General features: G+C 42.5%; 5 protein-coding genes, 1 non-coding gene and 1 pseudogene across 6 annotated transcripts; 2 read left to right on the forward strand and 5 right to left on the reverse strand.

The window, feature by feature from the left end:
* Positions 1-326: 326 nt before the first annotated feature.
* Positions 327-402, reverse strand: TRNAV-GAC (transfer RNA valine (anticodon GAC)). The gene has a single exon. It is a non-coding gene; the product is annotated as a tRNA-Val (tRNA).
* Positions 403-23,274: 22,872 nt separating this feature from the next.
* Positions 23,275-26,002, reverse strand: TIMM8A (translocase of inner mitochondrial membrane 8A). Its single transcript, XM_066248937.1, has 2 exons — positions 25,828-26,002; positions 23,275-24,312 (listed from the first exon to the last, which is right to left on the reverse strand). The coding sequence occupies exons 1-2, from the start codon at positions 25,957-25,959 to the stop codon at positions 24,151-24,153; spliced, it is 294 nt and encodes a 97-aa protein (XP_066105034.1). The 5' UTR covers positions 25,960-26,002; the 3' UTR covers positions 23,275-24,150.
* Positions 26,003-26,956: 954 nt separating this feature from the next.
* On the reverse strand, positions 26,957-61,328 carry BTK (Bruton tyrosine kinase). The gene is made up of 19 exons (XM_066248870.1): positions 61,204-61,328; positions 51,479-51,649; positions 50,865-50,963; positions 48,575-48,643; positions 46,964-47,045; positions 39,448-39,576; positions 39,098-39,165; positions 37,374-37,561; positions 36,874-36,936; positions 36,219-36,273; positions 35,849-35,928; positions 35,541-35,668; positions 34,607-34,681; positions 33,620-33,791; positions 32,885-33,101; positions 31,808-31,872; positions 29,885-30,003; positions 29,202-29,359; positions 26,957-27,450 (listed from the first exon to the last, which is right to left on the reverse strand). The coding sequence occupies exons 2-19, from the start codon at positions 51,617-51,619 to the stop codon at positions 27,379-27,381; spliced, it is 1,980 nt and encodes a 659-aa protein (XP_066104967.1). The 5' UTR covers positions 51,620-51,649; positions 61,204-61,328; the 3' UTR covers positions 26,957-27,378.
* Positions 61,329-64,514: 3,186 nt separating this feature from the next.
* Positions 64,515-65,791, reverse strand: LOC136317671 (keratin, type I cytoskeletal 18 pseudogene; annotated as a pseudogene).
* A 3,635-nt stretch (positions 65,792-69,426) lies between these two features.
* On the forward strand, positions 69,427-72,075 carry RPL36A (ribosomal protein L36a). Its single transcript, XM_066249599.1, has 5 exons — positions 69,427-69,537; positions 69,949-70,054; positions 70,232-70,299; positions 71,584-71,706; positions 72,004-72,075. Exons 1-5 carry the CDS (start codon positions 69,427-69,429, stop codon positions 72,022-72,024), a joined length of 429 nt encoding a protein of 142 aa, XP_066105696.1. The 3' UTR covers positions 72,025-72,075.
* A 639-nt stretch (positions 72,076-72,714) lies between these two features.
* GLA (galactosidase alpha) lies at positions 72,715-82,304 on the reverse strand. Its single transcript, XM_066249598.1, has 7 exons — positions 82,078-82,304; positions 78,554-78,728; positions 76,809-76,986; positions 76,174-76,265; positions 74,215-74,376; positions 73,777-73,974; positions 72,715-73,003 (listed from the first exon to the last, which is right to left on the reverse strand). Exons 1-7 carry the CDS (start codon positions 82,272-82,274, stop codon positions 72,731-72,733), a joined length of 1,275 nt encoding a protein of 424 aa, XP_066105695.1. The 5' UTR covers positions 82,275-82,304; the 3' UTR covers positions 72,715-72,730.
* A 248-nt stretch (positions 82,305-82,552) lies between these two features.
* HNRNPH2 (heterogeneous nuclear ribonucleoprotein H2) lies at positions 82,553-89,274 on the forward strand. The gene is made up of 2 exons (XM_066249606.1): positions 82,553-82,690; positions 87,085-89,274. The coding sequence occupies exon 2, from the start codon at positions 87,138-87,140 to the stop codon at positions 88,485-88,487; it is 1,350 nt and encodes a 449-aa protein (XP_066105703.1). The 5' UTR covers positions 82,553-82,690; positions 87,085-87,137; the 3' UTR covers positions 88,488-89,274.
* Positions 89,275-124,860: the final 35,586 nt, after the last annotated feature.

Here is a 124,860-nt window from a genome sequence, read left to right on the forward strand (position 1 = left end):
CTTTTTTTTTTTTTTTCTGTATTTTTCTGAAGCCGGAAAAGGGGAGAGACAGTCAGACAGACTCCCGCATGCGCCCGACCGGGATCCACCCGGCACGCCCACCAGGGGGCGACGCTCTGCCCACCAGGGGGCGATGCTCTGCCCCTCCGGGGCGTCACTCTGTTGCGACCAGAGCCACTCTAGCGCCTGGGGCAGAGGCCAAGGAGCCATCCCCAGCGCCCGGGCTATTTTTGCTCCAGTGGAGCCTCGGCTGCAGGAGGGGAAGAGAGAGACAGAGAGGAAGGAGAGGGGGAGGGGTGGAGAAGCAGATGGGCGCTTCTCCTGTGTGCCCTGGCCGGGAATCAAACCCGGGACTTCTGCACGTCAGGCTGACGCTCTACCACTGAGCCAACCAGCCAGGGCCAGAGATCTGGATCTTTTAAAGGAGAATCTGATCATCCATCTCGGGGTCTGTTGAGGAAATCTATTAGCTCTGTACAAGAGTGCGTGGGTTCCAGAAGTGTCGTTGGAGCTGGCAGTGGAGTGGCTGGGTTGAGTCGGGGAGACGGCAAAGGAGTGACTGAAGGGTTTTTGATGAACAGGAGGTTAAATTCTTGTAGGCGGAAGGACCCAATAGAGAAAGAGATTTGTGCGAAAGGAGACTGGTGAGCCTGTGGGAGGAGAAGACAGTGATGGGTTGGGAAAGGGTGAGTTTAGTAGTATCCTTGGTGAGTTCACCTGCCGTGCCCAGTGTCCAGAGGCAGGGCTGCCAGCCTTTGATGGTGGTGTCCAATTGTTTAGAGAGGTATGCCACGGGGCGGTATGTAGGCCCCAAAGTTAAGTCAGTACTCCAATTGCATTACCGTGCTTTTCATCAGTGAAAAGGTGGAAGGGGCGTCTGGGGTCAGGTAAAGTGAGAGGGGGAGAGGAGATGAGGGCATCTCGAAGGGTAGAGAAAGCCCTTTTGATGGCATTGGGGGATGTGAGAGGTCCCGTGGAAGTCTCTTTTGCAGCCTCATAGAAGGGTTTAGCCAAAAGAGCAAAAATTGGGAATCCAGTGTCTAAAGAAGCCCATCAGACTGAGGAAAGAAAGAATCTGATCAGCAGTGGTAGGTAGCTGGACACTGCAGAGGGTCTGAGTTCGATCTAGAGTGAGACCTCGGGTGGTGGGGGTTAAGGTGATGCCCAGATAGACTATGGACTGAGAGTGAAATTGAGCCTTAGTGAGGAGACATGATACCCCTTCACGGTGAGGAAGTTAAGAAGGGTGGTGGTGTGTTTCCTTGAGGCGGACAGGGAGGGGCTGCAGAGGAGTAGGTCATCTACATATTGCAAGAGGGTACTTGTCTCGAGATCGCATGCAGCTAGATCCCGAGCTAGCGCCTGCCCAAACAGGTGTAGGTTTACCCTGAACCCCTGGGGTAGGACAGTCCATGTAAGCTGTTGGGCTGTGCTAGTGCCTGGGTCAGTCCAGGTGAACGCAAACTGAAAGTAAGAGTCAGAGTGTAGAGGAATGGTAAAGAAGGCATTCTTGAGTTCTAAGACCGTGAAGTGAGTGGTGTCTGAGGGAATGTGTGACAATAATTTGTAGAGATTAGGGACTACTGGTTGGAGGAGAACTACTGCCTCACTGATTAGGCGTAAGTCTTGTACAAGGTGATAAGCCCCTGAAGTTTTTCAAACAGGAAGGATGGGAGTATTGCAGGGAGAGTCTGTGGGGATGAGTAAGTCTTGGTTTAAGAGGTGGGTTATATTGGTTTAAGGCCCTGGCGGTGACTTGCTGAAATAGGGAACTGAGGTCCAGATGGGAATCGGGAGGGATCCTTCAAGTGGATGTGTACAGGTGGGTGGTGGGTAGCTACTACTGGGGTCAAGGTGTCCCAAATTTTAGGGTTGACAATATCTGGTGGAATAGGGGGTGTGATCAGGTTAGGGTGATCTGTGGTAGTGGGAGAGCCTTCAGTCAGGAGTGGTAGAAATAAGTGGGAAGATGTTGTCACTGGATAGTGGCTCTGAGACTTTGTAGAATGTCCTGACCCAGGAGGGGTACAGGGCATGAGGGCATAACTAAGAAGGAGTGCGGAAAGAGGATTCCATCCAAACTGCATGTCAGGAGTGGTGTGAGAAGGGGAAAAGAAGGGGTCCCATACACTCCCATACCGAGACCCATGAGAGAACTAGAGGTCCAGACTGTGATGGCAAAACAGAGAAGGTAGCCCCCGTGTCCACAAGAAATGAGATGGACTTACCTGCTACCTGCAGAATTACCCTGGGCTCGGTGAGCGTGATGGGGGTTTTCAAGTCTGGGCCACGTCAGTCGTCCATGAGACCAAGAAGTTTGAGCAATGGGCCCACCAGGCTGGCTTGGCCTCCCATTTGGGCGGCTTGTCCTCTGCGTGGAGACGCCAAGGAAGAGCCTGTTGCCCAAAGGGGGAAATCGCTCCACCAGTGACCAGGCTGCTTGCAGTCAGGGCAGGGCTTAGTGGGTGGCCTCAGGCAGGGGCACTGCCAAGCCCAGTGACCCTCTTTGCCACATTTAAAGCAAGCTCCTGTGGGGTTCTGCTTTGTGACCTGGACTTGGGTTGGGCACCTCCTATGCCTTGCCCCTGTTGCTCTGCCCGCCTCAGGGCTGCCACAAGAGCCTGGATTTGGAGTGTTATCTTCTGCTGCATGCGGGCCTGGTGAGCAGCCTTGGCCTTTTCCTCCCCACCATTAAAAACTTTAAATGCCATGTTCATCAGGTCTCGGATAGGGGTTTGGGGGCTCTCTTCCGCCTTTTTAAGTTTCTTCCGAATGTCCAGGGTCGATTGGGAAATAAAGTGAGTAGTCAATACAGTGGCCTCGGCATTGGAGGCAGGATCTGAATGAGTATGGAGGACCATAGTGTCAGTGAGGCGGTTCAAAAAGAGGGCTGGGTTTTCCTCAGGTCCTTGAGTGATTTCCCTTAATTTATCATAGTTAACTACCTTTTGTGCTGCACTCTGCATGCCAGCTATGAGACATTCAATCATTTGGTCTCATCATTTCCTACCTGTTTGTCCCGTTGGGGTCCGTGTTGAGGACTGCCTGTACCCAACTGGCATTTGGTCATTTGTGAGGTGAACCTGATCAGCATGAGTCCATGCTGCCATCGGATTCGGTCCCATTCATTGGGGGTAGGGGTAGAAGACATAGTAACATAGAGATCATGCCAAGTGAGGTCATATGCCTGAGTGCGAAATTGGAATTCCTTGGTATAGGCGGTAGGATTAGAAGAGTAGGAGCCCAAATGCTTTTCGATTGCAGACAGATCAGAGAGGGAAAAAGGAATATGAACCCTAACAACTCCTTCCGTTCTGGCCACCTTGCAGAGAGGGCATAGGACAGGGGTCAGGAACCTATGGCCCGTGAGCCAGATATGGCTCTTCTGATGGCTGCATCTGGCTCGCAGACAAATCTTTAATAAAAAAAATAATGTTAAAAATATAAAACATTCTCATGTATTACAATCATTTCTCATGTAATCCATTCATTTCCTACCACTCATGTTCATGGTTGCAGGTGGCTGGAGCCAATCACAGCTGTCCTCTGAGACAACACCAAATTTTTATTGGATAATGCCTAATGTACACGGGTCATTGTATGGCTCTCAGGGAATTACTTTTTTTTTAAATTAATTTTACATTTTAAAATATGTGGCGTTCATGGCTTTCTCAGCCAAAAAATTTCCTGACCCCTGGCATAGGAGGTTGTCTCCCTCTGGTGGCTCGGAGTGAGATCTGGTGTGAGCCCTGATGGGGGAGGAGAGAGATGGACTGGTATCTTCTGGTGGATGAGAAACAGGATCCAGGGAAGGGAGAGGACCCTGATAGGACAGAGGGAGTCATGCAGGAGGGGGAGAGAGTTCCTCAAGAGGGTCTCCGAAGGAGGAAAAACCAGGAGCGGAGGGTTTAGTTGAGGTTCTTCTGGCTAAAAGGACCTGTGCTACAGAGCAGGTGGTGCAGAGATTAGGACGGGAGTGCAAATACCAGAAGTCTTGAATGTAAGGGATCTCCAACCATTTCCCAGTTCTCTGGCAATAGTTCTATAAATCGGTGAAGGTGTTAAAGTTGAAAGTCTCTTCAGGAGGCCACTTGGTCTGGTTATCCAGTGAGGTACCATGGCCAGGCCACAGTGGAGAAGAAGATCAGTTTCTTCTTGTTTAGGGAGGGATCTATGTTTGAGAGATAATGGATAAGGCACCCTAGGGGTGTATTTTAAGCCAGGTTTAGATTTCTGTGTCCCCATGGCCGCCCTCAGGCTTGTGGTGATCAGAGATGAAAATTGGCATCTGCAACTCAATCTCTGGCCACTGGACAGTCAGGCAGAGTGGGAGTGTCCAGGACATCTCCACGGGCACACACACACTCAGAAAGGGTAGGAGGTCCCTGATGCAGCTGCGATTACAGACAGGGAGTCTCGGAGTCGGAAAGAACTGAGAGGAGGCCAGAGGCAGGGGACTTACCGCACCAGTACCAAAGTGGGTGGGAGGTCAAGGTCCTGGTCTTCTTTGGAAGGGGAGAGGAGCGGCCCTTGCGGGGTCAAGTTCCTCCCAGGTTTTGGCACCAAATGTAAGGTATTTTCCGCCAAGGAAGAAAGAAGAACGTAGCCACGAAGTATGGACAAGCAAAAGCTTTATTTAGAGTGCATCCGGGCGAGGTTCACTGGTCCACAAAACAGGGGCCAGGGAAGTCAGGCAGCTTCTCCTGCCTGGGGGTAATTTATAGCATTGGTGGTGGGGGGGGGTGTGATAGGTCATGGTGAAATTTCATTGGACAGTTGTTTTTTCAAAATGCTCCTGGGCCATTTCTTTTGGTAGTCATGGGTATGGGTAGTTTTGGCCAAAGTCCATGGACCTGGTTTCTCATGTGACCTTCCCCCAATGCCAACTGATCTCACATATTGAATGATTGGTCTTTGATTATTGATTTGTACGGGCCCTTTATATAATGTGAAAATTAGTCCTTTGTAGAAAAATTTCAAATGTGTGTTCCCATTTGTTGTTTTTCTTTTAACTTTGCTTATGGAAGTTTTTGCTGTTCAGGATTTTTTTATGTAGACAAAATTAACAATCTTTTATTTTGTGCCTACTGAGTTTTGTGTAAAGTGGAAAGCTTAATGAAAGCACACTGAAAAATAAAGACCAAGGGGGCCTGACCTATGGTAGCACAGTGGATAGAGTGCTGACCTGGAATGCTGAAGTCACTGGTTCAAAACCTCAGGCTTGCCTTGTCAGAAGCAACTACTATGAGTAGATGCTTCCCACTTTCCACCCTTCTCTCTCTCTCCTCTCTCTAAAATCAATAAATAAAATATTTTTTTAAAAAGAATCAAGAGTGAGGGGGATTTCAGTAATCACCATAGGAGCAAGGGAATGTGAATCAGAGCTGACTAGAAATTTGTAAAACTCTGTAACTTTCGCAGTTTCCTCATATTTATTCTGTGTTGCCCCGTGTATATTTTCACATAGTGATTCAAACCAAACCCTTAACACCCTAAAGGCCTATGCGCTTGTCTCAAAAAGGAAGAATGGGCTGAGTTAAGAATAATAGTTAATCTGATGGGAAGAACCCGAAAGTCCTGGCAACTTTAAGAAGAAAGTCCTTGGGACCTGCCTGAGGGAAAGAAAAAAAAGAAAGTGCTTAAAAAATGGGGATCGGCTCTTTTAAAAAAATTTTATTTAGAAAATTAAATTTAATGGTGTGACATTGATCAATAAGAGTACATAGGTTTCAGCTGAACATCTCTATAGAATTTGAAGTGCTGATTGATTGTGTTATGTGCCCACCACCCAAAGTCAAATCATTTTCCATCACTGTACATTTGTCCCTCTTTACTCCCTCCCCCAACCCCCTCCCCCTATAACCACTTCACTTTGGATCAGCTCTTTCAACCTGATGGTGTATCCAACCACACAACGCTGATGAAGGATAGTAGTTTAGAAGGAGGAAAAGGCAGTGTTGATAATGTTTCCTTTGTAGTGACAAGCTATAACTAGCAATGTTGTGGCATTAGACTTTGAATTTGAACATTGGTTTAGTATGCAGGTTAGTCATGTTATACAGCAAATGGTTTAAGCCTTATGGAAATTAACTATAAATCTGAAGTACAATTTAAGAAATACTGCTGAGTCCTTAACTCCCCACTGTTTTTTTTTCCGTTTTATCTTTCCTCCACTTCCTCCTTTCCTTATTAAAATAGGTTGATAAAACCCAAGTGGTATTGGAGAGACAAGATGGCGCTGGAGTAGGTGGACGTACCAGAATCTACCTCCCAGAACCAAAGTGGATTACAAACTAATTTTATGAACTATCATCTGGAAAAACCAACTTTGGAGTAAACTAAGAGGACTCTTCAACCAAGGAACACTGAAGAAGCCACACCAAGACTGGTAGAAAAAGCGGAAACGCGGAAACGCGGAGAGGGCTGTCCAGCTCCTCGGAGCGAACGGCAGCAGGGAGAGACTCGCGTGGCAGGAAGTGAGTTTAGCAGAGGGGAAAGGGTCCTGAGCCCCAGGAACAAAGCCCCAGCCTGCAGCCCCAGAGCCCAGAAGAGGCGTAAGGACAGTATTTAGCTGGAAACAAGTCAGGACACTGTTTGTGAGAGAGTCTGATTTCTCAGACCCAGGATCCTTCTTAAAGGGACCATGCAGAACATCTCTCTCAAAAACAATCACCTGGGGCTCCTGGGGACGGGGGGAGAGAGGAGAGGACCAGAGTAACAGGAAGAGAGTGTAATCTAGGAGGCATAGGGAGAAACATTTTTGGAGATAGCCACCCTAACCCCTGGGACGAGTCACTCCCCAAAGCTGAAGTGAATATTTCCTCCGGAAACAGCAATACCAGCAAAGGGAAGCAGGAGAGCAGCCAAACAAGCTCCCCCGCAGCATTCAGAGCAGAGTCGCATAGAAGGAGGGAGCTTTCGGGTCTACAGTAGTGAGTCTTAGGGTCCGAGCTGCAACGCCCCCACCCACGCGGCTGAGGGCGGCCGGAGAGCAGGCGGCAGTGGGAGACAAAAGTGCGGTTCTGCTGGCAGGGGTGGAAGCCGGCTGGCCACCACTGGGCTCAGGTGTGAGCTCAATCTTGCCCGGCTGGGGAGAAGGGGGCATGCAAAAGCGGTCAAGCTCAGCTGCCGGCAGCCTGTAATCCAGCCTCCGGGAGAAGGGCGGGAACCCCAGAAAGGGTGGAGACCAGCCCCGGAGCAAGGGCAGAGGAGCACAGCCCTGCTCCACCTGTGCAACCCAGGCTTCCGGTCTGACTTGGTAGCCGGCTCCTCCCACGGGGGTGGAGCCAAAAGCCCAGAAGAGGCGGAGTTCCGCTACAGAGCTAAGCTTGGGCACGCAGCCCTACCCGGTGGTAGAGCCAAGGCTAGCAGCTGTTCCTTGAGTGGGATCCTCCTGCAAGGGCAGGGTGAAAGCTTGGAAACAGGCAGAGACCTGCAGCTGAGCAAAGGTGCTCGCCGGTGCCCTCAGGACCGAGCATAACGTCACACACAGGGGAGGGGCAAAGGCCAAGGCCACCAACCCTTGTGCACCCGAGCACGTGATCAAAGCCACTCCTGTGAAGAGAAAATGCGGAGGCAGAGAAATACAACACAAATAAACCAAGAGAAATCCCCAGAAAATGAACTAAGTGAATCAGATATAACCAAATTACCAGATGCAGAGTTTAAAATAACGATTGTTAGGATGCTCAAAGATATTAGAACAACCATAGATGGCCATTACAAAACCTAAATAAAGAGATAACAAATATGAAAAAGGACATTGAAATAATAAAAAAGAATCAGTCAGAAATGACAAATACAATATCTGAAATAAAGAATACAATGGAAGGAATTAAAAGCAGGATGGATGAAGCAGAGAATCGAATCAGTGAGTTAGAGGACACAATAAATAAAGGCACGGAAGCAGAGCAGAAAAAAGAAAAGAGACTCAAAAAGTCTGAGGAAACTCTAAGAGAGCTCTGTGACAACATGAAGAGAAATAACATCCGCATCATAGGGGTTCCTGAAGAAGAAGAGAAAGAACAAGGGATAGAGACTTTGTTCAAACATATTATAGCGGAAAACTTCCCCCAATTAAGGCAGGAAAATATTTCACATGTTCAGGAAGCACAGAGAACTCCATTAAGGAGAAACCAACACCAAGACACATCATAATTAAAATACCAAAGCTAAATGATGAAGAGAAAATATTAAAAGCTGCTAGAGAAAAAAAGACTATCACCTACAAAGGAGCCCCCATAAGGATGCCTTCTGACTTCTCAACAGAAACACTTGAGGCCAGAAGGGAATGGCAAGAAATATTCAAAGTAATGCAGAACAAGAACCTACAACCAAGACTACTTTATCCAGCAAGGCTATCATTTAAAATTGAAGGAGAAATAAAAAGCTTTACAGACAAAAAAACAAACAAACAAAAACAACCTCAAGGATTTCACTGCAACCAAACCAAGGCTGCAAGAAATGCTAAGGGACCTGTTGTAAACAGATCAAAGGAAAAAAAAGAATATAGCAAAAGAGAAATACAGTTTTAAAGAAAAAAAATGGCAATAAACAATTACATATCAGTAATAACCTTAAATGTTAATGGATTAAATAATCTGATCAAGAGACATAGGGTAGCTGCGTGGATAAGAAAACAGGACCCATACATATGCTGCTACAAGAGACACACCTTAAATCAAACAGTGCACACAGACTGAAGATAAAAGGATGGAAAAAAATATTTCACGCAAATGGAAATGAAAAAAAAGCTGGGGTAGCAATACTTATATCAGACAAAATGGACTTTAAAACAAAGACCATAGTTAGAGATAAAGAAGGTCACTACATAATGATAAAGGGAGCAATCCAAAAGGAAGATATAACCATTATAAATATCTACGCACCTAATATAGGAGCACCTAAATATATAAAGCAGACTTTGATGGACTTAAAGGGTGAGATCAACAGCAATACTATAATAGTAGGGGATTTCAATACCCCATTAACATCATTAGATAGATCCTCAAGAAAGAAAATTAACAAAGAAACAGCAGACTTAAAGGACATATTAGATCAACTCGATTTAATAGATATCTTCAGAACCTTTCACCCTAAAACAGCAGAATATACATTCTTTTCAAGCGCTCATGGTACATTCTCTAGAATAGCCCACATGTTAGGGCACAAAAGCGGGGTCAACAAATTTAAGAAGATTGAAATCATATCAAGCACTTTCTCTGATCACAATGGCATTAAACTAGAAATCAACCACAATAGAAAAATTGAAAAACATTCAAACACTTGGAAACTAAATAGCACGTTATTAAACAATGAATGGGTTAACACTGAGATCAAAGAAGAAATTAAAAAATTCCTAGAAACAAACGATAATGAGCATACATCAACTCAAAATTTATGGGACACAGCAAAAGCAGTCCTGAGAGGGAAGTTTATAGCATTACAGGCAAACCTCAAGAAGCTAGAAAAAGCTCAAATAAACAACTTAACCCTGCATCTAAAAGAACTAGAAAAAGAACAGCAAGTAAAGCCCAGAGCTAGTAGAAGGAAGGAAATAATAAAGATCAGAGCAGAAATAAATGACATAGAGGCTAAAGAAACAATACAGAGGATCAATGAAACCAGGAGCTGGTTCTTTGAAAAGGTAAACAAGATCGATGAACCTTTAACGAGACTCACCAAGAAAAAAAGAGGGAGGACTCAAATAAATAAAATTAGAAACGAGAGTGGAGAAATAACAACTGACACAACAGAAATACAAAATATTGTAAGAAAATACTATGAAGAACTGTACGCCAAAAAACTAGACAACCTAGATGAAATGGACAAATTCCTTGAATCATATAATCTTCCAAAAATCAATCTGGAAGAATCAGAAAACCTAAACAGACCAATTACAACAAATGAGATTGAAACAGCTATCAAAAAACTCCCAAAAAAGAAAAGTCCTGGGCCTGATGGCTTCACAAGTGAATTCTACCAAAATTCAAAGAAGAAGTAACTCCTATCCTTCTCAAGCTATTTCAAAGAATTCAAGAGGAAGGAAGACTTCCAAACTCCTTTATGAGGCGAGCATAATTCTGGTTCCAAAACCAGGCAAAGATAACACAAAAAAAGAAAATTATAGGCCAATATCCCTGATGAACTTAGATGCAAAAATCCTCAACAAAATATTAGCAAACTAGATCCAGCAATATATGGAAAAAATCATATAGTATGATCAAGTAGGATTTATTCTTGGGAGGCAAGGCTGATACAATATTTGCAAATCAATCAATGTGATTCATCACATAAACAAAAGAAAGGAGAAAAACCACATGATAATTTCAATAGATGCAGAAAAAGCATTTGATAAAGTCCAGCAACCATTCATGATCAAAACTCTCAGCAAAGTGGGAATACAGGGAACATATCTCAACATGATAAAGGCCATCTATGACAAACCCACAGCCAACATCATACTCAATGGGCAAAAATTAAAAGCAATCCCCTTAAGATCAGGAACAAGGCAGGGGTGCCCCCTTTCACCATGCTTATTCAACATAGTTCTGGAAGTCCTAGCCACAGCAATCAGACAAGAAAAAGAAATAAAAGGCATCTAAGTTGGAAAAGAAGAAGTAAAACTATCATTATTTGCAGATGACATGATATTGTATATAGAAAACCCTAAAGTCTCAGTCAAAAAACTACTAGACCTGATAAATGAATTCGGCAAGGTAGCAGGATATAAAATCAATACACAGAAATCAGAGGCATTTTTATACACTAATAATGAACTGTCAGAAAGAGAAATCAAGGAATCAATCCCCTTTAGCATTGCAACCAAAAAAATAAAGTACCTAGGAATAAATCTAACCAAGAAGATTAAAGACTTGTACTCGGAAAATTATAAAACATTGATAAAAGAAATCAGGGAAGATACGAATAAGTGGAGGCATATACCGTGCTCATGGTTAGGAAGAATAAACATCATTAAGATGTCTATATTACCCAAAGCAATTTATAAATTCAATGCAATACCGATTAAAATACCAATGACTTACTTCAAAGATATAGAACACATGTTCCAAAAATTTATATGGAACCAGAAGAGAACATGAATAGCCTCAGCAATCTTGAAAAGGAAGAAAAAAGGGGGAGGTATCACACTTCCAGATATCAAGTTATATTATAAGGCCATTGTACTCAAAAGAGCATGGTACTGGCATAAGAACAGGCACATAGATCAATGGAACAGAACAGAGAACCCAGAAATAAACCCACAGTTCTATGGACAACTGATATTTGACAAAGGAGGTAAGGCCATACAATGGAGTAAAGACAGCCTCTTCAACAAATGGTGTTGGGAAAACTGGACAGCTACCTGCAAAAAAATGAAACTAGACCACCAACTTACACCACTCACAAAAATAAACTCAAAATGGATAAAAGACTTGAATGTAAGCCGTGAAACCATAAGCATCTTAGAAGAAAACAGGCAGTAAGCTCTCTGACATCTCTCGCAGCAATATATTTGCTGATTTGTCTCCACAGGCAAGTGAAATAAAAGACAGGATAAACAAATGGGACTTTATCAAACTAAAAAGCTTCTGCACAGCTAAAGACAATAAGAACAGAATAAAAAGACAAACTACACAATGGGAGAATATATTTGACATAGCGTCTGATAAGGGGTTAATAACCAAAATTTATAAAGAACTTGTAAAACTTAATACCAGGAAGACAAACAATCCAATCCAAAAATGGGCAAAAGAAATGAATAGACACTTCTCCAAGGAGGACACACAGATGGCCAACAGGCATATGAAAAAATGTTCAACATCACTAATGATTAGAGAAATGCAAATTAAAACCACAATGAGATATCACCTCACACCAGTCAGAATGGCGCTCATCAATAAAACAACACAGAATAAGTGCTGGTGAGGATGTGGAGAAAAGGGAACCCTCCTGCATTGCTGGTGGAAATGCAGACTGGTGCAGCCACTGTGGAAAACAGTATGGAGATTCCTTAAGAAATTAAAAATCGAACTGCCTTTTGACCCAGCTATACCACTGTTAGGAATATACCCCAAGAACACCATAGCACTGTTTCAAAAGAAGAAATGCACCCCCATGTTTATGGCAGCATTGTTCACAATAGCAAAGATTTGGAAACAGCCCAAGTGTCCATCAGAGGACGAGTGGATTAAAAAGCTTTGGTATATATATACTATGGAATACTACTCAGCCATAAGAAATGATGACATAGGATCTTTTACAACAACATGGATGGGCCTTGATAACATTATACTGAGTGAAAGAAGTAAATCAGAAAAAACTAAGAACTATATGATTCCATACATAGGTGGGACATAAACATGAGACTCAGAGACATGAACAACAGTGTTGGGGTTACAGGGTGGGGGGAAGAGAGGGAGGGGTTTGGGGGAGGGGAGGGGCACAAAGATCATGGCTTTTCAGCATTTGCCATATTCCCCCCTTAGTCTATAGACAGACAGCAAATATTTACGTATGGTGTTCCCAACTGCTGTCTTAGGGACAATGCTGATAAACTATTTCAGCAGTTCCTCCTTCTTCAAAGACTTATATGTCAACATAGAGCTCCATGTTTCATAGGACATACTCAAGCTCACTCCATGCTCCCTGGAGTTTTAGCACAAGGGTATTCCCCCCCCCCTTTTTTTTTGCATTAGTATTTTTTCTTTTATTTATTTATTTTTTGTATTTTTCCGAGGATGGAGATGGGGAGGCAGTCGGACAGACTCCTGCATGCGCCTGACTGGGATCCACCTGGCATGCCTACCAAGGGGGAATGCTCTGCCCATCTGGGGTGTTGCTGTTACAACCGGAGCCATTCTGGTGACTGGGACAGATCCATGGGGCCGTCCTTAGTGCCTGGGGTGGCTTTGCTCCGGTGGAGCCTTGACTGCGGGCAGGAGGAGAGAGACGAAGGGGGGGGGAGAGGTGGAGGAGTGGAGAGGTAGATGGGTGCTTCTCCTGTGTGCTCTGGCCAGGAATCGAACCCGGGAATCCTGCACACCAGGCCAATGACTCCGACAGGTCTACCATATCATGCTTTTTACTTTAAAAAAATTTACATTTCTTTTGAATGCTGATGAACAGGAGACACCAAATCTTTTTCACCTGCAAACTACTACCTTCTTTATTAGATCTAGCTAATAACACTGTTCTGTCTTTTTTCCAAGTAGCTCCAGATATATGGAAAAGATTTATATAGGCGGATGGAGATCCTCAAACCCCTCAGCGAGATCTTCTGAGAATGGCTTTTAAGACACCTAGAGGCAGAAAAAGCCCAATAGAGATCAGGGGAACTACCAGCTTTTAGGATACACCCTTAAAGGCTCCAACGCCCCAAAGGGGTCTCATAGGATGCCATCTGGGTCCTGCTTCAATAGTGGAAAGGAAGGTTGTTGAGCTAAAGCCTGCCAGGCTTACACGTCTCTGCTGTGAGGAAACAGGGACACTGGAAGGGGGGCTTCCCCCTCGCTCCTCTAAGGGAGGGTTCAGTCTCTTCCAGCCCTGCTCCAGCCACCTATGACCTAACCTTGCCCAGAAAGCTGGGGTTTGCCACTGAAGGCTGAAGGTGCCCAGGGCCGTCGGCCCCATCTATGACACTGTGGACGAGCCTAGGGTATTTCTTCCAAGAAGCAGGTAAACTGATCTCATTTGCACAAGGGCCACTTAACTATGTTTTGCCCGAATAGTCAGGTTTTTTATTCTTCCCTCAAAGATCTCTGTTGTGGGTGTTGATAGTCCTATTTTCTGCTGCTTTGCTTAATATATAGTGTTTCCTTTATCCCTCCTACCTCAATGCCTCACTCATATTTCAGGCTGGGACCTACTCCTAATTTAGAGCTCTCTTTCCTCCTTTTGCCAACTTGTATTATGAATTTACCTTTGCCACCCAGCTTAGTGTATCCCAAGGTTCTCTTTACCATGCCACAGTCACAGAGCTCCAGGGAAAAGCAACTTGGTCTCAACTATCCAGGCAGAAGAGAACAGAAGGTCCATATCCATGCATGCTGCAAATGGCTTTTTCCAGTCTACCTGAATCATTAGCAGCTAGAAGCAGCAGTCATTGGGACTTGGACATGAGCTGCAAAGTATAGAATTGTGACAACAATTCCAGTGCCATGTGGACTTTTCCTGTGGGGAACTTTCCTGGACTCCTGCTCCCTGTGACAGCTCCTAACAGACTTAACTGTGGTTGGGTTGCATTTTTCAGGGATTTGGCATGGTGATGGGGCCAACTTGGACTTGGTGAACATGTTAAGGACACTACTCTTTTAGGGATTCTTGCTGTATTGGCCAAGAGTTTGCTTAAAGGCTTTTAATCACTGTAAAAAAAAAATAGAGGACTGGATGAAGAAGATGGGGCACATATACACCATGGTATACTATTCAGCTAGGAGAAATGATGACATCGGATCACTTACAGCGGAATGGTGGAGTCTTGGTAGCATTGTGCGGGGTGAAATAAGCGAATCATAAAAAAACAGGAACTGCAGGATTCCATACATTGGTGGGACATAAAAGCGAGACTAAGAGGCATGGACGGGAGTGTGGTGGTTACGGGGGGTGGGGGGAGGGAAGGAGGGAGAGGGGGAGAGGTACAGAGAGAACTGGATGGAGGGTGGCGGAGGACGATCTCTCTTCGGGTGATGGGTTTGCAACAGAACTAAATGACAAGATAACCTGGAAATGTTTTCTTTGAATGTATGTACCCTGATTTATTGATGTCACCCCATTAAAATAAAAATTTATTTATAAAAAAAACAAAAAAACAAACAAAAAACCCAAGTGGTATTATCTTTGGTTTCCTTCTTGGCTTGTTCTAAATTTTCCCATTAAAAGCATATAAGGGCCTGGCCGGTTGGCTCAGTGGTAGAGCGTCAGCCTGGCATGCAGAAGTCCCGGGTTCGATTTCCGGCCAGGGCACACAAGAGAAGCGCCCATCTGCTTCTCCACCCCTCCCCTTCTTCTTCCTCTCCGTCTCTCTCTTCCCCTCCTGCAACCGAGGCTCCATTGGAGCAAAGTTGGCCCGGGCGCTGAGGATGGCTCTGTGGCCTCTGCCTCAGGCACTAGAATGGCTCTGGTTGCAGCAGAGCGACGCCCCAGATGGGCAGAGCATTGCCCCCTGGTGGGGGTACCAGGTGGATTCTGGTCGGGCGCATGCGGGAGTCTGTTTGACTGCCTCCCCATTTCCAACTTCAGAAAAATACCAAAAAAAAAAAAAAAAAAAAAAGCATATAAGACATTGTATTTGTGAGTAAATTTTAAGTATTTCTGAATTAGGGGTATGCTTATGCTCCTTTAATTAAGGTACAGGAAACCATTTCAGGGGTTACACAGACCCTGGAGCTAGAGAACCAAAGAGAGCCATTTGTGTAACTTCCTCCCTGCAACCCATTCAACATGACCAGTTCTGTGACTTCCCAGTCACTTGTTACCCTGTGAATCCCATGGTATCCTGTGGTTGGCACATTTTCCTATACCCTATCTCCTTTCCTATGTTTCTCTCCCTTTCCGTTTTCTCTGGATTTCTCTCACAGCTCCTGCCATACTCTAATGTCTCCCCCTGTCCATCCCCACTTTCACTATCTGAACTGAACCCGACATACTCTGCTGCCTGAACCAGTGATATTCTCTCATTGTTATTCCTCTGCTTAATCCAGCTCCCATACAGCCGCTAAAGTGATCTTTCTAAAAGTAAGTGCGAAGGTAAGAGGAGGACTGTCATGTAAGCCATTCTATATTGTTGGAAAGTTTTGAAACAGGCATGTAGTCCTTTTGTCATTAAAAACATGCAAATATCATTATATCACTCTATTGTTTAAAATCCTCCGATAGCCTGACCTGTGGTGGCGCAGTGGATAAAGCGTTGACCTGGAAATGCTGAGGTCGCCGGTTCGAAACCCTGGGCTTGCCTGGTCAAGGCACATATGGGAGTTGATGCTTCCAGCTCCTCCCCCCTTCTCTCTCTCTGTCTCTCCTCTCTCTCTCTCTCTCTGTCTTTCCCTCTCCTCTCTAAAATGAATAAATAAAAAATAAAACAACAACAACAAAAAAAAAGAAGCTAAAATCCTCCGATAGCTTCCATTGATTACAAGATGAAACTCAAAATTCTTCGTATCATATGCTCCATTAACTGTGCTACTTCATCAATTAGTCAGCTTCATTAAGTGACTTCTTGCCTTTCTTTTTTTCTCCCAGATGGACTGTGCCAGGGTTATCAAAGATGCTCAGTTTTGAATAATAATAGTAAATAATAGTACCACTTAAAGTATCTTTAGTCAGCCAAGCCAAGATCATTTTACACGTGATCTCATTTTTCAAGCCTGTAAGATAGGCACAACATCTTAGTTTTACAGATAGAGGTTAAGTGGTGTCCCTAAGGTCACACAGGTGTTGGCAAAGCCAGGATTTGAACCCAGTTCTGCTTAGCTCTAAAACAGGGGTCCCCAAACTTTTTACACAGGGGGCTAGTTCACTGTCCCTCAGACCGTTGGAGGGCTGGACTATAAAAAAACTATGAACAAATCCCTATGCACACTACACATATCTTATTTTAAAGTAAAAAAACAAAATGGGAACAAATACAATATTTAAAATAGAGAACAAGTAAATTTAAATCAACAAACTGACCAGTATTTCATTTTTTTTTTTTTTCTTTTTTCTGAAGCTGGAAACAGGGAGAGACAGTCAGACAGACTCCCGCATGCGCCCGACCGGGATCCACCCGGCACGCCCACCAGGGGCGGTGCTCTGCCCCCCAGGGGGCGATGCTCTGCCCATCCTGGGCGTCACCATATTGCGACCACAGCCACTCTAGCGCCTGAGGCAGAGGCCACAGAGCCATGCCCAGCGCCCGGGCCATCTTTGCTCCAATGGAGCCTTGGCTGCGGGAGGGGAAGAGAGAGACGGAGAGGAAAGCGCAGCGGAGGGGTGGAGAAGCAAATGGGCGCTTCTCCTATGTGCCCTGGCCGGGAATCGAACCCGGGTCCTCCGCACGCTAGGCCGACGCTCTACCACTGAGCCAACCGGCCAGGGCCCTGACCAGTATTTCAATGGGAACTATGCTCCTCTCACTGACCACCAATGAAAGAGGTGCCCCTCCGAGTGTGCCGCGGGGGCCGGATAAATGGCCTCAGGGGGCCGCATGTGGCCCACGGGCCATAGTTTGGGGACCCCTGCTCTAAAACTTACACTCTTTTCATTATAACCATTCTATCTCTGGAATAAAACATTCTGGTCATTCTAGCCCTGCCTTTTAAAGAAACATTACTTTCTACCTTTAAATACACATTAGGAGGCAATTTAGCCTGACCTGTGGTGGCGCAGTGGATCAAGCGTCGACCTGGAAATGCTGAGGTCGCCGGTTCGAAACCCTGGGCTTGCCTGGTCAAGGCACATATGGGAGTTGATGCTTCTAGCTCCTCCCCCGTCTCTCTCTCTCCTCTCTCTCTCCCTCTCTCTCTCCTCTCTAAAAAAATGAATAAAAAAAATTAAAAAGGAGGCAATTTAGTATAGTAGTTCAGATCATGAGCTCTGGAATCAAACTGCCTAGGTTCTAATTCCATCTCTACAACTTATCAGCTGTGTAACCTTAAATAAATTTAGTTTTCTGAGCCTCAGCTTCTCCATCCATAAAATGGGTATGGTAATAATAGTTCCTCTCTCATAGTGTTGCAACTTTTAAAAAGAGGACCCATGTAGAATATTTAGTATGCCAAATAGTATGCAATAAAACGTAACTATTACCATCATTTTATTGCTAATACATCTCAAAATTCTGTTTGCCCCTTTGCCCACGTAGAGCTCCTGATCAAGTACATCTGAATCCTGGTTTGCTATATCCTAATTGTCCCTTCTATGCATTTTTGTGTAATGAAAAGTACCATAATTATTCTGTATTGGTTTTGCTTTTTTGAGAGTGGGACGTTTGCAGATATAGCTTTAGAGGCACATATTTTATTAGTTTATACATTCACTAATTGCTAAAATGCTGGCCATTTGCTAAGGTGTTCCCAAATTAAATGATTTGTCAAACTGCTTTAGCATTTTTTGTAGAATTGCTTATAAAAACCACAATTCATTATTTTCTTTCATCACAAAATTCATCCTTTTTGCTGTTTGTGTAACAATCAGTTCTACTTGCTTGTCTTCATTGTGGGAACTTACAATGGCCAGAGTGTCACCTCCTGGTGTATATTGTCTGCTCTTCGGTTAGCTCACTTTTTATTTATTTTTTACAGAGATAGAGAGTCAGAGAGAGAGGAATAGACAGGGACAGACAGACAGGAACAAAGAGAGATGAGAAGCATCAATCTTTAGTTTTTCGTTTCGACACCTTAGTTGTTCATTGATTGCTTTCTCATATGTGCCTTGACCATGGTGCTACAGCAGTCCAAGTAACCCCTTGCTTGAGCCAGCGACCTTGGGTCCAAGCTGGTGAGCCTTGCTCAAACCAGATAAGCCTTCGCTCAAGCTGGTGACTTCGGGGTCTTGAACCTGAGTCCTCCGCATCCCAGTCTGACGCTCTACCCACTGCGCCACCAGCTGGTCAAGCTAGCTTACTTTCTGTGTCAGCTTTGAGCATTGCCTTGAAGCAGCTGTTTCAGGAAAGCCAATCACAAAACCAGTCCTGGTTGGGATACTCTTGATTTGTCTTGTGATTTGTGTAAGCATTCAAATGAACTACCTGAACAAGGCCTTGAATAATTCCAGTACCTACAGTCATTCCCATGTAGTATTTCCTTTTCCCTACTGCTGTCAGATATGCTCTGCCGTTCTTTTCAAAGGCACCATAAGCTCTCAACAACTTTAGCTGTACCACCTGTGGTTTCCTTGCAATAGTTTTGACCTTTCCTCCCCCATACATTTTGAGATGTTCCTTTTGGTATGTACCGGCTGTGCTTTGTCTGCAGATCAATAAATCTAAACAATACCCTTACTCTTCTTTACAATTTTATTTATGGATTGATTTTAGAGAGAGAGAAAGGGAGATTAAGAGAGAGAAACATCAATTGGTTGTTCCAGTTATTTATGCATTCACTGGTTGACTATTTATTTGTTTGTTTATTTTTACAGAGACAGAGAGTCAGAGAGAGGGGTAGATAGGGACAGACAGACAGGAACGGAGAGAGATGAGAAACATCAATCATTAGTTTTTCGTTGCGACACCTTAGCTGTTCATTGATTGCTTTCTCATATCTGCCTTGACCATGGGCCTTCAGCAGACCGAGTAACCCCTTGCTCGAGCCAGCGACCTTGGACCCAAGCTGGTGAGCCCTGCTCAGACCAGATGAGTCCACACTCAAGCTGGGGACCTCAGGGTCTTGAACCTGGGTCCTCTGCATCCCAGTCCAATACTCTATCCACTGCACCACCACCTGGTCAGGCTGGTTGACTCTTGAATGTATCCTGACCGGTGATCGAACCTGCAAAGTGGTATTGCAGGACAATGTTCTACCAGTGGTTTGCAAATTAGTCAACAGAGCCAAATATCAACAGTACAACGATTGAAATTTCTTTTGAGAGCCAAATTTTTTAAACTTAAACTATACAGGTAGGTACATTCCTTATCGAGGTAGCGTCCACACGTGGTATTTTGTGGAACAGCCACATTCAAGGGGCCAGCAACCTGGTCAGGGCTACTCTTACTTTTTTTTACAGTGACAGTGAGAGAGTCAGAGAGAGGGATAGATAGGGACAGACAGACAGGAATGGAGAGAGATGAGAAGCATCAATCATTAGTCCGACGCTCTATCCACTGTGCCACCGCCGGGTTAGGCCTACTTTTAAATCTTTTGTGGAATAAAAATGAAGGTTACCAGACTCGTTTAAGTCCAGGAAATGCCAACAGTAAGACTGAAAAAGAGTAGAAAGTCTTTAGAGAAGCACTATTGGGTGGTTTTTAGAATAAAATCTCTCCTAGACCAAAATTTTCTTTTTTTTAGACAGGAAGGGAGATGGGAAGCATCAATTCATAGTTGCATCACTTTAATTCTTCATTGATTGCTTCTTATATGTGCCGTAATCGGGAGGCAGGGGGGACTCCAACTGAGCCAGTGACCCCTTGCTCAAGCCAGTGACCTTGTGCTCAAGCCAGCAACCATGGGGTCATGTTGATGATCCCATGCTCAAGCTAGCAACCTTCGGGTTTCGAACCTGGGTTGTCAGCATCTTAGGTCAGCACTCTATCCACTGTGCCACCAGATTATTATTATTTTAATTAAGGTACTGGTACGAGACAAAAATGGTTTCAATAAAAGGACAATCAAGCCCTGGCCAAATAGCTCCATTGGTTAGAACATAACCCCAAAGCACAGAGGTTGCTAGTTTGATCCCTGCTCAGGGCACATATAGGAACAGGAATAGATCAATGTTCCTATCTCTCTTTCAAATCAATAAACAGACAAGAAATATATAAACTTTTAAAAAAAGGGATAATTGACTACCTTCCATGTAAAGGCTATTTTACAGGGGGTTATTGATGTTACATTTTGTAATCCAAACTCCTTATGGAGATTTGGTACCATAGATTAATATGAAGTTCTTGTTTGATCTCCCTGTATCTGTCATTCCTCATGTTCATTCCTGGACACATGGGCAGGAGTCTTAGGGATAGCTGGGTTCAGGTTTTCACAATACACTTAGTAAAACTCCAGAGGTCCTAAGTCAGTGACTTAGGCACCACGGGGTGCAGGGGGTGGTGGGAGGGTGAGGGCCAAACAGAAGGCAGGCCTGCAGATACTCCTGCCACAAGAGCAGCTTTGGCTTTATATATTAATTAACGTTCCGAGAAAGATTTAGTTTCAGGAAAAGTCTGCTCATCTAGTCCTTTTGTTTTAAAGTTGAGTCTTGAGTGTCCTGCCCTGAATATATGAAATGAAGACTTTGAATGAATATTATTAGGGCTAACAGTACTATATTTCTATCAAGGTTTTGAAAATAAATTTCTGAGATTGACAATAAAACAACAAAAGCTGAAATCATTGCTCTGGCACTTAACCCCCTTTGAGGATGGGTGCAGAAGCTGACTCTTCTTTCCCATTAGTTTGGGCCTAGTAGTGTCGAACACATCCCTTGATGCTCAAGCATATTGTATGAATCTGACAGAGGCCCTCCTCTCATTCTATTACCTGAATAAGCAACACTGTAAAACAAAGACATTTAAGTTTATATCTAAATGTAATGAGAATACCTTGGCCCTGGCCAGTTAGCTCAGTAGTAGAGCATCTGTCCAGCGTGTGGATGGCCCAGGTTTGATTCCCGATCAGGGCACACAGAAGATACATCTGCTTCTCCACCCCTCTTGCTTCTCTTTCTCTGCCCCTCTCACAGCCATGGCTTGATTGGTTTCAGTGCATCAGCCCTGGGTGCTGAGGATGGCTCCCAGAGAGGGGTTGCCAGGTGGATCCTGGTCAGGGTGCATTCATTCAAGAGTCTTGTCTATCTCCCCTCCTCTTACTTGGGAAAGAAGAAAAAAAAGAATACCTTAATAATAGAAGTAAGAATAAAGGAATAATGATATAGCAATATATATATATATAAAATAAAAATAAGGAAGAATAAAGAACAAGGAGGAAAAGACCAAAGGACCTTTCCTTTGGGTTTTTTTTTTTTGTTTTTTGTTTTTTGTGTTTTTTTTGTATTTTTCTGAAGCTGGAAATGGGGAGAGACAGTCAGACAGACTCCCGCATGCGCCCGACCGGGGTCCACCCGGCATGCCCACCAGGGGGTGATGCTCTGCCCCTCCTGGGCGTCGCTCTGCCGCGACCAGAGCCACTCTAGCGCCTGGGGCAGAGGCCAAGGAGCCATCCCCAGCGCCCGGGCCATCTTTGCTCCAATGGAGCCTTGGCTGCGGGAGGGGAAGAGAGAGACAGAGAGGAAGGAGGGGGGGTGGAGAAGCAAATGGGCACTTCTCCTATGTGCCCTGGCCGGGAATTGAACCCGGGTCCCCCGCACGCCAGGCCGATGCTTTACCGCTGAGCCAACCGGCCAGGGCCCCTTTATGACCTGACATTTTACGTGAACACACTAAATTTTGAAGGGGGAAAAAAAACCAGTAGGGGCATTTTGATACAAGGTACATGCCAGATACCTACCCTAGAAGTCTGATTTTTCCTGGATCTCAAAATGGCATTATTCTTACTACACTGCTGCTGCTACTTCTTCTTTTGCATGTACATGTTCTCCACACAGCAGCCAGACCCTCGTAAAACTTAAGTTATACCATATCACTTGCCTGCTAAAAATCCTCAAATGGTTTCCCATCTTGCTGGGTACAATCCAAGTCCTTTCAATGGCCTACAAAACCCTACATGACCACTGCATATCCCTACACCCCCCGCCCCTGGCTTCAATCCACCCCAGGCATATTTCTCAGACTTTCCTACCATTCTCCTTGCTCAGTTCATGTCAGCACACCGACCTTTGGACTGTTCCTTCCATCTTAGCATCACAACATGCAGCTCCCACCCTGCGGCTTTTGGACTTGCATCACCTCTACCTGACATGATCTTTTCCCAGGAGCCTACATGGCTGAGTCACTTCATTCTTTCAGGTCTCTGCTGAAATGCCATTGTCTCAAAGAGGCCTTCTCTAACCATCTTACCTCAAGTAACAATAGCCCAAATTCCCCAACACCTTTACTCTGGTTTTGCTCCATAGCACTCATGATAATGGCATATCTGTGTGTTTACTGTCTGTCCCCCCTCACTGGAATATAAGTGCCACATGGTCAGGGACTTTTTGTTCATCGCTGAATCCTGGGCACAAACAGAGCACTTAATTTGTTGAATTGCTTTTATCAGAACTTTTAAAAAATCTGTTGTTGTGCCTATATGGAGGAAAGTTAAAAGAAGCTGAGGCTTCTAGAAATATGTTCTTTCCCCAACTTTCATGGCTTTGCACCAAACAAGTAGTTCCACTCTAGGTCTACCGTCTCATTTAGTAGGATCTGAAGTAAGAGGAGAGGAATCCAATCAGTATAACCTGTTCTACTACTCTCAAGGAACTGACCGTCAGCACTGATATCTTTTCCTTGCCATCTCACCTCAAGGTTGTCTTTTTCTCACAAAAATGTCTGGGATCCCTGGAGTACCAGGCTGCAACTTGCACAGAGCAGGTATATTTCTCAGACTTTCCTACCACTGAGTATATTTCAGCCTTGGAAGCAGTCCTCATTGAATCTCGCCAGGGTGTAGGTGATAACCAGAATAGAAAGCCTTCTCAATCACAGAGTTGAATCTTGTAGAAGCTTTTATTTCAATGATCAAAAGAACACAGTAAATGGAATCTATACTGACTAACATTAGGCATGCACATCTACCTGATGAAACTGATGTTTTTGACAGGCCTAAATCTTCACAACTTATTTAGGCACCTCTTTGAATTCTTTGACCCTGATATGGAGGGTAATTTAACTTCTTCCTTGTGGCACTTTAGTAGTGAGAATTATATTGATTGGCTAGATTCCTTTATAACTCAAGGCCTCTAGATACGCAGGCTGCCTGTACCACCTTGAGATCACACTTTATATAGATATTTAAGTAAATCACAGTATAAAGAAGGGAGGCTTTTTTAGAAAGCTGAACTGTATGAACATTCCATAGACTTCTTTCCAGCACTGATGGTCAAAACATTAGTTAAGGAGGCCTACAGTTAAGTACCAAATGACTCTTTCCCCACTGCCACCCTTTCTCAGAGAAACCAAGATGTGTACCAATGTCCCTGGAATCTGAAACAAATCACACAAATGACAAATTTTACCCATGTGGTCCCACTATCAAATTACAGAAAGCAGTTCCACTATTCAAATTATGGAAAGTAGTTAATGGGACTTTGAGAAAAACATAGTCCCACATATCGTAATATATATCTAGTAAAGTTTTCCATTCATCTGTCAACTGTTTTCACATGATTAACATCAAAAAGTACACAACCAAATACATATATGACCCGCAAACCCAAACACACACAAAAATATTGGTCTTTGTTCATTTTCAGATGACCCATGAATGGCAAAGGTGGGAGCCAATCACCCCCATAGCCTTTTCTTCAATCATTCTTCAACCATTCTTGAACTACCTTCCTTTTCCAAAGAGATCAATGCTGAAATCAGTCAGAAAGGCTTTCTGAGAAGACTGGCTTGGATTTCTGGGTCTGTTCCAGTCGATTCAAGATGAACTGGCTTGTATCAATGAAGCGTTCAACACAGTTCACAAAACAGGCCTCAGCCCGACTGTCCAACTTTGGCCCAGGCTTGTCCATGCACTTCTCCTGGTAAGGACAACCAAGACAAGAATCAGAAAGGGAACTTGGGCAAAAGGAAAGGGGAGTAACTTCTTGTTTAAAGGGAAAACTTCACCTAAAAACAGTATCTGAAGTGTTCACAATAGTTCACATGTGGCAGCAACTTACCTTGTGGCAAGAAATTTTCTACTGTCTTACATCAAATTCTCCTACAGAAAAGGTACTATTATTAATCCTCATTTTACTAAGAAGAAAGCTGTGGCAGAGAGGTACTTTGCTTAATGTCATAGGGACAGAAAACTGTGGAGCTGAGATATTGCAAAACAAAGAAAATGGCAAAATACAAGTGAATTAACCCTTTGCTGAATTTGGTTAGAACTCCATAGTGCCAACTGTATTAAATGCCTTTAAATTAACTGAAAAGTAAAAGGGTGAAAGAATTAAATCATTGTAACAAAACACCGTAAAAAAATACCAAAGAAAATATACGACCTGAGATTTTGTAACCTTGTCTACTTAAGCCAGAAGTTTATAAATCCAAGATGAATGAGAAATTGTAGGAATTTTCCTAAAGCTCAGATTCTTAGAGGAGTCCTTAACCACATCTAACACTGGACCAAATGTAAAGAATCACAGATTTTTAAAAAGAATCAAAGCACTCTGATCCAAGGCAGACAGGATTTAAGTAAGTATTTGTAAGGGTCAGAGTCTAGCATTATCATGAGTTTATGGGAAACAGTCTATGAAACCTGATGACTGTATACAGCTCAAGTTAAGCAGCTCAAATTCATTTTGGTCATTATTCTACCCTTTGTACACAAGCCTCAGACCCTCTGCTTCCAAAGAAAATTACCCTTGGCCTCTGGATTCTGTGAATTCTGTATGTCAGGGCAGAGCAGTTATACTGTCGTTAGCAGCCAGAGAACACTTTGATTCCAAGAAGCAAATACCTACCTTCCACCCTTTTGCCAAAGTCCCCTCATAGGGCACACTCAATTCCTCAACTTTCAGACCCAAAACGCATTGATATTACCCAACACTTCAACAGAAAGAGAAGTTAAGCGTACGTTGGGAGAGATTACGCCTTATAACTAGTGGGCTAGCGTCACTCATTTCTCTGGGGAACGGTTAAAGAAACTGGATAACCAAGATAAACTCTGAGGAATCCCGAAAGAGGGGCTTCGTTGACTCCCTAGGAGTCGGGGTTCCAAAAATAAGATCCCAGTAGTGGGGGCTCTCAACAGTCTTGCTGATCAGCACTAGGCAGCTTCAACCTCAGGTACCTAAACTAAAGTACTGGTTTGGGACAGCGGCATAACGTCTTCTATGATACCCCACGCTCTGCACCAACAAAGTCTAGGTCCGTAGTGACAGTTCCCCTGAGAAGCGGAGTCACCTTTTCTCCCATTAGGCTCGGCCTCTGAAATCTAAAAAAGGGGTGCTGTCAGATGCTCCCCCTCCCCGACCTCGTGCCAAGTCCCGCGGGGCAAGGACAAGGGGAAAGTAAGTAAGGGGGCCAGGTCCCGGCCCCAGGCTCCTCACCCAACAAAGTTCCGTCATCTGGTGAACCAGCTGCTGGAAGCGCTGCTTCTGAGTTTCCACCTCGATGAAATGCTGCAGCTGCGGGTCCACTGAGCCCAGACCCGCCGCAGAGGAAGACGAGGAGGAATCCATCCCAGCCCTACCACGCGTGCCCAGATGAACTCCGTACCGACTCACCGACCTTCACGTGTCTCCGCGACGGAACCGGAATCACAACCCGCTGCCTTGGGGGCCGCCCCTCGTGGGCGCACTGCGCCTGCGCGAGCTTTCGCGCCGGTCCCGCCCACTGCCGGAAGCTCCTCCCAGCAGCCATAGTGTCCGGCTCAGATAAGCGCCTCCGGGCCTGCCTACTTCCTCTGTCCCGCGCCAGCTGCTCTCTCTGTCCGCCTGTCCGCCAGCGCTTTCCACTTCGGTCCGCTAGGCCCGCTCCTGCCTGCGATCCCAACCCCACTCCCGTCTTCCACTCGCGCTGGGCGCCGCTCCGGGCTTTCCGCGCGCGCCACTTTCTCCTTCCTGCCCCCCATGGGGTGCTGCTCCCGGCCGCCTGTGCGCCCTTCGGCCCGCGTGCCCACGTCGCCTGCGCACTGAGGTCTCAGGTCAGACATCACAGCGTCGTGGCGCTGTGCGGACTTGATTCCGTAAAGAAAATAAAAAAAATTAAGAAAGGAAGTCACTGCAGACCACGTGTCCTGTTACTGGCCGGCCCAACAGCCCAGCCCGCCCCTGCCCGCTTCAAAATTGGCCCGCGCTTTCCCAAGTGCCTCGTTAGTGCCTGGCCCGGACTGCTCCACCTCTTTGCGGTCCTGGGCCCCTGACTTAGTTCTTTGATGGTTTCCCCCTCCTGAATTAAGGAAAAGGGGCTCTGAACAGATTTCATTCCCAGCTGTCAGCTTCATTTGATAATATTGCGTGCCGACTGTATCCCCAGCTCTGTGCTTTAGCTTGTTAGTTTGTCTCTGATTCAGAGGCAGTTTTCTGAGAGCCAGAGGGGTTAGTTAAATGCCAAGGATCCTGTCGCGTTCTCAAGGCAGGAATATGCCAAACAAATGCCACTCAACAGTTTCCTGGAACAATGAGGACGTTGCAAGGAGGCTGCATGGTTGAGATAGTAAGAAATCTTCATGCTTTCCAGTAATTTTATTTTAACAAAACACCCTCCCCTTCCATTTTTAAAACACCGCTTTATTCTTGCCAAATTTGGCCTCCCACCCCGCAAGCTCTAATGCTTACCCAAAAGAGCTGTTGGACCCCTTGTGAGGCTATTTATATCCCTTCCTCCCCAGAACTATTTCCATCCCAAATTCAGTCTGTCTTAATACTCTTGGGAATGTCTTCTCAGGAAACAGTACCAGGCACAATAATTCCTTGGCCTTTACTCAAAAGGTACTATCCTAGGGAATCAAAGAAGGGAGGCAGCCCTAGATGTAGAGAGGGGCCTTCGTGTATTCAGCCAGAGCACAAAGGCTCCAGGGCCTGTAGGCTGGGTTTGCCTGAGAAAGTGAAATTGGGTTTTTGTGGAGGATAGTAGAACCAGGAAGCTTATTGGTGAACTCAGGATTCTTCATCCATGACATCTAGAATGTTGCTCAGAAGAACTTTGAAAGAAGGACGTTCATCTGCTTTCTAAAACCAAAGAAAAGGTAGAGTGTTATAGTGGGCTAAAATCTAGAATTCAAGGGAAGTGCAGTGAATAAGCAGCAAATGTTTATTAAGTATATACTGTACTATCTTCCCTGTAATATACTCTGTTGATTACAAAAAAAATAAAGGAAAAGAAATAGTGGAATTCTGTAAGGTACTTGTGCACTTTTCATCCTCAGTAACTCAGATTGTTAATGTGACGAAGACAATTCTCAAATTAACATTGATTTAAACAGGGCAAACTCATTACATAATTGTACACCAATGTTTTCTTTTTTTTTATCCTCAACTGAAAAATGGCTATCAAATGAGTTTAAGTGGTTGACAGAAGTGAAATTCAATAAGCTTTGATAATTTTTAGTTTGGTTTCAAACATCACTTCTATCATCCCATAGTCAAAATTAACAAAGGAATTAACATTTCGAGACCACAGGCTGCATCACTGGTCAGGGCTCCTGAGCACCTGGGGTCTACTGTCTGGTCTCCAGACTAAAGCCCTTTGTGACAGTCATAGTCCATAAGCCCCTGAGGTATTTAGTGATTCAGGGCATAGAAAGGTCTCAATTAATCAGAACCAAAAAACCCCATCAATTTCTTGTTCCTTTGAATCTGTGGTTCTCAAACCTAGCTGAGTATTGGAATTTCCTGGGAAGTTTAAAAAGATATTTCTAGGTTCTGCTCCAGACATACTCATCGGAATCTCTGGACATAAGGCCCAGTCATCTAAAGTTTTACAAGTTCCCCAGGAATTCTGATGTGCATCCAGTTTGGAGACTACAACTTTAAACACACTGTGCCTGTCTGAAACAGTTAACTAGCAGAGTGAAGATGTCCTACTTGGGGTAGAGCATAGGGGAATCACCCATAATCCTGTTTGACAGGCCAGAGAAGGAAAATAGCTCCAAGGGGTCACCCATACTTTCTTTGTGACCTCAGTCATTTGTTGAACAAAAAGATACTATGGTCAGATCCAGATCCCCAATTTTTTTTACCCCACCAAGAGGGTTCCAGATTCACATATGTGCTTATTGGGTACTATCTGTCTTTCTCTATTTCTAATGGGGCAGAAATAAGAGCTAAACATTTGTTTTTACTAGAGATATAGGTTGCCAAATTAAGCTTGCCAAGGGTCTACTGAAAAGTGAAGAAGTCACCCCTAGAAGAAGCAAAAGTGAGAGCAGCAAAGGGTTTTAGTAATAATGGAGCAGACTGTTTATTTTCAAAATACTACATGACCCATAATGTACCATATATATATTTTTAAAAGAACACTACCTATTTTAGTTCCCTTTCAGGTCATAATGCCTTTATTTTAAAAAATCTCACTTAGAACTATAGCCAGAAAACATTGGATGTAAAGTAGAAGAAAGGACCAAGGACTCCCAAAAGAATTAACAGAAATTTTCATGGCTTTTCTTTTCTTTTCTTTTCTTTTTTAATACCCATACATTTGTCTGAGTGCCTTTGGCAGCCTGAATCTACTAGGTAACATGGTCTCACAACACTCCTCCCTAGAGCTGAGTTGGTACTGGAGTCAGCTAATAACACTCTAATGAGAATTGGATTGGGCCTGGGAAAGCCTCTGGCCATCAAAGGATTACATTACAGGCTTGGGTCCTAGAATGTATGTACAGTTCCATGCAGCCAGGGAGAGTGGGGACTGGGCGCCTGGCTGGCTACATGAGGAAGTAGGTTCAAGGACATAATTTAAGAGGTCCCAGTGAAACACTTACCTCATGCCAGCAGCTGTACATGATGGCATAGACCCTCTCTGAAGCTAGATGAGGCCTGTAGAGACGAAGGCCTTGGGTAATATGTTCAGCAGTTTCACTGTTAGTAAATCTCTCATATGGCATCTTCCCCAGAGAATAAATTTCCCACATCAAAACCCCTAGAAAATGAAAAAAATGTAGTAAGTCAGGTTGCAGTTTTTTCTGGCAGCAGGGATCCTAGTCTTCCCAGATGAATCTCAAGATTATATTCAGCTGATTTGCCCCTCTGCACTTTTTGTGTTTTGTCCAAACTTCAACTACAGTACTGACCATACTGGGGGCTGATTGGGGTTGTGCTGGACCATTAGCTCCTCCAGGGGAGAGACAGCATCTTATTTGTCTTTGTGGTTATATGGTCTGGCAGAGTCCCTGGTACATAATTAGTTTTCAGAACCTGTTAAATACTGAATGAATTATTTGTTCCCCTCAATATATTGTACATTCTAAGAAGGCAGGGATCATTTCTAGTTTACTGGTTTTATCCCCAGAAATCCTGTGGTGCTTAATATAGTAAGCACTCCCTAAAGATTAGATGAATAAAAGCAAGAACAAATATTTTCTCTGTGCAGACTGCAAAGTGTCAATTTCCCCATGGCATTCCTCTTCCTTTGAGCTGTATAATCTCTACAGTCTTATTCACTCACCAAAAGCCCAAATGTCAGATTTGCTGCTGAACTTGCTGTACATGAGGACTTCTGGTGGAGACCACCGGACTGGGAATTTGGAGCCTACTGAGCTTGTGTATTCATCATCTAGAACATACCTGGAAAAGGATTCAGAACTTGTTACTGTTAGGATTGGGAGAGCTTGCCTACTGAGCTTGTGTATTCATTATCTAGACCAGTGGTCCCCAACCCACAGGCCGCGGACCGGTACCGGTTCAGGGGCCATTTGGTACTGGTCTGCAGAGAAAGAATAAATAACTTACATTATTTCTGTTTTATTTATATTTAAGTCTGAACGATGTTTTATTTTTAAAAAATGACCAGACTCCCTTTGTTACATCCGTCTAAAACTCACTCTTGACGCTTGTCTCGGTCATGTGATACATTTATGCGTCGCACCCTAAAGGCCGGTCTGTGAAAATATTTTTTCTTAATTTTTTAATTATTTTTATTTATTTATTCATTTTAGAGCAGAGAGAGAGAGAGAGAGAGAAAGGAGGGAGGAGCAGGAAGCTTCAACTCCCCTATGTGCTTTGACTAGGCAAGCCCAGGTGTTTTTTTTTTGTTTGTTTGTTTTGTTTTTTTTTGTTTTTGTTTTTTTTCATTTTTCTGAAGCTGGAAACAGGGAGAGACAGTCAGACTCCCGCATGCGCCCGACCGGGATCCACCCGGCACGCCCACCAGGGGGCGATGCTCTGCCCATCCTGGGCGTTGCCATGTTGCGACCAGAGCCACTCTAGCGCCTGGGGCAGAGGCCAAGGAGCCATCCCCAGCGCCCGGGCCATCTTTTGCTCCAATGGAGCCTTAAGCCCAGGTTTTTGAACCAGCAACCTCAGCATTCCAGGTTGATGCTTTATCCACTGCGCCACCACAGGTCATGAAAATATTTTCTAACATTAAACTGGTCCATGGCCCAAAAAAGGTTGGGGACCACTGATCTAGAACATACCTGGAAAAAGATTCAGGACTTGTTACTGTTACGATTGGGAGAGCTTGATATTTACTTATGTTTTCTTGGCACAGTCACGAGAGTTGCACAAATACATGCCTACAGGCCAGCTAGTGTCTTTTACAAATATTATTTTAAACATAGTCCTGTTCTCATATCTTAGTTAGCTTTCCTGATTGACAATATGGTTATAGCAAGGGTGAAGTGACATAGATCTAATAGGTTCTCCCTTCCTCTTCTCTATCTCTTTCATTTCTCTTTTCTTCTCCTTTCTTTCCTTCTATTCTGCAGTTGCCAGTGGGATTTATTAGTAAAGAAGGGATGGAGTAAAGTCAATAGTATTAACAGATCAAGATAATGTATTGGGAAAACTTGCTTTCAAGAAGGGGGAAGGAGCCTGACCAGGTGGTGGCGCAGTGGATAGAGCGTCGGATTGGGATGCCGAGGACCCAGGTTCGAGACCCCGAGGTCGCCAGCTTGAGCGTGGACTCATCTGGTTTGAGCAGAAGCTCACCAGCTTGGACCCAAGGTCGCTGGCTCTAGCAAGGGGTTCCTCGGTCTGCTGAAGGCTCGCGGTCAAGGCACATATGAGAGGGCAATCAATGAACAACTAAGGTGTCGCCACGAAGGGCTGATGATTGATGTTTCTCGTCTCTCTCCGTCCCTGTCTGTCCCTGTCTATCCCTCTCTCTGACTCTCTCTGTCTCTGTTAATAAAAAAAAGACAAAAAAAGAAGAGGGAAGGAGAAAGGAGAAGAAAGGGATATAACAGTAAAACAAAAAGATGAAAGAACTGAGAAATCATTCAGAGAAAGAAGAAGTGAAGAGAGATGTTGGAAAAGAGTAAAATGAGATAAAAAGAAAGGGAAAGGATTGAAAACTATAATGCCTCCTCATGTTTGTACTGTGCTCTTCTTTACTTATGGAGGGAAAGATGAAAAAAGACACACTCACCTGGACAGGCCGAAGTCAGATACTTTAACAACTCCTTGATCGTTTACCAAACAGTTTCGAGCCGCCTGTAGTGCAACAAACATCAGTGAGACTCCATCCCTGGCACACAGGTTAAAGGCACGAAGCTTCTGCCCACTAGGGGAGTGAAGCCAGAGCCACCTCATCTCTTTCAACTAGAGACACCTTCTCATCTAACAGGAGTCAGTTGATGCCACTGAGAAATGTTGATGCATTTCTACTACATGTAAAGCAATTTGCTATGTTCCCATTGTAAAACACTGAGGACATGCAGAATGATTCATTCAGTTGGGCAATTCCATGACACCCCTTCCTGCATTGAAATGCTTTGAGAATTAAGGGAGAACAGAAATCAAACATGCTTTGCTTTCTGCTTTGCTGGCAGTGGGACGAGGGCCCTTTGAGCCTTGGCTGAAACAGATGGGGGCACAAATTCATGTCTGCAGAGGCCAGGAAGGCAAAATGATAGAGTGAAGTGGGATGGGTGGAGATTGCAGGAAAATGGGGAGCACATGGCTTGTCTCAAGGGGGCAGCTGCTCCTTAGCTCCAGCCCACTGTTAGCATGGCCTGTGAGACTGTGGACCTGGTGTTATAAGATGGTCTAGACTTTCAAGAGACGCTGCAAATTCAGTTTTTTTCTTCCTGTTAAATGTTTCTTTTTAAGTGTTTATTACTATATAATATTTAAAAACTCATGCACCCACAGGCCCTCAGTTTGTGACACTGATGTAACCAAATGATGGCTCTGTGCCAGGAGCAGCCCCTTTGGGAAGCAGGGTAGTCCTTCTGCCCTTGAAGGACCCCACCATTTCCTTGGCATGGTACAGGGCTGGGAGTGTCTGCTCTAGTTCCCATCGTGGCAGAACTCATGGTGTTGAGGCTGCAGATCCTTGACTGGCTGGCCACTGAGGCGGAAGCTCACCTAAGTTTCACCTAACTTTTCTAGATAAAACAGAAGTGATGGCTTCAGCAACCATCCTCATCCATGTATGATGTCTTCCTCTGCTACTTCTACCCTCTCAGCCCTTGATCCCAAGCTAATCCTGCTGAGGTCCCACCAGGTCTCTGTGGAGGAACTGCTTTGACTCCAGGTACTCCATGGCTTCGCAGACATCCTTGCACATCTCCAGTAGCTGCTGATTCTGGAAGTGGTGGCGCATCTCCCTCAGGTAGTTCAGGAGGCAGCCGTTGGCCATGTACTCAGTGATGATGAAGATGGGGCGCTGTTTGGTGCAGACGCCATACAACTGCACCAGCTTCTCGTGGGAAAGATTCCTACAGGAGAGGCAATGAACCAGTCCTCCCCTTCTGGCTCTGCATACCAGTCAGAAAAGGGCTGGGGTAGAAAGGGTTGGTTTGGGATTAGAGTATCAGATAAGGGACCACAATAACAAGTTGACTTTCCTCCTTCCCACCCTAAATCCCAACAGTGCCTAATATGTGAGAGTGAGCAGGGACTTGGGGTCCATCAACAGTATAGGAGACAGATCAAGGGCTGAATGAACATTAAGACTCAATCAGAATCAGTCTTCATCTTGAAAGTCTCATTTTTTACAACCACTCTGAAATGCTGCTGAGATGGTAAGCACCATGATCAACACTAATCTCAACCAATATCTAACGCAGATAAATGATTACCTTAGAAGTTAGGACTCCCAAAATCAAAGGTTGACCTCAGGCCCTGGTCCCAAATCTCTCTCTCACTAAAGGTCACTTTAAACCATGGTGGATTGTCCTGGTAATTCCCAGACTCCAGCAACTGGATTGAGAATTGAGCTTGGGCTGTGACTCACATCATGACCTTGGCTTCTTCAATGAACTCATCCTCAGACATGGAGCCTTCTTTGATCATCTTGATGGCCACATCATACTGGCCTCTCCATTTCCCATACTTCACTACCCCAAATTGTCCAGCCCCCAGCTCCTTCAAGAAGGTCAGGTCCTTCGGATCAATTTCCCATGATCCTATAACAGCAAAGCCTTAGTGTGAATTTTTGGGAGTCATGTATGTGTCATTCCAAAAACAGATAAGAATCCCTACTGGGGACAGAAATAGGTAAGCAGTAAAAGGGAAATTCTCAGGAAATTCTCTATCTTTGCTCACATAAATCTCAGAGACAGGGGATTACTGACTGGAGGAATCTGGGAATTTTAAGTGCAAGCCAGCCATAAGGCAAGAAGATAGACTACACTATCTCTTAAAACCCTTTATAATTATAATAAACAACTAAAGTGAAAGCAATTATGAATTGATGCTTCTCATTTCTCTCTCTCCCTCCTCCTCTCTCCCTTATCTTCCTCTAAAAAAAACCCAACCCTTTATGATCATGTTGTTTGTTTGTTTTTTACCACAATTAAAAAAAATAATTCCTTTATGAATTTGTTTTTGCAGTCTCACTAGGAGTCACCAGAGGGAGAAAAACCATTAAATAAATTTTGTTGTCTGACCTGTAGTGGTGCAGACCAGCTTGAGTGCAGACTCGCCAGCTTGAGCATGGGATCATTGATATAATCCCATGGTTGCCGGCTTGAGCCAAAGCTCACTGGCGTGAAGCCCAAGGTCACTGGCTTGAGGAAAGGGTCACCAGCTCAATTGGAGCTCCCGGTCATGGCACATATGAGAAGTAATCAGTAAACAACTAGAGTGACTCAACTATGAGTTGATGCTTCTCATCTCTCTCCTTTCCTGTATTTCTCTCTCAAAACAAATAATAATAATAATAAGTAAGTAGTCCTTGCAAATGGCCAGTCTACCCTACCCTAGAGAAATAAGCAGTTACCATAGCCCAGGCCTGCAGTAGAAGGTGCATTCTTGTTTTGTTGAGACACTGGATATTTGAGCCTAGATATGAGTCCTGAAACATACAGAGGGGGTTATGTTCATGGTGCAGCATAGGGGGTAGAATACTTCACACACCCTTGCTTAAAACCTCACACTTATTTCTAGTACATTTTGATCCCCAGAAGATCTACACAAACCCAAATTCTTCTGGAACTTCCTCTTCTAATAAAAGAGTTTTCAGGAACAAAAAAGAGAAAGTACTAACTGCAATACATTCCGCAACTAAATATATCCCCACCTCCCAGCCCAGGCTTAACTCACATTCTACCTTCTCCATGAAGCTTTTTCCCTCACCAATCTTCCAGTTTTTAGAATGTCTACACTACAGCAGGTCCTTGTGTAAAATCATTTCATTATGATGTTGATAAGCTGCAGTAGGAACTTAACACTTGCTTACATCAATTAGCCTATGGTAAAACTGGTTTTGCTGTACATTATTTTGCTTAAAGTCACAGAACCTATCAGTAACATTAAGTGAGACACACTGTACTTACAAACTGTTTTCTAACATTATATTTTTTGAGGGCCAAGACTTCAGTTAATAATTTTTCTGCATTCTCCTTTAGTACCGAAGAAGTTGCTGAGTATACAGTAGTAACTCAATGAATACTTGCTGATTGACTAATCACCAGTTCCTTCTATCTTTTCTCAGCTCTGAGCATAAATCACCAAAGAAGAAGTCAGTTTCTATGGGTGTAAGGTCTGCCTTTGAGCACCTCTTTAGTTGACCTCCACTGAGCATCATAGGGGTTGACTTTCACAGCCAAATTATGCTGACTGCCCTGTGAGGTTCATTCTTCCCCTCATTATCTTGTTCTGAATTGCTTCTCTTACTGCTTGTCACACCCTTCTATGGTGCCCCTGGTACTCACCTGCAGAGTTGTGCTGATGGTAGTTAATGAGCTCAGGGATGGTGCTGAAAAGGTGTTTCTCAGCCAGGTAATACTGGCTCTGAGGTGTAGAACACACAACATAATGGCGTATCACCCCTTGAGGGTCCCTGAAGAAGTGGATTGTAAGTCAGCGACTTGGGTACAGGGGTCACACAGGACCCAAGAAGTGAAGTCAGATGAGTTTTTAGTTTAATGGACAGAGGAAATAAGAGGGGAACACCATCAAGGAGCTGTTGGGTGGGCACCCCTGTCCTTTGACCCCAGGACCTTGGAACAGCGGCACTCACCCTGTAGATTTAGCAAACACAGACACAGTGTATTTTCCAGCTTTGCTGGAGTCTCTGACAATGAAACCTCCTTCCTTCCCCTGAAACAAAAGAAAAGAACCTGACTGTAGGAGGAAGTGGTACTCACGCCTGCATTCCACCTGCCCAAATCTGGGAGAAAACAGAACAACCCTCGATTTTCCTGCCAAGCTCCATGATTCAGCGGCAGCCTCATTGCACTTGATACTGAAAAGTGTAATTGGGACTCCATAAAATGATGGCTTTGACACTGCCTTTCCTGGAAGTGGCAGGCAGCAGCAAGCCCGCAATTCAGGATCCTCATTTTTTGTGCAAGGAGAATGTCATTTGCTTGTGGTTGTTGCACACTTACCTCTTGCTTTAGCAGTTCTTCAGCTTGACTCCGAGTCATGTGTTTGGAATACCACCTGCAGAGGGAGAGTGCTTGAATGGCTCCTAGGCCACAGTGTAATGGATTCCAAGATTAGAGTGCCTTCCAGGCCTTGTTTATCCTAGTGATTCAATCAATTTAATCAACTCCTATTCACTGGGTACCTATCATGTGCAAAGCACAACAGCATCCTTTTCCCAAAGCCCACTTGGTGATGAAAATTTATGGAGATGGTGAGTAAAGGGCAAAGGCAGGTGGCAGAGGGTTGCAGGGAAATGATCAGGAACAGGGCACTCAAGGACAATCCACTTCTATGATTAGAAAAAAAGGAAAATGGCAGAAGTTTGATATTTTCACCCTTTCAAATGTTTCCTATTAGGCTGTCAACTCTTTCTATGAGTGTTGTTCTTTTGAATTTTGGAAGTGTGGTGATCTCTCCAGCTCTCATAAGCAGTGGCTGTTTGGGGCAAGGGTAAGACATAGGCACTAACTTGGGGTGATGCCATCATTTGACCTAGTTGGCAGTGATTTTAATAAGTATATAGAAATCAAATTTTTGTTGAAACTACAAAATTAAGTATATAGTATATTTTACTACCCCTGGAAGATTGTGTGCTGGAAACATAAGCATACTCACTCATACATTTCGATGGAGTCTTCTGCTTCAGTAACATAGTTACTAGGGATGTAGCCTTCCTGCCTGTAGAGGAAACATTGCGATGGATCATCCAGAAGACCTCATCCTGGGGAGAGATGGATTCATATGCCCATATCCCTGAGCTCAGAACCAATCTCAAATGGAGGTATATAAACCATGCCCCTCCCGCTAAGAGGATCATGTTGCAGATGCATAGCTAGGCTGGTGAAATGTGTGGCTTCTGCACATGCGCCATCAGTTATTCGTGCATTACAACATGTGGGCCAGACCCTACAGGCTCAGAGAGATTACCAGATGTAGAGCTGCACTCTGGGAAGCTTTTGGAGAAACAGCCTATTCACTTTGGTGCGCGAAGAATGATTTCTGATTGGGATACCAAGTAAGGAAATAATCCCGAGTAAGGATACTATGTAGGGAAATTTTGCACTTGTGTGGAGTGGGCAGTCACAAGGCTCAGTGAGGGTGCTGTATGGACTCACCCATTTTTATCTTGGGCTCGCCACCAGGGTAAGTTACTCTCTTCCAGGATAAAATATTCCTCACCCTTCCGCAGTTGTAGATCATTTGCATTCATTGGCATGTAATCATAAAGGGCTACAACCTTTTTCAATTCACTTGTGGAGACTGGTGCTGCTGTTGGCTCAGGGGGTAGTGGCTTTTTCAAGATCTGTATAAGTAGGAGAAAAAAGTAGGGTGGTTTGGCTAGACGTCAAGTACTCTCTTCTTCTCTCCCAACTCTCTCACTTAATAGAGACACCATTCTAACCCAAATCAGACATAATAAAAGGTATATTCTTTCAATTTGATCAACTCCTATTATAGCATCTATTTATAAGCACTTATGTGGGGGTTCTCAGCTGGAGTGAATATCAGAATCATGTAGGAAGCATTTATTTAATAAGCTCGATATCTAGACAGTTTCCCAGGCCAATTACATTAAAATTTCTGGGGATAGGACCCAGATATCAGTATTTTTTTGTGTGACAGACACACAGAGAGAGACAGGGACAGACAGACAGGAAGGGAGACAGATGAGAATAATCAATTCTTCGTTGTGGCTCCTTGTTCTTCTTAGTTGTTCATTGATTGTTTTCTCATATGTGCCTTGACCAGGGGGCTACAGCAGACCGAGTGACTCCTTGCTCAAGCCAGCAATCTTGGGTCCAAGCTGGTGAGCCTTGCTCAAAGCAGATGAGCCCGCACTAAAGCCAGCGACCTCAGGTTTTCAAACCTGGGTCCTCCACATCGCAGTCCAACGCTCTATTCACTGCTCCACAGCCTGGTCAGGGCCAGATATCATTATTTTTAAAGCTTCCAGACAAAAAGCATGTACAGGCAAAATATGGAAACCTATTCAGCAATAAATTGGTACATGGATTTACTAAGTGGCTTTGAATCTCAGTTTTCTTGTTTGTTTTTCTTAAATTTTTGTATTTGTTGATTTTAGAAAGAGAGGAAGGGAGAGAGAGAGAGACAGAGAGAAACATCAAATTGTTCAACCCATCCATGCACTCATTGGTTGATCCTTGTATGTGTCCTGACCAGGGATCAAACTCACAACCTGGGCACATTGGGTGGGTGCTGTAACCAACTGAGCAACCCAGCCAGTGCTCAACTTCCTTGTTTGTAGAATGAGCATAATAATTTCTGCCCTGCTTTATTGTGCCTCAGAGATGTTATGTTTCTTACAAATTGAAAGCAAGACCCTCCAGCAGCCAAAAATTACCAGTCGCTTTATTTTGGTGGTCTGGTACTAAACCCGCAATATCTCCAAGGTATGCCTGTATATGAGGATGGGCTTTCTATTATAGATCTCAAAAAGTAAAAAACAAAAACAAAACAAATGAACAAACAAAAAACAAGTCTGAAGTAATATAGTAGTGGTAGGATGAAAGTATTGGGTGTATGGGTGGTCACAATTAAATTCGACTTTATGTTTGAAAACACCTTTCATTTTTAAAAAAAGGGGGCTTTGTTTTGTCTTAAACGGGTGATTAGATTAAATGGTTACCAAGAACTTCTGAATAGCTTTCTATCTTTCTACTGAAGAGGAAGTCCTAATTAGAAGGACAAATTCTCTGTCTCAGAAAGACTATCAATGAACAGTATCAAGTTTTAAGGAAATTCTAAGACTCCAGTGTGTTTTCCAGGGTGAATATATGTTTCTATTTGAGCAGTAGCAGTGCCCAATTTCCCTGTATACCTGGTCCTCTTCAGGTGTGGGAGGAAGAGGCTTTTTTGTCTTCCGGTGAGAACTCCCAGGTTTTAAGCCTGCAAAATAAGATACCAGTGATGCATCTTAGAAAACGACCTGGCCAGGGACTTTGCTCTCCTCTACAGTGCCTTTAGGCAAGTTAGGAAAAGTCTACGTGATTACAGCCCCATGGCAGGTTTCACAACTTGGAAAACAGAACACTGGCTGGATTTCAGCTCTCCCCCTCCCAGGCCCTTTTGTCCAATGGCCAAAATGTACAAACCTGAGTCTGATAGACCCTTGAAAAAGTGTACAATAGAGTCAAAGGAGGGAGAAGTGATATTGATCAGATCTCTTACTTCCATTCCTGTTCTCCAAAATTTGGCAGCCCATAGCATTTTTAGCTGTCTGAGAGCAGCAGAGATACTGCCCGTCAATCCAGAAGCAAGGGTGATATTTCTGTACCAGGTCACTGTTATACCGGATTACTGTAATAGGAGAGAAGAGAAAATAGGGAAAGATCACATCTGACATGCAGAAGAATCCACCATTTTCATGTTTTCCTCTTAAACTAAGCTTAGTGGTAACCTTCAAACAACTGCCTTTTCATCAGCCACCATGAAGGGAAGCAGACAACAGGGCCAGTTGGGTCCCATGCCTGGCCCCAGAAAGTTCCTGTGCATTTCTCTTCAGTGGTCAGTCATGATAACTATCTGCTGACTAGCATGATAAGAACATCTGATGTCTCTAGATCAAATATATGTTATCTGTGTTTTCTCATATGGCCATTACAATCTTGTAAGGCAGCGGTTGTTTATGGTGTTCTTTTCCAGATTAGGGGCACAATTCACCCATGCCAAAATCTCACTCCAGCTTTCAATATACCAATGTCCCAGCTCCTTGAGTCATCTTTTAGAGATATTTGCCTTAGTGACAACTTCTGCACCAGGTTTTCTGTATTAACAGACTAGTCAACAGAGTGAGCTCAGGGGCAAAGGAAGGTGATTCTGTCTCTAGATTCTGTCCAGAATAAACATGGTTTCAATCATCTTAGGGCCACCAAAGGGGATCAAGCTCATCACGGAAGATAAATACAGCAGTTCCATTTCCCTTTCAGGGTTGTGAGGCTCAAAAGGTCTCCCAGAAGCCAAAGTACTTTGCAAAGAATAGAGTGATCTGTGGACAGGAGGAATTGGTATTACAGTTTTTAATGCTGTGGCATCTCAAGAATCTTAATATGAAATCAATTAGGCAACTCATGCTGGAATCATGTTGTTAGATAAGAGAGAAACAGAGACAACTGAAATAATTGACAATAAGACAAAGAATTGAAATAATTCACATTGGAGCAAAGACCTAGGCTGGCCTAAGAAAATGCACATTTGAAGGCCCTGGCCAGTTGGCTCAGTGATAGAGCGTTGGCCTGGTGTGCAGGAGTCCCGGGTTCGATTCCTGGCCAGGGCACACAGGAGAAACGCCCACCTGCTTCTCCACCCCTCCCCCTCTCCTTCCTCTCTGTCTCTCTCTTCCCCTCCGGCAGCCAAGGCTCTATTGGAGCAAAGTTTGCCCGGGGGGCTGAGGATGGCTCTGTGGCCTCTGCCTCAGGTGCTAGAATGGCTCTGGTTTGCAACAGAGCGATGCCCCAGATGGGCAGAGCATCGCCCCCTGGTGGGCGTGCTGGGTGGATCCCAGTCGGGCGCATGCGGGAGTCTGTCTGACTGCCTCCCTGTTTCCAACTTCAGAATAAAAAAAAAAATAAAAATAAAAAAAAAGAAAATGCACATTTGAGGACATACACATTTCAGCTTTTACTGCTAAGAAGCCCTACAAAACTTTTTTAAAAAGGTAACAAAAATGCCTGACCAGATGGTGGTGCAGTGGATAGAGTGTCAGACTGGGATGCAGAGGACCCAGGTTCGAGACCCCGAGGTCGCCTGCTTGAGCGTGGGCTCATCTGATTTGAGCAAAGCTCACCAGCTTGAACCCAAGGTTGCTGGCTTGAGCAAGGGGTTACTCGGTCTGCTGAAGGCCCATGGTCAGGGCACATATGAGAAAGCAATCAATGAACAACTAAGGTAGCAACGAAAAACTGATGATTGATGCTTGTCATCTCTCTCTGTTCCTGTCTGTCTGTCCTTATCTATCTCTCTCTCTCTGACTCTCTATGTCTCTGTAAAAACAATAAAAATAAAAATAAATTAATTAATTAAAAGGTAACAAAACAAAACCTCCCTCTGTAGAGACCAATCTCAGTCCTTAAGAGCTGGTTAGTCACAATGCCACTCACTTAAGGCTTTGGGGGAGTCCTAGAAGCTTCTGGTGGCCAGGTATAAAGGAATAAAAGTGCTGTCTTTTTTTTAAGTGTTGGCATGATGTTTTTCCAAACCTGGATTTGAAGATTTCTAACTACTCTACCTTGTCCACCCTCACCCTTCACTTTTTAAGCATCATCATTTCAAGTGCAGGATGGTGAGAGCTATTGAGATAGGGTGCAGGTTATAAGGGGCTGTATCATCCATAAATAATTTTAAAATAATAGTAAAAATAAACAAACATCTGTCTGACTTTTATTATTACCAGGCATTGGAAATTCTGAATATTTCATATACTTCCCTCAAGAGACCTGATTGCTCCCATCACCTCCACCCACTACCACTCCCCCTATGACACTACCCTTTACCCAGGGATTTGAAGACCCTTGGGTGCAGGTTTGAACACCAGTAGATACACCAAGAATTCTTAACAAGCAGTTATTCTGATAAACTATGGTATGCTAATATGTTAATGAGGGAACATAAGACTTCCTGCCCTCTTCACCTCCAGCACGCATAGTAAGAACACACCCTTTATTACCAAGTAATGTCTGCCTTTTAAGAGGTCCCTTTAAGATGATCGCCCTTTTTCTGTTGTTTAATCCAGAGCCAGTATTTCCAGCTACATAGGAGAAAATTGCAAAAGCAAAGTGTCTGTTATGGACTGAATGTTTGTTTTCCCCCAAAATTCATGTTGAAAAAAGCCCCCTAATATAATGGTATTGAGAGATTGGGCCTCTGGGAGAGAGTTAAGTTATGAGAGTGGAGATCTCATGATGGGATTAGTGCCCTTATAAGAAGACATTCAAGAGAGACATTCTCTTTGTCTTTGCCATATGAGAAAGAGGCCAGTCTGTAAGCCAAGCAGAGAATTCTCACCAGGAACCAAATCAGACCTTAATCTGAGACTCTGCAGCTTCCAAACCTGTGGGAAATAAATGCTTGTTGTTTAAGTCATCCAGTCTATGGTATTTTGTTATGACAGCCTGAGCTAAGACAGTGTTCAAGTGGGAAGGTTAGAAGAGACTGCTTACTTCACCAATGCATAAGGCCAACCCTGTTCAGGAAACACTAATGGTTGGTGCATATTCTCCAAGTACTTGATGGGCTGGTGTCTCATACCCACATTTATGAGAAAAATGTCTAAAATTCTGTTTCAGGAATGAATGAATTATTCCTCCCCATACTGGTTGCTGGAGTTTTGCCAAGACCACTCTTTCATTCATTTTGGTGAGGTCATATAACATGCTTATTTTTAAAGTTGCAATTAGGATAAGTTCTACTGAGCCTTGAATAAACAAAGATTCTAGAGTGAATATTGTCAAATATCTGTGCCATAACATAGAAGTGTTCACTTCCATGTTCAAGGAAATGAAAGAAGAGAGCTCAAGGCTAAGTATTCAGGTGTATAACCTTTGCATGGAAAGTGCCACTCGGGGGAAAAAGATGGCAGCTGAATATGGCAGCTCTACTTTTTAAATTGAGGTATAACTTACATATCATAAAGTTCACAGATATTAGATATACAGCTAACCACATTTGTCTACAACTGTTTAACCACCACTAGATCCAGCACCTCAGGAGGGTCCCTCATACCTCTTCACAGCAGAGGCAGCCAGGATTCTGACAAAGTGACAAAGTTCCCTTCTCATGTTAGTGATTTTTAATTGGTGCATTTTACCCTAAAATTTGATAACATCACTAGAGTGGAATTTTATAGCTTTTAGACTGTTTCACTACTGGCATAGCTAGCACCTAGGTTTGTCCTGGGGTTGTAATAACTTGCATTTAAATCTCCCAGCAACTATGGTCTTTGTTGCAAGGCACCTGGCTTTTTGACGCATGTTGTCAGCCCATGCAGGTTCAACAAGACATACCCCCAGGTCTGGTACAACTGGAAAAAGAATGCCTTTAGTACAACAAAAAGGAAGGGAAGGCAGAATTGTACCTCCCTACACTAATGACCCAACTGAAGGGGTTGTGCTTTCTGTTTGTTTGTTTTGACTTTATTTTTATGGTAATTTTACTTACCTAATATAATACACTTTAATAGCAGTGCATAATTAACATAGTAAGGTTAACATGTGTATCAACAAACTTATTTTACAAGTTGAACATTCTTATCCTTGATCATTACTCATACCTGGAATTTACTGAGTATGTACTCAATAAATATTTGTTGGGACAACTTACAACTGGTATTTTTTTTGTTCTTTTGTTTTTGGTTTTTGTTTTTGGTGTGTGTGTGTGTGTGTGTGTGTGTGTGTGTGTGTGTTTGACAGAGACAGAGAGCAACAGAGAGCGGGACAGACAGATAGGAAGGGAGAGAGATGAGAAGCCTCAATTCTTTGTTGCGGCTCCTTTGTTGTTTGTTGATTGCTTTCTCATATGTGCCTTGACTGCGGGGCGGGGGTGGCGGGGGAGGAGGTCTATAGCAGAGCAAGTGAGCCCTTGCTCAAGCCAGTGATCTTGGGCTCAAGCCAGTGACTTTTGGGCTCAAGCTAGCAACCATAGGATCAAATCTATGCTCAAGCTGGTGACCCTGTGCTCAACCCGGTGAGCCCGCGCTCAAGCCTTGGGGTTTCAAACCTGGATCCTCTGCATCTCAGTCTGATGCTTTATCCACTGTGCCACTGCCTGGTCAGGCACAACTGGTTTTGAAATTAGTATCTGAAGTGTAAAGAAGTTACTAACTTGTACATACCACATTTTGTACTCTTTTGTTTTTCTCTCAGCTAATATATCTACCTCGCCTTATTTCCAAACTAAATCCTAGCTATCCATCAATGTGGAGCGCACGTTAGTAGTGGTTGTGTACCCCCACAGAAAAATCAATTAATAAAACTGTTTATTTTTCCCTTTCTATGTCTAAGGTACTGTATGGGGCACTGTGGAGAGAAAGAAATAAATACACATATATATGCCCTCTGGAGCTCTATCTCAGCCTCTGTAAATACTTCCCTGGATTGGAAATAACTTGTTCATTCAGAGCAAGGAATTCAATGCCTGACCCTGCCACTTATTGACTGAGTTCCTTTGGGCAAGTTACTTAATCTTTCTCTTCTCAGTTTTCTAATCTATAAATGGGGATTATAAAAAAAATAACTGCCTAATATTGTCAATATGAAGAAAAAATGAGTTAATACATGTAAAGAACTTATAGGATCCTGGATCATAATAAGCACTACTGAAGCACTTGTTTATTTTGTACCCCAGGGCTAAAGCAGGCCTGTTATCTCAAAACATGTCAAGAACTGAATTGTGTGGTTCAAGATACCACTTATTTGTAATACTCAGCATAGACTTATTGTAGAATACAATCATGTGTCACTTAATGAGGGGGATAAGTTCTGAGAAATGTGTTGCTAAGTGATTCCGTTGTTGTATAAACATGATAGAGTATACTTACGCAAAACTAGATGTTGTAGCCTACTACACATCTAGGCTTATAGTATAGCTTATTGGTACTAGGCTACTAACCTGTATAGCATGTTACTATATAAAACTATACAAGATTAAGTCAAGGACAAAAAAAATGATTCAATTAAGAGACACGGTAAATGCAAGATCATGAGGCCGCTGCTGATGTAAAATGAAATACTGTTTTACAGCAAACATTTTTTATAAGTAGAAAAAGTATATCCAAAAATAACAATTAAAATGTAGTATAGTAAATACATAAATCAGTAACATTTTCATTTATTATCATTATCAAGTATTATGTATTGTACATAAACATATTGCTGTACTTTAATATGACTGGTAGCTTAGTAGGCTTGTTTATACCAGCATCACCACAGATATGTGAGTAACATATTGTGTTATGATGTTACTAAGTAATAGGAATGCTTTAGCTCCATTATAATCTTATGGGATCACCATCGTATATGCAATTTGTTGTTGACCAAAATGTCCCTAGGCAGCGCATGACTGTATTTTACACACAACTACAGGTACATTTTCTGGGCTGGAGAATCAACCAGCATAAAATTATATTTTGAGCTTAGTCTCAAATCATACAGACTTAGGGATGTGATAAGAATCCAGGCTTCCTCGCTCACTAGCTGTTTGCCCTTGGAAAAGTTAGCCTCTTTGAGTCTCAGTACCTTCTTTGTAAATAGGCAAATAATACATACTTCATAAGCTTATTGTGAGGATTTATTAAGCTAGTACATTCGAAGTACTTGGCCCAGAGTCTGGTACATAGTAAGTGCTTGCTAAGCATTAGTTATTATTATTCTTGTTTTTGGCCCAAGGTTTCTATAAGAATTAAATGAGAATATAAAGGTAACATATTTAGTTTGGTGCCTGGCACATAGCAGGAATTTAATAAATGACCCTTCTTGTCCTTATTCCTTTTCTCTTTCAGCTCGGAAGATTTGGTAATTTTTATTTTGACCAATTGACTTGCATTCAAGGAAGTGGACAAAGCTGGTGCAGCCAGCCACCAAGTATCAGAATCTAAATGTTATTAAGACAAAGAGCTGTCATGCAATAACCCAACCATGCCATTATCAGTCTGTCATCCTTCCTGTTTCTCTAGGCAGCCTTTCCTGATGTCAACTCAACCAGTTAATCTCTCAGTCACTTGACATGTGGCTATATATACACACAAATATGTGTGCATGCATCCTGTACCACAAGTACTTACAGTTAAGTTTATCTGAGCACACTGCATGGTCTGTATGAAATGCTGAAACTATTTTCAAGTTTAGATCCTCACCATGCTAGGAACATGAAATAATTCCTTGGAAAATATTTCTCCACAATGAAGATAGGGACAGTGCTTTCTTGTACAATGCATTGTAGGTTTCCATGTGCTTTCACATATATTACACCATTTGATCATTAGGACAAACTTAGAGGTAGGTATGGCAGGCATAATTATTACTCTTAATTCAAAGAAGAAATCAAGCTTCAAAGAAGCTTGTTGGATTTATTTGCCACTTGCTTATTAGTGGTAAAAGAGGGTTTGGAATCAGGTTCTCTACTCTGACTTCAAGCACTCTCTGACATCTATTTATTTATTTATTTTGGAACTAGATATTGCATACTTAGAATTTAAAATATTGCAATAACCACTGAATGCTGCACCACATCACCGTTGTAATCAGTGTAGAGAATGGGACATTTTTATAAATAGAGAAGTAGAGATACCTACAATTACAACATTGCACTACAGAGATAGGGTGGAACTAGGCTGAAATTTTTATTCTGGCCTGTGATCTTTTATTCATATGATGGAATATTAAACTCAACTGCATCACTAATATTAGAAAAGTCTTTCTTTCTCTTCCTCTTTTTCCCTCCTTCCCTTCTCTCTCTTCCTCATTCCTTTCCACTTCTCTACTCTTTCTTTCTTGTTTTTTCACCTTTTCATTCCATCTATTCTTCTTTCCTTTCCCCATTTCTCCTTTACCTCTCTCTTCCTTTCTCTTTCTTTTATTTCTGTTCTCTCTCTCTCTCCTCTCTCTCTCTCTCTCCTTTCTTCCACCTTCCTATTTCTTCCTTCTTCCTTTCTTTTTCTATTTGGAAATGTGTTTATTTTCTAAATAATCCTCACCATTTTTGAGCTGATGAATCCAACGTTTCCTCAGTTCTTCTGTTGGGGAGAAGACATAGAGAGGCCCTTCATCATATACAACCTGGGACAATGGACACACAGACTTTAGCAGTTAGAATTCATAATAAAGGAAAGACCTTGAAGTAACTAATCTTAAGCTACAACTTTGTATATTCATAGTGGAAAACAAAGAAAAGAAGGGTCTTTAGTCAGCAGCTGGGCAAGAATCATGTGATTATCTGCAAAATCCTTAAGCAATTCATATCCAGAGATATAAGACTTAGAAGCTTATTGAATTCTAGGTTCTCTTGACTTGTGTTTCAATTTGTGTGTAAACTTAGTTCATAATGTTTCCCTCAGCCAGTGGTAAAGACAGGAAAACAAAGGGCTTATTAAGATCCTATTAAACTTTGAGTTTGTATAGAAGAGAATTGATGATTTATATAGCTTAAGTCTTGGTTAGTACATATAGATTCTTCACTTGGATAGTATGGAGCCAAATTTTAATGCATGACTAATTTCCCCTTACTGTCTAGTGGCCTCCCTTTGCCAATATTAGCCAAAGTAAACCAAACATGGAGCCAAAAATCTACTTCAAAAAGAGTAAAGTATATATTAAGCACTATTATCCAATCAAACTATCATTATTTTTTAACACCTCACAAGTACAAGTCACCATACTAGTTGTTGTAGAGGTGTATAAAACATATTAGATAATTCAAAAACTTAATAGACCTTACATATTATAAAGTCAAATGTAAATTAATTTTTGAATTATCTGCTGGTTAGCTTTTCCCATGAGCCCAACCAGACAACTTCATCTTATTAAAACACAATGATAACAAAACTATGTCTAAAACATGCTTCCTTTACAGTTTTTGTAAACTTTGATATAGTCAAGAACATGAACAAAATCCTTTTACATTTTTTTTGTTTGTTAGTCTTGCTGTGCTCATAAATCCATGACAGAAAGCCCCCTCCCCTGAGACTTTCCACTTCCTTTTCTGGCTTTCACTGTTTCAGAGGCTGCTATATTCATGACACGTGGCCTACAGAGTTCTCAGGACATAAGCAAGCAAATTGAAAATTAAATCTCTTATTCTCCTTTATGGTTTACAATGCATCTACAAAGCATACGTCTATGTGGCCCTTCAGTCATCCCAGACTAGAATAGAATTTAGGGTTCTGTATAAGTCTAATAAGCCTTCCCCATATCAAACTTCTTAATACTCTTCCCTTCCCCTTTTCTGACTTTTTACCCCACATGACCACCATTGTACAGATAGGCAGAATCAGAAGGAAGAGAAATGCTCACTCGACAGAGCATCTTTCTCAATGCAGTTATCATATACAAGGTATACCATAATAGAATTAATGCCATTATGGAGTCTTTTGAGGTATAAAGACTAAAAGAAACTATGTTAGATTAGGAAAATAGAAAAGCAAACACTCTTGAATTATATAAGTCTCATTTCTCAGTCCAGCCTCCTTGTCTACCTCAACTTTTGTTTCCTGGGACTTAGTATCCTTCCCTTTGCACCACATCCCATCCTTAATGATTATATCAATATTACAGGTCCCTTTGAGAGTTGCTGAGAGACAATACCTCACCTGGAAGGGATAAGGGAACCTTTCAATGATTGAGATCTGCTCCATTTCACTAGACTCTTCACCCCTTCTCTGCAATGAAAGAATAAAAAATCATGGTGGTTATTGGTTGATGCATTGCTTTCCCTGGATTTCTTTTGGTACTGTGAGGTTTTTGCAGTAGCTCCATAAGGCTCTCCTGCACAGACAGTACAAATACTTAGTGACTGCTTCCTATAACCCAGGAAGAACATATATCCATAGGATCCAGCACATACTTATTAAAACAAACAAACAAACTCAAGAATCTCCTTAGCTGGATAGTTTGGTTAGTTAAAGCATTGTTCTGCTATGCAAAAGTTGTAGGTTGGATCCCTGGGCAGGATACATAAAAGAACAGATCAATGTTTCTGTCTCTCACTCTCCTTTCTTTTCTCTCTAAAATCAATAAATAAATTAAAACAAATGAAACAAAAAACTTAGGAATTCCCAAATAATTGAGGAAAGGGAGTTTACTCAATAAATGGTACTGAGACATATATATATATATATATATATATATATATATATATATATATATATATATGAAAAAAGAGAAATGAATGAGAAACAACCAACAGACTATATAATCCTGTGGCAGGCAAGGCTTTTCTAATATAATGGTAAAAGTTAGAACCATTAAGAAAAAGGTGAAGTAATTTGATGACATAGACTTTCACAGCCTGTATGGTAAAAACACCATAAACAAAATTCACAGATAAATAAAAATCTGAAAAATAATTTCAATATATATATATATAATGGTTAAATAATTAATATGCTTAATATATCAAGACCTCTTTAAAAAGTACTAGTGACAATGTAAATATTTTAATAGAAATGGGAAAAAACAAATACAATTCTCAAATGGAATGATATAAATGAACTGTAGACATATAATCATTCAGCCTTATGAGTAATAAAAATCGCAAAATAAGGCAGCAATGAAATACCATTTTTCTTGGCTGCCAAATTAACAAACATTTAAAATATCTGGTATTGAAACAAATGTAGAAAAATAGATATTCTCATCCATAGATTGTAGGAGTATATGAAATTCAAATTCCACTTCAAAAAAACAAAATAGAATTTAAAAAATTTAAAAACCAAATTGCACAGATTTCATAAAGAGAAGACAAAATTTTACTTCTAAAAAATTATTACAAGAAAAAGAACAATAAAAGTACATAAATATGTATGCAAGAATGTTCCTTTAACATGGTTTATAATATCAAGTAGTTGGAAACAGCTTAAATGTACAGGCATAGGGAATTGGTTAAACAGATTATAATACAGTATATCCATGATAAAAAAATACTATGCAGTCATGAAATTTACGTTATTAAAGAGTATCTGTTGCCACAGAGAAAAGTTTTCATATATTATTAAATTGAAATGTAAGTTGCAAAGCAATATGTGAAGTATAATTCTATATTTTAAATATATACTAGTGTGTGTGTATGTGTTGCTAGTGGAGAAAAACATACAGAAACCTGTTAATAGTTGTTATAGCTGGATGATGGAATTATGCATGACTTTATCCTTTTTTGTGCTTTTTTATATTTTCAAGAGTTCCTATAATAAATATTCATTACTCTTGTAATCAGAAAAAAATTTATATTTAAAAAATTAATTCAGTAGGCGGTATGCCCAGGAGAAGCTAGAGAAGACTAAGAGAGCTATTTTAAAAAAAATTTCTTGTGATTCAGAGATCTAGGATTCTGGCTTTCAGACAAACTCAAGGTTGTAAGGCTGATCCTGGTAACTTAGGGAGTAAAATCAACCATCTTGATCAGTCTGAAAATTTGACCTGGCCTGTGATGGTGCAGTGGATAGAACCTTGACCTGGAACGCTGAGGTCACCAGCTCAAAGTCCTGGGCTTGCCTGGTCAAGGCACACACAACAAGAAATCAATGAACAACTAAAAGGGAAGCAGCTATGAGTCAATTCTTCTCACTCCCCCAACCCTCTCGCTACTCTCTCTGTAAAATCAATAAATTTCTAAAAAATCCTTTAAAAAAAGAACATTTGATATGATGCCATCTTGAAATCCACGTTACAAATTTTTCAGGGTAAGTGAGTTCTACATCCGGGGAAAGATGCTGACACTCGGTATAAGCAATATAGGACAGAGTAAAGAATGTTACAGAGAAGCTTTGTGTGTGTGTGTGTTCCACATTGCGAAGCATCACTCGTCTATTTACAGAGAATTGAAGAGTTCCAGGTTTCCTAACCACTCCTCCCAGCCATGCCTTATCAATGGTCTCTTCTTACCGGAATCTGTCTTTCAGGGGGAGGATTTTTTTCAGGAACCACTGTTTCAACGCAGGTTATCTTCTCCACATCTATTGAACCCTTCTTACTGCCTCTTCTCTGAGAAAGAGAATAAGGAAGAAAATAGAGAAAGATTAAGAGTGGTTAAGAAACCGGATGATTAGATTTTGTTATCTAATCATTCAATACAGTGAGGTGACACCCACATTCTATTATCAGGACTTGCCATTTTGAAAAAAAAAAAACAACTTCCAGATCTATTCATCTAAGCCTTCTTTGACTACCCAATACAGGGGAAATGCTTCAGAAGAGTGGAAGGCTGCGTGTCTTTATCATAAAATATAAGGAAACAATTTACAAGTCCTGGATTTTATTTTCGACAATCATTTCATGAGAGCTCACTGATGTCAAGGTCCTATAGTAACATTTCCCCAATGGCTTCTTAGCACCTTTGAATTTTTGGTCCCACATAGGTATAGCTAATTCTAGGCTAAGTTTGAAATGTACGTAAGTCCCTTCATGTTTCTCCTCCAACCAAAAAGCCTCCACCTCCTCCCCCAAAAAGAACTAAGGCCAAGTCCATAATACTCAGGTTTCACAGCAGAGAAACTTACCCCACGTTCAAAATCATACTCATAGTAAGAAAGTTTGTGCACGGTCAAGAGAAAGAGGCGCTTCTTGAAGTTTAAAGGTGATGTTTTCTTTTTCTGCTGAGATCGCTTCAGAAAGATGCTCTCCAGTATGACTGCAGCCATAGCTTTGTCTTTCTGGAACGCACTTGTGTGCTGTTGACAATGAAAGTTCTTGACAACCCAGCACATTAATCCTCATCCCTCCTGGATCCCCCTCAACTTAGCCACCTAGTTTCAAATGGAACAGAGACATGCAAAGCTAACAAAGGACCTTCTTCCTACCTTGACACAATTATTCCACAGCCCCCATATCTGTCAGTTTTCAGGTATAATGGATGCCCATTGAATTAGGAGGATTGCTTCTGCATTGTAAGCCCATATAAACTGAGTTTTTGTATAAGGCCGTGGAATGCTTAGGATGTCAAATGACATGTACCTGTGTGCTTGGTAATTTCTAGAGACAAATTCATACCAACCACCCTTTTATGATAAGTACAGAATCTGTGAATAGCAAAAGTCTCTGTGCAGCTGTTGACTGATATCCCCAAAAGAGATGATGCAGGTGCCAGAACTCCACTGAGGCAGATATTGGACTTTCAGTTCCCAGTTTCCAAGATGGTGAATGTAACTTTTCAAACATTGTCCCACTGGGGTCTGTAACCGAGGGGTTTAATAAGGATATGGAGGCTGCACCTGCAGTTATGGACGAATACTAACTGCCGCTCAACCGATTTTGCCCATCACCCACTGGCTGAGCTACAAATGATAGAATCTTTGTTCTAAAATTTAAAAAGTAACAAATTTTGGAGAGGAAGTTGTTTTTGTTTTTTGACTTTCCCCACCTTTTTTGCTTAGATTAGTTCTTAAAGGGCATCATGCAAAAATGATGCAATCATCTTACTCTTATGGATACTATCTCTGATTATTTATAAAAAGTAACTTGTTTAGTTTCTCCAAACTTATGATACCCCAGAAAGATTTAGTTTAAGTAACTGTAATTAATACAGAAAGTTACAAGAAATCATTTTTTAAAAAAATTAACAACAAACAACACTTCAAGTAAGTTATTCACTTAAAGTTTATATATGATCTTATATTATGAATTTCCAACCTTCATTAGAAAGATAAAGTGAAAATATAAATACTGTCACAAAAAAACAGAATACTAAATACTGAAAAAATCACTATTTCCCTTCAATTTTTGTTAGTAGTACGTTTTTTCCCTGGGAAGATTTGATTTTTAAACTAAACTACTGCTGCTTTTGGTGGCACCAGAGAAGGAGAATAAATCAAGTCAGCAGGGTTTTTTTTTTTTACTTCTGAAGCACAGATTTTTGTTCACACCAGGGAAGCAGGGAGCGGTTTATATTGAAGTCTGAGGCTATCAACACTTATATTGCTCTTTTCTGTTGGGGAGAAGGGTCTATTATCATACTGGGGAGACAAAGATAGGTTATAAAAACACCAGGGGTGTAGAACCAATGAGAGTTCTTTCTAACACTCAGATTCAGCTCAAACATCAAAGAAATTTCTTTTAACATTAAAATTATTCATTTACACAGGAGTAGTGGTAAGCAACTAATAATACTCCATTCTCACTCTCAGGAGCTGCCAACTCATCAAGATGCCTATAACAATATTGTATTCATTTCCACGGTGAATTCCAATTCAGTACCTCTTCACAAAGACTCAAATTACACAAGACAAAATAAAATCCTGAAGAAACTGAATATCATAGTAAATTGGATCTGAAGCTTCCCAACAAACCACATCCAGTTATGCTCCTTTTCTTTTTTTTTTTTTCCTGAGTAAATTACATCCAACATTTTACCTTTAGTTTTGCTGAATACACTCTTGGTGGATATACTCCCTCCTCAAGCCCAACATTTACTTCATTCAGCCTTGGTCTCTGTTATTTTTTTTTCTGAAGTGAGAAGCAGGGGGTGGCAGACAGACAGACTCCCGCGTGTGCCCGACCAGAATCCACCCGGCATGCCCACCAGGGGCGATGCTCTGTCCATCTGAGCCATTACAACCGGAGTCATTCCAGCGCCTGAGGTGGAGGCCATGGAGCCATCCTCAGTGCTCGGGCCAACTTTGCTCCCTTGGAGCCTTGGCTGCAGGAGGGGAAGAGAGAGATAGAGAGGAAGGAGAGGGGGAAGGGGGAAGAAGCAGATGGGTGCTTCTCCTGTGTGCCCTGGACGGGAATCAAATGTGAGACTTCCACACACCAGGCCAATGCTCTACCACTGAGCCAACTAGCCAGGGCCAGTTGGCTGCTATTCTTGTTTCCTATAAGACAGGTCCTTCTGGAAACTGCCTTGGCTCTTTTTCATTTTTAGAACAAATTCAATTTGTACAACAGGGAGCCTTCCTCTCTTTCAAGTGTCTGTATTGAGGTAGGGTTAGTGTTTGTCTAAATATGAGGAAGTAAGCCTCTCACTAGCCATTGTCTCTGAGAGCAAGGGGTGAAACGGCCTCTAGTCTAGATCATTAAGCTGGAGGATTCCCAAGGTATCTATGGTCTGGTCACCCTTTCTTTGACTGCTCTTCTATTTCCTTGTGATTCTGTCTGGAACCACAGCCTGAAAATGTGCTAGTTTTTCCTTAGTCACCACTGGTCCATCCAGCAATAATGTGGAAGGAGAGTTATCAATCTCTCTGTCTTCCTGAAGGTTGGTACATAATGGACAATGTGTGAGAGAGTACTTGCAGCTTCTTTGAGTATATATCATAGCAGGTCCTAATTTTTTTCTAACAATTTTAGAAGCCTACAGAATTGATTTTACCACATAAGGTGCACTGTGAAGGCTGACCCTACACCTCACTCAGGGAGTGGAAATGAAAGTGACATGAATGTTACACACACACACACACACACACACACACACACACTGTTCTTAATATAGGGAAAGAGGAGGAGAAAAAATAATAGAAAGACAAAGAGCTCTTCATTTAAAATATAGAATTCCAGGCCCTGGCCAGTTGGCTCAGTGGTAGAGCGTCGGCCTGGCGTGCAGAAGTCCCGGGTTCAATTCCCGGCCAGGGCACACAGGAGAAGCACCCATCTGCTTCTCCACCCCTCCCCCTCTCCTTCCTCTCTGTCTCTCTCTTCCCCTCCCGCAGCCGAGGCTCCATTGGAGCAAAGTTGGCCCGGGCGCTGGGGATGGCTCCTTGGTCTCTGCCCCAGGCGCTAGAGTGGCTCTGGTCGCAACAGAGTGACGCCCCCTGGTGGGCAGAGTGTCGCCCCCTGGTGGGCGTGCCGGGTGGATCCCAGTCGGGTGCATGCGGGAGTCTGTCTGACTGTCTCTCCCCATTTCCACCTTCAGAAAAAAAAAAAAATATATATATATATATATAATTCCAGCATTATAATGTTCTCTTTATTAAACTACAAATACAGAGATTTTCATGCAGCCCTCTTTTGCATCCTCCTAGCTCCCCATGGAGCAGAATTCAGAAAGAGGATGTTTGTTAGTAACATCCTCTAATAAATAATATATATATTACTTGCAGAATCAGTACTTGGCTCCTATCTTTACTCATGCTAAGACAAAACACTATTGAGGACAACACTTGAGCAAAATTCAGAAAACTTCATAGCCTGCCTATGATTGGGAGATGACATTTAGAAATAACTAGTCAGCCACCGTTCAAATAACTACTTAGCCAGAATATCCAAGAAGTAGTGCTTTCTCGTTATTTCTTCTCTAAAACGTTACTTGATTGCTCAGCAAGATTCTGGCCATTCCTTTTTCTTCCCATGGAAATGGAAGAGAACTCCAGTTTTAGTGCAGTCTACCTGTCAGGCATTTTACATGTGTTATTTTATTTATTCCTCACAACAAGTAGAAGAGGAAAATGAAATTTATGGAGATGTGCTTGCCCAACCTTATCCATCTGGACTTGCTGTTTCTGTGGTACCTTATAGCCTCCCAGAGGGATTTTTTTTTTTTTTGCCTTCAATGAGGTGTGATGCCATCTACCTCAGTATCCTGTCATTTCCCATGGCTATCATCAGACAGCAGTTGTACAGAACCCTCTTCATCTTCCGGGCACATTTGGCAAAAGAGGAAATGATGGTTAAGTACCGGGAATAAAAGGATTGTGGAGCACTTTCCTTTGCAACAATATTCCTCCAGACTGGAAAAGATGATTTGTCCTTGTTAACTGTCAACTGTACTTTTTCCGACATGAGGGTGGGAGGAGGTAGAAGTGGACAAAGGAGGAAATCCTGTCAGGTTTTCTTACATTTTTTTCTTTAAATCTTCCACAAGGATATTCTAACTGCTAAAGTCACTTGCTGTTTCCTTTTCAGGATTTTTTATTGTTGATGGAATAAAAGCTCAGGGGTTAGGTGGAATGCCCACTTTTTTGTCCCTTGCGTTGTTACTGTTTACTGTGAATGTAATACTGATTCAATGAACTTTCTTTTACATTATGAAATATTGAAAACAGACAAAAGTACAGAGAATAACATTATACTCATGTACTCACCACTGAGCTCTACAGAATCCTAACATTGTGCCATAATCGCTTCCAGAGGTGGGCAAAAGGACGGAAATGGGAATGAAAAGAGACTTTGCTTGGAGTAATACAAGTGTGAAGACAATGTTTTGCTGAGTTGTACACTTGAAACTTGTATGGTTAGGAAAACCAATGTCACCCTAATAAATTCAATTAAAAAATTTGATACTATCTATCCATAGAAAATCCTTCTTGTGCCCTTCTCCACAAACAGTCTGCTTCCTCCTTAGAGGTTATCAGTATCTTGACTTTGATGTTTGTTATTTCTAAGTGTAATAGCATTTTAATAATATTATTATATAGGTAAATAGTTATAAAAGATATTTAGTATTGGTTTACATGCTCTACATTTTTTATAACAGAGAGAGACAGACAGACAGACCAGAAGAGAGAAAGACTCATCAATTCTTTGTCGTGACACCTTAGTTGTTCATTGATTGCTTTCTCATATGTGCCTAGACGGGGGGGGGGGTGATACAGTAGAGCTAGTGACCAAGCCAGCGACCTTGGGTTCAAGCCAGCAACCCCACACTCAAGCCAGTGACCCTGTGCTCAAGCCAGCAACCCCGTGCTCGAGCCTGTGCTCAAGCTGGTGACCTCAGGGTTTTGAAGCTGGGTCCTCTGCATTCCAGTCTGATGCTCTATCCACTGCACCACTGCCTGGTCAGGCTGTTCTACATTTTTATATAAGTGGTATATATTCTTCAACAACTTGTTTTTTTTCTCAGTCTAATGTTTTAACATTTATATATTTGGTAGCTCAAGTTAACACATATTTACATTTATATTTTATTGAATTCATTGGGATGGTATTGGTTTATAAAACCATACAGTTTTCAAGTGTACAACTCAACAAAACACCATCTATACACTGCACTCAAGTCACCAATTTTCCTCCTTTGCCCACTTCTACCTCCTCCCACCCTCATTTCCCGCTGGCTATCACCATACTGTTGTCTGTGTCTACATGTTATATATATATTTTTCTTAATCTCTTCACCTTTTTTCACCCATTTTAATTGACTTTTTATGGGGCTGCATGCTAACTACAGTAATTCTCATCTGCTGTAGTCATTTTCAAGAAGTCTTGGGGCTCTGTTTCTTCTTTAACATTTCACATGAATATTTTCCATTTTCTTCTGTGGTTTTGGGAAGTTTTGGGTCTCTGGGATTCATCATTTCTTCTGATTCTGGCCAAGTGATGATTAAAGGAAAGCCAATCCAAAATTTACACTCAACATCAGACTGAGAGTAACTGCAGAGGTGTCCACCTGCACTAAAGACTTATGTGCCTTTTGGCTTCCTCCCACTCCAGTGTTTGTTTTCCCCAATTTAAACATTTTAATTTATATTTCTTTTCATATAAAAATAGCATATGTTCATTATAGAAAATATTTAAATTACAGGAATATTAAAAAGAAAACAACAAGTATAACCTTACTATCCAGATGCCAGATGCTTTTTTTTTTTGCTAGAGAGAGAGAGAGAGAGGAAGAGAAAGGGAGAGAGATGAGAAGCATCAACCTGTTGTTGTGGCACATTAGTTATTCATTGATTGCTTCTCCTACGTGCTTGAGTTGGGGGCTCCAGCTGAGCCAGTGACCCCTGTCTCAAGCCTGTAACCCTGGGCTTCAACCCAGAGACCTTGCACTTCAAGCTAGAGACCTTTGGGCTCAAGCCAGCGACCATGGGATCATGTCAATGATTCCACGCTCAAACCAGCGACTCCATGCTCAAGCTGGTGAACCCACATTCAAGCCAGCAACCTCGGGGTTTTAAATCTAGGACCTCAGCATCCCAGGTTGATGCTATTTTCACTGCACCACCACTGGTCAGGCCCAGAAGCATTATTATTTGGGCATATTATCTTCCTTTTTTTTCTGTGCATTTTTTAAACATTTTAGATCATATCGCAATACTATTTGTAATTTGCTTATTTTTTTCTTTTAACAATTTTTATTTATTGATTTTAGAGAGAGAGAGGAAGGGGGAGGGAGAGAGAGAGAGACATCAATTTGTTGTTCCACTTATTTATGCATTCATTGGTTGATTCTTCTATGTGTCCTGACTGGGAATCAAGCTCATAATTTTGTGGTATAGGGACAATGCTCTAACCAACTGAGCTACCCAGCCAGGGCCAGTTATTTCTCTTAACATTACTTATCTATCCATCCATCAATTCATCCATCTACCCATCCATTCAACATACGTTTCCTCAAAAATGTCTAAAGTTATTGTTTAACATTACTCATGATTATTTTCCCATGATATTAGGATCTCTATATAGGCACCGTTTACCAACTTAAGTGTATGAGCATTTTGTATTTTGAAGCATATTGACAAAATAGTTTCCAGAAAAACTGTATTAATTTCCATTCCCATTAGCAGCTTTTTTTTTAATTTATTTTTTAACAGAGACAGAGAGAGAGTCAGAGAGAGGGATAGACAGGGACAGACAGACAGACAGGAATGGAGAGATGAGAAGCATCAATCATTAGTTTTTCGTTGTGCTTTGCGACACCTTAGTTGTCCATTGATTACTCTCTCATATGTGCCTTGACCACCGGCCTTCAGCAGACCGAGTGACCCCTTGCTCGAGCCAGCGACCTTGGGTCCAAGCCGGTGAGCTTTTGCTCAAACCAGATGAGCCCTCTCTCAAGCTGGCGATCTCGGGGTCTCGAACCTGGGTCCTTCCACATCCCAGTCCGACGCTCTATACATTGCGCCACCGCCTGGTCAGGCCCCATTAGCAGCTTTTAAGAGCCTGTTTCCCCCCCTACTTTTACCTGTTTTCTGTTCCATTTCTAATCATTTTTACTGTTTTCATTGTAGACTAATCTGTTTTCTTATTGAGCCAATTATCTTGAAATCCATTATATTCCAACCTTCAACTTGTCTAAAATTTAACTTCTCTTGTCTCCCTAGAATTTTCTTTTAGGGATGAGTTAATGAACTATAGTTCATTTCTTTTTCAGGGAGGCAAGGCAGTGAAATGAGCTACTCCTTGAGGTTCAGATGACCAAAATTAACCCTAAGGGCATCTGATGATGGCTCTCAGGGGGTGAGATGGAAAGCCTGAGATTGAGGCTTGCGTTTCCAATGTTCTCTGAACACCCTCAGTCAGTGCACATGAACCTCCATAGAAACTGAAAGCCACACGTGGCCCATTTGTTTCAAGGTCCTCAGAGGAGTTCTCTCTCTCCGTCCCCTGATGGCTTCTTTTGCATAACCAAGCAGCTTTGGAATGAATTAGGTCAAGGTCTGTCTCTAATTTCTTATTGAGCAAGGCCTCACTGAAAATTCTCTAGCTCCCTTATTCCCAGGAGTTAGCAATCAGATCTTGGCATCTTTGGGTGATAAACAGAAGATATCTATGGACTCTGGAAGAAAACCGAATTGGTTTTCAGAAGCCATATCTTCTCCTTATAGCTAAGTCACTTCCTGGTATAGATCTAGTTCACTGAAAAGGAACTCTCTGTAGGAAATTTGCTCTAATGGAAATAGTAAATCATAGTGATGACAATTTAAAATTGTGCCAAGACCCTAGAAATGAATGGAAAGTTGTATTAGTTCTCACCAGAAGGATTCTAAACGAACACATCGCTAGATATAAGCAACAGGAACCTGACTTTAACACAAGCAGAAAACTTAAATAGTCTGAATATAAAAGGGGTTAGAATAAAGCAGATAGGGCTAAAGAATGCTGTTTCCATAAAATTCTTTAGGCTCCAAAGTATTTGCATTTTATGGCTTATGCGGACGGTAACATTGATTTATCAAATAACTTAAGCTCCAAAAAGGCAGTGGCACCCTTAGTTCAGAGGCTTCACAGGCAAAATGAGGAAAGGAGCAGAACTAGCACATAACTAACAGCACAGAGGACAGCCCCTGAGCTGATAGACCCCTGCCTCTGGGCTTTGCTGTTGTCCTGACTCTGGAAATGCACAGCACGTGATAAGGATTTGGAACCTGGAGAGCTGAGTGGCCTGGAAACTAGAACAGGATTTTTTTTTTGTAGGTCCAGCAGCACATCCAAGGATTTCTTAGTCAGGGCCAGCAATCCTTTTTATTCTAAATGCCACACCGTTTGCTCTAGGCAGGTCCTCTGGGAACACTGACATGTTTCAGGCAGAATGAAAATACTAGCAAACACTGAGATATTAGCACTTACTATTGCCAGACTCTGTTTTAACTACTGTACATATTTTAACACACTTACTGATCCCAACAATCCTATGGGCAAGGTATGAGAAAAGTAAGGGGAAAGGAAAAAGGAAAAAGAGCAGGGGAAGAAAAAAGCAAGAACAGCAATTCAACACTTATTTATTAATCACTGACTCTCTTCCAGGGGATGTGGTAATGAAACATAAAGGAGGGAATAAAGAGGGGATACGAGTAGAGAAAGGAGGAAGAGGGGAGAAGGAGGGTGGAGATTAGAAGGAGAGAAGAAAGGACAGGATAACTGATGAAGACAAAAGAGAGCTGTGCACATGGCAGGCAATGGTAATAGAAAAAACCTCAGGGGTTGGTCACACACTCAAGGCTGAGGCTGAGGCTGCTTTATTCTGTCCCAGTCTCTTACCCACTATTACCACAAGATTGGCGTACACTATCCTTCTAACAAGCCAGCTCTGATCCTCGCACCATTGGCCCGATGCACCTTGAGGCAGGTAACTTAAACCTTGAGGTAGCTGGTGTTTTTCCCCAACTACAAAGGTGAACGGCCTATTGTGGCATGGGAGTTTTTACTGTTTCCTCAGACAATCTACCTCTTAGAATTTTTTCTTCTAAGGGCCTCAGTGACACAAGTACACCTTTTGGGTCTTCAGGCAATATTTGACCAAAGGGTTTATTTTTATCCTACTGCCACCGACAATATTACTTTGCAGCCAAGTTTTGCACAGGTGCCCCTTTACAACATTTGCTACCTGTTTAGATGGTCACCTCATGTCACTTTGTACTTCCTGCTCCCCCACCAGCCTCCTCAGAAATGACCCTTCCAGCCTATTCTGGTCATTGGAAGGGACTGCCAGGGCCTTGTGCCCATGACACTCCCCCCTCAGGCAGTTTCTCCCATCAACTAACTCTATAGAACCAGATATGTTCTCTCTCTGGCCTTCAGGGGTCCCACAAAAGGTACTTGTTGTTACTACCCAGCCCCTGCCATGCCCCGGACCCACCTCGGTCCTGACTTAATGCAGGTAGCTTCCCAGATGCATTGAGATGCCAGGATTTCGAAGGTGCAACTCGATCTCAGAAGACACTGGTCCTGGAGACATATTCTTACAGTCCAGAGAGGAAGGACAGTCTGAGCAAACCCCACCCTTTCACAGCCACTTAGTTCCCTTTTTTTGTTTCCTGACTTAAACCAATGCCTTTTTTTTTCTTCTTCTTAGCAGCATGGTATCTGGTTCTCTGCTGCTGCCCGTATTCACCACCCCCCAGCTGTCTCCGCCCTTCATTTGCTTGGGACCTCGGACACTTCTATCTTCAGTCCCCTCTGAAACTCTTCTCAACATTACTGGGACTCTAGATGGGGCTGAGTTGAGCCAACAAGTTGTCAGGCCTACCTTCTCAAGGTAAAGGAACAACATACCTAAAGGACTGTAGGGATGGTCAGCAGAGGGAGTGGAAACTTACAGAAAAGAGGAAAATGCAGATCCACGAAGATAAAACAAAGGGACTAAAGGGGAAGAGTGCCTCTAAGAGTCTCATGTCCTCCCAGACAGAGGAGACTTGGGTCACACAGTTAAACTTAATAGTGAAGAAGTGAGGGTGCTCACGAAGGGACCCCAACATACAGAGCTTGACAAAAGGAGAGACAAGACTTCCCCCTGCTGAGTCATTTTCTAAGAAAGCATTTTTTTCTACAGATAAAAATGTCCAAATGTAAGCCAAAGACTTGTGACCTTCCCCATTTTCTGTGGATGTTGGTTTTCTCCTTTAAACACTTCGCTTCAGGGATTAATTCCTAATTTACACCTTTCTCATTAGTCCTATTAAGCGATAAAACAGATTAGGTGTGTTACCTGAAGCCTGAATGTATCTTCAGCAACCTCCTATCCTATGTTCTAGCAGCAGTCTTCTCCTAGGAATCTCCTAGGAAATTCAGCCAGTACTGGCTGCAGACTGGGATGACGGCAGGGTCCCTGGTGACTGATCTGCTTGCCCACCTTGACACATCAGGTGCTGCCAAGTTTACTTACCCCAATGCTGTATCCTAACATAAAAGCAGATCACAGATCCCATTAGAAGTCAATCAGAGAACCTTTATGGCAACAGGAGCTAAAAAGAATTGTAGGATAGTACAGTGAGTAATATCTCATCTCTGCATAAGATAGATGGATGAAATGTTGTGTGATCTTCCCATTTTATTGACAAATTATACCCTTTCAACTAGTTACCCCCAAACAGTTGCTCTGGTTGCCTGCCTGAGAGTTGGTGACAGATATTTGTCTTTACCCCCTTTTTTTTCAGTCAGATTCTACTTGTTGTGATATGTCCTGTCCCTTGTTAAGGTGCATCTTGGGGTGAGGACTTGGACTGAGAGGCATACAATAGGGGGTCTGGACAAGGGAGAGCAGGATAAGTGAAAGGGGAAAGCAAACCTAGGTGCTTCTTTACCATCTATCTTCCCAAGACCACTCCTTTAATACTCTTGGCAAGATGAACAGAAGGACTACACCCAGATAGTGCAAATAAATAGCTTAGTGTCACTTCAAAAGATTTGCAATATAATGTAAGGTTCTGTGCTTCATGCTATCACGTTCAACATTATTATTAATGATCTTTTAGTGAGGAATCAATAGAAAGCAGCCTATCTAATCAGCGAATGGTGGGAGGCTGTTGTGAGCTAGATGGGATGAGAGAACCAAAGTGAACTGTTTCCCAAAAGACCTTGATCACCTGATGTAATAAGCCAAATTCAACAAAGTGTATTTTACCAAGGTTAAGGGTCACCTCTCATAATTGGACACTAACATTGAACTTCAAATGACCCAGGTCAAAGTAGGGCAGCAGTAGCACTTGTGAAAATGATTCAGAGGTTTTCTGACAGTAATTGAGAGAAATGTCACATCAGTAACATGGTTGCCAGAAATACAAGATATATTAGGCTTCCTTGCAGAAGTAAAATATTTAGACAGGTGAACAGGCCACCTACTCTGCAAGATCAGGCCATGTCTAGAGTCCTGTATTCAGTTTTGAGTGCCTCACCTTAGGCAATTTTTTTTTACAGGGACAGGGAGAGAGTCAGAGAGAGGGACAGACAGGGACAGACAGACAGGAATGGAGAGATGAGAAGCATCAATCATTAGTTTTTTGTTGAGCTGTGACACCTTAGTTGTTCATTGATTGCTTTCTCATATGTGCCTTGACCGTGGGCCTTCAGCAGACCGAGTAACCCCTTGCTCGAGCCAGCGACCTTGGGTCCAAGCTGGTGAGCTTTGCTCAAACCAGATGAACCCACTCTCAAGCTGGCGACCTCGGGGTCTTGAACCTGGGTCCTCTGCATCCCAGTCGGACGCTCTATCCACTGTGCCACCGCCTGGTCAGGCTCACCTTAGGCAAAATTAATGAGCAGAAGCATGTCTAAAACAGAGACCAGGACTGGTGAAGGAAATGGAAACCAAAGGCCATGTCAACATAAGGTGTCATAGAAAGAAGTAACAGAAGCCATGTTCACTGTCTTCATATTTCCATGTTATTAACATCTAAACTTCTAGAAACTCCTTAAAGTCCAGTAAGAATGCCTAAGAACCTTGAGAGAAGAAAATGTGAGACTACTGACTGGCTGTTTGGCAAAGAAACTTTTAAGAAATGTAGTAGCAATGTTTTTATTGTCCCAGAGACCATCCAACAAAAAAGGGATGGGATGATCAGAGAGTAAGCTCAGGACTCATGGATGTTCCTGGAGGGTTATGCAAGCAGGAGACCCTAAGACTTCATAGTTTCTTAGCCCCTAATCTACTGGTACCTCCTCTTACGTATCTGCCCAATTCTCTCTCCTCAATCTCCTCTACCCTGCAGACGCTCCGGCTTCCCCCGTGTGATGTTGTGGTTAAGTGCAAGACTGTGTTATTTAGACTATCTGGAATCAAATTCCAGCTCTACAAAATAACCATCTGTGTTACATTGAGTAAGCACATTTAATGTCTCGTGTGCCTTAGTTTCTTCACCTGTTAAATACTAATAATGGTAAAAACTGTAATGGGTTGTTAGAATGAAAAGAAGTAGTATATAAGGCGGTTAAGAAAATGCCTGGCATATAACAAATGCTCAATAATGATTAGCTGTTATAGTTAGCAGGCCACAATACTCCTATTGTATAATGAATGGTAAGGGAACCCAGGCTCTGGAGTCAAATCACCTGTGTTTGTATCCTGGTTCTACTACATAAGTTAATATTTGGCAATGTTTTAAAATGTTCAGTGATCTCTGAAATTTTTATTGGTGTCTTGCCCCCTCAAGGGCTGCTCCACTTCTGTTGCCTTCAACTCCTCAGAACTTTGGTGTCGTTGACCTTTACACAACTCCTTTGCCGTACACAGTCCTGTGGGTGGCGGTCTTTTGGGTGGATTGTATGGAGTGGCTTTTGTCCAGGGCATCACGAAGGTTGAAGTCCTCCCTTTCTTTCAGCAGGCAGTGGTAAGTGGCTATCTCAGCCTCCAGCTTGACTTAAGTGTTCAGCAGGGTCTTGTACTCCTGGGCCTGGTGCTGCCCTTCTGCCTGGTCTGGGCCAGCTCCCATGCCAGGTGCAGCAGGATCCTGTTGGGCTGTTCCATCTGCATAGCACAGTGCAGCTCCATCTCCCTCAGGATGTTCTTCAAACTGGCCTGCATATTTCTCATGGGATCCAGGTCAATCTTAAGAGACTGAACTATATACATCTTCAATCTGTGAGTGTTATCTCAGTGGTCGGCAAGACGACCACTGTGGTGCTCCCTTCAGTCTGCTGGGGTCAGTTGTTGTCTAGCTCCTCTGGTTTCTTCGAAGTTGGTTCGTCATTCTGGATCCAGATGTCTGCCCAGATCTTGCTGAGATCCCAACATTTGGGGGCATCTAACTGCATGGTCAACCCAAAGTTGGCAATCTGGTTTTGTAGACCGTTTACTTCCTCCTCGTGGTTCTTCATGAAGAGAAGTTCTTCCTTGAGGGCCTTGATCTCTGTTTTCAGTTGCATTTGAGTGATACTGGGGTCATCAATGACCTTTTAGAGCCCCTTAATGTCACTCTCCACAGACTGGTGCATGGCCAGCTCCATTTCATATTTGGCTCAGAAGTCATCAGCAGAATGAGGAGCACTGTCAATCTGTAGAATGATGTGGGCATTGTCCACAGAGCTCACAAATATCTGAGCCTTCAGAGCCGCAATGGTCTTGAAATAATGTCCCTAGTCTCTGACCTGGGGTTCCTTCTTTTCCAGGTGTTCCAGGATTTTGTTCTCCAGTCTCCAATTATCAGCCTCCAGGCTCCTCGCCCTCTCCAGGTGGGAGGCCAGGTGATCATTCAGTCATTGCATAATCTCTTCCTCATTCTGAATGCCTCCTATGCCCACCAGACCCCCAAATATTCCCACAACCAGGGCCCGGACCCTCGGCCACCCTGATTGCTGATGGAGTGGAACATGGAGATCCGGAAGCCTGAGCCCCCAGCACCTGCATAGACATTGGCCACACTGCTGGATGCCTGGGTCCAGTGGGTGGGTGACTGCACTGAGTTCAGTGTCCTGTAGTTTGTGGAGAAGCTGGAGCAGGTGCTAAAGCTCATGCTGTTCAGGGAACAAGGCGAGAAGTCAAGACTCAAATTCAAGCAGCAATCTGGCACTTTTTAAAAATAGCCTATGGTTTGTGAACCAATGTCACCCCAATAAAAAAATTTTTAAAGGCTATGGCCTCATTTTCTTATCTGTAAGATGAGAATAATAGTACTACCTATCTTTTAAAGCTACTGTCAGAATTTTATGAGACAATCCATTTTAAGTACCCTGACGTCTTTCTGTACTAGACTCACTCTTTTGAAACTTAGCACATGCCTTCGGCCAGGTGTCATCAAAAGAATGTCCAAACCTATAGGAAAGTTTTTTAAGAATTTATCTGAGCTTCAATTTTGAGGACATGCCCAGAAGCAGGATGTCACTGGACTGAGCAAATGCTCTCCAGAGAATGGCAGCTTTGCATTTCCTTTTATGCATTTGGAATCAAAGGAGAGAATGTAAGGAAGGTACATGAAATCTGTTGGTGATACATTAAGGAGGTGGGAGAAAGCAAAGCAGGGAAATCACTAAGATTGGATTAAAAAGTGGAGAAATACATACATACTTCTTTTACATTGCCCAGTTAGGAACTTATTTTCCAGTGGCAAAACACCACATTGATCCTTTTAATAAAAGGTACCAATGCTCAATGATAGAATCTTGTAGGTATAAGATAGTTAAAACTAACAGCAGGGATAGTAGGGGAACCCAAAAGTTAGAAATTTGGCTCCAGTAATAGTAGCTTTTAGTTGTAATCAATAGGAAACTATATAGGGGATAAGAAATACTTAATTTGTTGTTTGTTTTTCTCTTAAGGGCTTCCTAGCCTTCGTCCTTTGAAATGCAGCAATACATTTATTGTCTCCCATCCAAGTACTAACCAGGCCCGACCCTGCTTAGCTTCCGAGATCAGACGAGATCGGGCGCGTTCAGGGTGGTATGGCCGTAGACAATACATTTATTGTTCCAGGGGAATCTGGGAAGTGTCTTTGGGAGCAACCATTTAGGAGGAATCCGAAGGTTAGGAAAGAGATACCCAGTCTTGAAATGGGCTAAATCACAATTCTTAACTTTTTCTCTTGTCTCCGAGAGAGAAAAGGGAATTTCTTTTACAGATGGCTCCCAGGGTGCCAGGCCCCTCATTTCTCAAGGTGCCTGACCCTGGCTGTCGCAGAGAGAACGTTAGATGGGCCAGTAATGATCCTGCACTACTCAGAGCTGTGTTAACTTACTGAGGAGACATTCCTGCCAAATGAAGCCCTCACCTCCTGCACATTGTCACGTCAGTGACCAAGGCCATAAACCAGGATATGCTAATCTGAACATACCAGGTGTGCCAACCCCCATGTCAATAGATGCCTGCGGCAGCAACCCCCAGCCACTATTTCTAACACTCCCTCCTGTTAGCTCGGGCCTGATGCCTTTCTGGTCTCATTCCATCTTCTGGAAGATGTTTTAATAAACTTTTTACTTGCCTGACCTGTGGTGGCGCAGTGGATAAAGCGCTGACCTGGAAATGCTGAGGTCGCCGGTTCAAAACCCTGGGCTTGCCTGGTCAAGGCACATATGGGAGTTGATGCTTCCAGCTCCTCCCTCTGTCTCTCTCCTTTCTAAAATGAATAAATAAAATAAAGAAAAAATTAAAAAAAAACAAAAAAAAAAACCTTTTACTTAAAAACCTATCCGGCCTGGTTCCTCTTGGCACTCGAGCTTACACTCAAATAATCTAATAAGTAGATATATAGCAAAAGTGGAAAAAAGTAAAAATAACTATGGTGAGATGATGTTTTCCCCCAAAACTCCATCTAGTCAAGCATTTTAGGAGACTGCACCAAAGAAACACTGCCGTTTTGTTCATTCCTCTGACACTTCCTTTGACCCACTTTCATACCCAGCTAATTCCAGTATAAGGTCCCATGTTAATCCTATGACTTGCCAGTGCCTCAGTAAACAGACTGTAATGTTTAATGGTGCCGTGCCTTTATTCTCCTGGATAAAGAATGATGTTGGTACTGACTGGTTAAGGATATCTGTGCTGGAGGCAGTCACTGTAGTGTCCCAACCCTGTGACCAGAGATAAAACACTAGAAAGTCTGGAAAGATACCATGGAAAGCTTAATAGTGCCAGATAAAGGATAGATTCAACTCATAGGACCTTACGGAAGAAAGCATCACTAAAAACGAATAGCAGAGTTATTTGCCTGAAACTTGGTTTTGGTAGAAAGATAAGTAACTTTTCGTAGTCCATAAAAGCTTCCTCCTCTTAGCTTTGCCTGCTCTGCACTCCCTATGCTCTTTGCCCCAGAAAAGCCTGGGTCAGATGCTAGTCACCATGAACAGCTCTTCGCTGTGTTCTACCTGAAGGATGATTTCAGTATCTGAAGTTGCTCACTTGTAAACAATTTCACTTGAAGAAATTAAACCTGCAGCTTCCACTAACCGGTAAAGACCTTGCCATTTGTTAGCCCACGTATATGTTTTTCAGTTATTCTGTGCTTCTGGCAGAGAAGCTAAAAATGGGTAGCAATGTTTCCAGAGACCACTTAAGGAACTGCATTGAAAGGGGACCCTGGAAGTCATTCAGGAAGTTTAGCAAAGACTCAAATTAGACTGCAGACATTGGGAGGAAAAGTCATTCTCATTCAGCCTGACATAGCCAGTGACATAGCATTTACCCAATCCTAAAATTAGCAACTGTTGCTCATATAAATCTTACTACAATCTGATTGCAGTTAACTGTACCTCAGACTAAAATAAAACCACAAATGGTGCTGCATGTAAACAAACAAACAAAAAACAAAGGTTCAGAGAGTCTAACACAGACAGATCATTGAAATTTGGAGTGATACCATTGGTAGGTGACCAGGGAAGAAGAAAGTCTGCAGAGAAACCACCCCCTTGAACACCCGCCCCCCTTATTCAAGCCCAGTTAGGACTTTCTAATATTCCGATCATCCTGTGGTTACCTTTGGTCATGGGGTTTCAGAAGTAGGCAGACCTACTTCTGAGCTTGCCAGGTTTAGTATATGGCCTCCCTTTTTTTTTGTTCACACAGTTATACAGGGATAGGAAGAGCTGCTGAATACTTTCTATCTCTTGCAGGAGCTGAACAGTTTTATCCCCACTTTTCAGAACCTAGGGTAGCCAACTTGCGCCCTCAACAAAAAGGGGCTGCTTTCATGCTGATCATTGTTCCTTTTGTACAAGCTAGTCAGTCTGTAATTACACATTTATAAGCACAATAGTTTGATTATTGTGCCCAACATATTTGTTGAAAGGACCAACTGGCTATGCGTTATCTAACTACAGAATTGGCTCTCTCCAAGTCTTCACTGAGCCAGAAATTGCCTGCAAAAGATGGTCCTAGTGTCTGTCTTTAAGGTGGAACAGGAATGGAACACGCAGGTGAAGGGCCACTCCATTTGGTTCTAGTCCTGGTTTCCACCGCGGATAAGGTAGCTGGAGGCCAGAGTATCTGAAAGAGCACTGCTTCCTTTGCTTAACGCTGCATGGAATCAGCGGTTGCCAAAGGGAGTGAGGAAAAGTGACAAAGCTAAGGGGCGTGACGAAGTCCCTAAGTTCCGGTCCGCGGTTCCGACTAGAGTCCTCACAGCTGCCAGAGGGCGCTGCACACAGAGCCTTAGACTCTATGGTCACTCTCACGAACTCCCAGGAGGAAGCGCAACCAAGAACCTCCTATATACTTCCGTTTCGCGCCTACCCTCTTCCTTTTCGTGCTGCTAGCGCTCTCGCAAACATGGTAGGAATACGGGTTTTGGGGCACGGTAGCATCCAGTTTAATCTTCCCTGTTCCGTCGACGGCCCCATTCTGGGATGGGACCAGACTCATGCGTGGACTCGTCGTATCACGGAAACCCTGGGTTGCTGGGATCGATCCCGAAGGGACCTGGCTTTGGCGCCAGGAATTAAAGTGATGGGATCGAAGAGGCAGACTTAGCCAGAGGTGGAGTGAATATGCTCGTTTCCCTTTTGGGGCTTGTCAGAGGCCGCTGTACATGGAACACGTGGGGCTGGACCCCTTTCTAGACAGTGACGTGTTAGCGAAGAGCTGGAGAATGAAATTTTCCTGGGCTGCCTTAGTGAGAACGGGGTGGGCATTGTGGCATTGGCATCTGATAGCTCTGTACGTGCTGAACCGCTTCTTTACTAGGTGAACGTTCCTAAAACCCGCCGGACTTTCTGTAAGAAGTGCGGCAAGCATCAACCCCACAAAGTAACACAGTACAAGAAGGGCAAGGATTCTCTGTATGCACAGGGTAAGACGTTCTGATGTGTGAGATTTGATTTCAGTGTGGCATTTATGTAGCACAAGCCCACCCCCCGATCCCGCTGCTTGGGCACTGACATTTCAGCTGGAAACCGCAAGATAAAACACTCAGGATGTTTCAATGTGGCTGCTTTTGGTACACTGTAACAACTTTACCTTCCTCCAGGAAAGCGGCGTTATGACAGGAAGCAGAGCGGATACGGGGGGCAGACGAAGCCCATTTTCCGCAAAAAGGTGAGTAGTAATTGCTATTTGACCTTGCTTCCACTAACCGGTAAAGACCTTGCCATTTGTTAGCCCACACACCTCTACAACGTATGTGTTTTTCAGTTTCAGTGGTTGTCTCAGTCGTACACCCCTAGTAGGCAGAGGAACTGGGAGTGCAACCAAGGTCTGACTGAAGTCTACAATGCTGTGGCGTTCAGATTTTTGAGTTTTTTGTCCTTTTTTGAAGAGGCAAACATCAAGTGGAGGGATGTGCCCTAGCTTTCTAAAGACTGACATCTCAGTACACCAGGAAATCTTTAGTCATCGTGTCCTAGTGAACCCACAGCTCCTGCTTGCAGTAGCATTCTTAATTTTGCTTCTAAGCCCAGAAGCCTGCAATTAGTCTGCCACTCGCCTCAGGAAGTGATAAACCACTTTAAAATCACCATTTGGGCCTCCCACTGGTCTCCCAAATCCTGTCATTCTCAGACTGTTTCTGTTTTTACCCTGGGTCATTTGGCTACTCCTTAAAGTACCCGGTGCCTGGACCAGCATTCCCGTGAACATAGTGTTTCTTTTGGCACTTTGCTCTTCGTTTAGCCTGGTTCCAGATGGTGCTAAGGAATGACAGTAGTGTTCATTTACTTGCAGTAAATGATTTGCTCTTGGTGATTAAAGGGATGATTGCCTTCTCACATCAGGTAACTTGTTTAGAATATGGGGAGGTTCTAGCTATATCTTGGGTTATTTTGAGAATTATGAATTAGCAGCAGAACTTGTAACTACAGGAGCAGGCTAAAAAAGTTGACTATTTACAGGGAGTGTACCTTGAGTTTAATAATACAGTTGACTGCACAAATTCTAGATGTAATTATAGGGACTCTCCTTACAATGGATAGATCTTAAGCAACAGTTGTTAACCCTGTTTAATGAATTGCAAAAGTTGTGTTTATCTCACAGTGCATGGACTTGGATGGCCCATTTTTGGCTGTGTGGGATATTTCACTAGGTCAAGCAGCTGACGGGCCACAAGTTTAAGGCGGTATCATGAGTGCATATTTGATAAGCCCTCTAGAATGTCAGATGTGGATGGAGAACTTGATGGCAGTTAGGTAGCCTGCTGCCTTTGGCTGTTCCATTCTTTTAAATGCTGTGGTTTTCACATTTCCTCCCTACAGCTAAGGACAAATTGTCACAACTCTCACCACTTGCAAAGCTTTGCTTTAATGTAGTACTTAACCCAACACAGTCATATTTTCGCAGAAAGATTTTCTGCAGTGATTTATGAAGGGGAAACTTTTTTTTTTCCAGGCTAAAACTACAAAGAAGATTGTGCTGAGGCTTGAATGTGTTGAGCCCAACTGCAGGTCCAAGAGAATGCTGGCTATTAAGAGATGCAAGCATTTTGAACTGGGAGGAGATAAGAAGCGAAAGGTATACAATTTGAGGTGGAAGGTGCAGTCTTGTCTGTATAACTTTATTCTACTTGGACAGGTGACCATTTCTGCCTATTTATTTATTGTGGCATCAGGATCAGGGGTGGTCCTATCAAAATACTTGAACCATAGCTGAATATGGAAGGTTTTGGGGTTGTGTTTGGCATGAGTAGTAAAGGGAGAATGAGACTTACCTTAATAAAGGATGGTGATCCCTTTCGGAATAGACGCTGTTGTTGACATGAGAGATTCTTTGCAAAATACAAAAACTCACTTTTTTTCTTTTCTATTACAGGGCCAAGTGATCCAGTTCTAAGCTTCATATTTTGTTTTATCATGTGGCAATAAAATCTTGAGAATATATTCACTTCATGTTGTTGGCAATTTGTCTATTTGGGAGGGAAATAAACTAGTGTCCCACAAGGAGAAGTTTATGCTTAGTGATTTTTCTGGGAACTTGACTCTGGATTGGATCTTGTTGAACTCATATCAGATGTCATGGTTTAGTATGGTACTTTAATCACTTGGGGCTTTAATGAGGTCCCTTTTGCTGTTATGAAGTAATGGCTATTGGTTATCTTGGGACATAAGCAGAGACCTAAACCTCTAAAAGGGTAAGCTCAGCAATAACTGTCTTCACAGTGAATGTAAAGTTTACCAAGAGTGAAACAATTTGTCTCACATACCTTTGTGACTTCAGTCATTTAATGAGGAATTTGGACCCCATTTTCTAAGTACCACCATACTATGTATTACAGTTCTTCAGGCTTCTCATGCCCCCTTAACGTTCTGACACTCCCCCTCAAATTTAGTAGGTGTAAAATCTTTTCATGCAAAGGATATAATTTCTAGTGGATTAAAATACTTTGTATTTTGAGTGGGCCTTTTGTACCCTGTTGGTCTTTGTAGTAAAATTTTATCCAAGGGAATGAAACAGCTGAACTGAGAACACAAGCAAAAACAACAGACAGATGGTGGGGTACATAGTCACTCTGACAACAAAATATAAATTTTTAAAGCTTTTAAAATGTCTTGCTTCTTTCTAACCGAAACAAAACAGTGCCTGTGGGATTTATTCGAGTTTTTAAGCCTGCAGTCCATTCATAAAACCCCAGCTTTGTCTTCACAGGGAGGAGTTCTGTGATATGACAGGCAGGATTGCAGGCCACTCCTCTACCCAGGGAAGCAATATTGACAGTGTAAGAACGAGGGCCTCCAATCTCCTGAAGGTTCACCATAGCCACAGCCCACGCTAAGTTCGAGAGAGGGCGTTCCCACACCTCGATGTTGTCTTCCTGAAAAGGAAGCCAAGAAAACAGTTGGGACAGCTTGGTAACTAGCAATAAGCCGCCTTGTAACATTCAGTCTTCTTGTCAGAACTATGAAACACTTCTGGGAAAAAATGAAAATCATCCTGTAGCATGTCTGGGAAATAAAATGATTCTAGCAAAAAACTTCCTATCAATATCAAGATTAAAAAACATGTTCTCAGAAGATCAGTGCATATCCTCATAAGTAACAGATTTAGGCCCGAGCCAAATTTGACACTTGGTTATAAAGCCATCTTTTTTTTTTTTTTTTGTATTTTTCTGAAGCTGGAAACGGGGAGAGACAGTCAGACAGACTCCCGCATGCGCCCTACCGGTTTCCACCCGGCACGCCCACCAGGGGGGCGATGCTGCTCTGCCCCTCCGGGGCGTCCCTCTGTTGCGACCAGAGCCACTCTAGCACCTGGGGCAGAGGCCAAGGAGCCATCCCCAGCGCCCCGGGCCATCTTTGTTCCAATGGAGCCTCACTGAGGGAGGGGAAGAGAGAGACAGAGAGGAAGGAGAGGGGGAGGGGTGGAGAAGCAGATGGGCGCTTCTCCTGTGTGCCCTGGCCGGGAATCGAACCCAGGACTTCTGCACGCCAGGCCGATGCTCTACCACTGAGCCAACCGGCCAGGGCTATAAAGCCATCTTAAAATAAATACCCCAAATAAACATTTGGGTGAACTGTAAACTAGATGGCAGGAGAACACGTACCTGGCCAATTCCTATTTTCTCCCATAGAACATTCTTTACTATACCTTTCTAAGTAGGTACCCCTGCTTGCCTAAGGGGTCCTGGTTGATGGCAATTACATCTTTATTCTGAAGGAGGGTTTTGGCTTGAAGGCTGATGTTTCGGAGGTCATTGGACATGAGTAACGGAGCTGCCATGATAGCCCAGAGGGCCATCTGAGTTACCTGCTGATCCCAGCTGAGGCCAAAGTTGCCGATCACTAACTGGGAGAAAGAATGAAGTTAGAATTCAAATGAGAGAAGACAGAAACATTCTTCAAGTTGCCTAGAGGCCAAAGCCACTTTCCACAGCACACAGCTCTGAAGACTATCACGTAAAGCCTGCTCCACAGAATGTGCCGATTTACCTTGAATGTCAAGTAGGAAACAGGCCCACTGCAAGGGTGTGAACAAAAAGGGCTCAGGTAAAAAAATAAATTAATTAAAAAGGGCTCAGGTGCTCACCATATCTGGGTCATTCCAACCCCCTGGTCCGGCGGCACTGACAATTGTCTTCTGGTTAGAAGATGTCCAGAACAAGATACTCTTTATACTTTGCCAAGAATCATAAACATCTCCAGAATTTCTCCAGTGATTGCAGTACTGTCGGATTTCTGTATAATTGGGCTGTGAAAACAGAGATTACTCTTCTGTTTACTTTCTACTAACATTCCTGTGAGGTGAAAACAGTCAAGTTTAAAGGAAGCACTTACAGCCTTCTCTTCAGGTTATAGTTTACAGGTCCCCAAGAGGAGAGCTAAATCCTTAGAGTTTCATTGTAAGTTGCTTCAGAAGTAGGCAATATAATTTGAAGCGCTACTTAAAATGGCTTAAACAGTATTTATGCTGGAAATTTATCAAATGGTCACTAGGTTACTAGAATTATGGAGAATTTTAACTTTTTTCACACACCTCACGGTATTTTCAAACTTCTAAAATGAACATGTATTGTTTTTATAATCAGAAATAACAAGTGATCTGAATAAGTAAAATAAAAACAGCTGAAAAATTACAGAACTTATCAAATACAATAAGGCAACCTGAATCCTAGGTTTATCATTCGTTACAGGAACACATAAAAGTTTTTAAAAGGGCATGTATGATACCCACGATTTAAGATGTTGAGAAAGCAGCGAAGAATATCTTACAGAGATTAGAAGGAAATAACAGGGATTCATTCTATAATTATTCAGCACTTACAGTATGCTAGGGATACAGAGATAAAGTCAGACGATGTCCCTGCACTGTTGGAACTTACATCCTAGTGGGGGAGACAGATGATGAGCCAGTCAACACATAATTCCATATAGTGCTTAGGTCTTAGATGGAAACTAAACAGGTTAATGTGATAAAGAATGAATGGCTAGAGCCCTATCCATTCATTAGATAAAGAGTAGTTGTGAGAAGACCAGTCTGAGTATGTGGTTTCTGGTCTGATACAATGTTAAGGAGCTGAGAAATCTTGGGAAACACTGTACCAGGCAGAGAACAATAATCAATAGGCCCTGATGCAACAATAGGATAGGCTTGGAGTATTTGAGGCACAGAAAGAACACCAGTACAGCCTGACCAGGCAGTGGTGCAGTGGATAGAGCATCAGACTGGGACACGGAGGACCCAGGCTCGAAACCCCAAGGTCATCAGCTTGAGTGCGGGCTCATCTGGTTTGAGCAAGGCTCACCAGCTTGAGCTCAAGGTTGCTGGCTCGAGCCCAAGGTCACTGGCTTGAGCAAGGGGTCACTCGGTCTGCTGTAGCCCCCCACCAAGGCATATATGAAAAAGTGATCAGTGAACAACTAAGGAGCTGCAACGAAGAATTGATGCTTCTCATCTCGCTCTTTCCTGTCTGTCTGTCTCTCTCTGTCTTTGAAAGAACACGAATGAAGTTGGAGAGGTAGGCCAGGGCCAGATCAGTGGAGTCTGATTGTCTTCTAAGTGCAATGGGAAGCCAGTTCAGGGTTTTAAGCAGGGGAGTGAGAGGATTCCATTTACATTTTGACAACAATACTCTGGTGCTGCTTGGAAAACAGATGGGGGCAGGGGCAGAGAGGAAGTAGAGAGATCAGGCTGTTGAGGAGCAGTCAGGGTGAGAGATGATGGTGACCTGAAAGACCAAGATGGGTGCAGAAGAGATGGAAAGAAATGGGCTGACTCAGGATTCATTCTGTAGATAGTACTGATAGGATTGCTGATGGACAGGTTCTGAAACCTGAGACAAGGGGAAGAATCAAAGATGACTGACTTCCCAAGTGGTGGTAGCTTAGACTCCAAGTAGGGCAGTGGGGATAGTAGGTAGTGGTTGGAGCCTAGGAGAGACGGGAGGATGAGACCTTTAGTCAGGTGGGACTTTGAGGGAGACTTCTGTTCTCAAGTCCTGAAAATCTATCACCAAGGCTCTATTGGATTCTGGACTCATTAGCTCACCTTACGAAAGGGCCACATATAAAGGGGCCACTCACAGGAGTACACGATGCTTCGGCCAGTCTTGTTCAGAGCCAAGGACATGTGCTTATAACCTGTATGAGGAAACAATAGGTGAAAATAGGGGAAGAAGGGAATTTTCAGCAGGGGCCATATAGTTTAAAAGAGGCTGCCTGGAAGGGCCATGTTTCTATTTTAAACAAGCAGCAGAAACAAGTGGCTGTTCTGTGCTGAAGGTGTATTATTAATTGCCAGATACAGTCCAGGGTGGTGCATATATTGAGGAAAGGCAGGCATGAAGATGCCCCTTTCTCTGTGACTGTTAGACATTCTTGATGTTTTCCCAAATGATAGTATGGTGAGTTAGAATTACTATTTGTAATGAACTCAGAGCCCTCTTGAAATAAAAGTGCATATTAGCCATGGATGGGCAAGCATGGATTTTACACTGCATGAAGGAATGCATGGACAAACTGAAAGAAGAGACGAGGTAGGAGCTCGGACACATTGACAATAATTATTTCCAGTATTTCTGACTGGGTACTTCAAATGGGAAATTTATGTCTACGGATGCTCAGTTACCTTGGCCTCAAAGTTCTTCTCTTTGCTCATGGCTAAATCTCTGGAATGAAACATACCGTCTGCCAACTGTTCCACACTGTCACAGTAACAACCATCAAATTTTAGCAGATCTACTCCCCAGTCAGCAAAGGTTTTGGCATCAATGTCATAGTATCCAAAGCTCCCAGGGTAGCCCGCGCAGGTTTTTTTCCCAACATCTGCATAAATTCCTAGCTTCAGTCCTTTGCTATGAACCTGAAACAAGAGGAAAGAGTCACCACAATGGACGGGCAATCATGAAGCCGAGAGGGAGAACCACTCTAGGCTGTGGGAAGACATGTGCACTTCACCAGTACTGGCAACATGTTTTCCCACAAGTCCCCAAACTATCCAGATGAGTTTGTTGGGAGACAAAGAGCCAACCCTCCAATTCTGCTGAGTTCAAACTACACAGGTAAGCTATAGCACAGAACTAAAGAGAAAGCTATCAGCCACTGTAATCTTTCTCTGATGGAAACCTAAACGTTACCTTTCCAGGGCAATGACACATTTCTCCGGACAGAATCTCTCCTTGACCAAACCTTGATCAGGCTTCTCTGAGAGCCCTCTTCGCAAGGCCTCAATCCCGGCCTTTGGTGTCCACTTATAGTAAGAATCCTGCTAGCCTGACCAGGAGGTAGCTCAGTGGATAGAGCATCGGACTGCGATGCCGAGGACACAGGTTCGAGGCCCCAAGGTCGCCAGCTTGAGTGTGGGTTCATCTGGTTTGAGCAAAAGCTCACCAGCTTGAGCCCAAGGTCGCTGGCTCGAGCAAGGGGTTACTTGGTCTGCTGAAGGCCCGCAGTCAAGGCACGTATGAGAAAGCAATCAATGAACAACTAAGGTGCTGCAATGCGCAATGAAAAACTAATGATTGATGCTTCTCATCTCTCCATTCCTTTCTGTCTGTCCCTGTCTATCCCTCTCTCTCTGTCTCTGGAAAAAAAAAAAAAAAAAGAATTTGCCTGACCTGTGGTGGCGCAGTGGATAAAGCATAGACCTGGAAATGCTGAGGTCGCCGGTTTGAAACCCTGGGCTTGCCTGGTCAAGGCACATATGGGAGTTGATGCTTCCAGCTCCTCCCCCCTTCTCTCTCTCTGTCTCTCCCTCTCCTCTCTAAAATGACTAAATAAATAAAAAAAATTAAAAAAAAAAGAATCCTGCTAAGTCTTCCTCCCACTCTCGATATATGATCAAGTTCCTCATCTCCCACCCTTCATATCTAAGCTCTTGGCCTGGACAAGCAAGAACCCTCCTCTCCTTGATGTGTTCCCTTGGTCATTTTCCATTCTCTGACTCTCAATCTGCTTGTTGGCTACAGATCCCTACTTGTCTTTGTTATACTCAGAATTGACCGCAGTTCCTTCCCTTGCTGCAACAGTACTGAATAATGTCTTCATTGCCTTAACTAATGTTTAGCTCTATTACTCTTTAACAATCCCCAGAAAGTATAACTCCTATCTTCTAAAATTCTAGTTAATAGTACAGTTGCAATACTGCTCAGAGCTTATATGGAAATATATGTACACATATGTCAAGAACCAAGTTCCTTTTTCTTTCCAGAGAATTTGGCTGTTTCAGCAAAATAACTTATCTGAGATGGGCCTCAAGAACTATTGCAAAACAGATCTGCTGATGGGATGAACATTCCAACTGATAAGCTTTGCAATTCCATGTTCAGATAATGGCGGCTACTTGACATTCTAAGTGTTTTTGAACAAGCCTCCATGCAGAAGTGTTTAGTCTTCTGAACGGAAAAAAAGAAAATTATCTATAAACTTACATAATTAGCTAGGTGGCGGATCCCACTAGGAAAGCGTATAGGGTCTGCCTGAAGTCTGCCTTTTGAGTCTCTCTGGGGAGCCATCCAACAGTCATCAATGCAGAGGTACTTATACCCTACTTCCCTCCAGCCATCTGAGTTCATGACATCTGCCATCTGCATGAAGAGCTTCTCACTGAAAGAGAAATTCCAAGAATCGTGATAATTCATTATACAAATGCTTGGGCACCTCCTACTTGTTAGGCACTTTGGGGTTTTCAATTTTTTCCAACTCAGTAATAGATGGGTAGTAATCACATTCAATGCAAGTTAAAATGAATTGAGCCCTGTTTTTTCTCCTTCCCCTCCACTCTTTTTTTTTTCTTTTCTGAAGCTGGAAATGGGGAGAGACAGTCAGACAGACTCCCGCATGCACCCGACCGGGATCCACCCAGCACGTCCACCAGGGGCGATGCTCTGCCCACCAGGGGGCGATGCTCTGCCCCTCCGGGGCGTGGCTCTGCCGCAGAGGCCAAGGAGCCAACCCCAGTGCCCGGGCCATCTTTGCTCCAATGGAGCCTTGGCTGCTGCGGGAGAGGAAGAGAGAGACAGAGAGGAAGGAGGGGGTGGGGATGGAGAAGCAAATGGGCGCTTCTCCTATGTGCCCTGGCCAGGAATCGAACCCGGGTCCCCCGCACTCCAGGCCGACGCTCTACCGCTGTCCCCTCCACTCTTAATATTTCTACCCTGAGAACCCTGAACAATTAAAATAGGAATGAGAAATACATGAAATTGAAAAGGCTATTAGAACTAAGAAAATCCCTCCTCAGATAGCCAGCTATTTGAATAAAACACCCAGAAAAGAGTCAACCCCTGTCCCTTATTTAATTAGTGAAATGGTAACAGGCAGCACAAACTCCAATATTTCTTATTTCAAAAGGTTCAGCTAAAAGATTAAACATGTGCATTCTGCAAAAGATAAGCAAAGGTGGTGTGGTACCAGTAGCATTGGAATACGCACATCAATGGAATTAAACAGAAAGTTCAGAAACAGATCCTTCCACACATTTGGTACCGTGAAATTTAGTTCATATTAAATGTGGCATTCTTTATAGCACAATAAAGACCAGATGGATTAAAGATTTAAGTATTTTTAAAATCCATAAACATCCTAGTAGAAAATATAGGTGACTATATTATCTTCAAGTAGGAAAGAAAGGACTTTCTCAGCATGACACCAGTCAGAAATAACAAACGAAAAAAATCGATATTTGATATATAAATATTAAAACCAACATATAGCAAGAACCAATATATTCACAACACATGATAGACAAGACAAAACAAAAACAGAATAACCACACAAAAAACAAACAGGCCCCCTCAAAACAAACAAAACCATTCCAATTGAAAAACAGGGAACTAACATAGAGGCAATCCATAAAAAGAGCCAATTTAGCAAACAAAAAGATGTTTAATCCTGTTCACTTTCATATACTGTTGTTGGGAATGTGTACTAGTAAAACATTTGGGGAGGACAGTTTGGTATGTCATAAAGTGAGCACACCCTTGAACCCAGTAACTAGACTTCTAAGGAAAGAATCACATGGACAATGGAAAATTGAAGAGCCTGAATAGCAATTACGAGGAATTTGCTTAAATTATGTTTAAAATGTTAATATACAGCCTTAGAATAGTTTTCCAGTAAATAATCATGATTACTTCTGGGGAGTGGAATGAGGAGAATCTTTATTTTCCTTATACTTTTCTTTACTATCTACATTTTTTTTGCATTGATCATGCTTTATAATCAGATACAAAAATAAAACAACCACCACTTATATAAAAAAAAGACAAAAGGAAATAGGTGATGGGCATAATTGCTACACACTTTAACCCAGGGCCACAATAAACTTCGTCTGTAACTTAGGTCAATTAATTCTGTGATGTTTGACCAACATCCTGACTTTATCTGTGAAGCTGTAAAGACATTCATAGGAGTAACTTATAGCCACTGGGCTAGACCATAATCGCTGCTTTTAGAGGGGCCTCTGCACCTGCGGTATCTTTATTAGGTCTAAGAATTATTTTATTATTAACTAGTGTCACCCCAACAAACAATAAAAAAAGAAACTGATTGACAGGTGGGTACTAGACTTATCAGGGTAATCACTTCATAAGTTACACAAGTATCTAATCACTATGTTGTACATCTGAAGCTTTATAATATTGTATGTTAACAGTAAGTGAAATTTTTGAAAATTAAAAAAACACAACTATTTTACAGATCCTTCTGAGTTATATTCCTGAGGTAAGAGTTTTTATTCCCAATTTACAGACAAGGAATGTGTAAATCAGATAGGTTCAATATCTGTCTTATCCAGCTAGTCTTGCTGAGGAAGGTCAGGGAAAACATGTTCACCTCCCAGTGGGACCTGACAATTGCGGGCTCCTTACCTCCTCCCCTGTCCTTGGAATGTGCATTCAGCGTGCTTTCCTCACTCCCAGAAGCTAGAAATGTGTTGATACTTCACTTTGTTGCACCTCACAGATGTTGCGTTTCTTACAAATCGAAGGCAAGACCCTCCACCCGCAAAAGAAATGACGTTTTACTGCGATCGTCTGGAACTGAACCCACAATATCTCTGAGGTATGCCTGTACGTGACTGAACCCAGCTCTGTACAAACCTTTATTTGGCCAGCAGGTGTGGAAAACTACTTCTCTTGCAGCCTTCCAAGACAAGCTGCATAGGTAAGTTCCCTTGCTCGTTAAAACTGCCACCTACCAATCTGAAATGGTCTGCCACTTTCCTGTCGTTTCTCCCAGCGCTCCTTGACCAGGGCAGTTTCAGATTACACCCAGGATGCTCCTGGCCAGTTTGCGAACCAACAAGCCAACAAGCCTCCACCTTGGCTTCCACAGAAGGCATACCTGGGAGATACTGCGATGTTGGTTCCAGACCACCGCAATAAAGCGAGTCCTAATCTTTTGTTGCTGGTGTAAGGTCTTCTTGCCTTCAAAATCTGCGAAGGGCAACAAAGCGAGCTATGCTCGTATCAAGTTCCTCCAGGTCAATGTTTCTGCCAGACGCCACACTCAAAGGCGAGAGAGGTGGGGAGATCGCAGAGACTCCACGGTCTCTCTCAAGTTACAGTCAAGGAACCTTGTGACCCAAAAAGAAGAAGAAAGGTCTTCTGTCTCTCTTACTCATCGTAGCTGTACTCGTTGCTACTACTGGTAGTGGCAGGGCAGCAACTCACAAGAAGGGTCTAAACGTAAATGGATGGTAAATGGAGAAAAGTCCCTAGCTGGGAAATCCGGCAGAGACGGAGAAGCCAGGGCCACTGGCCTGACTCGCACCTCAGGAGAGGTCAGACGGAGAAAATTCAGGGCTGATCCCCACCCGAGGAAGTTCGCTGAGAATAAAAAAAAGCAGCAGCAGAAAGGAAGCTCTCCCTCAGGCTCAGATGCTCCGACTGAGACCTTCTACCGCTCCAAACACAAGAAAAGGTGAAGAGAAAGGGGTACCCAACATCTCCCATACCTTATACAGGAATCCGGCTCTTCTTTACAGTCAGTGTTGCACATGAAGCGCTCCCAATGCAACCAGCCCATGGTAGGGGTCATGGCCAAACCATTGTCCAGGGCACAGGCCCCAGGAACGTCCCAGAGAACCAAGGCCATTAAGCAAAGCGCTGTCACGCAGCCCAGCGGCTGGACGATGGCTGTCCGCCTCATCATTACTGTAACTATGCATTACAGATTATCGCGGTAAACTGGGTTTTTAAGTTTAATTTTAGGGACGGGCCAATCACTGGAGAGTTAAGTAATGACGTCATTGTTTCTCAGGCAACTGGGACGGTTATCTCCAGAGGCGGACCAATGATCAATCAAGTAAAAAGCACAGCAACCAATCACGTTCTTTCTTCCTGGAGATTGGCCGGCCCTATTTCCATACCAGAAGGAAGTGAGGCACTTTAATGATTCCGGAGTTTAAACCGAGAGTTGCTCACGTGACCGAGATCTCACATGACGTAGGCGCTCACGTGATCAACCGCTTACGTGAGCAGAAGTAGTTCTGGTCGTCGTCTTACCGTCTCGCTATAGCCGTTGGAGGGAAGAAGGAGGAGCTGCGTCCGGCATCGGCATCGTGCGAGGTTGGTGTTTGGGTTCGAACTGGGGACTCAGGGGTGGTGATGAGGCAGACTAAAGTGGGGTCCGTGGGCTGCCGTCGCCTTTTCCGCTCCTCGCTCCTCGCTCCTCGCTCCTTGCTCTCCCCTCCCCCGCCCCTCACTCCCCCATCTCAGTGCCGGGAAGCCGCCTTTGCTGCGCCTGGTGGGGAAATGGTGGACGTTCGTGACTGTGTGTGGTTTTTGTGTATCGCTCTGTCTGGGCGGGTCTCAGGGGACCCGGAGGAGAAGCCTTAAGGTGAAAAACGTTTGAAAACCCCGTCCGGGGATTAGGAAAAACATCGAAACGCGTGGTCCGAGTGCCGGTCCGTCCTTTAAGGACTCGGTCCCCGCTGCCTGATTGTGTGTAGGGAGAGGCACCAGGTCAATCTTATATGAAAAACCCCATCCAGGCAAACGTTACGTGCCCAGCAGAGGCGCCTCGTAAATGTTTTTACTGAGTTGAGTATTGAAATACCGTTTATTTTTCTGCTTATAACAACAGTTTTTTTACTTGTTCGGCTTTGAACATTTGAAAAATAACAGTATTCTATAAGCTAAAAAAAATACTCGTAATTCATCACCCAAAGATAACTTACTCAGCATTCTGGTGTATAAAAAAGTGTATATATAACACACACAGAAATACACGAATTCTTAACTCACAAATGGACTCCTAGTTCCTAATTCAGGCAACGGAGTCGTAGTGGCCCTCCCAGGAGATACAGAAATGAAGCAGAACCTCCCTACCACAACAGAGGGGATATTAAGGCCCAGAGTGCGGCAGGGACGGTAAATGGAGTGGGCCATTCAAGAGCTAACAGTGGCAAAAAACTAATCTGAAATTTTATCACGCAAATCTAAAGATGGTTTTTAGGAAGAATTATCACTGCAGAGGCAGTGGGCAAGGCACATAATAGATAGTTAGTGTTTGTTGAATTGAATCCGCTATAGTTTTATGGCAGTTAGTACACTTTGTACCTTCCACGAGGCCCGGTGTTCCAAGACCATGTTAGATAAGCCACCTACATACAAAATTAGAAATTTTAATAAAATTTGTTATATCAAGACCCAGGAAGGCAAACATTTTAATGTTTATTTTTGTTGAAATAAAAGTAACCATCTGTGGAAAATTAAGAATGCACCACCATTTTTGAAATAAAAATTGAAAAAGCCATAGATGTACCAGTCAGAAACCACTGTTAACACTTCACACATTCCCCATACATATATTTTTTCCTAACGTTTTTTTTTAATTCCAATTACAGTGGTTTTTAAAAAATTAAACCTATGTAGTCGTATATAAGGTAAGAAGTGAAAATTCACTCTTCCTACCCTCCAGTTCTTTTCTCAGAAAGCAAGTTTATATTATATGCTTCCAAATCTTCCTCTATACATTTGCAAACATACGTAAAAGCATGCTTCTATTTTAAAATAAATAGGATCATACTATGCATATTTTTCCATTTAATATATTTTGGAAACCTTAGGTCAGGGCAGATCTTTTTTTAACAGCTTCAACGCACTCCATTTTAAGGATAAAGTATAATTCATTCAGCTATCCCTCTATTGATGGATAGTTAGGTTTCTAATTTTCTGCACTTACTAACAAACAGTACAGCAGTGAACATGTGTGAGCATTTCAGTTAACTAGGCTCTGGAAGAAATACTAGCAGGGATGAAGAAGGTAAATTTTTAGCCCTGGCAAGGTAGCTCAGTTGGTTAAAGAATTGTCCCAATATGCCAAGGTTGCGGGTTTGTTCCCCAGTCAGGGCACATACAAGAATGAACCAAAGAATGCATAAATAAGTGGAACGACAGATCGATGTTTCTCTCTCATCTCTCTCCCTTCCTCTTTTCTCTTAAAATTGATTAAAAAAATTTTTTTAAGAATATATGTTTTTTACATAGTTGAGATTATAGGGTAGCTGTGATCTTGGGTCACTTAAGATTATATCAAATAATTTCTCACATTATTAAATAGTTTTATAATTTTTAAATTAAGTATGTAGTATTTTATCTTTCTTAATAAAATTAATCCTTTCAAGGATTGTATAGCCCCATAAATCGTCTTAATTTCATATCATCTCCTCAGGGCATGTAACCTGAAGGGGGTTTACTATTTCAATAGACGTGATACATATTTCCAAATTGCTTTCTAGAAATACTGTATCAACTTTTACTATCCTGCATGTGTGTTAGTTTATGAACCCTGAATATCAGCGTTGATTTATCATCACTGTTTAGTTTTCACTCTCTTGATGGGTGAAAAGTGGCAGTTCTGGTTTTAACGTGCATTTCAGGTGATGAATGAGATTTGAACATTTCTCAGACTTCTTGACTGTATCATGTCTCTTTTCCCCTATATTTAATCTGTTATTAAGTCCCATAGAGTCCACTGCTTTGAATGCGTAGATCACATCTTTAAAACTGCTGTTGCCTTATGTGAATCCTTAACATATTTCTAGATGAGGGTTCTAACTGATCTTACTAGTGTCACTTCAACCCTCTCTGCTTGAGTGCTGCACTGTTGCCATGGCGATCTGTCTGAAAGGGTTCTGAAAATGTCACTTACCCCTGCTCACTCAGATCCCCACACTCCCCTGAAAGGCCCTTAGGTTTGTTTGTCAGATAAGGCCTTTGGGGTCTTATCACTACCTTGCCAGCTTTATCTCATCTATCTTCGTTTTTTGTTTTTTTTGTTTTTTGAGAGAGAGGGAGGGAGAGAGATGAGAAGCATCAACTTGTACGTGCGTCACTTCAGTTGTTCACTGATTGCTTCTCATACCTGCCTTGAGGGGAAAGGGGAAGCTTCAGCCAATCATCCTTTGCTCAAGCTAGCGACCCTGGGCTCAAGCCAGTGACCTTGAACTTTAAGCCAGTGACCATTGGGCTCATGCCAGGAACATGGGCTCATGTTGATGATTCTGTGCTCAAGCTAGTGAGCCTGCACCCAAGCTGGTCATCTTGGGTTTCAAACCTGGGATCTCAGCGTCTCACTGTGCCACCATTGGTCAGGCTGCTCCATCATAATTTTTAAAATTTGTTTATGGGTCCCTGAACCAGTTAGTCTGTTTCATTTAACCATTCACTGCCGACTGATAGAATTGATCAACCATGCCCTGCTTTAACATCACCCTGCACTGAATTATGTTATAGCAGAGATGTTTGTTTGCCCTTTTGTTTTTAGTAGACATATAGTGCCCCTTTAGGACCATGAGTCCTTTTTGGACTTACTGATCCTTGTATGCCAGAGCCGAGTACTGGGTCTAGCAACTGAAAAATGTAAAATGAATGTGTGAATTACCCATAATGTCTTTTTTCCCCATTTATCTTAGTTCTTAATATTTCCCTGATTTTATAAGTTTTTTTTGAGAGGTTGAGAGAGAGAGAGAGAGAGACAAGAAGGGAGAGAGATGAGAAACATCAACTCATAGTTGCGGCACCTTAGTTCATTGATTGCTTTCTCATGTGTGCCTTGACCGGGGGGCTCCAACTGAGTCAGTAACCCCTTGCCTAAACCAGCGACCTTTGGTTTCAAGCCAGCAACTATGGGGTCATATCTATGATCCTACTCTCAAGCCTGTGACCCCACACTCAAACTCTTGAGCCCACACTCAAACCAGCAACCCAGGTTTCGAACCTGGGTCTCAGTGTTCCAGGTTGACGCTCTACCCACTGTGCACCTTGTCAGGCTTATGTAACTTCTTTATATAAGGTTATTCATGTGTTTGTTGCAGCTATCTTTTAAGTGTATTATTTGTCTTTTTATTCTGTTTCATCTTTCTTTTGATATAATGGAAGTTTTCATTTTTATGTAATCATGCATAGCCATTTTTTTATTTGTTGACATCTTCCACTGGTTTTGTTGGTGTTAATTTTTTACTCTTTTTTTTATTATGATGTTAATATATGGTCAATGTAGAAATCTTACAACATACAGAAATTTCCAAAGAAAATATTCCTTGAAACAAAAAGGTCCTTTAATTCCACCACCAAGAAATAAGCACCATTAATGATATCTAATACAGCCTGACCTGTGGTGGCGCAGTGGATCAAGTGTCGACCTGGAACGCTAAGGTTGCCGGTTCAAAACCCTGGGCTTGCCTGATCAAGGCACATATGGGAGTCGATGCATCCTGCTCCTCCCCGCCTTCTCTATCTCTCTATCTCTTTCTTTGTCTCTCTTCTCTAAAATGAATACATAAATAAATATAAATGATATCTAACACATAATAGTATCAAGTAAATGTTAAATTAGAAATGTGGTACAGCCTTTTTGTTTTTATGAATGTCTTATAAAAAAAAGCTATCAGTGTATTTGAATTATGTGTTAATAGTTGGCTTTTTTTCCATTACTATATTGTGAACATTTTTTTCAGCTACGCTGAAATTGCACTGAGCCAAGCTTGCCACCAAGAGCCTAACAGTCACCATGATGCTGAGCTCGGAAGGCAGGGAGGGTTACGTGGTGAAGGTCCGGGGCCTTCCCTGGTCCTGCTCTGCTGATGAAGTGATGCGCTTCTTCTCTGATTGCAAAATCCAGAATGGCACGTCAGGGATTCGTTTCATCTACACCAGAGAAGGCAGACCAAGTGGCGAAGCATTTGTCGAACTTGAGTCGGAAGATGAAGTGAAGTTGGCCCTGAAGAAGGACAGAGAAACCATGGGACACAGATACGTTGAAGTATTCAAGTCCAACAGTGTTGAAATGGATTGGGTGTTGAAGCACACAGGCCCAAACAGTCCTGATACCGCGAATGATGGCTTCGTCCGCCTTAGAGGACTCCCGTTTGGCTGTAGCAAGGAGGAGATTGTTCAGTTTTTTTCAGGGTTGGAAATTGTGCCAAATGGGATGACACTGCCGGTGGACTTTCAGGGGCGGAGCACAGGGGAGGCCTTTGTGCAGTTTGCTTCACAGGAGATCGCTGAAAAGGCCTTAAAGAAACACAAGGAAAGAATAGGGCACAGGTACATTGAAATCTTCAAGAGTAGCCGAGCGGAAGTCCGAACCCACTATGACCCCCCTAGAAAGCTCATGGCCATGCAGCGACCAGGTCCCTATGATAGGCCAGGGGCTGGCAGAGGGTATAATAGCATTGGCAGAGGGGCAGGGTTTGAGAGGATGAGGCGGGGCGCCTATGGTGGAGGGTATGCAGGCTATGATGATTACGGTGGCTATAATGATGGATATGGCTTTGGGTCTGATAGATTTGGGAGAGACCTCAACTACTGTTTTTCAGGAATGTCTGATCATAGATATGGAGATGGTGGGTCCAGTTTCCAGAGTACCACAGGTCATTGTGTACACATGAGGGGATTACCTTACAGAGCCACTGAGAATGATATTTACAATTTTTTCTCACCTCTTAACCCTATGAGAGTACACATTGAAATTGGACCTGATGGCCGAGTTACTGGTGAGGCAGATGTTGAATTTGCTACCCATGAAGATGCTGTAGCAGCCATGGCAAAAGATAAAGCTAATATGCAGCATAGATATGTGGAGCTCTTCTTGAATTCTACTGCAGGAACAAGTGGGGGTGCTTACGATCACAGCTACGTAGAGCTCTTTTTGAATTCTACAGCAGGGGCAAGTGGCGGTGCTTATGGCAGCCAAATGATGGGAGGGATGGGCTTATCCAACCAGTCCAGTTATGGAGGTCCTGCTAGCCAGCAGCTGAGTAGTGGCTACGGAGGTGGTTATGGTGGTCAGAGCAGTATGAGTGGATATGACCAAGTTCTGCAGGAAAACTCCAGTGACTATCAGTCAAACCTTGCATAGAAAGAGGAGGAGCAGTAAACAGCTATTATAGGAATAAAAGCTGTGCATTTATGGGAGTTGAGTAGAATGGGAGGGCTGTCTAGCATATCCAATATTACTGGTAAATGGGAAATACTGATTCTGATCATTCTTGGTCAGTTTCTTTCTGCTTTCTTGCTTTCTTACCTTCCTCCCTCCCCCCCTTTCCCCTCCCTCTCCCTTTCTTTCTTTCTTTCTTTCTTTCTTTTTTTTTTAAGAAAACAAAGATTAACACTTTTGCATTATAAACTTGTGATTTATGCTTACTGTAAAATGGAAGTCAAGATTGTTTTCAAACAAGCTCAGTAATTTTGAACATTGAAAGTACTATCTAGAGTGTAATAACAGTTCAGTATTGACCATAACTATTAAAACAACTTTCATCCTTCCTCAAGTTAGTTACGTTATAGGAGTGTACCTAAGCAGTAAGCGTATTTAGGTTAAAGCAGTTTCACTTATGTTAAATGTTGCTCTTATTCCACAATACATTGAAAACTTTGGATGCGTGTTGAAAAACATGCTTTTCTGTAAAACTCAAATATAGGAGCTCTGTCTACGATTCAAAGTGAAAACATTTGGCATGTTTGTTAATTCTAGCTTTTTGGTTTGCTATCCTGTAAGGCACGTGAGTGTATACTTTTATTTTATTTTATTTTTAAGATCTGGGACAGTTTTGAGATGTAACACCAATCAATACTTTAAGAGTTGGGTCATGTCATTTGTATAAAATTCTGAAGCTTTGATTTAAATCTTTCCTTGTATTGTGATTTCCATTAGATGTATTGTACTCAGTGAAACTTGTTAAAATAAATCTGGCTTTTAAAAACTGGAAAAAGAATTTGTACAATTTGATTTTTATTATGTTCTGTCATATGAACCATTTCTTTTACACAGTTCTGTGCTGTTGAAATTGTTTTCCATTTTATTTATTTCTTTTCCTTTTTTCAGTGAGAGGAGGGGAGGCAGAGACGGATTCCTGCATGTGCCCCGACTGGGATCCACCTGGGAAGGCCACTAGGGGGTGATGCTCTGCCCATCTGGGGCGTTGCTCCATTGTTCTGCAACAGCTCTTCTTAGTGCCAAAAGTGGAGGCCGTGGAGCCATCCTCAGCGCCTGGGGCCAACTTGCTGTAGTTGAGCCATGGCTGCAGGAGGGGAAGAGAGAGAGAAGGGAGAAGGGGAGGTATGGAGGAGATGGTCACTTCTGTGTACCCTGACCAGGAATCAAACCCAGGACATCCACATGCTGGGCCGACACTACTGCTAAGCCAACCAGCCAGGGCCAATTTTTAAAATATATCAACATTGATTAACATTTTAATACATTTTTACATATGTCATTAATGATTTCTAAGATATATTTCTGAGTCAAAGGTACACACATTTTAGAAGCTTTTTATTTCTATTACTGGAAAGACCATGGTACTTTGTGTTTCCATCAGGGGTGTGTATATGTGCGTTTACCCCCATAGCCTTCTCAGTGATGCACATTGCAGTCGTCCCTTGACATATTGCGGTTCACTTTTCGCGGTCTAATTTTGTATCGTGGGTTTTTTGATATATTGGGAGATTTTGTGGTATATAGATATTTTTATATATTTTAATTATTTTTTGCAGTAAACATTTTCTAGCCTAAAAAATTGAAAACTAGCCTGACCAGGCAGTGGCGCAGTGGATAGAGCATCGGACTGGGATGTGGAGGACCCAAGTTTGAGACCCCGAGGTCGCCAGCTTGAGCACAGGCTCATCTGCTTTGAGCAAAGCTCACCAGCTTGAGCCCAAGGTTGCTGGCTCGAACAAGAGGTCACTCGGTCTGCTGTAGCCCCCCGCCCCAGTCAAGGCACATATGAGAAAGCAATCAATGAACAACTAAGGAGCTGCAATGAAAAATTGGTGTTTCTCATCTCCCTTCCTGTCTGTCCCTCTGTCCCTATCTGTCCCTCTCTCTGGCTCTCTGCCAAAAAAAAAATTGAAAACAATATATATAAATAATAAAAAATATAAGGTCACTACTTCGCTGATTTTCGCCTATTGCGGAGGTTCTGGAACCTAACCCCAGTGATAGACAAGGTACCTCTGTATTCATGATTTTGGCCAATTCATTAGTTGAAAATTGGTAGGCCACTGCTATTTACATTTCTTTGATTAATATTGAAGTGGAGCAACTTTCTGTTTGTTTCTAAACTTACCCCCCCCTGTCCACAGGACTATTGGGCTATCCTGGAGTACAAGGCAGCATGCTCCAAAATCCAAAGAAGAAAAAAAAAATAATTGTCTTCTTTCATTTAACCATAAATGAGAAGATTTAGGCATCTTTTTATGTTTTGAAAAAGTAGGACTGTATTACAGAAATAATTCAGTCTCCTATGTAAATTAATAGTCTCTAAATACCCTTTAAGGTTTTTCAGAGCATTGAAACCTTGGTTTAAACCAGTGGTTCTTAAACTGAACTATGTGCCAGAATCCTCTGCAGGAGTTGTTGAATCATTGATTATTGGGCCCCACTCCTAGAGTTTCTGTAATTCTGTAGTTCTGGGGTAATGCTTGAGAATGTGCTGGTGCAGCAGGTTTCCCAACCATGTTTTGGAACCTCTGGCAGCTCTCTAGAAGGCCTGTCAGAACCTTCCTTAAAATTGGATTTATTAGCATGACGCCAGGTAACACAAGTTTCACATTTCCCAACTCCACATCTCTCTACCACAGTGTGTGTTCACCACCCGCAAGTCAAGTCTTTATCTGTCACCATTTGTCCACTCCTCCCGGCAATCACCACACTGTTGTCCATGTCCATCAGTTATTTTTGTCTTTTTTTCTGTTCTATCCCTTCACCTCCTTTGCCCAGCCTCTCCCCACCCAACAGCTGTCAGCCACTCTATGTGTGAGTTTGTCTCTTTTTGTTCATTAGATTCCACAAATGAGTGAAATCATAAGGTACTTGACTTTCTCTGACCGGGTTATTTCACTTAGCATAATGCCCTCTAGGTCCATCCATGCTGTCACAAAAGGCAAGGTTTTCCTTTTGGGTTTTTTTTCCGGAGTAGTAGTCCATTGTATAAAGGACCATAGCTTTTTTTTTTTTTATTCACTCATCTACTGATGGGCACTTGGGCTGCTTCCAAATCTTGGCTGTTGTAAATAAGGCTGCAATGAACATATGGGTGCACATATTCTTTCGAGTTAGTGTTTCAGGTTTCTTCGGATAAATTCCCAGTTGCTGGGTTGTAAAGCAATTTCATTTTTATTTTTTGAGAAAATTCCATACTGTTTTCCACAATAGCTGCACCAATCTGCATTCCCACCAACAGTGCATGAGGTTCTCTTTTCTCCATATCTTTGCTAATACTGGTTGTTTGTTGATTTATTGATGCTAACCATTCTGACAGGTGTGAGGTAATACCTCATTGTGATTTTATTTTGCATTTCTCTAAGTGACATTGAGCATCTTTTCATACATCCATTGACCATTTATATGTCCTCTTTAAAAAAGTTCATTAAGTCCTTTGCCCATTTTTACCTGACCTGTGGTGATGCAGTGGATGAAGCGTCGACCTGGAATGCTGAGGTCACTGGTTCAAAACCCTGGGCTTGCCTGGGCAAGGCACATATGGGAGTTGATCCTTCCTGTTCTCCCACCTCTCTCTCTCTCTCTGTCTCTCTCTCTCTCCCCCTCTTTAAAATGATTTTTTTTAGCCTGACCTGTGGTGGCGCAGTGGATAAAGCGTCGACCTGGAAATGCTGAGGTCGCCGGTTCGAAACCCTGGGCTTGCCTGGTCAAGGCACATATGGGAGTTGATGCTTCCAGCTCCTCCCCCTGTCTCTCTCTCTTCTCTCTCTCTGTCTCTCTAAAATGAATAAATAAAATAAAAAAATAAAATAAAATGATTTTTTTAAAAAAAGTACTTTGCCCATTTTTAAATTAGATTTGCTTAGTGTTTTCTTTGGTGTTGAGTTTTACAAGTTCTTTATAAATTTTAGATATGTATCCCTTATCAGATGTATTGGTGAATATGTTCTCCCATTCAGTGGATTGACTTTTCATTTTGTCAGTGGTTTCCTTTGCTGTGCAAAAACCTGAGTTTGATGCAGTCTCATTTGTTTATCTTTTCTCTCCCTTGTCTGAGGAGATACATCTGAAAAAATATTACTATAAGAAATGTGTGAGATTTTACTGTCTATGTTTTTATAGGATTTTTATAGTTTCATGTCTAATATTTAAGTCTTTAACACATTTTGAGTTTATTCTTGTGTATTGTGTAAAAAGGTGGTCTAGTTTCATTTTTTTTCATATATCTTTCCAGTTTTCCCAACACCATTTATTGAGTAGACTGTCTTTACTCCATTGTATGTTCATGCCTCCTTTGTCAAATATTGATTGTTTAGGTGGGGGGTTTATTTCTGGGCTCTCTATTCTGTTCCATTGATCTATATGTCTGTTTTTATGCCAGTACTGTGCTGTTTTGGTTACTATATATAGTCTTGTAGTATAGTTTGATATCAGGTAGCATGACACTTCCAACTTTTTCAAGATTACTGTGGCTATTCAGTGTCTTTTGTGGTTCCATATACATTTTTGGAATTTTGTTCTAGTTCTGTGAAATCCACCATTGGTATCTTGATAGGCATTGCATTAAATCTATAGATTATTTTGTGTAATATGGACATTTTAATGATGTTAAACCTTTAAGAAGCAGCTTCCTTCATGATCTCTGATTGTCTCCCTTTTTTTCCTATAACTAGTTTAAACTTTCTCTTAAAGTACAATTTTCATATTTTTATTAACAATGCCTGTAATACCTGTGGTTATCTTAAATTTCTGCCCACATTATAGTGGTCATTAAAAATTATACCTTTCAATAACCTAAAGTTCTGAATGCTCTCAGGTCAGTACCAGCTTCTACAGATTTCTGTAGATCTGACTGACCAGACAGGAAATAGATTGTATCCTTGCTATGTTTAGAGCATGGGACCCAGAGAAGCACTCAGAGATGGAACTCTATTTTATTCAAGAACATTTTTAATTGAGCACCATTTCTAGAAAATCACTCACACTTGAGGATACAGTTGGAGTTAATTTGAGATTCTTTGATGACATCTAATTTATCACAGCTGCAAGAGAGCAGTAACTCCATTTTGACTCATGCCATAATGAGCCAGTCATTACCTTCACCTCCTAAGCCCTTCAGGCAGCCTTTCTAAGAGGGTTCACAGTAGGTGTTTTTGCTTTCCAGGCTGCTCAGTTAATTTTCCAGAATGTTCACTAAGTATGAGCAAAGATTCTCCAGTTAGCCACTAGATGTCACCAAACCCGAGGAAAAGATTTGCTAGCCCAGAGAGCTAAGGTGTTTGCTTCCTCTGCAAAATAAGAAAACTCAGAAGGGCTTAGGGAAGGGGAGTTACTAAGCTGGGTAAAAAAGGTGAAGGATTAGGCAAAACAACTCATAGACACAGACAACAGTATGGGGATTACAAGAGCGAAAGGGAGTGGGGGGAGGGAGAAGAGGGTGACTGGGGGACGGATAAATGATGATGGAAGGAGACTTGATTTGGGGTGAACACAATATAATATACAGATGTGTTATAGAATGGCACAGCTGAAACCTATATGATTTTATTAACCAATGTCATCCCAATAAATTCAATAAAAAGTTATTTTAAAAAAGGGTTTAGAGAGGCAGTCAAAAAAGGGCCTGGAGCAGGTCAGTGGTCAGCACTGAACTGTGAAAAGGGACAGCAGTACCTGTCAGAGTAGCAGCACACAGACACACCGCCTCTAACGCTCCCAAATCTAACACACTCTAAAACTACTCGAGGGCATTTGCTGGAAGGTAATGTGGGCAACCCACCCATACCCAACCACCAATTCAAAGGATGCATTTTAGACTTCCCCCAGGAGCTACTCTGCAGGATGGATCAGGCTGAAAGTTTGCAGCCGCAGCTATCATGGTGGTCTAAAGGGGTCTCCACTGACGGCTTATGCCAGTGGTTCTCAGTGTGCGAATCCTAGGCCAGCAGCAGCAGCATAACCTAGGAACTTGCTGAAAATGCAAAGTCTCAGGCCCCATCCCAGACTGGCTGAATCAGAAACTCTTGAGGATGGGACCCAACGACCTGTTTTAACAAGCCACTCCAGGTAATTCTGATGCTTGGGACCACTGGCTTCTGCATGGATTTTGCTACTCACCCATTCATGTATTCCTGCATTCATTCATTCAACCGTAAAGGAGGTCACTAAGCTGGACACCATCTGGTCTGTAAGCATGGCACATTTTCTGTACCTCTCCCCACCTCCAGCAAATTGAATTGATAAAAAAATACATTGCAAATTCTTTTACAAATCAAGGTTTTTTCCCATTAGGGAGAATTCCTAAGCTGTTAGCAAAAAATGAAGACTACTGCAAGATGGGCCTCCCTTGAGGTATATTGCAAAAGAGATAGCCATCGATGGAATAAAACTCTATTTGATGTTCCTGATACCAAGCTGGGAAAGTCACAAGGGCCATTTCACAATCTGCTTCCACACTGACCAACGTTCAGTCTTGTGAATGCAAAACAGGCATGTCCTGGGGGTCACTAGGTTAGCACTATGCAGGAATGCAGGACCCCTCTCAGGAAGTGAGATGTTAGCTTGTACCTGAAGCCTGTGTGTTGATGCTCCCGGCCTCAGCAGGGATCTGTAGAAAGATGCAAAGAACACAAAGCCTGCCAGCTGCTAGCCCTCTAAAAAGAGAATATTAGGCTCTGAAAGAAGAGATGGGTACTGAAATACATCTGAGAATCACCATAATTCATTCAGTAATTATTTCTGAACCATTTCCCTATACTAGACCATGAGGTACTGGAACAGGCAACAATAGGAATCCTAGTCCCAGTGCTGCCATTAGAACAGCTTTGTTCAACTAGCGACAAAGCTTTATTCCTGGACTGAGCTCATTGAGCCTGTCTCAAAGATGATTTTCTTTTTTGGGGGAGAGCAGACCTCTCAACCCACATTATGACCTGAATTAGTCTTGTGCCAGGCCGCCCCAGCAATTCAGATCTGTCTGTCTCAAATAGTGGATTCAGACTGAATTATTTCCTGGACGCTCCTGCGCCTCTACTGAGTAGACTTTCATTGAGTTCATTTCCCCAGTTATTCCAGGGCTGTCTGAGCACCAACTGCTTCCTAGGGTCTTCCCAAATATATGAGTTATGATTCCCTTCTAAAGAAGCTTCACAGACCACACTCCAGTGGGCTTATACAAGTCTTTCTCCACAGTGTTTCAACTCTGCCCACTCCCAGTAGGTTTCTGAGTGTGGGCATATGAGTCAGCCCCTGAAGGGAGATAGATTTGTGCTACAAAGAAGCTTTTTGATCTTCATCATGCTTGGGAAACCCAGCAAGTGAATGACACCCGGGTGTCAGACTGTCAGCCTTCCCCAGGCCATGCCCCTTCCTCACTCTTGGGCACAACCACTAATACTCACCATGAAGGGCCTGTATAAAGCTCCTGAAACTCAGGAACAGGAGAAGGGATATGTTCTAAGAATGCATGGGATTTACCGCAACCCTGACCAAAAGGCAGGTCCCAGAAAGAAGGTTTGTCTGAGGCACATGAAGGACAGAAGAGAGCCAAGTTAAGCTAAATGGAGAAACAGGTATGTGTCCACGCGATTGAGGGGGACAAGGAGTAGATCATGTATGCTGTCCACTCAAGGAATATGCTAGTGTGCAGGCAAGTTCGTGTGTGTGTGGGGGGGGTAGGGTTGGGGTTGGGGACACAGCTCTAGCTGCTTCTGTATTCTGGGTTTAATGATTAGGGATTATTTGATTTTGAAGTTTAGATCTCAGGGACCAGTCAGGGTCACACAGGTGCTGGTGGTGGCCCTGGGGAGTGAAACCATGGCTGTTGCCATCAGTTAGACTAGAATCCATTTCAGAAGGAAGTAATGAGTACTTAGCAGTCAGACAGGTATAGGTCAATATCCTGTTTCAGTCTTATTTGCTGTGTGACTTTGGACATGAAAACCCAGCTGAGCCTGTTTCCTCAGCTGTTCCAGGGAGATAGTAACATGCTGTGCAGGATGCTGTTTCAATTTGTAATCTGATATATGTAGCGAGTTGAAACAGTACCTGTCACACATTAAGTAAATTCCAAAGTTCCCTAATCACATTCTTTAACTTGCAGTAGATCCATTTGCCAGGCAGCAACCAACTTTGTATCATATCAATTCTGGTACCCCCCAGAATTTTCAGGTGCCAGTGCAGATACAGTTCTTAGATCTTGTACACCTTGAACATAAACCCGGATTTAGAGAGAAAACAAAGGTTCAGGAGGAAAGGACGGGCATGACTTTAAAGAAAGAAGGAGGAGCAACACAGGGCAGGGGCAAGGCAGGAGCACCCTGAGGGCCCACTGAGGCCCAAGCTCCCTTCCTGAAAGGAGGGGGAGATGGTTTGGAGGCCAATAGGACAGTGATGACAGTCATTTAGAACCTCTACTGAGGATCTAAGCCATCATCTCTACAAACTAATGGCAGTGGAGGAATGTTCTAGAGATCACACCATGTAAAGCCAGTATCTAAGGCCATGGCCACCATCACAGCAGCCCGGCCCATGCAGGTTCGCATTGGATTCGGACAGTCGGTAAAGAAACAACGGAGCCACAAACTGGTGGGCCATAGTCTTTAATTCTAGCTTGCACCCGGCGGGCAAGTAAAAATACACACTGGGCTCCAAAACCCACTCACATTCAGTGCTCACAAAGCCCTGACTTATCCGAGTTTCCTAGAATCAAAGGTTTCTAGCTCACCAGCCTTATTCTCCTCAGTTCCCCATCTCCTTCTTTATCCCAAATACAAACTCTACACAAACTGGCATCTCACTCAGTACTCCGCCATCTTGGCTGCTTTTCCTGGCCTCCTCCACGTGGCCTCCTTCCGCTGCTGGCTCTACTCTCTCATGCTAATCTCAGGAACCAAGAGCGTAAGCTCCCACTCCGGCCCCATTTTATAGTGTAGAAATCCAAACTCTTAATCCAATATACAAAATAGGGAAGTCTCTAATACAAAGTCACTTCTGAGGCAAGATTGGATTGTACCACCCCACATCAAAAAAAGGGTGGGAAAGGCTTAATCCCAAAACCAAGCCCCAGGCTACAAGGATTCTCAACACACATTAATATCACCTGGGCGATGGCCTCCTCGTGGGCAGCATAATCTTTAACAAAGTGAGCATAATACATTTTGTCTGCCCAACACACCACCTTCCCAAGATTTTAATATCATTGCCGTTACCAATAAAGGCTGATTGTTCCATACACATGAACACATGTATATGACTAGTTTCCTATTTCATCCAGCCAAAGTTAGTAATTTTCAGCTAAAGAAAGAAAAAGGATTACTCCAAGACGGGCCTGCTAAGTCTCCTACCCTACAAAGAGAGGCTAGTGAGATACGTACATTATAGACATTTTCGTCAGAGTCTGGAGAGCCATTTCCCAAAAGGTCTTAGAACAAAGAGACCCCAATTCGATGCCTAGGAAGGGAGGCAGTATTATTTTTAGACTTCTTTAGAGAATGTGGCTCTGGGTTTACAGGGGAGAAGGGTTGAGGACTCCTGAAGATACTGCCCTTTGTTTTTGTTTGTCTGTTTGCTCTTAATTTTGAGAGTAAGTTTATTAAAGCTGGGGACAGTGAGACAAGGAAGGGCCTATAACAGAAGAATCAATAGGAGAGAGCCTGGGCAGAGCTGCTTTGGCTCTCTAGAAACTTCATGGGGAAGAAATGAGCCTATGCTAGGAAGTCAGAGCAAAGGGGGCTTTGGCGACTGGTTCAGGAGGTTAGTACGGGATGAGCTGCCGCTGCTCATTGCTCCGGTTTGCAAGTCTCATGGGGACCCTTAGAATTTAGGAGATGCACACCTATGGGGGAAGAATAGAGGGAGGAAGAAGGGAAAGGCACGGGCTATGTTCCCAGGAGTGCTCTCTGGGTCCTTTGTTCTGAGGGATTTTAAACTCTAGGAGTTTAAGAGAGGATTTCAATAGAATATTCATCAGCTTTTCCAGAAGTGTCCTTTCAGGGTCGTGGAGTCTACTGACTGGTCATCCCCAGGGCAGAGGATCATTAATTATTGTAGCTGGTACCAGGGTCACCCATCTGGTTTTGATGCTTTTCTGGGCCTGGAGTAATACTTCTCTTTGGCTCTTTAGCAAATGGCACCTGGAAGCCATGGGTCAGAGGTGCTCAAACCCTACTTCCTTGCAGGCCTCTGTGCAAGGATGTGGGTGCTCACACAGAGACAAAACCCAGAAGTCACCTCTGTTCATTCATGACCACATACTGAGTGGCTGGTGTGTACCAGGCAGGAAGACAATGCTGGTGATATCCCTGAGGTCAACTAGCTTCTATTGTTCTGACTGACTGTATTAGTTTCCTGAGGCTGCTATAACAAATTGCTACCAACTTGGTAGCTTAGAACAGAAATTTATTCTCACACAATTCTGGAGGCCAGAAATTCAAAATCACTTTTACTGAATAAAAATCAAGGTATTGCCAGGCCTGCACCCCCTCTGGCAGCTCTAGGAGGAATCTGTTTTTCGCCTCTCCTCAGCTTCTGATAACTATCAGCATTCCTTGGTTTATGCCTGTAATCTCTGTCTCCAGGTCACATTGCATCCTCTTCTGTGCGTCAATCCCCCTCTGCTTCCTTCTTATAAATTCACTTGGAGTGACGTTTAGACCTCACCCAGATAAACCAAGATAACCCCCCATCTCAAAATCTCTAATTTAATTACATCTGCAGAGACTTGTTTTCCAGGTAAGATAAGAATCACAGGATATGGAGACTGGGATGTGGATATCTCTTTGGGAGCCATTATCAGACTACCACACTGACCAATGCCCCATAACTGGACATCTAGAGGTCATTGAGAGGACATCCTCCAAGACTTTTTAAAGGAAAACAAGTTATTTCATCAACTATAGAGGGTAGAAAAGGGGACTCTATGCAAAAGGAACAGCAGATACAAATGACTCAAGGTCATAGGAAACATGTTGCTTTGGCAGTAACTGAGGAAAGCCTGAATTAAAGAGTGGGAATGGACACTGTTAGATTTACCAGTAGGCAGACTAGGCACATACTTTGGTCACCGGCAGGGTAGAGAAATCAAAGAAAAGAAAAATTAGCTCTGATGGAATTATTATTGTGTGTTATCAGTAAATTTGGAAGATTTGTCAAAGAAAAATTATTCTGGCACTTGTTAAAATGGTTAAAAAGACTATTTGAGATTATTGCAATAGGGGAGACACTATTACCATAAGGGAGAGAGACTGAATTTAAGTTGAAATAAAGCAAAGATAACGGTGGATTTATAGGCAATAAGCAGAGTGAAGGGGTCAGTGTATAGAAAATTACTAAGAGGAGACATTAACAGTAGGGGAGTTCTTACTAAACCGGCTAACAGGATTCTTGCTAAAGGCAAGCCAAGATCTTGGACATCATGGGCAGAGAATGAGGAACTTGATTAGACATTAAGAGTGAAGATTCTCAATAAACTGACCTAACAGGATTCTTTGCTAAACACAGGTCAAAGTTGAGGCCTAGGGTCAGAGGAACCTAACCAAAGTTTTGTTAAGGAGGGAGTCTTTTGTCAGTCCCTCTTCTTGTTCAAGGAAATAAGAGACATTCTTTCTTCTGAATGATATAAGTCCATTTATTGTTTGATTGCCTTTTGTTCATTAAGGACCAGCTGGACCGTCTGTTGAGATTCGGTAATAGAGGATATTTGTTGAATGGTACAAGTCATCAAGAATTTAATGAGGGGGGTTCCTATGAAAACAAAAGAAAAAACAAATTAATGGTCAGAGCAGACCATAAATTACATTTTTGAGTCCAGAGGACAGCCAGTTGAGAAGACTTCTAGATGTTGTGTTTAAAGCATAATGAAGATGGCTGTGGTACTCCTATGAATTTCCTGATTTTCAGTTTGAATGTTTTTGGTGATGGACATCAGTAAGGTTTCAGTAAGCTTGTATACAATCATAGTTATTCCCTAAAGCAGAGCATGGAAGATGTGTCAGTTCACTGAAATTCATAAATGTCCCGCACAACCTGGTGCAAAGATTGTCCATAAACAATCTCTCGTGGTGATGAGTCTTTTGGAGTTTATATTAACTCATCTAGCTTCAACTTGCAGGACTTCTTTTTTATTTTAATTTTTATTAATTTTAATTTATTGTGTTAACATGGATTCAAGTGTCCCACTTAATATAACTCCCTCATCCCACCCCTGTGTCCCCCATTGTACCCCCTTTGCCCCTCACTTTTACTCCCTTCCCCCTTCTCTCTGGGATTCGCTGTCCTGTTATCTGTATCTATGTTATGTATATATAGTTTCACTAATCCATTCACCTTCTCTGATCCCATCCCTCATCCCCCTTCCCTCTGACAGCTGTCCCTCTGCTCCCTGTGATCACTCCTCTGCCTCTATTTTGTTCCTCAGTTTACTTTGTTCATTAGATTCCACATATAAGTGAGATCATATGATATTTGTCTTTCTCTGCCTGACTTATTTTACTTAGCACAATCTCCAGGTTTATCCATGCCATCGCAAAAGGTAAGATTTCCTTCTTTTTCATGGTCATGTAGTATTCCACTGTGTATATGTACCACAGCTTTTAATCCACTTGTCCACTGACAGACACTTGGGTTGTTTCCAGACCTTAGCTATTGTAAACAATGCTGCAGTAAACATGGGGTGCATATCTTCTTTTGAATCAGTGATTTGATATTCTTAGGGTATATTTCTATAAGTGGGATAGCTGGATCAAAAGGCAGTTCCATTTTTAATTTTTTGAGGAAACACTATACTATTTCCCAAAGTGGCTGCATAAGTCAACTTGCAAGACTTCTTTAGATCCTACACAAAAGGTCCACTACAACACAACCTAGAATCCTAATAAGGATTTAGGCAGTCAGGTTTTAGTTCTCAGTGTCAGAGAAACAGATCTGGACAGGAGTTAAAATGGTAAAAACAGATTTTATTTAGGACTTTTGTAATAGAGGGGAAAAGACCTTAGTATAAAAGCAGATTCAATTCTCAGTAAAGCATAGCAAGTGAGGACTTACAGCTAAGGAGTAGAATGGAGGTTAGAAGATGGAAAACAGAGGGTGAAAAATGTTTCCTAAGAGAAAACATCAGGAAAAAGGGGAATTTTGGCTAAACCAACCTAATAGGGTTCTTTGCTGAAAACAGGTCAGGGTGTTCAGACATCATCTGGGGCAGGGGTCCCCAAACTTTTTACACAGGGGGCCAGTTCACTGTCCCTCAGACCATTGGAGGGCCACCACATACAGTGCTCCTCTCACTGACCACCAATGAAAGAGGTGCCCCTTCCGGAAGTGCGGCAGGGGGCTGGATAAATGACCTCAGGGGGCCGCATGCAGCCCGTAGGGCCGTAGTTTGGGGATGCCTGAATTCTGGGGGATGGTAGAAGATGAGAAGATATCTAATACCTAATCAGATATCAAGGACATGTGTGTGTGTGTGTGTGTTGGGTTCTGGTTAAATTGACTTAGCAGGATTATTGTTAAAACTAGATTTTATAAAGATGTGAACAGACAGGCCTAGGAGAAGATTCAGAAACCTAACTAAATTTTAGTCAAGCAAAAATTTTTTATTAGACACTCCTCTTATTCAAGGAGAGAACTGACATTTTTCTTTACTTTGAACAATGTAAATCCATTTATTATTTGGTCATCATGTGTTCATTAAAGGAATAGCTGATTCATATATTGGGACATGGTAGTAGGGTATACTTGCTGGATGGTGCTGGCAATTAGGCATTTAATGAGGGGAGTTTCTATGAAAATTAAAGAAAAACAAAGATTAATAATTTTAAAACCCAGTTTATGAGTTGAGAAGGCAGCCAGTTCAAAAGACTTCTAGATCTTGAACTTGAAGTATTTTTAAATGATGGAGTGAGGACATCAATGGTATTCAATAGATTTCCTGGTTTGTAATTTAAATGCCTGTGGTAACATCATCGTGTTCCACTGAAATTTCTGAGCAGCTCACAAAGCTGTAGGCACAAAGGATGCACATGCACGATCTGTTATCATGATTTCCTTGAAGCTTATACCAAATCATCCGGGGCTTAAAGAAAAGGGCATTTTGGCCCTGGCCGGTTGGCTCAGCGGTAGAGCATCAGCCTGGCGTGCGGGGGGACCTGGGTTCAATTCCCGGCCAGGGCACATAGGAGAGGCGCCCATTTGCTTCTCCACCCCCCCTCCTTCCTCTCTGTCTCTCTCTTCCCCTCCCGCAGCCGAGGCTCCATTGGAGCAGGGATGGCCCGGGCGCTGGGGATGGCTCCTTGGCCTCTGCCCCAGGCGCTAGAGTGGCTCTGGTCACAGCAGAGCAACGCCCCAGAGGGGCGGAGCAGCGCCCCCTGGTGGGCAGAGCATCGCCCCTGGTGGGCGTGCCGGGTGGATCCTGGTCGGGCGCATGCGGGAGTCTGTGACTGTCTCTCCCCGTTTCCAACTTCAGAAAAATACAAAAAAAAAAAAGAAAAAAAAAAGAAAAGGTCATTTTTTGGTTCTTAATGTTTCCAAGTTAGAAGGGAGAAAAGTTGGAAATGTAATTTGAAGAGTTGTTACCACATATTGGAGAAAACTAAAAGAATTCAAGATCCAGTCAAGTTTACAGGTAGATAACAATGAATGGGACTAGAATTTAATACCTACAAGAGTGTGCTATAATTTTCTTTTTTTTTAATTATTTTTTTAATTTATTCATTTCAGAGGGGAGAGAGGGAGAGAGAGAAGGGGGGAGGAGCAGGAAGCTTCAACTCCCATATGTGCCTTGACCAGGCAAGCCCAGGGTTCTGAACCAGCGACCTCAGCATATATAATTTTCTATTAAACATACTTTTCTTTCTACATTTACCCCAATTCCAACAAATGATAATCATAGTAAGACTATTTTTTTTTTTTTACAAAATAAGTCTAATTGCATTAATCTTAACCTGATTACTTATATAAATGCAGCAATAATGATTGACCACATAGATTTTTTTAAACTTGCTTTACTGGAACTTGTCATAAGGAATTTCAGATTGGACTTTTAAAAGCCTCTCAAGGCTAGGAATCCAAGCCGAGAACTCACCATCAGACTTTGCCTGCTACATGTACAGATTTGAATGGATTCTTCTCTTCTTGAGATCCCCCAAATATCCTGAGGTTTCTGGGCCTTCCAGGTAGTGGCCTTCCCCACTCATCCAGTAAGGCCAGGAACCCAGGAAGTAAGACACCAGGCATTTTTTCCAAGGGGCTTTATTGGCTTCATTACATCAACCTTAGATCCTTAAAACTGTCTGGTTATATCTGATTCTATGCATATTCTCAAATATGACATTCCAGCCAAAGCCTTGGTAATATAATCAGTTATTCCAATCGTGTTCTATTACAAGAAAAACAGATTTTTATTAAACAATCAAAGCAATCCCTACCTAGATTTCAATGAAACTTTTCATGGAAATAGAGAAAATGATGCAAAAATTCATATGGCACCCCAGTAGACCCTGAATAGCCAACGAAATATTGAGAAAGAAGAACAAAACTGAAGGCATTATGCTTCCTTATTTCAAAGTATACTACAAAGCTACAGTAATTAAAACAGTATACTATTGGCATAAAAACAGGCACATTGATCATGGAAAAAAAATAGAGAACCCAGAAATATATAGTCACTTAATTTATAACAAAGGACCCAAGAATATGTTGTGAGGAGAGAGGAGAGGACAGTCTTTTCAATAAACAGTGTTAGGAAAACTGAACAGCCATAGAAAGAAAGAAAGAAAGAAAGAAAGAAAGAAAGAAAGAGAGAGAGAGAGAGAGAGAGAGAGAGAGAGAGAGGGAGGGAGGGAGGGAGGGAGGGAGGGAGGGAGGGAGGAAGGAAGGAAGGAAGGAAGGAAGGAAGGAAGGAAGGAAGGAAGGAAGGAAGGGAGAAAGAAACTTAACCATATTATACCATAGACAAAAATTAACTAAAAATGGTTTACAAACTTGAATGTAAAACCTAAAACCATAAAACTTCTAGAGAAACACATAGGCATTAAGCTCCCTGATGTAGGTCTTGGCAATGCTGTTCTAAGTCTGACCCCAAAAGCGAAATAAACATATGGGACTACATCAAAATTAAAACCTTATGCACACCAGCCTGACCTGTGGTGGTACAGTGGGTAAAAGTATTGACCTGGAACGCTGAGGTTGCCGGTTCAAAACCCTGGGCTTGCCTGATCAGGCACATATGGGAGTTGATGCTTTCTGCTCCTCCCTCCCTTCTCTCCCTTGGCCTCTCTCTCTGTCCCCTCTCTCTAAAATCAATAAATAAAATCTTAAAACAAAAAACCTTATGCACACCAAAGGAAACCATCAACAAAATAAAAAGGCAGGAGCATTTTAAATCTTGCCTCCTTGCACATTTCCTCACAAACAAAGAAACCTGGGACTCTATTGTTTTTTATTTTATTTATTCACTTTTAGAGAGGAGAGAGAAAGGGAGAGAGAGAGACAGAGAGGGAGAGAGAGGAGAGAGAGAGAGAGAAGGTGGGGAGGAGCTGGAAGCATCAATTCCCATATGTGCCTTGACCAGGCAAGCCCAGGGTTTTGAACCGGCGACCTCAGCATTTCCAGGTCGACGCTTTATCCACTGCGCCACCACAGGTCAGGTGAAACCTGGGACTCTAACCCAGCCTCTATACATCTTGGGATTCTAACCCAACTTCTAGGGCAGCAGTTCTCAACCTGTGGGTCGCGACCCCGGCAGGTCACCTAAAGCCATTGGAAAATACATAATGCATATCAGGTATTTACATTCCGAATCATAACTGTAGCAAAATTACAGTTATGAAGTAGCCACCAAAATTATTTTTTGGTTTGGGGTCACTGCATCATGAGGAACTGTATTGCGGGGTCACGGCATTAGAAAGGTTGAGAACCATTGTTCTAGGGCATAATCAGATTCTTAAGAATCAAAATCTGTCCCTACTGTGCCTTAATGAATTAAACACACCCAATGTGTTCTTGGAGCACTGAATCAGGAGTCAGAATCACCAACGAATCCCCAGGCAACCATTCAAGAGTAAAGAGATAAAGGTTTTAAAGTTTTATACATAGGTTACTGGGTAAGAGGTCTGGTGACACTTTTAAAGAAGACTTTATTCAGGAACATTGCAACAGGGAGATACTATTGCAATAGGGGAGAGAACCTGAACTGAACTCTGAGTACAGTAAAGACAGCTGGGGATTTATAGCCAACAACCAGAGTAAGAGAGGTCAATGAATGAAAAATTACTAAGAGGAGACATTGAAGATAGAGATATTCTTGCTAAACTGTTTCAACAGGATTCTCTGCTGAAGGCAGGCTAACGTGAAGGTGTAGGCAAGAGTAGGGTCCATGCCTGACTTGTGGTGGCGCAGTGGATAAAGCGGCGATCTGGAACGGTGAGGTCGCCGGTTCAAGGCCCAGGGCTTGCCTGCTCAAGGCACATAGGAGAAACATCTACTCTCACTTCTCTCTCCCCCTTCTCTCTCTCTCTCCTCTCTCTCTAAAAAAAAAAAAATCAATCAATAAAAAAAAAAACCTTAAAAAAAATAAAGAGTAGGCCTGACCTGTGGTGGTGCAGTGGATAAAGCATCAACCTGGAAATGCTGAGGTCGCCGGTTCGAAACCCTGGGCTTGCCTGGTCAAGGCACATATGGGAGTTGATGCTTCCTGCTCCTCCCCCCGTCTCTCTCTCCCTCTCTCTCTCCTCTCTAAAATGAATAAATAAAATAAAATAAAAGATGAGCATCTTTAAAAAATAAATAAATAAAAAATAATAAAGAGTAGGGCTCAGAGAGGCCTCACTAAAGTTTGGTGAAGGAGGCAGTCTTTGTCAGAAGCTATTTTATTCTACCATAATCACCACACTCTTTTCTGTCTATGGCTTTTTTTTTTCTTTGCTAATCCCTTCACCTTTTAAGCCAGTCAGAAAAAAACAAGTACCATCTGATTTCACTTATATGTAGAATCTAATGAATAAAATAAACTAACAAACAAAAAAGAAACAGACTCATAGATACAGAAAACAGACTGACAGCTGTCAGAAGGGAAGGGGTTGGGGGCTGGGTAAATTACTTCTTTATCAGTTGGAATATTTCTATAAGGGGAAAAGTTCTCTCAAAAACTATTTCAGAGCCCTGGCCGGTTGGCTCAGCGGTAGAGCGTCGGCCTAGCGTGCGGAGGACCCGGGTTCGATTCCCGGCCAGGGCACACAGGAGAAGCGCCCATTTGCTTCTCCACCCCTCCGCCGTGCTTTCCTCTCTGTCTCTCTCTTCCCCTCCCGCAGCCGAGGCTCCATTGGAGCAAAGATGGCCCGGGCGCTGGGGATGGCTCCTTGGCCTCTGCCCCAGGCGCTAGAGTGGCTCTGGTCTCAATATGGCGACACCCAGGATGGGCAGAGCATCGCCCCCTGGAGGGCAGAGCGTTGCCCCATGGTGGGTGTGCCGGGTGGATCCCGGTCGGGCGCATGCGGGAGTCTGTCTGACTGTCTTTCCCTGTTTCCAGCTTCAGAAAAATGCAAAAAAAAAAATTAAAAAAAAAACAAACAAAACTATTTCAGGCCCTGGCTGGTTGGCTCAGTGGTAGAGCGTTGGCCTGGTGTTCAGGAGTCCTGGGTTCAATTCCCGGTCAGGGCACACAGGAGAAGCGCCCATCTGCTTCTCTACCCCCTCCCCTCTCCTTCCTCTCTCTTCCCCTCCCACAGCCAAGGCTCCATTGGAGCAAAGTTGGCCCAGGTGCTGAGGATGGCTCCTTGGCCTCTGCCTCAGGTGCTAGAATGGCTCTGGTTGCAGCGGAGCGACGTCCCAGATGGGCAGAGCATGGCCCCCTGGTGGGCATGCCAGGTGGATCCCGGTTGGGTACATGCGGGAGTCTGTCTGACTGCCTCCCTGTTTCCAACTTAAACAAAAACAAAACAAAACTATTTCATCACTATGAGGGGAAGTTTGGATTCCCTTAGACTCATCCTGCAAAGGTGACCAATGAAGATTTTTTTTTGGCATCATTATGAACTCATAGATTTTTAATATATTTGATGTGTTTCAACTCATCAGTATATTGCAGTTATTATTCTTTTTCTCTCTCTCTTTTTTTTTTTACAGAGACAGAGAGAGTCAGAGAGAGAGTCAGACAGGGATAGACAGACAGGAATGGAGAGATGAGAAGCATCAATCATTAGTTTTTCATTGCGCATTGCGACACCTTAGTTGTTCATTGATTGCTTTCTCATATGTGCCTTGACCACGGGCCTTCAGCAGACCAAGTAACCCCTTGCTTGAACCAGTGACCTTGGGTCCAAGCTGGTGAGCTTATTCCTCAAACCAGATGAGCCTGCGCTCAAGCTGGCGACCTCTGGGTCTCGAACCTGGGTCCTTGCTCATCCCAGTCCGACGCTCTATCCACTGTGCCACCGCCTAGTCAGGCGCAGTTATTATTCTTAATGATATTCAAGTTGGTGTTGTGATACTTTTCAAGTAGGTTCCTGAATGTTTTTGACATCACCTTGATTGTCTGTGATAGCTTGTTTTTTGTTGGTGTAATTAATAAAACAAATAATAAAAATGAATAAGTAATTTGAAATATTTATGGCATGTAAACTGCATGATTGTGACTCTGAATTGCCATTTAGTTATGTTTCATATAATAGGATATAAAAACTACCCTTATGTCCAATCTATGGAAGGCTAAGATGACATACAAGGCAGTCAAAGCTTCCTGTAATTCAATGTCCCACTAATTTCCGGCTTTACAGGAAAAAAATAAGTAAACACCCAGCACACAATTTCACCTCCTAAACAAAGCATGTACACTTACCTAAATATATGTTTTAAATAAAATGAGATAGAATTTATTCCTTCTTAAAAATGTGTTTCTGAAACTACTAATAATTTGTATTTTCTAAGTAGCTGATAAAAACCATTCCTATTGTTGAAGAAGGGAAGTACGGAGTATGCTGATAACAATCAGTATAATTTTGCTAGTCAAACTTGAGTTCTTTCCCTCCTGCTACATCAGAGGTCACACTGTCCTTTTCTTGTTTTTTTTGTTGTTGTTGTTGTTTTTTGTTTTTCCTTTCCTGCAGTCTTTAGTGTCTTGGTGAGTCACTCCAGTGGATTTCCTTTTTGCCCCTCCTTTTCCTCATGTTTGCACATTTTTCCTGAAGATTTATCCTTTGTGTTGCCTTTTGTTTTTGCTTAGTTTCAACTTTTTCAGAAACATGTTTGGCTACAACTTGTGGATCTCCTCTTGGTTGCTGTTGGGCAGATAAAATATGTTATGCTCACTTTGTTAAAGATGGCACTGCCCACATGGAAGTCCATCACCCAGGTGATGATATTAGTTGCCCTTATGCTTGGAATGGGCATAATTATTTATATATATATATATATATATATATATATATATATATATATATATATATATATTTTATTTTTTTATTTTTTACAGGAACAGAGAGAGAGTCAGAGATAGGGACAGACAGACAGGAATGGAGAGAGATGAGAAGCATCAATCATCAGTTTTTCGTTGCGGAGCCTTAGTTGTTCATTGATTGCTTTCTCATATGTGCCTTGACCGTGGGCCTTCAGCAGACCAAGTAACCCCTTGCTCAAGCCAGTGACCTTGGGTCCAAGCTGGTGAGCTTTTTTTTTTTTTTTGCTCAAGCCAGATGAGCCCGCGCTCAAGCTGGCAACCTCAGGGTCTCGAACCTGGGTCCTTCTGCATGCCAGTCCGATGCTCTATCCACTGCGCCACCACCTGGTCAGGCTACCTTGACAGTTTTAAAAAAAACATATTCAATGTGTTTTTTATCTATTACTTTCTTTTTTTTTTTTTTTTTTTGTATTTTTCTGAAGATGGAAATGGGGAGAGACAGTCAGACAGACTCCCGCATGCGCCCGACCGGGATCCACCCGGCACGCCCACCAGGGGTGACACTCTGCCCACCAGGGGTCGATGCTCTGCCCCTCCGGGGCGTCGCTCTGTCGCGACCAGAGCCACTCCAGCGCCTGGGGCAGAGGCCAAGGAGCCATCCCCAGCGCCCGGGCCATCTTTGCTCCAATGGAGCCTCAGCTGTGGGAGGGGAAGAGAGAGACAGAGAGGAAGGAGAAGGGGAGGGGTGGAGAAGCAGATGGGCACTTCTCCTGTGTGCCCTGGCCGGGAATCGAACCCAGGACTTCTGCACGCCAGGCCGACACTCTACCACTGAGCCAACCGGCCAGGGCCTACTTTCTTTGTTTTTAATGCTCAAGATCTATCTGTGACCAGTGGAAACCACTTTAGGTTATCTCCTGTTTTTTATTCTTTTGTTGTTTGTTTGTTTCAGCAGGAGGAGGGGAGATAGACAGACTCTCACATGTGTTCCGACCGGGATCCACCCAGCAAGCCCCATCTTGGGCCGGTGCTCATAACCAAGCTATTTTTAGAGCCTGAGGCCAAAGCTCCTCAGAGCAGTCCTCAGCACCTGGGGCCTTCATGCTCAAAACAATCAAACCATAGCTGCGGACGGAAAGATAGAGGGAGAGAAGGGGTAGGTGTAGGGGAGTAGAAGCAGATGTTTGCTTCTCCTGTGTACCCTGACTGGGAATTGAACCTGGGACATCCACATGCTCTACCACTGAGTCAACCGGCCTGGGCCTCCTGTATTCTTTAGACATGACACCCTCCCCCAACTAATCTTTGCTAAGTGATATGACAAGATATTCTAGTCTTACTTTGTACATTAAATACTCCAGAAGTGGCATCAGCCATTTCTACAGCTGCAGATGGAATAATAATAATTCCACTGCTAAGGCTCATCACCATATGCATATGCATTGCATTTATCACTACCTGATATTATGTGTATATGGTATTTTATTGTTTACTGTCTGTTTATTCCTTTATAGTCTAAGAATCTAGAATATCAGCTTCATGGAGGGCAAAGATTTCTTTTTTCATGAATGTATCACAAACACCCAGAACAAAGCTTTACAGACAGAGGTCTCCAAGCCTGCCTCTTTTTGTTTATCAATAATTAGCACTCTGTGTGAGGGGTTGTGTGATCATCCAGAGACTGAGCCTAGGAGTCATTATCATTCATTCATTCAGTCATTCATTCACGCACTGAATGGCTGGTATGTTCCAGACAGTGTTCCAGGTAAGATGGCAATGTTTGCATTTACCCTCGGCTCAGGTTATCTATTGCCACTTTCCTTGACCAATGTCCTGACTGAACATTGATAAACCCCTACCATACCAATCAGGCAGGAATGGTTCTTCAATATCAAGCTTGAGCTGAACTAATAGAACAAAATAAGTTCTTGTAATAAAGGACATGGTAGGAGTATTTTATTCCCTAAGGACTCACCCTGCAATAAAGATATGGCACCAAAGCTTCATACATTATGCAAAGTATGTATATTTTACATCTTGCTTACATTTCAAGGTGCAGTGTATGATAGCTATGTTTTATGTAGTTTATGTCAAAGTTATATCTTTTATGTGAAAGAGAAAGCAAGGTAGGTCAAGACTAACACTTGTCAAAGTCCTATTATGTGCTGGACATTTTAAAATAAATTTTCTCACTGTATTTTCTATTATAGTCACCTAGAAGATAAAATAAGGACAAGAAAGTGCATTTTAAAAAGACTTTATTTTTAGGGCAGTTTTAGCACATTAAAAAAAATGACAAGAAGGATTTTCTATTCTTTTCTCAGCTCCAGGAAACAATTCATCTTGCATCGCAGAAATATTAACAGATACCATTTGCAGGAAAAAAAAATCTACATATTCCTCACACCACTTTGGTGAAGCAGGGGAATTTGTCACATCAACTGAGGCCCGGAGAGGTGATAACATACAGAACTCCAATAGTTATTTCTGGATTAGAGCAGAGGATCTCAAACTTTACCCTATATCATCTGTAGGGCATAGAAACACTAACTGCTTGGTCGCAACTGGGTAAGGCCTGAGGATATGCACTTCTAACAAGTTACCAGGTGATGCTGATACTGCTGGTCTACGGACTACAGATGAGAATCACTATATTGATGATAATAAAAGACAAACAAAGGTGGAATTTTTTTTATTTCTTTTGTTTTATTGATTTAAATTTATTGTGTTTACAGAGATTCAAGTGTCCCACAGAATACATCCTCCCCCATCCCTGAATTCCCCTCAACAACCCTCTTGCCCCCTCCCCCAAACACCCTCCCCCTTTCCCTTCTGGATTTGCTTTTCTGCTCTCCATAACGCTGTTATGTGTATATAATATCACCAATCTCTTTTCCTTCTCTGATCTCATCCTCTCATCCCCTTTTCCTCTGTCTGCTTTCCCACTGGTCCCTTTGATCCCTCCTCTGACTCTATTCTGTTCCTCAGTTCACATTGTTCTTTGGATTCCTCATGAGTGAGGTATATGATATTTTTATTTCCTGCCTGGCTTATTTCACTTAACATAATAGTTTCCAGGTCCATCCATGTTGTCGCAAAAGGTAGTATTTCCTTCTCTTTCATGGTCCCATAGTATTCTATTGTGTATATGTACTATAGCTTTTTTTTAAAATAATTTTATTTTTTTATTGGGGCAACATCAATAAATCAGGATACATATATTCAAAGATAACATGTCCAGGTTATCTTGTCATTCAATTATGTTGCATACCCATCACCCAAAGTCAGATTGTCCTCTGTCACCTTCTATCTAGTTTTCTTTGTGCCCCTCCCCTCCCCCTTTCCCTCTCCCTCTCCCCCCTCCCCCTGTAACCACCACACTCTTATCAATGTGTCTTAGTTTCACTTTTATGTCCCATCTACGTATGGAATAATGCAGTTCCTGGTGTTTTCTGATTTACTTATTTCACTTCGTATAATGTTATCAAGATCCGACCATTTTGCTATAAATGATCCGATGTTATCATTTCTTATGGCTGAGTAGTATTCCATAGTGTATATGTGCCACATCTTCTTTATCCAGTCATCTATTGACAGGCTTTTTCATTGTTTCCATGTACTGGACACTGTGAACAATGCTGCGATGAACATGGGGCTGCATGTGTCTTTACGTATCAATGTTTCTGAGGTTTTGGGGATATATACCCAGTAGAGGGATTGCTGGGTCATAAGGTAGTTCTATTTTCAGTTTTTTGAGGAACCGCCATACTTTCTTCCATAATGGTTGTACTACTTTACATTCCCACCAACAGTGGATGAGGGTTCCTTTTTCTCCACAGCCTCTTCAACATTTGCTATTACCTGTCTTGTTAATAATAGCTAATCTATCAGGTGTGAGGTGGTATCTCATTGCAGTTTTGATTTGCATTTCTCTAATAACCAATGAAGATGAGCATCTTTTCATATATCTGTTGGCCATTTGTATTTCTTCCTGGGAGAAGTGTCTGTTCATGTCCTCTTCCCATTTTTTTATTGGATTGTTTGTTTGTTTGTTGTTGAGTTTTATGAGTTCTTTGTATATTTTGGATATTAGGCCCTTATCTGAGCTGTTGTTTGAAAATATCATTTCCCATTTAGTTGGTTGTCTGTTTATTTTGTTATCAGTTTCTCTTGCTGAGCAAAAACTTCTTAGTCTGATGTACTACAGCTTTTTAATCCACTCGTCCACTGACAGACACTTGGGCCATTTCCAGATCTTGGCTATTGTAAACAATGGTGCCATAAACATGGGGGTGCATTTCTTCTTTTGAATCAGTGATGTGGTGGTCTTAGGATATATTCCTAAAAGTGGGATGGCTGGGTCAAAAGGCAGTTCTGATTTATTTCACTTCGATAACATTATACGAAGTGAAATAAATTGGAAAAAAACAGGAACTGCATTATTCCATAGGTAGGTGGGACATAAAAGTGAAACTAAGAGACATTGATAAGAGTGTGGTGGTTACGGGGAGTGGGGGGAGAGGGAGAGGGAAAGGGGGAGGGGGAGGGGCGCAAAGAAAACTAGATAGAAGGTGACAGAGGACAATCTGACTTTGGGTGATGGGTATGCAACATAATTGAACGACAAGATAACTTGGACATGTTATCTTTGAATATATGTATCCTGATTTATTGATGTCGCCTCATTAAAAAAACAAAATTATTAAAAAAAAAAAGGCAGTTCCATTTTCAATTTTTTGAGGAATCTCCATGCCGTTTTCCACAGTGGTTGCACCAGTCTGCATTCCCACTAGCAGTGCAGGATTCCCTTTACTCCACATCCTCACCAGCACTTATTATGTTTTGTTTTGTTAATAAGTGTCATTCTGACTGGTGTGAGGTAATATCTCATTGTGGTTTTAATTTGTATTTCTCTAATGATTAGTGATGTTGAACGTTTTTTCTTTTGCCTATTGGCCATCTGTATGTCCTCTTTGAAGAAGTGTCTATTCATTTCTTCTGCCCATTTTTTGATTGGATTATGTTCCTGGTGTTGAGTTTTACATTTTCTTTATAAATTTTGGTTATTACTCTTATCAGACATATTTTCAAATATGTTCTCCCATTGTGTGGTTTGCCTTTTTATTTTGTTCCTTTGTCTTTAGCTGTGCAAAAGGTTTTTTGATATAGTCTCATTTGTTTATCCTTTCTTTTATTTCACTTGCCCGATGAGATAAACAGCAAACATATTGTTGCGGAGAGGTTGGAGAGAAACTGCCTATGTTTTCTTCTAAGATGCTTATGGTTTCACGACTTACATTTAAGTCTTTTATCAATTTTGAGTTTATTTTTGTGAATGGTATAAGTTGGTGGTCTACTTTTATTTTTATGCAGGTAGCTGTCCAATTTTCCCAACACCACTTGTTAAAGAGACTGTCTTTACTCTGTTGTATGCTCTTACCTCTTTTTTCAAATATCAATTGTCCATAAAGGTGTGGGTTTATTTCTGAGTTCTCTGTTCTGTTCCATTAATCTATATGCCTGTTCTTATGCCAGTACCAAGCTGTTTTAAGTACAATGGCCTTGTAGTATAACTTGATATCTGGAAGTGTAATACCTATAACTTTATTCTTCTTCAAGATTGCTGAGGCTATTTATGTTCTTTTTTGGTTCCCTATAAATTTTTGGAATATTTGTTCTATATTTTTGAAGTATGTCATTGGTATTTGAATGTGAATTGCATTGAATTTATAAGTTGCTTTGGGTACTATAGACATTTTAATGATGTTTATTCTTCTTATCCTTGAACACAGTATATGCTTCCACATGTTTGTATCTTCCTTGATTTCTCTTATCAATGTTTTATAATTTTCTGAGTACAAGTCTTTAACCTCCTTGGTTAAATTTACTCCTAGGTACTTTCTTTGTTGTTGTTGCAGTAGTGAAGGGCATTGTTTTTGTAATTTCTCTTTCAGACAGTTCATTATTGGTGTATAAAAATGCCACTGATTTTTGAATATTAATTTTATATCCTGCCACCATGTTGAATTCATTTATCAGCCCCAGTAGTTTTTTGATTGAGACTTTAAGGTTTTCTATGTACAGTATCATATCATCAGCAAATAATGATAGTTTTACTTCTTCTTTTTCAATTTGGGTATATTTCTTACATTTTAAATCTACATTCCTCTTTTACTAGATTCCCCACCCTGCCCCTTGTTCTGTTTACAACAGTACCCTTAACATTTTTTACATCATTGGTTTGGTTGTAATAAATTCTTTGAGAGTTTTTTTTTGTTTGTTTGTTTGTTTTTTGGTATGGGAAGCTTTTTATTTCTCCTATTTTTTTTAATTTATTTTTTTTACAGAGACAGAGAGAGAGTCAGAGAGAGGGATAGATAGGGACAGACAGACAGGAATGGAGAGAGATGAGAAGCATCAATCATCAGTTTTTCGTTGCGACACCTTAGTTGTTCATTGATTGCTTTCTCATATGTGCCTTGACCGTGGGGCTACAGCAGACCAAGTAACCCCTTGCTCAAGCCAGCAACCTTGGGTCCAAGCTGATGAGCTTTGCTCAAACAAATGAGCCTGCGCTTAAGCTGGTGAGCTCGGGGTCTCGAACCTGGGTCCTCTGCATCCCAGTCCGATGCTCTATCCACTGCGCCACCGCCTGGTCAGGCTCTCCTTCTATTTTAAATGATAACCTTGCTGGATAAAGAAGTCTTGGAGGCCCTGGCCAGTTGCCTCAGTGGTAGAGCATCGGCCTGGCAAGAAGGAGTCCTGGGTTTGATTCCGGCTAGGGCACACAGGAGAAGCATCCATCTGCTTCTCCACCCCACCCCCTCTCCTTCCTCTTTGTCTCCCTCTTCCCCTTCTGCAGCCAAGGCTCCACTGGAGCAAAGTTGGCCCAGGCGCTGAGGAGGGCTCTGTGGTCTCTGTCTCGGGTGCTAGAATGATTCTGGATGCAACAGAGCAACGCCCCAGATGGGCAGAGCATTGCCCCCTGGTTGCATGCCGGGTGGATCCCAGTTGAGTGCATGTGGGAGTCTGTCTGACAGCCTCCCCATTTCCAACTTCAGAAAAATACAAAAAAAAAAAAAAAAGAAGTCTTGGTTGTAGGCTCTTGTTCTGCATTAATTTGAATATTTCTTGCCATTCCCTTCTCGCCTCAAGTGTTTTTGCTGAGAAGTCAGATGTCATCCTTTTGAGGTCTCCTTTGTAGGTGCTTGACTGCTTTTCTCTTGAAGCTTTTAGTATTCTTTATTTATTTCTTAGCTTTGGTATTTTAATTATGATGTGTCTTCGAGTAGGTTTATTTGGGTCCTTTTTTTTGCTGTTCTGCTTCCATACTTTTGCTTATCTTGTCCTCTAAATCGCTGATTCGATCCTCTCTTTCATCCCACCTGCTTTTCATTTCTTCTAGTGTAGTCTTCATTTCTGATATTGTGTTTTTCATGTCTGTCTGATTCTTTTTTATGATTTCAATATCCTTTTTGATGCCAGATATCTCTTTGTTTAGGTGCTCATGTTGTTTATCTATGGTTGCTCTAAGATCCTTGAGCATCCTAGCAATCATTATTCTAAACTCTACATCCGGCATCTTAATTATTTCCATTTCATTCTATTCTTTTTCTGGGGATTTATCTTGTTGATTCATTTGAATTGCAGTTCTCTGTCTTCCCATTTTGTTTCTATATAGACTGCTCCTTCAAATATGTTGTTTGTGTAGCTATCTGAGTATAGGGTTGGTGTTGTCTGACTCCAGCTTTCAGTTGTGTAATTTCTAAATCTTCCTGGGATGGCTTCAGCTGTTTGTAATCCACTGTAGTCTACTTGTCTGCTGCTACTGCTCTTTTTGCTGTTTGTGACAATGTTTTCTATTCCTTAGCTTGGTCAGCTGTGAGGAGCCTTTCCTTAAGATACCACTCTAACTATGGTCGTTAGGTCTTCAGCTGATGCTCTTTGTATCTGGCCACTGGATGTACTGGCCCTGGACCTCCCTGGCCGGAAACTGGTGAAGACCAGTGGGAGTCACCACTTTTGACTGGCCTTCAGCAACCTTCTTGAAGCTATAGGTGATCCAGAATCATCTTCTCCTCATCTGACAACTGATCCTCCAAGTCGGCCATCTTGGGCTGCTCTCCAAAGGTGGAATTTACACTTTACAGAATATAGTGAATCACAGTGAACTGAGAGGGCTGGTGGTTGCACATGGCCTGGGGTCAAGGCAAAAGGGACACAGTGTACAGTGTACCTAGAATCATCATCTAGGCCATAGACTCAAACAGAGGACAACAATGTCACTCCCTTAAAGTGTGAGGGGACCAGTCACTGGTCTGTAGAATACTTCATATGGCTTTGTGATTTCATCATGTCTTCCACCCTGGGAAGCCCAGTGGTTGAGGAATTAAGCACCAGGCTTCCAAGATCTCCCTTGATCTCAACAGTTATTCAAGTAACTTATTATTAAATTGCTGATTGAGACCAGGATATAGGAAATTAGGAGATAGTTAAGTAAATCAGGAAATACCTCCCCAGTAGTGAAACCTGGAGTGATTCTAAAGCTTTTTTCACATTGTGTCCTGACACTCCAAATGTTCTAATCTTATTGGGCAATCAGTGCTGGCCAGGGTATAGCTTTTTTTTTTAATGGTGAGCTGTATTACTTTTAAATTATAGCATTATCAAAAAACTTAAGATGCTGCAAGGCAATAAAAAAGGAAAAACAAAAAACAACAACAAAAAAGGAAATCTTGTCTTAAATGGCTGGAGTAAATACTTGCATAGTGAGGCAAAGTCTCATGATATATGAAAACATTCCCAGCAAACAGTATAGAGAGCTGAGTAAGTGACGCGGGTGATAGGCAGTCCCTACACTGGCCCCAAGGAGCCATGCCTCCTGGTATTCTTTTTTTTTTACAGAAAGACAGAGAGAGGGATAGATAGGTACAGACAGACAGGAACAGAGAGAGATGAGAAGCATCAATCATCAGTTTTTCGTTGCAACATCTTAGTTGTTCATTGATTGCTTTCTCACATGTGCCTTGACAATGGGCCTTCAGCAGACCGAGTAATCCCTTGCTTGAGCCAGCGACCTTGGGTCCAAGCTGGTGAGCTTTGCTCAAACCAGATTCTCCCACACTCAAGCTGGCGACCTCGGGGTCTCAAATCTGGGTTTTCTGCATCCCAGTCGGACGCTCTATCCACTGCGCCACCACCTGGTCAGGCTGTCCCGGTATTCTTACATCTGCAAGCAGAATAAGTAGTTCACAGAGATAAGTAGTGAATGCTGGGATTACTCTAAGGGTTTGATCTCTGTGTCCTGAAGCCTTCAGGGCTCTGAGTGCTTTCATCTCCCTGGGGGCTGGCACCTGATGCTCTCCAGTGGCCATATTATTCAATTTCTATTACAGTGGGCCCCTCTCTCTCTGTCCCCTCCTTTCTTTCTAAAATATATATAACATAAAATTTATCATCTGGCCTGACCAGGCGGTGGCGCAGTGGATACAGCGTCGGACTGGGATGCTGAGGACCCAGGTTCGAGACCTCGAGGTCTCCATCTTGAGCATGGGCTCATCTGGTTTGAGCAAAAGCTCACCAGCTTGGACCCAAGGTTACTGGCTTGAGCAAGGTGTTACTTGGTCTGCTGAAGGCCTGTGCTCAAGGCACATATGAGAAAGCAATCAATGAACAACTAAGGTGTGCAACGAAAACTGATGATTGATGCTTCTCATCTCTCCGTTCCTGTCTGTCTGTCCCTGTCTATCTCTCTCTCTGACTCTGTCTCTGTAAAAAAAAAAATCATCTGAATCTTTTTTAAGTGCGTAGTTCAGTGGTGTTAAGTACTTTCATATGTTGTACAACTATCTCCAGAACTCTTTTTATCCTGTTCCTTACCCATTAAACAGTTATTTCTTATTCCGCCATCCTCCCATCCCCCTGGCAACCACTAGTCTACTTTCTGTCTTTGTGAATTTTACTACTTGAGGTACTTCATATAAATGAAATCATTTGTTCTTTTTTTGTCTGGCTTTCTTCACTTGGTATAATGTTTTCAAGGTTCTTTCTTATTGTAGCATGTATTAAAATTTGATTTCTTTTTAAGACTGAATAATATTCCATTGTACAAATATGTCATATTTTGCTTACCCATTCATCTATCACTGGGTATTTCTCTTGTTTTCATCTTTTGGATATTGTTTAAAAACAAAAACAACAGGGCTGCATAGTAGTTTAAGTGGTAAAAAACGTATTTTATTCAGAAACTATTGTGGTAGGGGTAAGGAGACCTCAGTATAGAATTGGACTCAATTATGAACACAGCCATAAATCCTCCTTAGGGATTTATAGTCAAGGAGCAGGGTATGGGTCAGTGAATAAAAATTAGTAAAAAAAATCAGGGTAATGTGTGTGTGTGGGGAGGGGCATTCTGTTTAAACTGACCTGACCAGGATCCTTGCTAATGGCAGATTGGGTGACCAAATAATGAGGTGGGGTTCTTGCTAAATTGACTTACAGATTTTTAAAAATATTTATTTATTTATTTATTTATTTATTTATTTATTTATTTATTACAGAGACAGTGAGTCAGAGAGAGGGATAAACAGGGACAGATAGACAGGAACTGAGAGAGATGAGAAGCATCAATCATTAGTTTTCATTGTGCGTTGCAACACCTTAGTTGTTCATTGATTGCTTTATCATATGTGCCTTGACCACAGGCCTTCAGCAGACCGAGCAACCCCTTGCTGGAGCCAGCAACCTTGGGTTCAAGCTGGTGGGCTTTTTGCTCAAACCAGATGAGCCCACGCTCAAGCTGGCGACCTTGGGGTCTCGAACCTGGGTAATCTGCATTCCAGTCCGACACTCCATCCACTGTGCCACTGCCTGGTCAGGCAACTTACAGATTTTTTTTCCTAAATTTTAGCTATGAAAAGATGAACATACGATTAGCTGTTATTAGCAAGTCAGGTAATAGCAAATGTTGGAGAGGCTGTGGAGAAAAAAGAACCCTCATACACTGTTGGTGGGAATGTAAAGTAGTACAACCATTATGGAAGAAAGTATGGTGGTTCCTCAAAAAACTGCAAATAGAACTACCTTATGACCCAGCAATCCCTCTACTGGGTATATATCCCCAAAACTCAGAAACATTGATACGTAAAGACACATGCAGCCCCATGTTTATTGCAGCATTGTTCACAGTGGCCAGGACATGGAAACAACCAAAAAGCCCATCAATAGATGACTGGATAAAGAAGATGTGGCACATATACACTATGGAATACTACTCAGCCATAAGAAATGATGACATCGGAACATTTACAGCAAAATGGTGGGATCTTGATAACATGATACGAAGCGAAATAAGTAAATCAGAAAAAAACAGGAACTGTATTATTCCATACGTAGGTGGGACATAATACTGAAACTAAGAGACATTGACAAGAGTGTGGTGGTTACGGGGGGGAGGGGGGAATGGGAGAGGGATAGGGGGTGGGGAGGGGCACAAAGAAAACAAGATAGAAGGTGACAGAGGACAATCTGACTTTGGGTGGTGGGTATGCAACATAATTGAACGACAAGATAACCTGGACTTGTTATATTTGAATATATGTATCCTGATTTATTGATGTCACCCCATTAAAAAAATAAAATTATATAAAAAAAAAAAAAAAAAAGATGAACATAGAAGCCTAAAGTTCAAGGCCTACATGAGGAGAAGGTTTAGAGGTGCCTGACTAAAGTTTGATTAAGGAATGATTCTTGTCAGTATGCATAATACTGCTATGAACGCTGGTGCATAAAATACCTGTTATCACTTCTTTTGGCCACATACCCAGAAGCAGAATTGCTGAATCATATGGCATTTTTCTGTTTAAATTTTGGAGGATCTTCCATATTGTTTTCCACAATGGCTGCAACATTTTACACAAGGTTCCGATTTTTCCAAATCCTCGCCAACACTTATTTTTTCCTGCTTAAAAAAAGTAAAAGCTAACCTAATGGGTGTGATTTATTATTTATTTTTAATATAAACATTTTTACATAATAATTTTAGATTTACAAAACTATTATTTTAATTAATATTATTTAAAACACTGTATGGCGCCTGACCAGGTGGTGGCGCAATGGATAGATTGTTGGACTGGGATGCTGAAGGACCCAGGTTCAAGACTCCGAGGTCGCCAGCTTGAGTGCTGGCTCATCTGGTTTGAGCAAAGCTCACCAGCTTGGACCCAGGGTCGCTGGCTCGAGCAAAGGGTTACTCGGTCTGCTGAAGGCCCCTGGTCAAGGCACATATGAGAGGGCAATCAATGAACAACTAAGGTGTCACAAGGAAAAACTGATGATTGATGCTTCTCATCTCTCTCCATTCCTGTCTGTCTGTGCCTATCTATCCCTCTCTCTGGCTCTGGCTCTGTAAAAAATAAAATAAAAATAAATAAATAAATAAATAAAACACTGTATGGCAGGAAAAAAGAAAGTCATGCAAACAGTAGAGAAAGAATATTTGCAAACTCTATGGGGTTCATATTTTTGATATGTTAGGCAAATAGGTGGGTCGATGATGTCAACTTAACAGCAATGTTTGTGTTCAATTAACATTAGCTAATTAATTGCTAGTGAAAAATCAGACATAGCATATTAGCATATTAAGTGAAACAAGCAAGCTGCAGAAGAATATGCATAACATAATTATAATTTTGAAAAACATATAATTTAGTATATGTTATGTATTTTGTTTATATGCAACTATACATGAATAAATTACAGACATAGAAACACATGGAGAACAGACATCTATTTCAGTGACTATCTTTGGGTCAGGGAGTGAGGCCACGCAGATGGTATATATAGGATAGTTTCACGTTACACATATATAATTTTGTCTTGGTTGAAATTTTCTAATCAAGAATATATATTAAGACAAAAATTCATGAAAAATATGCAACCCAGCTGACAAAAATTATGTCCACATTTATTATGTTTTCAAAATGCATTCATAATATAATGGTTTATTGGGAAAAGAGTAGATTAAAGCAACTGATTTGACGGGGTATTTGTATGTGTGTTTTACGTCTCAAACTTCTTAACTGCAAACAATCAAACACTCACATTGTAGCTTTCTCCTTAGCTGGGTCAAGAGACTTTAGAGCTTAGAGACCACAGAAGGTTCTGCATTCAGAGAGGTTGCTGCCAATGAGTGGCAAACTGTAAAAACAGCAGGCTGCAGCCAAGGCGAAGACCTGCTCTCATTCCTCTTTCCCCCCAAAGCCTCCTGTTCTGAGACTTTCAGTACTGGAACTCGGATTCTGATCACCAGACGCATGTGTCTCCATTTTTTCCTCTTTGTTGTTGTTTTTTTTTTTTCTTGTATTTTTCTGAAGTTAGAAGTTGGGAGGCAGTCAGACAGACTCCTGCATGCACCTGACCGACCGGGATCCACTTGGCATGCCCACCAAGGGGCGATGCTCTGCTCCTCTGGAGCGTCGCTCCTTTCCTGCTGGAGCCATTCTGTGGTCTGAGGCAGAGGCCATGGAGCCGTCCTCAGCGCCTGGGCCAACTTTGCTCCAATGGAGCCTTAGCTGTGTGAAGGGAAGAGAGAGAAAGAGAGAAGAGAGAGGGGGAAGGATGAAGAAGCAGATGGGCGCTTCTCATGTGTGTTCTGGCCGGGAATTGAACCCAGGACTTCCACACGCTGGGCCAATGCTCTACTGCTGAGGAAACTGGCCAGGGCCCATTGTTTCCTTTTTTAAAATAAAAAAATATCTTGGCCTGACCAGGTAGTGGCTCAGTGGATGGAGCGTCAGACTGGGATGCGGAGGATCCAGGTTCGAGACCTCAAGGTTGCCAGCTTGAGTGCGGGCTCATCTGGTTTGGGTAGAGCTCACCAGCTTGGACCCAAGGTCGCTGGCTTGAGCAAAGGGTTGCTCGGTCTGCTGAAGGCCCATGGTCGAGGCCATTATGAGAGGGTGGTCAATGGGCAACTAGGGTGTCACAACGAGGGGCTGATGATTGATGCTTCTTATCTCTCTCCGTTCCTGTCTGTCAGTCCCTATCTATCCCTCTCACTGACTCTCTCTCTGTCTCTATGAAAAAAAAAATTGAACAGATGAACAACTGAAAAAATAAATAAAATAAAAAAATTTTAAATATATATATATTTTTTGTATTTTTCTGAAGCTGGAAATGGGGAGGCAGTCAGACAGACTCCCATATGCACCCAACCGGGATCCACCCGGCATGCCCACCAGGGGGCAATGCTCTGCCCATCTGGGGCATCGCTCTGTTGCAACTAGAGCCATTCTAGCGCCTGAGGCAGAGGCCATGGAGCCATTCCCAGCCCTCAGTCCAACTCCGCTCCAATGGAGCCTTGGCTGTGGAAGGGGAAGAGAGAGACAGAGAGGAAGGAGAGGGGGAGGGGTGGAAAAGCAGATGGGCGCTTCTCCTGTGTGCCCTGGCAGGGAATCAAACCCAGGACTCCTGCACACCAGCCCGACGCTCTACCACTGAGCCAACTGGCCAGGGCAAAAATATCTTTCAGAAAAAAGAAAATGTTATTTTTCAATTTTCTTATTAAATAGTATGGTATATATAGGATTATACGAATTGTGCTTTAAAATGTTTTTATATTAAAGAATAAAAGGATATCAATTCAGTTCCACATACACTTTATTCATTTTCCTCTCCCTCTCCCTCTGTCTTCATCAAGGTCTGCTGACCTGTCCACACTGCTGAGAGTGCCCTCGGGGGAGACACCAGGTGGTTTGAAACTCCAAGTACTATTGCCCTGTAATGGCTTCCAAAACCACCCACCTGCCTCTCTCTAGACCGCTTTACACACAACATGCCTGGAGCAGTTTCCCCAGAAACTGGCTGTGTTATCATCATACAAACACCTTCAGAGGTAACCCACTACTTGCCAAGAGAACTGCAAACTTCTCTCTCCAGCTTGCATTTCCCCACCCTGTGCATCCAGATTACATTTCCAGCCTTGTCTACCATGTGCTCTGTGTTCTGGGTAATCTGCACCATGGGCTTATCCCTTCAGGGACTCCTGTGTTCCCTGTGTGCCTCTTTAACTAGGCGGGGATCAATTTGCACAAAGCTCAGTGCTTGCAGATACATGGTGACATTACATACTTATATCAATCCTCTGAGGGAGGATGGTTATTTTCATTTTAAACATATGGAAACTGATGGTGATCTTCATTTTAAACATGTAGAAACTGAATCTCACAGAGAGTGAGAATCAGCCTTGTGTTTCAGAAAGGAATTTGGGTTACAGACATTAGGCCCAAAGATAGCTTGACAGTGATAACTGTCTTGTTTTGCTCTATAGCAGAGGAAAAGATATGTTGCTCATCACTATTAGTGCCTGTGATAGGTAATATTAATTTAATTTTCCCTAGAATTTAAATGATACATGTTCTTTGCAGAACATTTAGAAAACACATTAGAACAGAAAGAATGGGAAAAAACACCCACAATCCCACAATTTGAGCAGCTCACCCCTTTCAAGGATTTGCTGACATCTAGTGGTAGATTAGAGAATATCAAATTATACCTATTGTAATGAAGATAGGTCAAGAAAAGGTAAAAATGTTTCCAAGTTTCATCCAGCCTCAGTTCTTACCCTGGCTTCCACATACATGACTTGCCAATTTTACCACATTATTTTCTCTTTTAGATAATGGACTTCTAGGCATCAGGATCTGGTTGTGTTACACTTGCTTGGAATGGCACATATATATTTTGAAATCACATACACACACACACACACACACACACACACACACACACACGTGCTTGTTCATCAACATCTTTTGATGAGATGAGGAAAGGGAGATAAAAATCCTTATCTGGGCCCTGGCCGGTTGGCTCAGTGGTAGAGCGTCGGCCTGGCATGTAGAAGTCCCG

Source organism: Saccopteryx bilineata, chromosome X (assembly GCF_036850765.1).
Source record: "Saccopteryx bilineata isolate mSacBil1 chromosome X, mSacBil1_pri_phased_curated, whole genome shotgun sequence".
Classification (NCBI taxonomy): domain Eukaryota; kingdom Metazoa; phylum Chordata; class Mammalia; order Chiroptera; family Emballonuridae; genus Saccopteryx; species Saccopteryx bilineata.

Coding starts and splice junctions, on each gene's coding strand:
- TIMM8A (XM_066248937.1), bottom strand. CDS start 25,959: ATGGATTCCTCCTCGTCTTCCTCTGCGGCGGGTCTGGGCTCAGTGGAC. Junction 24,313..25,827: donor AGATGACGGAACTTTGTTGG/GTGAGGAGCCTG, acceptor TGTCCTTACCAG/GAGAAGTGCATGGACAAGCC.
- BTK (XM_066248870.1), bottom strand. CDS start 51,619: ATGGCTGCAGTCATACTGGAGAGCATCTTTCTGAAGCGATCTCAGCAG. Junction 36,937..37,373: donor CGAGCCCAAGATAAAAATGG/GTGAGTCCATAC, acceptor TTTCCTCTACAG/GCAGGAAGGCTACATCCCTA. Junction 35,669..35,848: donor GTGTTTGCTAAATCTACAGG/GTGAGTGCCGCT, acceptor CCACTTCTTCAG/GGACCCTCAAGGGGTGATAC.
- RPL36A (XM_066249599.1), top strand. CDS start 69,427: ATGGTCACTCTCACGAACTCCCAGGAGGAAGCGCAACCAAGAACCTCC. Junction 69,538..69,948: donor CTAGCGCTCTCGCAAACATG/GTAGGAATACGG, acceptor CTTCTTTACTAG/GTGAACGTTCCTAAAACCCG. Junction 71,707..72,003: donor GAGGAGATAAGAAGCGAAAG/GTATACAATTTG, acceptor TTTCTATTACAG/GGCCAAGTGATCCAGTTCTA.
- GLA (XM_066249598.1), bottom strand. CDS start 82,274: ATGATGAGGCGGACAGCCATCGTCCAGCCGCTGGGCTGCGTGACAGCG. Junction 76,266..76,808: donor TGTGGAACAGTTGGCAGACG/GTATGTTTCATT, acceptor TTCCTCATACAG/GTTATAAGCACATGTCCTTG. Junction 73,975..74,214: donor GTTGGAATGACCCAGATATG/GTGAGCACCTGA, acceptor TCTTTCTCCCAG/TTAGTGATCGGCAACTTTGG.
- HNRNPH2 (XM_066249606.1), top strand. CDS start 87,138: ATGATGCTGAGCTCGGAAGGCAGGGAGGGTTACGTGGTGAAGGTCCGG.